General features: G+C 36.8%; 3 protein-coding genes across 13 annotated transcripts; 2 read left to right on the forward strand and 1 right to left on the reverse strand.

Moving 5' to 3' along the window:
• The first annotated feature begins 26,321 nt into the window (after positions 1–26,321).
• Positions 26,322–35,764, forward strand: LOC131693850 (probable serine/threonine-protein kinase DDB_G0282963). Its single transcript, XM_058982049.1, has 4 exons — positions 26,322–26,692; positions 26,771–26,953; positions 31,895–34,019; positions 35,225–35,764. The coding sequence occupies exons 1-4, from the start codon at positions 26,456–26,458 to the stop codon at positions 35,623–35,625; spliced, it is 2,946 nt and encodes a 981-aa protein (XP_058838032.1). The 5' UTR covers positions 26,322–26,455; the 3' UTR covers positions 35,626–35,764.
• Positions 35,765–54,077: 18,313 nt separating this feature from the next.
• LOC131693852 (cysteine-rich motor neuron 1 protein-like) lies at positions 54,078–92,980 on the forward strand. 10 transcript variants are annotated; one of them, XM_058982058.1, is made up of 7 exons: positions 54,078–54,233; positions 59,307–59,693; positions 75,951–76,078; positions 77,159–77,325; positions 77,382–77,466; positions 80,992–81,035; positions 90,424–90,585. In XM_058982058.1, exons 2-7 carry the CDS (start codon positions 59,482–59,484, stop codon positions 90,445–90,447), a joined length of 660 nt encoding a protein of 219 aa, XP_058838041.1. In that variant the 5' UTR covers positions 54,078–54,233; positions 59,307–59,481; the 3' UTR covers positions 90,448–90,585. The 10 variants fall into 10 exon arrangements, with proteins under 10 accessions (XP_058838041.1, XP_058838043.1, XP_058838042.1 ...); XM_058982060.1 differs by lacking the exon at positions 90,424–90,585 and adding an exon at positions 83,652–83,749; XM_058982059.1 differs by lacking the exon at positions 54,078–54,233 and adding an exon at positions 54,309–54,503.
• Positions 92,981–101,693: 8,713 nt separating this feature from the next.
• LOC131689812 (homeobox protein ceh-33) lies at positions 101,694–119,876 on the reverse strand. 2 transcript variants are annotated; one of them, XM_058975124.1, is made up of 5 exons: positions 119,511–119,876; positions 104,985–105,131; positions 104,283–104,931; positions 101,886–102,026; positions 101,694–101,823 (listed from the first exon to the last, which is right to left on the reverse strand). In XM_058975124.1, exons 1-4 carry the CDS (start codon positions 119,689–119,691, stop codon positions 101,900–101,902), a joined length of 1,104 nt encoding a protein of 367 aa, XP_058831107.1. In that variant the 5' UTR covers positions 119,692–119,876; the 3' UTR covers positions 101,694–101,823; positions 101,886–101,899. The 2 variants fall into 2 exon arrangements, with proteins under 2 accessions (XP_058831107.1, XP_058831106.1); XM_058975123.1 differs by having other exon boundaries at positions 101,694–102,026.
• Positions 119,877–121,896: the final 2,020 nt, after the last annotated feature.

Here is a 121,896-nt window from a genome sequence, read left to right on the forward strand (position 1 = left end):
TAAGAGATGGTAACGGTTATTATTACTGTTAAGCAAAACTTGACAACACGACCTTTTTCTGTCAATAGGACATTTTACCAACTTACGATACGTCCTTTTGCCTGCATAGGTCTCACATACGCCGTAGTGCATAGGACCGATTTCGAGACACGAAAGTACATGCGACTGTTCAAAAAATCAATTTAATCTGTAATTACGAAATAATTACATTTCAAGTTGAGTTAACCCCTGAAGCCTCAGTTCACAGTCATCTACTTCCCAAAAGAGTGCGCGTTAGATGTTTCATCGAGTTTAAAAGGAAAGCATGGAAATCGTAGTGAAAAGTAGAAAGTCGAAACGTCAGTTATCTTGTTGTTTCCTCTCTATCTTCTCATTCGCGAAATGTGAACATAAGGCAAACGACGAATGAGCCGTTTTTTATTTTCATATTTTTTGCCGATGCGACTCAGAACTTGTTACTTAAAAATTGTTTTTTTTAAATTATTAGTTTTGTGCCACTTTGTGATTACTTTATCGGCAGGTAATCAGCATATTATCATTTACAACAGGTAGGTTACTATTTTTTGCTCTGTGAGTGGTGTCGGAGTAGGCGTTGTTTAAAAAAATATGGTTAATAAAATGCGTTCGTTTTTTAATTTAATTAATAATTCGGCAAGTCCTGTACCAGGTGTAGATAACTAGGTTTACTTTTGTCGCTTACGGCCTTTTGAAAACCCACCCGAGAGTTATTCTTGAGCGCGTCCCGCATTCGTCCTTAAAACATCTGGTCGCATAAAGGTTCAAATAACTTTCAGTGAGCGTTTACACGAATTGAACGCTTGATAGTATGCGTTGGAAAAAATGCGTTCAACTTTATCACCGGTTTATCCATATAAAGCACTAGCTAATACCCATCGCGCGTTGCTGCGACTTTCAACGTAATAGGAGGAAAACACAATTTGTTCTGTAGCGTCATCTGGTGGGCGGGATGGGATAATCCCTATCCAATAGCATATAAACACGCTCCATAACAAATGCCTACTGTGTGTAAATTTTTACGGAAATCGGTTAAGCCGTTTCGGAATCTATAAATCACTAGCTGATACCCATCGCGCGTTGCTGCGACTTTCAACGAAATAGTAGAAAAACACAATTTGTTCTGAAGCGCCATCTGGCGGGCAGATAATCCCCAAACAATAGCACACAAACACGCTCCATAACAAATGCCTACTATGTATAAATTTTTACGGCAATCGGTTAAGCCGTTTGGGAGTCCATAAATCATATACATACAAACATTGACTTTTATATATATAGATAGATAGATAGATAGATAGATAGATAGATAGATAGATAGATAGATAGATAGATAGATAGATATACGTACAAACTTTGACTTTTATATATACAGATTTATTAAACGCTAAAAGAATATCAGTCGATTTATTAGATTATCACGATTCAAATCATGCAAAATAGTTGGTTGGCTTTTGCAAAAGTGGCGGTGATTTTTCGTCACACCACCACACTGTCCTGGGGCACGCAACACAACTGCGTAGTGAAAAAACCATAGCCACCTTTTCAAAAGCACCATCCCGCCCGGTCAATTATTTTTCCACCAACTATTTTGTATGATTTAAATCCTGATAATCTAATAAATCGACTGATTTTCTTCTTTTAGAGTTTAATGAATGCTTTATAAGATAGAGTTGGCGAGTCTTTATCCAGAGAGATTCAGCGTCTTCACGCGCAATATAAATATAAGGCAAATGTCGAATGAGCCGATTTTTTTGCTTTCATATTTTTTGCCTTAAACTTATAACTTAAAAATGTTTTTTTTTTCGAATTCTTATTAGTTTTGTGTCACTTTGTGATTACTTTATCGGTAAGTAATCAGCGTATTCTCATTTACAACAGGTAGGTTACTATTTTTTTGCTCTGTGAGTGATGTCTGGGAATAATTTTGTTTATCGTTCCAATACACTACCATTTTCGGTAGGAAAGGAATGGTAATTATTTCTCTGCAAAAGCTGTAGATGTTTTATATAAGCGTATGTACAGTTGTAAAAATGCCAATAAAAATGTCGCTTACGACCAACCCACGGACAACTTGACAGATAGTGCTTGTTTTATATATGTACCACCGTTTTGATGGTGGCGCTAGTATGCCTTCTCTGTACGAGAACCCCTAACAACGAAACGAAAGTTTCAAGAGAAAAGCGTGTTTCGTTACGTGTTTTATGAACGCCGTCAATGCGGCCAGAACAAAATTTAGAAAAAGCGTATTCCAAAATGTGGATAAAGAAAACTATTATTAGAGAATAAACTTATCCCTAACTGGAAACCGTCAGCAATGTTACATAAATCTTATTATAAATTTGGCTGGAGGTTGTTGTTTTTTGCAACCGGCTCACCTCCTTCCTAACAATGTTTTAGTTTTCTTGTTGTGTGAAGTTTGTTGTTGGTAAATCATTGGTGCTTTTTTCTGGAGAAATATAGATGAAAAACATTTTGGCCAATGAAAGCACATCTTTAAGCTTAACAATTCGCGAACCTACGACACCTTGTTTCAAGTTCATTAAGAACATCAAGAATTCTAGTATTTTGATCGGGAAAATAAACAATATATATATATAGTATTTTGCACCTATTTAGCAAAATTAGTTTTAAATAGAATTTGTGTGCTTTTATCATAATTCTGGCAGCAAACCGGTAGTGCTCGGTTTCAGCAAGAATGCTGCCAGGAATGTACAATTTTGGTCGACTCCTGCCAGAGTTTTGTTCGACTTTTGCAATTATTCTGTCCGGTAGAGATTGCGATGGTTTTGGTACGGATCCCTTCAGAATTATTCTGGCAATTTATTCCAGTCTGAAAGAAACGGAAGGGCATCTACCGGAGGATTTTTTAAATTCAAAATGGAATCTGTGTTTCTGTTTAACTTTAGCGAAATGAGAACAGCTTCTAATATGAACAACGAAATAAATGTAATGATAGAAATGCTTAAATTGTTTATTTTTTACAGATATGGAAAATAATATATGGGTCGCGTCTTTTTCAAATTTTGCTCCATTCGAGCCGCCATGACATCACCAAATCGATCATAAATCGACAAATGGGCCTAAATAACAAATGTACACAAACGGAGATTTGATTAATATCTTAAAGAGGAGTGAAAATACTTCATAAAAAATATAAAAACTCATTTACAAAAATTTCACACTTCATGAAAATTAATAAAAAACAAAACAGCGGATCTCATTTTCAACTGTAAACAAACCGCTGGGCGGGTTACGCCTCTGTATTTCTAAGGTAGTGTATACGGGCGAAATTGACAGGATCATTGTTTACAAGGTTCGCAAACAGAATCGTCCTAAACAAAAACCAAATCAACGCTTTTTTGTGAAAAGGGCGATACTTACAAATGTAAACATAAGGCTTTATTCATACACGCGAATGAGGGCTTTGAAACGCAACAAATTAACCCAAAAATTTGGATTCTACGATATTGCTTTCTTAAACTACAGCAAAAAATACAACGGGCGAAACTGTATTTTTGTTTGTTTATTTGAAGTTTCGCCCTCCACGCTCCATGCAAACAAGCAGGGCGATACTTTTTTTGCTAGCAGTTTAGAGGCGAAACTGTTTTTTTTTCGTATTTTTTAGGATTATCAAGCTGATACCAGCTGTAAATAGTAACAATGATCGCTATTGAAAAAACCCGGACGAAATCGGTAGTGTAAAACGGTAGTTATTGTAAAAAACACGTATATGCGATACTTCAATGCTGATACTATGATACTTTATGAAGTTTTGGGTTTCGATCACTGAATCATGCAATCTAGGATGTAAAAAACACAACAGTTCTTAAATAGGAAATAAAACTAAGTCTGGAAATGTTCACTGTTGATTTTCTTTGAATGGTGTCACTGCTAGTATCGCCCTTTTCAAGAAAAAGCGTTGAAATACTTGTTACGCCCCGGGGGAATAACAAATTTTCCCCTTCAGCGAGCACGGCGAAAGCCACATTTGATTTTTGTTTTCTGGCGACACTGCAGGGCGAAATTGAGAGTCGTCAAAACAACCCAGTGAGACGTCCAAAAAATTGTTTCAAAATCGTTCAACACGGGTCCAACGATGGACGTTCGTTGAACGGTTATTTGGACGTTGTCCAAATTGGTCCAACGAACGTCCTTCATTGGACGATTTTGAAACCAACCGTTCTTAGAGGGAAGAGACTCGAAAATGGCCTAATCAACATTACATAACAACACTCGGCGAAATAATTTTTTGTCAATTTTATCACCGAAAACGACCGCTGTGAATTCCCCACCAGCTCGCTCAGCTCAGTCCGAGACCTGAACCATTACTGTAGTCGCAACTGACGCGCCATCTAATTGTGAAAAATGTAATCAGTGGCGAAATTCCCCCACCAGTCAGGGCGGTATCCAGTAAATATAAATATAATAGTGATGATTTTTTACAAAATAATTTTACTTATCGCACCTCAATGCGCTAGCTTGACTGAGCTGTAAATTGTTTATGTTTTTACAATGCAAAAAAAAATAAAACAAGAGCTCAGATGATAAGGAGTGAGTTTTTGTTGTTTTCAAAATAGCAAAATTTAGTGCCTCGAACAATTTTTTTCGAGACGTAACTGGTGGGTGAATTTCGCTGTAGTTCTTCGGCTCATGGCTAGGTGGTGTTTCCATTATGGTGCGGAGATTGATAATTGATATTGATCCACAGATTATTGAATATCTTCCCTCCGCAATGTTTTTTCAAGCTCAAAATTTGTGTGTAGCTAGCTCAGATGATAAGGAATGAGTTTTTGTTAGTCTGGTGGTGATTACCTAGTGTACCGATAAATTTATGTGAGTAGATAGTGAATCCGAAAATAATTATTATTTTTAATTTTCATATCAGGCAATTAAGGGCGATTAAATGGCGCGTTCCCTGGGCGATTTAGGGGCGATTTAAGGGCGGGTAGAGCGGCAAAAAGAATGACGGCGGCAAATCGCCCAAATGTTGCATATAAAATAGCCCCCTAATTGCCAGCAAATTCCTGGCAAATTGTAGGGCAATTAGCGCATCCGAGTTGGCAAATAGCCCCCCGCTAGCCAGCAACTTGCCCTTTTTGACTGGGTTCCCTCCGCAATGTTTTTTCAAGCTCAATATTTGTGTGTAGGTAGCTCAGATGATAAGGAATGAGTTTTTGTTGTTTTCAAAAAGCAAAATTTAGTGCCTCGAACAATTTTTTTCGGGACGTAACTGGTGGGTGAATTCCGCTGTAGTTCTTCGGCTCATGGCTAGGTGGTGTTTCCATTATGGTGCGGAGATTGATGATTGATATTGATCCACAGATTATTGAATATCTTCCCTCCGCAATGTTTTTTCAAGCTCAAAATTTGTGTGTAGGTAGCTCAGATGATAAGGAATGAGTTTTTGTTGTTTTCAAAATAGCAAAATTTGATGTCCCGAACAAAATTTTCCAATTTCCATAAGCTTTGGTTGCGATGGATCAGTGATTGGTAATTGAATATCGAATATCTTCCCTCCGCAATGTATTTTCAAGCTCAAAATTTGTGTGTAGGTAGCTCAGATGATAAGGAATGAGTTTTTGTTGTTTTCAAAAAAGCAAAATTTAGTGCCTCGAACAAAATTTACGAATTTTCAAGACTAACTTGGTTGCGGTGGATAAGTGATTGATTATTGAATATTTCGGCAATGTTTTTTCAAGCTCAAAATTTGTGTTTTCAGGTAGCTCAGATGATAAAGAATGAGTTTTTTTTTTCGAGAGTTGTCCTACTGGAGCTGTAGAGCTAGGTTCTCGGAAGGGCTCCCCGTCAGAATCACATACTGCAATTTACAGACGAGACAGGCAATGGCGTCCACTAAAACACTGCTTAAGGTGATTCTGAATGTGATATTCATTGTACGGTTCAGATATGTGCGGGCGTAGACTTCGCGATCGCGTGTATCATCGCGAAATGCTCGAGCATTTGTACGTCAACGTGTTCAATCGCGTGTGCGTTTGGATGTCGCGTGTGCTAACGTGCATGTAACTTCGCGTGCATAAATTCTATTTTATAACTGCTTTGCGCATATTCGCGTGTGTTCTGGGACGATAGCGCGCGGACCGAGAATCTAATACTTAGTTTTTGGTGTACGGCTCAGATGCTAGAAGAAAGTGAGATCTTCCATATCACTAGAGTTTCCGGTCATGTTGCCATGGAAAATGTTGTCTAGTGGATATGAGCATTATATGGAACTAAGTTGCTAGGACGGAGGGTAATGATTTCCGGACGTGACAGATTCATGATCGCGCGAACACGGATGTTTGTAGTTTCGCGTTTGAGACCGCGTTTGAAACTTCGTAGGTGATTAAACGTTCACCTTATTACCGGGGTGTTATCAAGCTTGCGCGATCGCGAGCGTACGCGTGCGTTGTTAATCACGAAGGGCTTAAGCGTTCGTATGTTAACAAGTATGTCGCGTGTGCTCGCGTGCTTGTGACTTCCCGTGTACAAACTGGATACAAACCGCATGCGTTCTTGGATGGTCACGGGGACCTTCATTCTGATATTTAGTTTTCGGTGTACAATTCACATTCTGACAGGGAGTGAGTTACCTCATATCACTAGACTTCCCGGTCATGTCGCCATGGAACGTGTTATCCAGTGGATATGAGTTTTCTTTTGTCGTGACTAACGATTTACCTTTCAATATAGGGGCCCCTTTTCAATATTTCGGAAGAAAAATGATGTAAGATTTTGAACGCTTATATCTTTTGTTGTACTGAATGGATTTAATCAATTTCTTCGGCATTTTGTCGAAAATATTGGTACCAAAGTTGTATTAAATTTTGGAATGTGTAGGACATTCATTATGAACGGAAAAATAGTGTTTTGAAAAATCTTTCGAAAACGACTCGGAAAAGTGAAAATTTTCAGCCCATTCCGCACAGAGCCGTCAATATGGTGCAGCAACCGAACAATAAAATAATGAAAAGTTTATATATAGGTCCACTACATGTTTGTTCCTATTATTATTCGTATTGGGTTACTTGACGAGAGCAGTTGGTGGGGGAAAGCCGGCATATTAGTTTTGGTTATGTCATTAGAAGCCGGACGGAAAGGAAAGGCTCATGCACGCCACGAGAACGAGCGAGAAAGCGATAGTAGTGCATATTAGCGAAAGCGTTACGTACATTTTGAACCTTAATAACTTTTCTTCTACTAATCGGATTGCCAATCTTGTTTCATAAATCGGAAGGAAAACGTTCAACGCTTGCTACCGATACGTTGCACAGTGGGTGAAGGCTGGCCAAAACCCCAAAAATTTATTTTTGAAATATTAATATTTTATGTTTTTCCTTATTTTCTCATGTATTGAATGATGTATATTCAAAATTTTATGATCGTTGGATAAGAACACGATTTTTAACATTAGTTTAAACGTAGCAAAGTCCGGACTTTTTAATGATTTTCATTTCCGAAACTACCATTGCTCTGTGTATTTCAAATGGATGTTGCTCTTTTGATTTTGGTTCGATTTTAGCACAACTTCATTGTGTAGAGAAACGAAAGAAGTTGGTTAGTGAATAAAATATATTTGGTAAATTTATTGGAACTATGTCTTTTTAGTTTAAATATGTTTGAGGTGGTCAGATCAAAAATACTTTTTTCACTAATGTATTCTGTACAAATTTCGGAATCGTTTCGGAACGGTCACATAGTATACATTCTATGGGAAATAACCTCTACTTTTCGAATATCATGGTCTCGTTCTGCGCCTAGGTGCGCAAAAAGTTTTAAGGAGATTTTGAAACTTTGTTGCTGATATGGAGGCGCATAGTGTTTTGTGTAAACTAGACAATCTACAGTAAACCAACACGTTATACAATGGATTTAAAGTAGTGTTCTTCATTTTTTATGATATTGCTGACATTGGTGAACAGTAACGGAAAATCTATCATGAAAACGGGATCATAGTTATAAGAAAGGTTCAATGACACTGTATGGAAAAATGCATTTAATATTTTACGGCTTTTGACATCAAAAATGAGCTCAGCACCTCAAAATTAGTTTAAATTGTGATTTTCAGCCAAATTAGTTAACATTTGAGGTTTTGTCCGACTTTTGTTTGAAGACCCGACACTGTGCGTTGTTTGCTATAGAAAATTTGTTTAAATAGTTCAAAATCTACTAAATGAGAATCAACATTAATGATAAAACCTATAAATAGGGGTGTCGCAGATTTTCTCAAAGCCAGACGTGTGTAAGACGCAGTGCATAACAGACGTGCGTGGTCGTGAGAAGCTGCATCGAACGACCAATCAAATCGGCTACCAGCGGAGAGAATAAAAACGTTGGTAGAGGTGGTGGCGATGAGACGGCCAAAAAGCCAAAGGCTAAGAAACGCAGTCACTGAAAAGGCGGTAGTAACTGCCACTAAAAATGCCACTAAAACATCGAAGGCTGCAGCGAACAAGTCAATTCACACGCACTTTTTTCATTTTCACATTACCATTCCATTACCAATCACTGATTCATCGCAATCAAGGCTTATGGAAATTGGAAAATTTTGTTCGGGACATCAAATTTTGCTATTTTGAAAACAACAAAAACTCATTCCTTATCATCTGAGCTACCTACACACAAATTTTGAGCTTGAAAAAACATTGCGGAGGGAAGATATTCAATATTCTGTGGATTAATATCAATCATCAATCTCCGCACCATAATGGAAACACCACCTAGCCATGAGCCGAAGAACTACAGCGGAATTCACCCACCAGTTACGTCTCGAAAAAAATTGTTCGAGGCACTAAATTTTGCTATTTTGAAAACAAAAACTCATTCCTTATCATCTGAGCTACCTATACACACATTTTGAGCTTGAAAAAGCATTGCGGAGGGAAGATATTCGATATTCAATTACCAATCACTGATCCATCGCAGCCAAGGCTTTTGGAAATTGAAAAATTTTGTTCGGTACATCAAATTTTGCTATTTTGAAAACAGCAAAAACTCATTCCTTATCATCCGAGCTACCTACACACAAACTTTTAACTTGAAAAAACATTGCGGAGGGAAGATATTCAATAATCTGTGGATCAATATCAATCATCAATCTCCGCACCATAATGGAAACACCACCTAGCCATGAGCCGAAGAACTACAGCGGAATTCACCCACCAGTTACGCCTCGAAAAAAATTGTTCGAGGCACTAAATTTTGCTATTTTGAAAACAACAAAAACTCATTCCTTATCATCTGAGCTACCTACACACAAATTTTGAGCTTGAAAAAACATTGCGGAGGGAAGATATTCAATAATCTGTGGATTAATATCAATCATCAATCTCCGCACCATAATGTAAACACCACCTAGCCATGAGCCGAAGAACTACAGCAGAATTCACCCACCAGTTACGTCTCGAAAAAAATTGTTCGAGGCACTAAATTTTGCTATTTTGAAAACAACAAAAACTCATTCCTTATCATCTGAGCTACCTATACACACATTTTGAGCTTGAAAAAGCATTGCGGAGGGAAGATATTCGATATTCAATTACCAATCACTGATCCATCGCAGCCAAGGCTTATGGAAATTGAAAAATTTTGTTCGGTACATCAAATTTTGCTATTTTGAAAACAGCAAAAACTCATTCCTTATCATCCGAGCTACCTACACACAAACTTTTAACTTGAAAAAACATTGCGGAGGGAAGATATTCAATAATCTGTGGATTAATATCAATCATCAATCTCCGCACCATAATGGAAACACCACCTAGCCATGAGCCAAAGAACTACAGCGGAATTCACCCACCAGTTACGTCTCGAAAAAAATTGTTCGGGGCACTAAATTTTGCTATTTTGAAAACAACAAAAACTCGTTTTTTATCATCTGAGCTACCTAAACACAAATTTTGAGCTTGAAAAAGCATTGCGGAGGGAAGATATTCAATATTCAATTATCAATCACTGATCCATCGCAGCCAAGGCTTATGGAAATTGAAAAATTTTGTTCAGGACATCAAATTTTGTTATTTTGAAAACAACAAAAACTCATTCCTTATCATCTGAGCTACCTACACACAAATTTTGAGCTTGAAAAACATTGCGGAGGGAAGATTTTCAATAATCTGTGGATCAATATCAATCATCAATCTCCGCACCATAATGGAAACACCACCTAGCCATGAGCCGAAGAACTACAGCAGAATTCACCCACCAGTTACGTCTCGAAAAAAAATGTTCGAGGCACTAAATTTTGCTATTTTGAAAACAACAAAAACTCATTCCTTATCATCTGAGCTACCTACACACAAATTTTGAGCTTGTAAAAACATTGCGGAGGGAAGATATTCAATAATCTGTGGATCAATATCAATCATCAATCTCCGCACCATAATGGAAACACCACCTAGCCATGAGCCGAAGAACTACAGCGGACCAGTTACGTCTCGAAAAAAATTGTTCGGGGCACTAAATTTTGCTATTTTGAAAACAACAAAAACTCATTCTTTATCATCTGAGCTACCTAAACACAAATTTTGAGCTTGAAAAAGCATTGCGGAGGGAAGATATTCAATATTCAATTACCATTCACTGATCCATCGCAGCCAAGGCTTATGGAAATTGAAAAATTTTGTTCAGGACATCAAATTTTGCTATTTTGAAAATAACAAAAACTCATTCCTTATCATCTGAGCTACCTACACACAAATTTTGAGCTTGAAAAACATTGCGGAGGGAAGATATTCAATAATCTGTGGATCAATATCAATCATCAATCTCCGCACCATAATGGAAACACCACCTGGCCATGAGCCGAAGAACTAAAGCAGAATTCACCCACCAGTTACGTCTCGAAAAAAAATGTTCGAGGCACTAAATTTTGCTATTTTGAAAACAACAAAAACTCATTCCTTATCATCTGAGCTACCTACACACAAATTTTGAGCTTGAAAAAACATTGCGGAGGGAAGATATTCGATATTCAATTACCAATCACTGATCCATCGCAACCAAGGCTTATGGAAATTGGAAAATTTTGTTCGGGACATCAAATTTTGCTATTTTGAAAACAACAAAAACTCATTCCTTATCATCTGAGCTACCTACACACAAATTTTGAGCTTGAAAAAACATTGCGGAGGGAAGATATTCGATATTCAATTACCAATCACTGATCCATCGCAACCAAGGCTTATGGAAATTGAAAAATTTTGTTCGGGACATCAAATTTTGCTATTTTGAAAATAACAAAAGCTCATTCCTTATCATCTGAGCTACCTACACACAAATTTTGAGCTTGAAAAAACATTGCGGAGGGAAGATATTCAATAATCTGTGGATCAATATCAATCATCAATCTCCGCACCATAATGGAAACACCACCTAGCCATGAGCCGAAGAACTACAGCGGAATTCACCCACCAGTTACGTCTCGAAAAAAATTGTTCGAGGCACTAAATTTTGCTATTTTGAAAACAACAAAAACTCATTCCTTATCATCTGAGCTACCTACACACAAATTTTGAGCTTGAAAAAACATTGCGGAGGGAAGATATTCAATAATCTGTGGATCAATATCAATCATCAATCTCCGCACCATAATGGAAACACCACCTGGCCATGAGCCGAAGAACTAAAGCAGAATTCACCCACCAGTTACGTCTCGAACAAAAATGTTCGAGGCACTAAATTTTGCTATTTTGAAAACAACAAAAACTCATTCCTTATCATCTGAGCTACCTACACACAAATTTTGAGCTTGAAAAAACATTGCGGAGGGAAGATATTCGATATTCAATTACCAATCACTGATCCATCGCAACCAAGGCTTATGGAAATTGGAAAATTTTGTTCGGGACATCAAATTTTGCTATTTTGAAAACAACAAAAACTCATTCCTTATCATCTGAGCTACCTACACACAAATTTTGAGCTTGAAAAAACATTGCGGAGGGAAGATATTCGATATTCAATTACCAATCACTGATCCATCGCAACCAAGGCTTATGAAAATTGAAAAATTTTGTTCGGGACATCAAATTTTGCTATTTTGAAAATAACAAAAGCTCATTCCTTATCATCTGAGCTACCTACACACAAATTTTGAGCTTGAAAAAACATTGCGGAGGGAAGATATTCAATAATCTGTGGATCAATATCAATCATCAATCTCCGCACCATAATGGAAACACCACCTAGCCATGAGCCGAAGAACTACAGCGGAATTCACCCACCACTTACGTCTCGAAAAAATTGTTCGAGGCACTAAATTTTGCTATTTTGAAAACAACAAAAACTCATTCCTTATCATCTGAGCTACCTACACACAAATTTTGAGCTTGAAAAAACATTTCGGAGGGAAGATATTCGATATTCAATTACCAATCACTGATCCATCGCAACCAAGGCTTATGGAAATTGAAAAATTTTGTTCGGGACATCAAATTTTGCTATTTTGAAAACAACAAAAACTCTTTCCTTATCATCTGAGCTACCTACACACAAATTTTGAGCTTGAAAAAACATTGCGGAGGGAAGATATTCAATAATCTGTGGATCAATATCAATCATCAATCTCCACACCATAATGGAAACCTAGCCATGAGCCGAAGAACTACAGCGGAATTCACCCACCAGTTACGCCTCGAAAAAAAATGTTCGAGGCACTAAATTTTGCTATTTTGAAAACAACAAAAACTCATTCCTTATCATCTGAGCTACCTACACACAAATTTTGAGCTTGAAAAAACATTGTGGAGGGAAGATATTCGATATTCAATTACCAATCACTGATCCATCGCAGCCAAGGCTTATGAAAATTGGACATTACATTTTACTATTTTGAAAACAACAAAAACTCACTCCTTATCATCTGAGCTCTTGTTTTTTTTTTGCATTGGAAAAACATAAACAATTTACAGCTAAGTCAAGCTAGCGCATTGAGGTGCGACAAGTAAAATTATTTTGTAAAAAATCATCACCATTATATTTATATTTATTGGATACCGCCCTGACTGGTGTGGGAATTTCGCCACTGATTACATTTTTCACAGGTAGATGGCGCGTCAGTTGCGACTACAGTAATGGTTCATGTCTCGGACTGGTGGCTGAGCGAGCTGGTGGGGAATTCACAGCGGTACGAAAACGTTATTATATAATACATTTTAGTTATGATTCCGAAAACTAGTATTGTTTCAAAGTGTTTCAATACATTTAAAAGTGCAATATGCAAACACTGTTAAAATTCGATTTAATTTTTTGAAGCGAATTTTCAAAGCTTTCTTTCTCGATTCGATATCATTGCGACTTCGGTCCTTTGGTCGATTCATGATCGAAATCACCACAAAATTTGCTTGTGAGTTAAATATATGGGAGCTGTCAAGTTGTGCCCGGGCTGCTTACATTTTGTTACGCGCATATCTCCACATTGAAGCGGTTCTAAAATATTGATGTTTATACGACCGTGAGAAATAAAAAGGACGTATGCGTTGTTTGAAAAAATATGGTTAATAAAACGTGTTCGCTTTTTAATTTAATTAATAATTTGGTAGCCTGCCATTTTTGGAGAATCCTGTTCGCGTCACACGATAGTATGGTTCGAAAAGAGTGGTGTAGTGTAGAAAACTCAGTTTGTTTACTTTTGTCGCTTACGGCCTTTTGAAAACCCACCCGAGATATCACTTGGTCCATCAAGACAGAAGTTTTTAGCCACATGTACTTACCTTTATGGAAGTGACCAATCGGCGGTAATCTCAGTTTGTATGTATACAGTAAATATTTAGACAATAAATTTTCCGTGCAGTGCAATAGAAATATTCGTTGGCTTTGCAAAAAACAGAACAAAGAACTAAGCAGTGAAAATAATATTCGCTTGCTTGTAGATATTTTGATCCTGCAAATAGACAAAATCAGATTAAAACATGCATTAACATTTCATTTGTAACAATCGTACAGTAATGCTTGCGTCTCTCTTGTACAATCTCCGAAACCGTGATACTGCCATCAGGATTACCATTATCGTGCCGGTTGAATCGAAAGCCGCTTCAACAATCAAACCACTTTCCGCCTGTTGTATGGTTTGGAATGGTACGTAATAGTGTGTGTTGCGGTTGTACGTGTACTAACTGGTCTTTGATGTTCTCCGGTATATTTCCATTGTGCCCTTGTTTCATGAAGCAGCAAGTCCGGAGGTGGTGGTAGCCTGATAGTTCACAGATTCCACCAGGCTACTACCCCCTCAGGGTCTACTACTTTATGAAATAAAGGTACGATGAAAACCTACCGAGGAATATCCAAAAACAGTTAGTACACGTACAGCAGGAACACACATGATTACTTATCATCTCAAGACACATCAGGTTTGATTCCCGAAACCTCCTCCAATTCGAAATTCTTCGTAATCAGGTCCTTGGATGAAAGCACTAAACGTGCGTGTTCAAGGTAGTTTGTTTGGAAAGTTCCCTCAATCACGGTGATGGGACAGTCGAACCCGAATGCGGAAAAGGGTTTCTGATTCCCCGAGAGCCTTGTTTGGGTTTCGGTACGGACACCGGCCGTTCTCATTTCCTTCTCGATAAGGTCCTGAATCCTGATAGCTCGCGGTGAGCGCTTTTTGTAAACGACCGGTTAAAGTTGATGGTTCACACGCGGTTCATCACTTCGTTGATTGCGAATTTAGCCGTTTTCTCCGTCTTTGTCCAGTCCAGTGCAGACGCTTAACAGGAACTGGTTAAACAAAAGATGCTGAACTTTTAATTGCGACGCATATTCCTTTATGCAGCTCGAAGTGTCCTCGAAAAATCCCAGTCAAGTTCAGCCGGAAATTAACTGAAATTCTGGCTGGTTCCAGCTCGTGTTCCGGCTCCAGTGACACAACCGATTCTAACTAGAACTGGAACCAGCCAGAATCCCGGTTCGTTTCCGGCTGAGCTTAACTGGGATGGAACTTGAACAGGGATGCCAGGGAATATTTTGTGAAATCAGTGCACAGCCTACACTGAAAAAAAAAACTACCCATTTCAGGCTGGATGTTGTTGACTCGAATAAAAACTCGTCGAAAGTAAACAAAGTTAATTCCGTAGCGTCAAACAGGCGCCCAGGTGGCGAAATCGTTAGAGTTCAACGGGGTACTGAAGCGTTGCCAGAAAATTTCTATTTCCCAGATTATCGTCATCTTGTAGAAGTCAATTGACATTTCGACGACATTTGATTCGACCCAATTGAGTTCTACAGGATGACTCGAACCTAAGACGAGACAACTGGCTTCTTATTTTTGGTTTTCTTGCTTTTTTGTGCCCTGCTGAATAATTGAGTTCTACAAGATGACGACACGAATGAACTAATAATGAATGAAGTTCATGTTTGACAATTCTCGGTGGTTTGTTTACTTTGTCAGGTTCATGAGTGCGAGTGCAACGGGCGCTCATCTGTTACATTCGAACTCGCGTAACTTCCATGTAAACAAACCACCGAGAATTGTCGAACGAAGTTCACCCGGTTCATTTTGTGGGGTTATGTCGGTTGGTGTGAAACCTAATTGATGACAGTTGACTATGTCCCGGTCAAACCATTCGAAATTTGATTCGGAATCCTGAATGGAGTCAGTATGGACTCCAATCAAATGCAACAACCGATTCTGAGTCGGAATCGGTTGTTGCATTTGATTTGGAATCCATAATGACTCCATTCAGAAATCCGAACCGGTTCCAGACTGAGTTTAACTGGGACGCAGCTACCCAGTTAAACTCATTCCGGAACCGGTTCGGATTTCTGAATGGTGTCATTATGGATTCCAAATCAAATGCAACAACCGATTCCGACTCAGAATCGGTTGTTGCATTTGATTTGGAATCCATACTGACTCCATTCAGGATTCCGAATCAAATTCCGAATGGTTTAACCGGCTAGCAATGTTGGCAGTGCGGCCAATTTATTTTTAATATTTAAATATGTTGCTGTAATACACAATTTCCGTTTCATTAACAAACATTTCGTTATATCAAGTACTACATATTTCCAGCAAATCTGGCCTGCATAATATCAAATCAGCCCACAAGAATAAAACTAACATTCATAAATCGATTCGACCCTTTCGCCATCTTGCCATGTGAACGACTCGTTACAGGACAGACTGCAGCCTACCCACTTTTTTATTTTGAGGATTTCTAGAGACAATTTTCAATAGGACGTAAGTAACATTGAGAGCCTCTCTTTGTTTACTTTCTCTTTCGTTTATTACGACGTCATTACAACACTTTGTACTAATTTTCCAGTACATATCGAAAGCCGACAGTTTTTACTACAATATTATGCAAAAAGTAGAGTAGTAAATGTTGAAATGGTCGAGTAATGAACAAAAGAGAAAGACCTCAAAAAGAATCTCTCATCGTTACTTACGTCCTATTGAAAATTTTCTCTAGATTTACATAAAACACAGAATCACTGGATAATGAATCGAAATCTCTATATTTTGTTTTCTTTTTATACATAGGTCAGTGACATTGCTTTTCAATACTGGCTGTGTAAGGGTTACAATAGAATAGAATAGAATAGAATAGGTCAGTGCCATTCTAATCGAGAATAGTAAATTTAAATATTACAAATACGCTAACAGGCTAACGTCACAAATACACATACAAATGTGCTCTTCAAAAAGAATTCGTGGGATACCCCACTAATTCATTAATTTCTCGGCCTACAATCAATGGAATGCGTAAAATTTATATCAACAGCTTTGCTTCGTTGCTAAGAGCCAGTATAATAACACAAATGCGCTGAAAACAGTGAAATTCTCATGTTTGAGCGCAACGAAAATTCAAATCGAGTGCTCCTATTGTTGCGCTACCATTTGACTCAATGCGTTGTACAAAGATGGCAGACACTGCTCTAACCAACGGCATCAAATGAGTAGGGTGATAATAGAAACATGTTGCAAATGGGCTCAACACCCTATAAATGGTAAACAAATGATTGATATGTCGAGTCTTTATTCAAATATTCAGCGTTATTTAATATATTAACACATAAAGGCGCATATCATTTTTTTTAAATTTTTTGAAAATTGTCTCGCAGTTATATCACGTCAATGCAATAACATTTAGACTATTTTTAGGATGTTGTTTTAAAACAAGACTGCGCATTTAAGGGTTAAATATTTACGATACAGAATTGATGAATTCAAATTATTTTATTAGGCAACATGCACTGACCATGACACTGACACTGCGAAATGACCCCTGTGGTAACGAAAACAGTATCCCATTAGTCAAATTCGAAGACATCATGTTGGCTCCACGCTGACTCCAGAAATCACTTACTAGTTGTCTTGTCTTAGGCCCTGTCAGATTTCTGCGCGTATCCTGTCGGGTTAGTTGAGCTAGGGTGAACTTGGTTTCGCTCGCGTTTTCTGGCAAATTTTGACAGGAAGCGAGCAAAACCCTGACATAACTCGGACATAAACTATGCAAAGATCCTGGCAATTCCTACCTGGTAGAATTTAGCACGAATCGAGCAAAACATCTGACAAAGATGTGGCAGGAAGCGAACAGATATCTTGGCCGTACATTCCTGGCTGGATTCTGGATAATAGTGAGTAGCATCGGTTAGTTTAACCGCTTCTGTCAGAAACGGCTTTGTTCAACTTTTGCTAACTTTCTGCTTGCCACGGTGACTGGGAGTCAGTTTGGCCCATTTACCGCACCCTTCTAAAAATCATGTTCACAGTTTAGCCCTCTCGCAAATGGCGATTGCTGAAGGGCGACATCACGACTGGAATCCAAATTGGGCGTAAGCATTTTTTTAGTTTCTAGCCACTAAAACACATAGAAATCAAATTCTTTGTTATATTGTTATACGGTGTAACCAAAGATGCTTTAGGAAAAACATGGTCATAAAGTAATTTATGCCTACAATAACAGCTACATTTAGAAAAGCAATTTTGAATATTGATACTGATTTTTCTCCATTTGTGTACATTGCGACTTAGGCGACGTCCAACGATGGACGTTTGTTGAACGGTTATTTGGGCGTTGTCCAAATTGGTCCAACGAACGTCCTTGATTGGACGATTTTGAAACCAACCGTTCTTAGAGGGCAATTAGGTTCAACCGGAAAATGAACCGGAATGCCTTCTGGTTCTAACTCGACTCATTTCCGGCTGAACTTTACTGGGTAAGTCTGAACATTTGGCATCCCGGCTTTAACCACATCCCCTGTTGAGCTCAGCCGGAATGATGGCTGGTTCTAATCAGGGATACCAGGTATATTTTTCAAATGTCTTCATATTTCATGAAAAAATGTCTTCATTTGTGTCGACCAGAATTCTGAATCGGTTTTAGCTTTTGAGCCAGAATTCTGCCAGAAATTGGTCAGGCAACCGAAACAAATTTGTCTTCGAAATGAAAAACCCGTCTTCACAACCTTTCAAATGCAGGCCTCTGGCAACCCTATACCATCATATGGAGGTTGACAGCGACCTACATATATGGGGCGTTATAGCTATAAAGCCCCAAACAAAGAATTATGTTCGGCACTATACACGATATTCAAGCATTCCATACGACGTTTTGCATCTTGTGGGACGATTTTACACCGTATTATTCAGAAAAACAACATGTAGTAATTAATTACAGCTTTTAATCATTCGATTCAAAGTTAATGTTTTGATTTTCATGGGAGTGATGCTGGCTGTACAGAGACGTCGTCCTTGACAGGAGGCTGTTCAAATGTCTTCAAAATGAAGAATTCTGGGACGGGACCTGCGGATTCGTGTTTTCTTATTCTTTCTTTTTGTTTGTTATATGTTACTTTTTCGATTCACACACACTAATACTTGGTGTAGTTCAAGAAATGACATGACTTTTTTAAAGAACAAACAAGAATTGAACTTTCAATTTTTTTTTGTGAATCCATTATCATGAAGTGCAAGGTCAAAAATTGCGGTCGTAGTAAAGCGAAAAATCCGGAGATGACTTTTCACCATTTTCCGGTGAATCCCGATTTGTGAGAACAGTCGGAGAAGTTCACAAGAATTAACGATCTCGAAATTAATGAAAGCACTATCATCTCCACTATCATTATTGATCTAATGGTTAATTTATTGAAATATTTGAAAAAAAGTTAGCATTTACTTAATTTCAAATAGAATACTCCCCATATTAATCACTCTGAGGACAGCCGGTTCAATCTGACATTTGCGTGCTGGATCAATTTGACACGCGTTTTTTTTCTTTCCGCAGGTCCCGTCCCAGGAAGACATGTCTTCACATATGGCATCGCTGGTTCTAATTCGGATTCCTGCTCCAACCGATTTCGGAATATGAATTAGAATGAATATGAATTATAACAAGCCGGAATTTCGATTCATTTCCGGCTGAACTTTGCTGGGTCAGATTTGTAAATTCCCTCTAAAAACGGTTGGTTTCAAAACCGTCCAATGAAGGACGTTCGTTGGACCAATTTTGACAACGTCCAAATAACCGTTCAACAAACGTCCATCGTTGAACCCGTGTTGAATGCTTTTGAAACATTTTTTGGACGTCTCGGTGGGTTCTGTCACAGTAGATTTTCGGTACTATTGACCAATTCGTACGAAAATTACATATAGGTGACGCCGCTTGCTTCTAAGTAATCTTTTACGAAAGAATGTTGGTAGATTTTGTGAATTTGCGTACTACAACCCAGTCACCGTGACAAGCAGAAAGTTAGCGAAAGTTGAGCAAAATGAAATTGATACTGGCAGAGTTTCTGCGAGCATTTTGCGCGATTTGTACGATAATTCTGACAAAGAATTCGCTCAAATGCAACAACCGTTTCTGACAGAAGCGGTTAAACCAACCAATGCTGCTCACTTTTATCCAGAATCCAGCCAGAAATGTACGGCCAAGATCTCTGTATGCTTCCTGCCACATCTTTGTCAGATGTTTTGCTCGATTCGTGCCAAATTCTACCAGGCAGGAATTGCCAGGATCTTTGCACAGTTTATGTCCGAGTTATGCCAGGGTTTTGCTCGGTTTCTGTCAAAATTTGTCAGAAAACGCGAGCGAAACCGAGTTTGCCCTAGCTCAACTAACCCGACAGGATACGCGTGAAGTATATTTTACCACAGAGAACAGACGTCCATCTTCAGCATTCAACTTGTGTAAAAATCTCTAACGGTTTCGAAGGTAGTTGGGATATCCAAACTAGGTGCGCTACTGTCGTCATGTTTTTTTATGGCTGAGTTCGACTGAATTGATAGTGGTTATTCCTCTACCCAGTCAAACCCAGTTAAACTCATTCCGGAACCGGTTCGGATTTCTGAATGGAGTCATTATGGATTCCAAATCAAATGCAAAAACCGATTCCGACTCAGAATCGGTTGTTGCATTTGATTTGGAATCCATAATGACTCCATTCAGGATTCCGAATCAAATTCCGAATGGTTTGACCGGGAACTAGTCCGGAACCGGTTCGGACTTCCAGTATAAATTCGAAGACTCCATATCAAGAAGACTGGCAACTCTGTCCAGAATCCGGAGACAGTAACAGCAACGCCACTTGCGGGTAAAGGTGGTACTTTCCATAGTGATGCACACACACATATACATTTTTACATAAAGCTTCCTCCCTTCTTCCAATAGAGGCGCTGTAACCTCTGTCGCTTCTCGTTTGTATGGGGGAAGGAAAGAGATATCAGTCTTCTTGATATGGAGTCTTCGATAAATTCCAGCTCAAATGCATGAAGCGATTAAGTCGGAATTGGTTGGTTTCTTTGAGCAAGATTCCATACTGAATCCATTCAGGATTTCGAACCGGTTCCGGAACGGGTTTGACGAATAGTTGGGATAGGTTGGTTTGGCGGCGCTAGCGTTTATCGTATATTAATTCAAATGTTTACGTTTTTTAAATATTTTTGTTCGATCATGGATGTTCTCTGTGACGATACATTAGTGTGCGTAAATGCTTATCCATACACATTGCAATTGGATCATTAAATGAGAAAACAAACTCTTTTTTATTATATACATCAATAAAGCTGATTTTCGTGATTGCAACAATGTATTTTTCCAACTCAGGAAACGTGAAAATACAATTTAAATTTAAAATAAAGAAATATGTTGACAGTCTGGATTTGACACTATCAGAAGGATTTGACATTTCAAATTTCACGACAAACGATGCCCTGTCAGAAAAAATGGACACATATTTTCCCGGTTTTCCCGCAGGGATTTTCGTATTATAACGATTTTTTTAAATAATGTTGTATTATGTATATAGTGATCTTTAATTTGGAAAAATTGTGCCAGTTTTTTATATGTATTGGTAGCGGGTGTCCTTACGAGTACACTCATATCATTCTTAAACCTTAATTATTCTTTTATTATTTTTAAATTAAAAAAAAAGCAAATTAAATTTAACCAGCAAACTGACAGTTGTCCTACTAAATGAAGTATCTGCAAATATCTCGTTCGCCTCATTGTTAACCGGGACAGCACCCCACACAGCATGATTTGGTACTTTGTCAATCCGCTAGCAACCTGCCATCCCAAGTTTCATCTGCAAACTATGGTAGATCTGATAAGGCAACCTATAGGGTCGTGCAAGTCGCATGGGTTTGGATGTGTTATTGCCCTAAAAGGAAACAAACAAAAAAATGTTTTTTTCAATAGTTTCGGGCCAAAAAATTGAAAAAGGACTGAGATATTAATTCACGGTACTAATCTGCATCAGAATATGCCTTAACCCGCACACCCCTAAAGATCCCTATTGGACACAAAATTTATCGAATGGAATGGAAAACTGTATATAGCTTAATGACCCAATTGTGTTGGTGTACTAGACGTCAGATCGCCACAGATTTTTCATTAGGGCCTTAGTCGAATGTACTCAAATGGAGAAAAGTCAGTTTGAATATTTTTCGATGCTTTTTTAAATGTAGCTTTTGTTCGCGCAAGAACCAAGAGCCACCCTACTTACTGCGGTCGAAACGGATCTAAAATGATTTGGCGCCAACGGGTAGCGTTGGCGCACTACCACAGCACCACGCTTATCAAAAGCCAAGCACATTTTTTTCTTTATCCTTTTGTTTCTACTAATTATAAAAAACCCCTAACTGGATCAAATAAAGCAGTACAAATTGTTAGTCGATAGAAGTACGACGCTTCTAGTTGCTTTTCGAAGCCTCGCCGTTTAGGATCGTTTATCTTTTCTCCGTCTTCACAGCGTCGCGCGCGGTTCGTGTGTTGGTGCACAGAGTGGAGAAGAATTTTGTGCAACTGGATTATAGGGTCTCTGCTGCTTGGATGGATGGAGTGGAAGATCGTGTCTAGTGAAAAGGATCGGATCAGATTTCAAGCGCTCGCAGATGTTTCGCAGTACAAAAACGGAATGGCTGTCCTATAGTTGTAGTGACCTAACCTATAGAGTGTAGACAAGCAAAAAAAAAAAAAAATTTAACATGTCAAAGCCTACTACTGATTTCCAGGGTTGATCGTGATTATAGCAATTTCTTCCAGCCAGTGTTCTGTGTGTGTACATACTTGTTAAAACGCGTACCTCATTCCCGCTGCACTCGATCATCGGCTGAAAGGGTGTGCGAAAGAGAGAAGCAATAAAACCGCGATCACTACCACCACAACCTATGACGCGAACGAAAAACGAAACAGTACAACAAAAAAGCAAGTGAAGCATCTCACGAAGGGCTGTTTCGTGGTCTGTGCCATAAGCCAATATAGCCAGCAGCAAGTTGCCGTCGATTTCAGATCCCCAGAGTAGCGACCGAATGCTAATTGATCTAAATGTGTGGTTTGATCGTTTAGCATGTTTGCCCGAGGGAGAAAGTCGGCTAGATGGTGCATAGTAGGTACATCTCTCCGTAATAATGTGAGCATAGATTTGGCGTACATCCCCCCGATTCGTTCGATAGCATCATAGTACCCGAAGTGATCGCGAAGATTGACCAGCTGTTACAGTTTTCTGTCGCCTTGGGTGCCTGCTGTTCCTTTAGCAGTGACCTCTTTCAAGTGCACGGCTTGGACAGGTTTGCAAACCTTTCGGGATAGAAGCCGAAGGCGAGAAGAGAATGTGATAAACGACGCGAGTTAGAAGGAAGCAGAAGTAAAAACGAAGAGCCGAAGGGAAGTCCGTTTATTCGTGAATGTTAAATTAAGTGTGTGTAAGAAGAAGAAAAACTAGATCTGCTAAGCTCAAGATCACCAAAAACCACTGGACCGGTCCCCAGGGCAGGCTCCGCCGAGAAAGATCAAAACAACAGGAGCAAGGAAAACGTGCAAAAACTGGGCTTAGCGCGGGTTGATCGAGTGAGAGAGAGAAACAGACGAAGAAAAAATCCACACGAATGATCCCGCACTGATCCACAAAACAGCCGCACCCGCCGCCGCTCCTTCCAAATGAAGAAATCAAAGCAAAAGCGCCAAAAACACGAACAGTTTTATCCCGCACACCACGTACCATCTCCGTCGCAGCCGACGACCATACCCAGCTGCTGTCAGTTGGCCGCATCCTGCCCGGAATGCTACACTGCCCATCAGTACATTTCCGGTAACACTCATAGCGCTTCCTACCGAAACGGCGGTACCGGTACCTGTCACCAGCAGCAAATCTATCAGAATGCTCCACAGCAAAATGATTACCGTGCGGGAGGAGCTGGAACATCCCATCAGACTTCGCCCACCTCAGTACCGATCACGAAACCAACCAACATCGTTGCCACCATGGAACTGTTCGAGCCGAGAACCTCGGCGTCCTCCGCCACCAGTCCACCACGATATCACCCACATCAGGATTACTCCTACGCTTACTACGAACCGGGAGTACCACTCCGTCATATGGTCCGGTTCGAAGGACCATATGGCAACGTGAGGTCCAACAAAAAGCGCGGAAGGTCACTCGACGGACGGAATTACCGGGGACTGTATGATACGTGATCGATAAAATGAAAAGAAGCGTCGTACTTCTATCGACTAACAATTTGTACTGCTTTATTTGATCCAGTTAGGGGTTTTTTATAATTAGTAGAAACAAAAGGATAAAGAAAAAAATGTGCTTGGCTTTTGATAAGCGTGGTGCTGTGGTAGTGCGCCAACGCTACCCGTTGGCGCCAAATCATTTTAGATCCGTTTCGACCGCAGTAAGTAGGGTGGCTCTTGGTTCTTGCGCGAACAGCTTTTATTGTGGATATAAATAATTTTATGGCAAAGTTTTTCCTAAAGCATCGGTGGTTAAATCTTATAACAATATAACCACATGCACATGTTATCTGCCCCTAGATGCAACCGCTGTTTACCGAAAAATTTTGAAAATAATAGCCATTCGCCATTGTCCAAATTGGTCCAACGAACGTCCTTCATTGGACGATTTTGAAACCAACCGTTCTTAGAGGGTCCCCACTGAGACGTCCAAAAAATTGTTTCAAAATCGTTCAACATGTGTCCAACGATGGACGTTTGTTGAACGGTTATTTGGACGTTGTCCAAATTGGTTCAACGAACGTCCTTCATTGTACGATTTTGAAACTAACCGTTCTTAGAGGGTCCCCTCTAAGAACGTCTCAGTGGGTCCATTCAGAAATCCGAACCGGTTCCGGAATGAGTTTAACTGCGCTCTAAGAATGGTTGGTTTCAAAATCGTCCAATGAAGGACGCTCGTTGAACCAATTTGGACAACGCCCAAATAACCGTTCAACGAACGTCCATCGTTGGACCCGTGTTGAACGATTTTGAAACAATTTTTTGGACGTCTCAGTGGGTGGGAATGAATGTGTACACGGAAAAATAAAACAACCCACAGAATAAGTTCTTTTAACTTAAATTTAGGTAGTTTTGAGTTCTGCGTCGCTTTCACACTTATCCCCAGTTAAACTCAATCCGGAACCGGTTCGGATTTCTGAATGGAGTCATTATGGATTCCAAATCAAATGCAACAACCGATTCCGACTCAGAATCGGTTGTTGCATTTGATTTGGAATCCATAATGACTCCATTCAGAAATCCGAACCGGTTCCGGATTGAGTTTAACTGGTTAGGAGTGTTGTCAAAAACAAAGAGAGAGATTCGACTCAGTCCGGGTCTACCATGGAATAAGATACTTTTGAGTTGTTTGAAGTATACACAAAATTGGGTAGATTCAACTAAAATTTAAGTAAATTTAACTCAAGGTTGAGTATAAAAACACTCTCAATGACTTGTGATTTTTGCCGTGTTTAAAGGGAAACTACCTTCTACACGGTTTACCTAATTTTACCTTATTCCACGATACCCCGAGATTGAGTTAAAAGGGCTCAACTTTTGGTAGTTTTTCGTATCCGTGTACTTTCATCATTTGACTGGTACCAATAATGAAATCTAGTTGGTGCTACGAGTGAACAAGTTTTGAAAAATCAAAGCAAAACTAAAACGTGTTGTGAGACACCTGTCTGTCAGGCCTGCAATTACAGAAAGGATGATGCTTTAATTTTTATGAAGGAAGTGAAAGGTTATGTAATTTTTCCAGATTCCGACAATGATGTGCAAATTTCTATTGAATATTCGTCGAAGTAAATGAGACGCACATATAATTTCGGTGCGCTTGCCGGATAAGTGCTAGAACTGCTTCCACTTATGAAACACTGGATAGCCAGACGAGGTAACTTTGAAAAAGGTGGTAGAACTTCCGGATGCTCAAAAATAGTTCAGACACGCGGAAACAACACACGGCGATTAAAACTATTCAAGTGACCTACGATTTTTGCAGTTATAGCTTTGATAGATTTGTATAACTTACCTAATGTGGTTTTGCCATTTTGGGTTCCGTTTTGAAGATATTTTCATAAAAACTAAAAAATGTTGACGGATGCCAAATTTACCGCCATCATTTTTACATACGTGCCATCTGTGGATCACTCACGCTTTGATTCGCCAATAAAGGGAATTCTTCTGATTTGGTTAAATTTGACTCTCGCAGTTTCTCTTCTTATTCGCTCTGGATTTAGTATTTGTGATCGGGTGACGTCACTGTCTGAAAATAATGAGATTTTAGAACATTTTCTAATAATAGCGGACCCTATATGAGAAAAAATATTGAAGTACTCGAAGGCGTCTAGAAAACATAGATTCTAGTTAATGTGAATAGTGTTGAGTTTGTCAATATTTTTTCTTGAGTGGCATAAAAGATGTCATGAGAATGTATTGGTTATTATTTGTATCCTACAAAATTGCCATTGGTACCTGGTGAAGAAAACGTTGAATTTCAGGTAGATTTTTTCAGTGTATGTAATACAGAACAAAATGGCGCTGCCTTCAGTTCTGCTGCATGGGCGGAGGTAAGTGGTTTTTTCCGACAGATTCTCTTTGTCTCGGCTGTGGAGCGGTTGCTAATTTAGCTATTTTCGGATTAAAAATTGGATCTTCCAGCAAGTTTGCAGTTTACGTATAGTTTCTGTGAGGCTAGCTGCATTGAATATAGAAAGAATAAAATGCCTAGTCTAAAAGTGTTGGAAAGTGATAAAAACTGTACATCTGATTCGTTCAATAATTCCATTGAAAGTGCTGGGAATGATGGATGCAGTTCTGTGAAAGAAGTCAACTCATCTCAAAGTATGGCGAATACTGTGATCAACAATAACGGAAATATCAAAGAACAACCAGTGAACCCTTTGCAACAGATTATTCTTATAATCGAACACAAAATTCGTAATTTAGAAAAACGAAAAGTAAGTTTTGTATGCGGATGTAGCCATTCGACGAATTTATATACTGTGTGTGTTCATGCTATTCTTATTTGTTTATAGAACAAACTGGAGACATACAAGACAATTGAAAAGTCTGGAAAACGATTAACTGGCGATCAGAAAAATGCTGTTTCGAAGTATGAGGAATGCCTAACATCTTTAGAGTTAACTCGAGAGTTGTGTAAGCAGTTCCAATCAATTGCTGCTGTAGCAAATAAAGATGCGAAAAAAGAAGCTAGACGAGTAAGTATAAACACTCCTAAATGTTGCCTATAAATGACTCTTAGTACAGTTAAATGCTAGAAATCGCCAAGGACAATTTCGATGCTCTGTTATGATTTGGTTTTCAGCAAAACAGTGAATGAATAACGTAGCAACGGGATCGCGAAAGTATAGGAAAACTGTCAATTGTTGGGTTTATTTCCACAAAGTTGGAAAGATTATTCGAATTAACTATTACATGAGTAGTTTTGGGAATAGTATTGAAAAGCATAAATAAATGTTAAGAATCAGAAGGGGAAGAAAGAAAAAATATGCTCATACGATGTTACTTAATCATTAGATTAAAGTTAAATTAAAGTTACACATAGTTTTGACTCAACTGGTATCGACGAGGTGCAAAAATAGTACATTTTCAATTTACGATCATTTTATTCCTGGCGACCTAGAGCGACTATTTTGCTTGTTCGCGATAAACATGGTATATTATACTATTTAGTTGCTATTTTGATTCTATTCTGTCGCATGCTCTTTGAGTCATGTATTTTACTATTTATCGGATATGAAAATACGAATTGCATTAAACATTGTTTTCTATTTGTATAATTTGATAGGGTGATAACCCGTATTTAGTTATGGAATGAATGTTGCATCTGGATTTTTGAAGAAATGTAAGCAGAAGATGATTTCATTAGCTAAAAGGCTAAGAATTTTATAGGATCGATATCATTCAGAAGAAGACTGATACGAGTTGTAGAGAACGACAGCACACCATGATTTCTGGTAAGCGAATATGTGTAGATTTTAGTTTAAATGCGACAACCGATTCCTACTCAATTGGTTGTCGTGTTTTAACTGGAATGCAGACGGAAATCATTCAGAAGTTTTAATTAAACTTTGAACGTATAATTTCGCACATTTAAACTTTGTTCAACCATATTGGAATAAAAATACATTGAAACACATCGGTTTTTCAATTATTGAATCTGTAATTTCCAACCAACATATAAATGTAAGAAAATTGAAGAACTACTTTCCCGTTCTCTAAAAATCATTTATCTTAGACTATTGTTGACATTGGAAACATAAAAATTTTAATTTTTCTTTATCTCGAATCAAAGGGGTTTTTAAACGGTAAATTATTGTTCTGACAAAGAGAAATTGAAGTAGAGTTTCAATACCATGTAGTTTTAATCTTAGAAGTCAGTCGTCGTTTATAGCACTTTATTGCTTAGGAGTCATTCGTCGTTTACAGCACTTTATCGCACTCGCATTTCCTCGAGCCGGAAAATCATCAAACATTTTGATTAATTGTGTTTTTTCATAAATTTATGTTTTTAGCTGTTCATTGGCAAAATGATATTTTGTTGATTTAGGGGCGGGCATAGCGTAGTTGGTAAATCGATTGTCTTGTACGCAGCTCACCTGGGTTTCATCTCCAACCCCGCACATAGGGTTAGAGATCTTTCTAAAGAGATGTCTCTAATTCGAATAAGAGTTGAATGACCCTAAGAGTAAAAGATCTTCAACAAATTTTTAAAAAAAAAATATTCTGTTGAATAATATATATGTATAATAGAGAGGGGCAAGATGGTCGTTACTTCGAACAAAGTTTTTGTTCCATTTGTCAACAAAGATCAAAGTTTTTGTTTTTGTCACACAGATATTTGCAATATTTGAGGTCGATTGGTTATGACCCGGTGTAGCGCATTACTTTTGAAATTTGTTTGGGAATCCCTACTTTTTTGCATTTTAAATTCTGGAGGCAGACTTGGTATGTTCGGATGAATAGTTCAAAAGCATTAGCCAAATTTCATAGAGGTAGTTAGATTATAAACGAAATATAGGTAAGGGGGATGGGGTGTATTACACACATAAACAGAAGAAGAGTTTCAAATTGTTACTTTTACTCTTGATATTATTTGCACATTATATTTCTATTTTGTGAATAAGAATTGATTTTTTGATCGCATATTTGTTCCGTTTTCTATGGGATTTCCTATCTTTATGGGACTGATATGCGATCATGGGCAGTTTAAACATCGTCAATCTAATTCTTCCTTAAATCCTCCTCCCATTATCATGCCCCCATCAAGCCCAAACAGATCCCTCTCAAACGATCACCTCATCCACCATCTTCAGACACACCCCTCTCGCATCGCAATCACCTTCGCCCAGTAGAGAATATGAGCACGCTGTTTTGGGTGCACAATACTCATTTTTGGAACTTTCTATTTTGAGCTATTATTTGAGAATACGAAAATATTCTTATCACCTATAGGGCGTCACATAACAATGATATTAAAAAATAGTTGAATACTCAATAAGTTACTATGCTTCAATTAGTAGAAAACTACTCAATGATATTTTCCCATATATCTTAACCCTTAAATGCGCAATGTTGTTTTAAAACAACATTGTGAAAATCATCTCAAAATTATCATAGTGACGTATTAAAACTGTGAGACAATTTTCAGAAAATTTGACAAAAATTGCTTTGCGCCTTTAAGGGTTAAAGAACGTGCATAACTTCTTTGTGGTATAAAATTCTAAAGTGTAAGGCCCGTATTTTCTCTCTACCGTTCTGGATCCAAGAAACCAAAACTTAGGATAATGCTTGAAAAGTACTAGTTCACAAGAAGTTTCACTTTCAAGCTGCTTAAACTTTCTTTTATTTCGATTATAGAGGTTTTAGCCTAAGCGTCAATCGCCGCTTTTTTGGGTTAGAAAAATTTCTTTACAAAAATCTCTAATCACATGTGCGGGATAAGGAATCGAACCCAGTGAGCTGCGTACGAGGCAAACGATTTACCAACTACTCTATTTCAAAGATACAATTCACTTTACAATTCAAAATAGATTAAACACAAGTAAATAATCGAATATTTTTTCTGTCGACTGTCGAATATTTTTTCTGTCGAATATTTTTTCTGTCTGAGCGCCCTATTTTCTGCTTCATGTGTTAATTTTATGATTGGTGGTGAGTGATGGTCAGTTTTAACCTCTGCCGCTTGCTGATCATTCCGTCTCCATCTCCATCGCTTATGTTTGTGTCCATGTCGTCGTCGCTAGAGTTTTGATTTTTGCTGTTACATGATTGATGCTTTTTGGGATTTTTGAGTGACTCTGGTCTAGTCGTCTTCTTTCTTGTTTATTTCTTCTCTAGGTAAGTTAATTATTGGCCTAGGGACACCGTGGAATATTGTTTGTCCGGCATTTATTTTTCGGCCGGCTGTCTGTGGTGTATCAGCAGATGTCGAAGGCTGTTTGATGGTGTTGGTTGTAGTAGATGATTTTTTAGTGGTTTAGGACCATGGTTTACCGTAGTGTACCGTTTGGCTACAGAAACGGCATGTGGGCATCTTCCCAGGGTATGTTTTTTTATTATGGTAGGGGGAATCTTCAAACGAGACCCCTACCGACTTAGTCGTGGTACTGTCGGATTGTTACTGCAGTACTTTCTCCAGCAAGCCTACCGATTAAACCTCAACTTCCTGTATCTCAGTATTCTCTTCGTCCCGGGACCACTGTTGGGTATTACTTCGGGATGGAGGCCCAGGGTATGTGCATAGGGTTCTTTGTATGTAGGTAACACCTTGAGATGATCTGCCTTCGAAAGTCAAGTAAGACAGTGTAGGCGGGTTCAGCTGCTTTCGCACTACCCGAATATCGTTGAATACAGGGGAAAAAGTTCTCCAAGTGTCGTTTGTGATGGATTCCACTTCTCCATACATCGACATAAATGTTTTGATATAGACTTATCCAGCTGCGTTGGTATTGTACCGTTTTGACGTTTGAATTGGGAAGAAAATAAATCGTTTACACGGCGAATTGGGAGAGAAACAAACCGCTTCTGGGTTTAAGGGGAGGGCGACAGTAGAACAAAGCGAGATCTCAGGGCGCGTATTTTAAGGTTGAACAGAGAATAGGCAAAAATAGAAAACGAAAAAAGCAGTTTTTTTTCCACACCGTGTGTTAGATCTGTATAAAAATTAATAAGCTTATGTAGAATGTTGTTACAGTACTGCTGATTGATTTTTGTGAAGATCTAACACACGGTGTGGAAAAAACTGCTTTTTTTTCGTTTTCGATTTTTGGCCATTCTCTGTATTGAATGAATATTATAGCATTCTAGCATTTTTACTGACTTAACTTTGCCCTTCTCTCTTAAAAGCAGCTATTTTACGCACACTTGGTTGCTAGGTGGAACACTAGTGATGGGTTAATCTAATTTAATATACGGTTATTCAAAGTAGTGAAATTTGTCGTATAAATCTGGAAGCAAGTGTTATATCCAAGAACAAGGTGCTTTGAGTTATAAGGTGATTCGTCTTTGGCAGTAACTAGGTGAGGAGTGAGGTAAGCGTGCAGCATACTGCGGGGAAGAAAAATGACAGTGAACAACTTTGTTTACCGCCTGAAATCTAAGCAAACATATGGAGAGAAATAGTAAACAATGTTGTTAGCTGTCGTTTCTAAAACCAACATGGCTGATTGGCGTTTTTGAGGATTGTATCACCTGAGAATAAAAACTCCTTGTCCAAGACATCGTTCAATATAACACCATATTAAAAATCTGAATCTCGATGTTTCACAAGTTTAATTATTACATTAGAAAAAACCAAAATGTTAAATATTTCTATTAAGCGATCACAGCGCTTCGGGGAGGTGTTCCTACATACTAGCAGAACTCGGTTTTCACGTGAATGATAGTGAAATGGAGTATTACGTCTGCTCTTGTTTATTTATATTGTTCCATCTTAAAATGTATTATCTAATAGCGTTTTCGTTTTTACCTGGTGCTACACCGGTGTAGTGCAAAAAAGAGATAGACTGATTATACATGAGTGTAGCACCGACTACACCGGTGTAGTGCACTGTCAAAAACGAAAATGCCATAAGCCATAAAGTTCAGTCGGTTTAGGATTCCTTATTAAATTATGTTTTGTTCGATTCTCTTTTCAGAGCGCATTTCTGAAAGCTCAACAGGAAAATGCAAAAGTAAGGGAAGTTTTGGCGATTCAAGACGTTTTAAAAAGACTTTCGGATAAAACTGTACAGTGCGATTTCCGTAATGGAGAAAACGGTGCGTGCAAAATTTCGGCCGAGGATTTAACGATGCTAGAAAGATTATACGAAGAAACGCAACCAAAACGCCCAAAAAACACGCTGGAATCAACATTTGTTTTATCGGTGAAGCAAGCAGCTGATCACTTAACCGCTGTCGTCGATGGCAGAAATAAATCATTCGAAAACACGACTTACATACATATTAAAAACTTAATCACTGACGTTCAAGATTGTGGCTATTTTGAAAAGGACATATTGTCAGTTGAACCAGAACCAGATAACTTGAACGAGGATTATGAAGGTCAATCTATTGAACAAATACATTCAACTGATGACAATGTTACCAATATATCTGAGGAAGTGAAAAAAGATGAGACATGCACTAATAGTGAAATGAATAAGGAGTTGAACACACCGCATTTAGTGAACCTAGGAAATACATTAATACCTGTTTCTAGTGATACGAACAATTCGCCGGATTTCGGAGAATCACCATCGGCTGCTGCTGTGCCGACACCATCATTTCCTTTGCACTCGCAAGTTCGTTACAATTCCAATGCTACAGCATCAACTCTGCCCGTAGTAGATACCCCAAATATTACATCTTCAATGCACATGTGCCCGCCAAATAACTGCTCAAACACTGGAATCATTCCACAAAATGCGACCCATGTTCAAACAAACGCAAGTAGCATTGTTCAAACTGGAACAGTGACTATTTCTGTGATACAACCTTCTACTGTTGAACCGCAAAACATTTCCGGACAAAAAATTGGAGCTACTACAGTACAAGCAGTCGAAAGTGATTATTTTAAACAACATTACATTCAACAACAAATGCGTCCAATACATGAGGTTATCGGAACTGCTAATTTTTTCTTTCTGCAAGAATCTGAAATAGATAAACCAGACGTTGTGTCTACGCCTGTTCCATTCGTAAGCGGACATCATGGGGTGTCGAATATATCCAATCAACAGTCACTGCCGCCGCAAAACCAAACAATATGCGACACAAAGAATTCAACTAACCATCTCACATCAGAAATTCAGCAAACATCCGTAGGTTCTGTAAATCAAGCTTCAATGATCTCAGCCCAAACATCAACAATCAATAAGCAGCCATTTCAGAATATTGTAGCTCCTACAGTAAATTACAATCCCTCACTACATAAACAAACAGATGGCCAAATGAAGTCAATTGATAATATTCAATCGAGACAGATATCTGCTTCTAAATATAACGAGACTGGTTGTACTTCAAACGTGTCGACTGCATCAACGGTTGGATCAGCTGAAACTTATAGTCAGAATAATGTTACTACGCAAGTTCAGCTTGAACATCATGCTCTACAAAAGCAACAACCTCAACTAGAATCATCTTCATTCAAGACGGGGCATCAAGGAAAAACTGTAAACCCCGATCATAAGCCTAATGTTCAGCAGTTCCCTACACTGATTCAAAGTCTGCATAATTCGTCTCATCATATATCTACTAACAAACGATCTAACAATACGATTGAACCTATAAGAGAAAAGTTGAAATCACACAATACGACTGATAACATATCGATGGTATCATCGACACGACAGAATCAACCTTTTCAATCGACAGATCAACGAGATGATTGGAATAAATCGCAAAAATTCGCGACTCTGGCAAAACCTGAAGAGCAATGGCCAGTAAATTCAAATCGTAAAAATAATCCAGTGGAGGATAGCCTTAATGATAAAACAGTTTATAATCTAACATTGCCATCACCGCACCAACTAAAACAAACTGCAGCTTCCATAAGCACGTCGTCTAAAGATAATCTATCTAGTTTGGGGGCTTCAAATCGCGTACATCACAATGAAAGCTCAGCACCAAGTTATGATATAAGCAATGTTCCAGAGACATCCAATGTAAAGATAATCTCACAGCAATCATTACAAACCCAGAAAAATCAACCATTGCATCAAAGTGAACGTAACACTCGAGGAACTTCAAATAATCAGTTTACTCAGAATAGTGGAGGAAATAGTAAGTAGTGATTGATGTTCAATAGTGTTTACTGTTTATTAGGGGATAATACCACCATGCGCGTCACACAAATCACAAGGACAGCTGTCAAATTTTCTTTTTAGTTATAAATCAAACGTAACAACGAATAGAAAATAAAACTAACTCGCACATAACTTCGTTAAAAGTTGTATAAGTTCTAACGAATTTAAATTGGTTTGCGTTAATCCGGTAACTAAACTGGTCCGATTTGTTTAAAATTTGGAGCAAACATTCTTGATGGGACTATGAATCAACGGCAGGTAGTGTCATCTAGGGTTCCTAGACTTGCTTCTGGCTCTATAACTAATAGATGCAAGAAACCCGAGAATGGCAGTAAAACCGAGCGAATTGCTCGCATTTTTTCTTGGTATTCTCACTTTGCTGTAAATTAGTTTCGCTGTTAATGCGGTTTGCCTAGTGTAGTATGTATACCAAGGTTCTTTCTTTCTTGTAAATTATGGAGTTTTGTTGCTTCCTAGCTCCCAAACAGAATGTTGCTAATAAAATTAGCCAAAATGATTTTTTCTGTCATTTACGCTAGATGTGAATAGTTTAAAATTTAATACAAGAACTTTGAAATGATTTTCGTCTAAATAGTGGAGGAATTAAAACAAACTTCAGTACAACGGGAGTTAATAATGTTAAACCTCTATGATGGCGACACCACAAAAGCGTGAGTTGAACGATATATCTAGAAGATAAGTAATGTAATTAAACGCCACCTTGTTGGCCGATGTTTTGAAAAGGGGGGCCTAGATTCGGGGTTCACATATTCTTCTTAAGTTCAAATATTCTTCATAAGTTTGGCACTTGATTTTATTTAGTACCGGTATTTCGGTACCAGCAATGGGTCGGTATTCGCGGGAGACTCGGAAACGAGTGGTGGGAGGTTGTTTATGACCATGATATCTTTTTTTCATTCTAGAAAGTTTGAGAAATGCTTTAAGTTGTTAAAAGGAGTTCGATTTATTTAAAGTTGCATGGTGGCTTTACCCCTTAACCCTTTGAAAGTCGCGCAGTGCGCTGAATATACAACGTTCTGAAATTCAGGCGAAATCGTCATATAGCTGCAGGCTGTCAACTAAATTATGATAACGACGCGACTGTCGGAGGGTCCAGTAGAAATGAAATGATTCAGAAACAAACAAAAAATAAATAAAAAATTCTCATGTTTATTTTTCTAGTCCGCTTTTCGAATGTCAGTAGCGCCAACAACCCAATATCAACGTTTTACAAAAACAACGAGAGATTTTATCAGCAAAATCAAAGTAACAGTTATGTTTCCAATAAATCTGATTCGGGCTATCATCAGCGAAGTTCAATGTTTAAAAACCGCAAAGATAATGCTAATGATCCTACATCAATGATAGCTGGATGTGCGTCAATGACTGGAAATAATCTTGGAGGCACCAATAGTAATAATGGCAGTATGGATTTCCGATCTAGCGCTCGTCCAATCAACAGTACACGAAATACTGGGCCACCATCAGCTAGACCTCAACAACGAAATCATTCCGGTAATAGCAATTACGAAGGTCATCGTGGATCATCAAATACAAGAGGTCAACATACTATTAACGCATAAACTTATTGTATGGTTGAATAATATTCAGTAATATATAATTATGACGCATAACCTACCTTGGATTAACATTAGTCTATACTGGTTGCTAAATTGTAATGTATGTGAGATCGATGGTATGAAATTATCATTTTAAAAGTAATCAATCGAGATCAGTATAAATACATGCAAATTATTAACAATAATTCGAATACCGTCGTTAATGTTTGAGAATGAACCAGCGGTGGGGAGGGGAGGTCGTAAAACGGGGATAGTTATATGATCATCGACCATATATTCGAGGTAAGTCGTTAATTATTCCTGTATTCGTATTTATCAACAGTTTGCATTTTAGAATTATGACGAACGGATTTCCGAATGATGTGACTGGGACGCTGCAATGTAATTCAATTTAAAGAAATTGGTTGATTAAAATTTAAAATTTTTAAGACCATGCGCGGTAGAGAGCTGGTGTCTTCGGCAAACTTTCCCATGAAACAATGTTCTATTAGTTTGTCTAAAGCTCAGTTTGTCAACTTGCATAGAAGAAAATATCGCATCTCTCTTTTTTGGAAGAACAATTAATACATTGTAAAAACAAAACTTCTGAATATAAAAATTTGCTAGGTTTTAAAGATTCCTGAAGGTTGATTAGGCCTAATATCGAGAGATTTAATACAATTGTTATTGTTATTTATCAGTGTGCAATCGGGCTGTCTTAATATGCACATCTACCGACTCACCGTTGTACCTGTTGGTATGTGCAGTGCTTTATGGCTGTATCTATGGCCGCGCACCCGGCTACCCATGAGCGTTGAAGCGTTGGTCAGTGATATATTGCTACTACAGTAATGTTTCGATTATATCACGCTTATAAATCCATATATGTATACATGTATCTGTGTATAAACATATGTATATGGATGTATCTATATATGCATATGTAAATCAGTATGTATATATTTAAAGGAATATATATATATATATATATATATATATATATATATATATATATATATATATATATATATATATATATATATATATATATATATATATATATATATATATATATATATATATATATATATATATATATATATATATATATATATATATATATATATATATATATATATATATATATATATATATATATATATATATATATATATATACATATATATATATATATATATATATATATATATATATATATATATATATATATATATATATATATATATATATATATATATATATATATATATATATATATATATATATATATATATATATATAATCGAAACATTACTGTATACACATCCATACATACAGGCATACATTCACAAATACCAACAATTTGGCACAAGTTTGTTTCAGAGAGCGTGTAATGTCGATTGATTGTAATGATTTAGTACAATGTGAGATAATCTCCCTTATTCTTGTTTACGACGAATGCGAGATTCGTTCGAAAGTGGTTTGTATTCCCGTTAACGATAGTAAAATCAAATGGGCTTAATTCGTTCGAATTGTTTTCGAACGAATCTCGCGTTTGTCGTAAACAAGATTAAGGGCGAATGCTGCAAAGCTTATTAGTCTAAAGAGCCTATTGTAATTAATAATTTGTGGATATCTAGCTTCCAGAACATGTAGATGTAGATGTAGTAAAGAATTGGCGTCATTGAACAACCAGCGGCCCTATTCTCACAATCACAACACTTAGTGACTACAAGAAATATCCCTACTAGTCACTAGGTGACGTGACTGTGAGAATATGGCCTGTGCTGTATTTAACGGAATTGCCGACTTATCGGAAAGCCAAACCATGCTTCGTTTAAACCCAAAAGCGCTGCAAGCTTAGAATTAGTACGCTTCTTTTTGTCGGTAATCGGTTCTGAAATTTATTAACAGCAATTTGTTTACAAGTCATTTTTCGTAATCTTTTGGAAAAGCAAAAATGATCTCTTTTAGACCTACACTTTTAAAACGTTCTTAGTTTTGTTCGAATATAAGATATTATTTCAAATGTCTAAAACTAATATAATTTCTTGAACATAGTTTTATCGATTTTCATTCAGTTTTCCAATTTTTACATCCAGTATCAAAGTAGTTTCGCGTATTGAAAAATCTTTATTTTCCTGTAACCCTTTTCATGAAACCGTCCGACAGAGTTCACGGAGGAGGAGGTGGAGGGGGAGATTAAAAACGAAGGTTTTTTTGTGCGCGTTGTATATGAATAGTCCCTAATAAATTCTGTACAAAGTAAATGAAATCCGGACATTGTTGGGTGCGGGTATCGCAATGGAGTTAATAATAGTCAAAGCCACCGTCTGTGCAGAGCTCAAGCGTTTCAAGAAACGAATTTTTATTACACTTGGCACCTAAATAAAAGCGCTAGGCAGCCACGAATCTTATGAACTACGTGTCGACTATGAAACAATTGAAACATAAAAATACATATTAGCTTAATCAGCATTAGTTCAATGTCGTCTTCATGCTAACTTGGTATGCGTATAGTAGGTTGAGTAACCCCCAACAGCATTCCCTTTTCAACATGTTGTGCTGGTCCGCGTTTAAAAACCCAAACTTTCATTCGGTCCACGCTACCCGTAAAACATCCAAAGTTCTGTTATTCGAGTGCGAAGTACCGTATACCATTAGTGCAAAGGCTACTCGAATTCCAAGGGCAAAAATTCGGAATCGATTTTTTTCACCGATACCAGGAGTACAAACTCCGAGGAGCGCGCCTCCATCAAATCTAAAAGTACAAACCGTGGTCAACCGTCCGCCTCCACCGCGCATATTGTTTGAGCAGATGCACGTGCACGAGCGCGGGTACAAACCTAAATAGTGTAATCGGCTCCATAGGTGCACGTGGTAGTGTGCCTTCTCATGCCGGCCCCGTCCGGAAAGTTCCTTGTAGTTCCTGGAATGCTGATGCGCCCCGGCCTCTTCCCGGGTAAGCTCGTACGGTACACTCAGTCCGGAACTGTTTGCGGTGTGTATATTCCTCGCAAGTACTCACAACAATGCCGTCGGAGGTAACGAACATCTGCGACCCACAAAAAAGTCTTGGGCGGAATGAGATTCAGAAGAGAAGGTGGTTTAGTGGACATGGACCAGGGTTATATACAAAGTTGAAACTCAAAAAATCGGAATTTTTATTGAATACTCTGAAAGTACATGCTTTTGAAAGTATCTGTGCAAAATTTCAACCAAATCGCAGCACTAGATTTCAAATTACAGCCATTTGTAGCGAGCTGGTTCTTCCACGAATGAAGTTAACACAAAATTTTAAACGCAATTATCTCGGAATGAAATTTTTTGAAAAGTACCGTTGCGGTGAACGTGATATCTCAAAATAAAATACCATATGTTGGTATATTTATGGGTTACGGAGACCATTTTATGGTGTCTTGATTGTTGTGAATTTTGGTACGGACCATGTTTAAGGTCTTTTCAAGGGGCTATGTGGTGTTTGAACCCATGAGTATTTGCTCGGGATACCCTTTACTACAACATTCCCCGCCATTTGAACAGTATCAACTGCATTTGGAGCGGTGAACCGATGACCACTTCATGGAAGGAAGCCCTAGTAATTCCTATCCCAAAGCGATGTCAGGGGAACAGAACGCCAGATGATCTTCGCCCAATCAATTTACTCTCCTGATTTGCCAAAACGATGGTCAACAGACGGTTGATGAACCTACTAGAGGAGCACAAACTCCTGGATCATCGTCAGTTCGCATTCCGACGTAGGGCAGTAACCGGTGGCTACCTCGCCAGCTGGTACAACAATCCGTAACCGACGGCCTGTTAGCCGACACGTTGCGAAGGCGTACAATACCATCTGATGTCATAGAGTACTGCAAAAAACGACCAACTGGGGGGATCACCGAAAACATGGACCGTTTCCTGAACAGCTACCTATGAATCGGGGTGCCCAATCCAACGCCTGTTCGGAATACAATGGGGTCCCCCACGGATCCGTTCTTGTCGTTGCATTGTTCCCGGTGGCTATGGAATCTTGGTATACATGTTTTCGTCTGCGCCGATGAAATCGTGCTGGTCGCTATAGGAAGGACCGTCAGACGAAACCGTCGTAAACTTGAAGCCGCCCTAAGTGCGGTGAGCCGATGGGTAGTATCAGTCGGTTTTAACATGGCACCCGCTAATAGCGTAATTTCACACTGCTGCAACACAAACCACATTGCAATACGGAAGCCGATCTTACTGGACTGGGAGGTCGTTTCCTACCGTAAGGAACTCGAGATCTTGGGGATAACCATGGACCGTAAATGTATGTAATATGTCATGTCAATATTATTGTTTTTCTCGCAAGGTGAATGATCTATGAGGTAAAGCTATTAAATAAATAAATAATATTGTTGTACTGATATCGGTATTTTTATTGTTCTCTTGGTTTGTTCAATATAAACTTTATCGCAATATTGGACAAATTGAACAAACCAACAGAACATTAGAAATTCAGTTCAAAGAACAAATTGCGGAAAAAGTAAAGGCTTCAAGGAAATTTGTTAAAGATTTACTATATCACATCAAATCCACGATAGCGAACAGAAGATCTTAAAATTTAACGTCAAATCTCCAAACCTAAGAAATTGGACATAACTGAAAGCCTGGGAATGTAAAAAAACCTTTCCCTCCTTACTAAACCGAGATCAAGACAACGGATATTCATGGCTCTTCGAAATCTTACTTACATGTAAAAACGGCCAGCTTCATGCATCTAGTTACTTACCGACCATAGCCTATCCAATTTCTAAAGACTATAGAAATCCTGTAATTTACTATAGACTGATACAAACACTGAAGAAGATTACGAGTTGAAATACCGGTATCTGTTACTCAATAGTGAAGTGCAAGTGCAATTTCACTACAAATAAACATAGTGGAATTAAATGGTAGAAAACCTGTGTTAAGTGATAAGTGCATTCCACTAAAACCTCCGTTCGCGTGTATATTGCACATCAATCAAATTTTCAAATAAAAAGCCAGTAGAATTGGATCACCAGGAAATTATCTCTATTCTTCCAGAATCAGGAGTCGGATGATTACGCTCTATGCTGCATTCGAAAGATTATCACTTTACTTTCATTTTTTTTATTTTGATTATAGGGGTTTTAACCTTAAGGTCATTCGTCTCGTAGAGTTAGAGAAATCTCTTAAGAAAAATCTCTAACCCTATGCGCGGGGGTTGGGACTTGAACCCAGGTGAGCTGCGTACAATGCAATCGATTTACCAACTAAGCTATGCCCACCCCTGAACTATTATCGCTTTAACTTTCTGATATTAAAAAAAAAATAAAATTACTTTGGTTAAAAATAATATTAATAGAAAGAATAAACGTTCGAAACCATCGTTCAAAGAACACAGTTGGATAACAAGTATCTGGTTTATATGATGAATTAACGCTAAATCTAGCGGAGTGATTGATTTCGAGAACCGTGCGATTTGCCAAATTATTAGACATGTCAAGGAAAGCATCTCGAAATTTCGAAATTCTGTCGTCCAAATCCTAAATTAGGTATAGAAGACGTACCCATCCCTTATCTCCTTCACCATCGAGCTGGAGTCACCTACGATAGCTAACAATGTTAATTTAGGCGCAAATTCCTTATACATTTGTATAGCGAACATAAATGACGAAAGCATAACATAATCGTTCTTCTAGCTTTGAAAGTCCTCTAACTATCCTTTGCATGTCAACCTAGATGCAGAACCCAATAGGAAAAGTATTATTAAAGAGAATCTACACACCATTAATGGCTGATATCGTTCTATCTATCAATACATAGAATTGATCGACCTAATTAAGCTATAATTGATACAGAATAACTGTCACTCTTGCTTTTCTTTAATCTATACGTTACCGTAAAATGGAGCTCTTCAATTTGTTGTATGTTTTATGTTTGGATTGTTCCACCGTACAAAAAATGGTTGCATTGGATTATTTCTAAATGTGAAACTCGTAGCAATGCAAAATTTCACGACTTTTCGAAAATTATTCAGACACAATATTTTCAGTCTAGAAAGACCCCTAGAAAAGAAATTAGACTGATGCTTTTCGTATTATCTTCTATACGAAAATTTCAATGATTTGCTTTCATATAGCGGAAACAGGTCCTATTTGAATATTTTGTTATTTAAAATGTACGGTATACCTGTATCTAGCGGCCTTCAAACGTTTTATGCAGGATTTCTCTGAACAAACAGAATTCAAATCACATCCAGTGAATATTTGCGATTTCCATTGATCATTCTGGATCTGATTTTGCGGATTTTGAGAGCGATTGTTTGCAAATAAATCTAGCATGATATATTCTAAATTTAATGAAAATCATTTGGAATGCATTCGTTCGGGGTATCTCTTGGGTGATATGATTGTATTGATTAAATCTATTAAGTATCATCAAGACTACACAGAATCGGCTCCAGATAGCCAGAGAAACATGGTAGCTGTGAATGTACATTTTCAGGTCAACTGAGCCAATTTTTATAAGCTTGTGAATTATACATTTGAATTGCATGCATCTTGTTGCTACCATTGATAACTATTAAAAACAAATTACCAAAATATTAAATATCAAAACAACCCTATTTCACGGTGAGCCTTATCCCTTTCTTTTATAAAAGGAACTGCACATTATTAGTCCTAAGCAGACGAAACAAGTTCTCTTGGTAAAACTTTCATTTTAACCGTAAGTATGTTGAATCTAAATAAGTAGAAGGCACATTAAAATATTCAATCCCAGAAAGGGTTTTTTGATAACCTTTCTGTTTCACACTTTTATCGGTACCTATAACAGATACAAGCGCATTTCATCTTAAGGCCAGGTTATTCCAAAAAACGCGTATTTTTTAAATTCTATTTATTGCTCCAAAAATATTAAACTTTTTGCATATAAAAGTGCATATAATAAACTACTTAAAACATTTTTTTATTGTGGCGGCTCTGAAAACATCTGATGAAACTCGTCCAAATTTTTGGTGAGTGTCATCATTTCTTGGAAACAAATCATCTCAAAGCAAAAAGTATAATAGTGTCATATTCTGTATCGAATTAGCTCTAGTTGGTACTACAATGAAACATTTCCACCAAGAAAAAAAAAACAAAATGGCGGACTTTTTAATCATCGACCCTTTTTTTGAACTTTTAATCGTTTATAACTTTTTGAAAGTCCGCCATTTTGTTTTTCTCAGGGGAAATGTTTCATTATAGTGCTGACCAGAGCCAGTTCGATACAGACTATTAAACTGTTTTGCTTTCAGATGATTCGTTTCCAAGAAATGAAGACACTCACCAACAAATCGGACGAGTTTGAGCCGCCATAATAAAATAATGATTTTATGTAGTTTAATATATGTACTTCTATCTGTAAAAAGTTCAATTTTTATATATTTTTGGAACAATATATGGAATTAAAAAAAACGTTGTTTGGAGGAACCTGGTCTTAAGCGCAGTCAGAAACAAAAGATGTTAATGTTTATCACGCGTGTATGTTATAGGTACATACAACAAAAATAGCGAAATTAAAAGGAGATAAAAAACCCTTTCTAGTATTAAATTCTACCATTCCTACATTCCATATATAGCATTTTTTAAAAATTATGAATATGGCGCTTAGTAGAGATTATCCAATTAAGTAACGTGGTATATCTAATTTAATTTTGTTTACGCTTGTCATAAAATACGTGAGTTTCTTTTTTCGTAAATCATGTATCTATAATATCGAAATTGCGGGTGAGATTTCGCACTCGACAGCTGAGGGTGAGTAGCCAAAATGTATTTGTTGACCTCAGCATGTCAATAAATGATCCTATTCGTAAGGTGTAGGTTCTTAATGTGGTATATCCACAAACTAACGGACTTAACGGAAGCTATCAAGAATTAACTTATGTGATATACTTGCATTGTATGGCGAAAACATAAAAAAAATGATTTTAAGCCACCCCTTCCAACATATAGATATATATATCACTTGTACAAATATATAGATAAATAGTACCATTAACAATGTTACTCCAAATTAATCATTACACAAGGTTGTGAAAAAAATATATTGTCGAATAAGAAAAATGTTTCTTATAATGGAAGTACCCCCCTAAGGAAAGTTAAGATGCTAACCGATTTGTAAGTGTAATCGAGTTTCATGAAAGTTTGCTGAAGACATCTAATCACGAAAAAATCAACGAGTGCCATAAAATTCATTGTTAGGTTTGGAACCACGGCGCGGCGTGAAAATTTAAATATTATTCGTGGAAATTTGATAATTTTTTTTCCATTACAAAAACCATTTCAGTGTATTTTAGATACTTGACCCAAATGATAAAAATGAGTTAATCATATATTGTTTACTTTGATGCAGGATTGGTTTTTGGAAAATATGCGGCATCTCACCCAAAATTACCCAATTGGTCTGTTTTTATTTATTTGAGTTTAATAGCGAGCTGAATCGCGTCATAATCATCTGTAACCATAGGAACTCAAGAAATGATGTGCTCGAAAATTTCATATGCCAAGACACTCTAATTGCTAATGCTTTAATATAAACGAATTACTGTGCAATTTCCTAAATAACAGATTAAATATAACATTTCTTTCATTGCAGTTAAAACTAGAGTCATTCCAATGTCAGATAATTACAATTTACCGGATAATACTGGCTTAACAGACGCAGAAAAAGCAGCTTTAGTCGGAGCTTGGAGCATTGTAAAGAAAGATATATTGATGCATGGCACCAACATATTTGTACGGTACGTATCCATTATTTTGACAAATTTAAATACATTCACATCAATTATGTTACAGTTTCTTTGAGGAACATCCGAAATATCTAAATTATTTTGACTTTTCACAAGACTCGGAAGCAACAGAAATCAAAGATAATGAATCTTTACATGCTCATGCTTTGAATGTTATGCAATTTATTGGTGAGTGTTATTTCAGTGACTTACATAGAGTTTGATATTGTCTGCCAATTATTTTGTTCAAAAGAATTACACAATTTTGGCTTCATTGGAAAATAATTGTTTATGAATTATATCGAAGTTTGTTTTCTAATAATTTTCAGGAACACTTATCGATTATGGTCTTGAGAACCCTGTTATGCTTAAATGCAGCCTTACGAAGATGGTTAGGAATCATAAAAGACGGGCCATTGTAAAGTCGGACGTTGAGGTATTAGTAATCTATACTGTTTATCGTTTTCTCTAATAATTTTTGCTTTGCTTTTATGACAAGGGCAGTATTGCTTGAGGGGTTGGACTCTGTGCTTCTAATTCATCGATCTGCTTAATCTTAGGTCGCTTGGTTTAGTTGTGATGGTTTCATGTGTCGAATGCAGAACTTTCAGCTTCCACGTTGCGATTTTTTCTCGTGTTAATGTCACAGTGCAGCTGATGCAGCGCATTAAATTCATGATCAACATCACACACAGTATTGGCTTCCTACATAGGTGCTTGAGTATCGACGACGCTTCGGCCTCGTGCACTGTGTGGCCTGTGTTAAGCCAAAGCGGATCAAGCGTCATTTGGAACCTACATCAATTTATTTCAAATAGTAACCGCAAGCAAATAAGTATCCTTAAACTTTCTATGATAATGGTAAATTATCGAGAAATGATTTTTTGCATTTAAAATACCAGGAAAAAATTATGGCGCTCAGTTCGGTTTGGCTTATTGCAGGTCATACCGTCGAGTTAAACTTTTGGTGTACGATGCTGGGTTTTCAAATTACTTGATATTGGGCTGCCTAGCTTGAGAACACGGACTTATGTATAAAAGCAAATTACGCTGTTTGGTTCAGCACTCGAATATACACCATAAATAGTTACTTTCTAGATTTTTTGATTCCTCGAAATTTTTATCCCCACTGGCACAACATCTTTAAACCGATCCTGATAAACAAACGAAAAAAATAATTTTTTTATCGTTTTCTTTCTTCTTTTCAAAAAGCAATCACATAGCAAACTAAAAGTCCATGATTTCCTCATGCCCATGGTCCAAGTTCACCCCCACTGCATGGTGTTTTGATAATGATGGAATTAGGTTCTTTTTTGTCAGTAGTATGCCACGGAACCCGTTCTAGGATACCGATCCTACCAAGATTACCAAATGAAGATCGTAAAGAAATAATGGGGCTCGTCTTTCCAAGCTTTCATGAGGGTTTTCATTCTCGTTCTGTTTAGAGAGAATGATAGGAGTAGACAATACTGGAAGAAATAAATTAAAAAAAATGAAAAACAATTACTGTTTACAGGATTCGAACGCAACGCAATCTACCATTGTGCAGGCATGGTGCTTCAAAGCGGCCGTCAATACGTCGTAGTACTCAACGGATACGTCCAAATCGAAGTCGGCGCAGATGTTGAAGCACTATTCTGCTTGTGCCTTAAGGTTTCTGTACATTTGGCTGGCTTGAACGTCAATCACTGCATCGATGACGACATGGTGGATATACTTCCGACAGTCGCGCTAGTGCACTGAGTGCACGCTGCTCTGAAAATCTAGCGACATTGTCTTAGCGCACCAGCTGTTCGTCGTTCAGTTTTTAGGGCACCAGCTGTTCATCGTTCAGACTCCTGATAATTTCAGCAATATGAACTGGCTTCGATTTTCGATTCCTAGCATTGTTCCTTCGACCAACTTTAGTCCGCAGTTCTGCTATTCGGCTTTCCAAACGATGAATCCACGCGAGGTTTTAGAAGTTAGGGCCAGTACAGCATACGCCATCTCCTTGTGGGTGTGTTTGCAATGCATAAAAGCAACGAATCACGAATCATTTTTCGCTGTTACTGGCCGCCTGTTAACGTTAATAGTCACTTGGTCATTCATAGCATCATTAATAGGTGGCACATTGCCTGGTGATGTCTGCTGCTACTGTGTTTGTTTGGCATTTGTGGTACGGGTTGACCCCGTTTGCTGAAAGATCGCACCTCGTCATCTTCCAGCCTGATCCATCTGATTCTATGAGCCTATTTCGTTATGGTCGTAACTCGACTAGTACGGGATTGTTAAAATCAATTTGCGGAGTTCGATTTTATAATTCTATAACTTTTTATACAAATTCTCTGTCTTGAGGAATATTAGAATTTCCCTCTAGCTGTCTCCGTTGCTACTCACAAACTCGTCGATTCTATATTGTGAATCCTTCTAGTGTCATCGTGTTTCCTGCACTGATGAAACACGTGACGAATGTCTAAAGGCTATAACACTGAGGTCATAATTATACTATATTTACTTATGAATTTGAATAAATATGTTATACCAATAATTATAATATTAACGAAAGGATATTTTACAGGCCGTTTGCGAAGTCATTAAAACGTATTGCCTACAGGCACTGGAACACCATCGTACAAAAACACTTGATGAAGCACTTGAAACTTTTTTGGGCAATCTGATCACAGCATTTGATTGAACATTAAACAATGAACATACCGGAGTTATTAATTTTTTTTCAATTCGACTATAATCATGGCGAAAATTACACAAGAATCTAATTGAACATACAGAAGATCATAATTTTTTTCGCTATTCAACTATTGTGTTAATCGTTAATGCGTTAATTGTGGCATAAATGCAATGTGCTAATAAAATCACAATAATTTTTGTGTGCTACTATAAAGAAACTAAAAAACAACGACATACTAAAAGTGTAAAAGCTATGATTATTTGCGTGGATCTAATGAGGTTAAATTCGCGTCGAGGGTGAATGCATCAGTCAGTTCTTAGTGATAAAAGATGTTTGTTTGCCAGCGCATATACCTATTATATACAATGTGGAAGTGGAATGTTAATTGGTCGCATTCCATCTTTATCTTTATTACCTCTGAGAAAAACAACTCATAGATAACCATATGCCCAAAAGATTTATGGTAGTTTTGAACTATATGCGAGTTTTTCTAAAATCTTTACCCGATGATTTGCATATGGCCGGCAAATAGAATTGAGCGCCATTTATTTTTGCGATGTTGAAATTTGGTCCATCACAAATTAAAAAATGGAGCAATCCAATCAAAAACATTAGGCAAAATTTAAGCGAAATTGGACCATATTAACATGTGTCCCGAAGCGATAAAAGTTTTATATGGAAATTACATGTATTTTTGCTTACGTTTTAAATGAACATTCATAACTTTTTTCAAAATGATCGAACAATTTTGAAACTTGATAGAGTTCGAGCACACTATAGGTGATTAAAAAAATTATATGGATGAAACAAAATTGAAAAAAAGTTTTTAAAGAACGACTAAAAATCTAAGCATTTTATTAATACAATAATTGTAAAAACTTTTTTTTCAAGTTATCGCAAATACACGATTGAAAGCTTGCATCATGCGTTCGATTTCTACCAAGTTTCGAAATTTTTCGATCTCTTCGAAAAAAGTTAAGAATTTTCATAAAAAACGTATGAAAGAATACATGGAATTCCCGTAAAACCCTTAAACGCTTTGGAGTACGTATTAATTTAGTCCAATTTGGCCCAAAAACAATTCATGCCTTGTTTCGTTTTTGACCGGCAATGGACAAAATTCCAACATTACCACCCTACTGAACATGATCATGCTATAGTTTACCGGACGATAAAGTATGCCAGAAGTTAAAAAAGAGTAAATCACACAAAATCACATGCAAATATTTGAACCATAAACAAATTCAATCACACAATCAGATTACTATTTTAACAAACTTCCGTAGAATAACCAGAGTTGCTCTGGAACACCTGTGGGACTTGGATTAGGATCACAGGTAGGCCGATTCCATATTGAGATGAATATTTCTATCTAGAGACCAGATCACTTATGAAGCATTTTGGTATACTAACTCAAATAAATGTAATTGTACCTGCCAACCCACAATTTCAGAGTTTTTTGCATTGCGTATATCACATTAAACCTCTGCTAGTAAGTAACTGTACATAATACAAAACGTCACTCACGGGGACAAGCATATATGCAATAGCGAAGTTGCTAAACCAATTTCCTTACTGCAATAGGTCTAAATACTGGATGCAATGGTTTATCTCTTACAAAAAGTCTAAGTCTAAGTTTCAAAATTTTTCGATCATTTTGAGAAAAATAGTGAATTTTAAAATATAACATAAAAAGATGAATGTATTTCTCATACAAAACTTTAAGCGCTTTTGGGTACGTTTTAATATAAAGAAGTTGGGCATTCCACTGCATGGTCGTTGATGGAACATAACTCATTATCATGTGCCGATCCTACTGTGATTGACTTCTTATTGATTTTTTAGTTCCGCACACACGAATAGCCTATCCCCGAGTGAGTTTCAAGGTATAATTATTCTAAATAGACGTAGGCATCCCCCCCCCCCCGACCACGGTCATCCCTCGCCTATACGTTACCATCTTTTCTAAATTCCGATGACGAAATCGATCAGGAGACACTGGTCCTAAGTGCGGTCAAAGAGGACCATGGGAACGACCAGTTTCGACCCCACAACACGTTTATCATTCATTTGTCCCTCAAGAACGTTATCGGGATCGAGTCCACTAAGTACGTTAAGGTGTCCGAAGAAGAAAGAAGCATACAATATGTACTGCGAACAGCGTCCTAGAAGGTATACCACCAGCTGTTAGGCATCAAGTAGCTAACTACCGGACTCAAGGTTGAAATAGCCTCCCATCCGTCTCTCAACAAAACTCCAGGAATCGTCCAAGAACTGGACACTTAAAACCTGGATACGGATACCAAACTGGAAGGACTAAAAAAAGTCCGCAGGATCACAAAAATTGTAAGTGGCATACCGACGAACACCCCGTTCTGAGTGCTGTTCTTCAACGGCTCCCATCTACCCGAATACGTCTGGAATACATTTACCCTGACTCGTCCACAGACGAAATTTGGTGACAAGTAAACGCACTCAGCGGAAACATCTGGTTCTCGCTAGAAATCTGAGGTGTCGCAAGCATTGAGCCTTACGAGATCGCCAAAGAGTTATGACTGTAGTTTTCCCGGATGGAACCAGCCCTTCCGCGGAGAGGAGCTCTCCGATACCCTCAGCCAGGGACGGAAAAAGCTCACCAGGATCGACAATATCGGGTACCCAAAGAAAGTAGCAACCTCCTGGAACGGTTCTGGTCGTTCTGATCCCCAAAAGTGTTCAGGGAACTCGGACGTCAAGGACTTTTGGCCCATCAGCCTACTCCCCTGCATTGGTAGTACCTTCGAACGCATGGTCAACACACGGCTGACCGCGAACAACGCCAGCTGCTGGACGACCTACAAAACGCTTTCCAGAAAGGTAAGGGCACCGGGTCCTACCTTGCATCGCTGGAGGAAACCCCGTCTTCAAGTGGCCCATCTCCGTGGATTTGCGAATGCCACCGACAAGAGCTTCTATATCCACCTAAGCTTTACGCATCACTGAGCTACCGATCGCCCGATCCAGATGGCGAACAGCCTCATCCCCTACGAAAGAAACTGACAATCCTTGAGATCACCATGGACCATGGATGTCTGTGTGAATGTAAGTGTGTCTGTGACAAAAAAAATCTCACTCAATTTCCTCAGATGACTGAGCATATTTTCTCAAATTTAGTCTTAAATGGGCGACCGAAAATAAAAGTCGCAAGAATAGAACATGCTTTGCAAAACCCGTTTCAAGCACATTAGAATATAAAAATCGGAAATAAACTTCAACCATAAAAATCGGACAGAAATCTTTCAGTATAAGAATCGCTTAAAAAGTTCTCACCCGTAAAACTCGGCAAGGATGAACCTCCAGTATAAAAATCGTTTAAAAATAAATAAATCGCTCATAGGAGCATCCGTATATCTTGATTTTCAATATTAACCCTTTATAAGGCCCAGCGTTTGGGGCTATTAATGAATGTTATATTAATAGAAACACGGTTCTCTCACTTAGTTTAGAATATATTTACATTTATTACGTAATAAAGACTGTTTTAAAAATATACTGCAACCGCCCGTTAGAAAACGTCAGTCTTTGTAATGTTTTATGTATTTTCAACGAGATTGGTGCAAATATAAAGACATATCGAGCTGGATCAGAAATTCAAAAAGAAATTAGGGTGGGTTGAATTTTCGGATTAAAAATAGTAGTTTTTTAAAATTTGCATCGTCAGCTTATAGGATCTAGAGTATTTTTTTCAAAATCGAGCTAATTTTATTGTCCAAAAGGAAATCGCCGCATTTTTTTCAAAAAACTCTTCACCAATCTGACACTTTTTACTGTATCTCAATAAAAAGTAATAAGAAGAGTTGCCAGACTCTTAATAAGTAGATTTCATGAGATTGGAACACTTCTCACTTCATATTCCTGCATTATGAACGAAACGAAAAGGTGGCAATATAGTTGACACTGCCTTATAAAGGGTTAAAAGTCGACTAACAAAAACTATTTTGTAAGAATCGGATTTATTCTTATCCCGTTCTTTTTACTGAAGATTTTTTTATCCGACTCTTACAAAGGAATGGCCCAGTCCGATATTTATGTTTGAAGTTAATATCCGGTATTTATATTCTAATATACTTGAAACGGGTTTTACGAAGCATGTTCTGCCCTTGCGATAGAATGTATAATAAATGGCCGTTCCGAACTGTTTCACTTGATTGCACAGAATACATTTGTGAATTCGCTATCAGACCACCTAAAATATATTTGCAAAAATAAATCATAGTTCGAATCAAATTTAGCGAACATATTTGAATGACAAACAAAGTTCTTCACATTCCGTTTAAAATGAAACTAATTGTGCTCAAGTCCGATGAAAACTGAAAGAAGAAACTGAAATGAAGTAGATACTGTGATTTTAAAAATGAAAATCATTAGAATTGTCTGACATAGCGACGTTTAAATTGCCATTAAAAATATAATCCACATTAAATGGTTACAAAATTTGGATAATATGTTATTCAATAGATAAGCAGCCTTGGAAAAATAAAATATATTAATATTTGAAACATAACTTCTTAGGCTTTGTCCGGTCACTGAGTGTGGCTCAGTTGGACTGTACGTATCCATGACCCCTATATTAATAAAATTTTCACTTTCCATGAATCTACAATACTAAAGTAATAAATTCCCAAAAGAAAAAAAAATCCGGTTCACAGGGGAAGAAGTACATAAAGCAACAATAGCCGCATCTTGAATGTTTTAACATTACAAGGGCAAATATTTCATGTGTATTGGATTGGTTACATGGCAACTAGAGATGTCCGGGTATGAGTTTTTACGCGAGCCCGAACTCGACCCATAAGTACATTAAAAAACTTGTTTTCTATAATCGAAATAAAATAAACCTGTTTTGAGCGGCGAATGAACCATCGAGCCCTAATAAACAATACAATACAAAACTGTTTTAATACACCTAGTTGTGCAATTGTGTCTTTCTCATTTCGGCCTACTATGATTCCACGGCTGGCTACGTACAATATGATTATGGAAATGTCTATTATATTCTGAGTACACCTTGTACCTATATACAATGGCTCGTCAGACACGAAAAAGATGAGCTATGTGTCGACGCTGAAACACTTATCATACTTAATTAGCTTAACCAGCATTAGTTCAATGTTGTCTTCTTGCTAACTTATTTGGGCACGCAGGGGTGGGTATGTGAGGTGGATGAAAAAACCGCAACCCACCACCACCATCGTCGAGCTTATTTTGGTATACCTGGCATGGTTGGTGAAGGCGATGGGAATAAAAGAGTTGTGGGAGGTAGGATGTGGTAGTGATCTGAGTGGATATGATGGAGAGGGATCTAAGAATGGGGATGAGAGGATAGAGGTGCGATCTGTGGAGGATTAATTAACCCCCCGCCACAAATCCCCTGTAAAAATCCAGAATACATAGTTAAATCACAAAAAAGTAGCCCTGGATTAGGTTGATGATTTTCAGAGTCATGGCATAACCTTTCTATATGAGAGGCAAAAATATGTCAAATCAATCAACTCCAAAAAAGTCAATTCTCGTCACAATTCTTTTTCAAGACTACATCAAATCGTTACAAGCATTTCAAAAACATTTGGCATCACAATTACAAATGCGATTTTTAAATTTTCTATAGCTCCCCCCCTTTGAACAGTTTTAATTTCCAGTTTATATGGAATATAGCATTACTTCAAAACAAGTGGATTTTATTATTAATCATAGCAACCATGTTTGAAAAGCTCCATACGCGAGCGGTGGGTGGCAAGTCTAGTTTACACTCGTATAACGATGGAGCTATTCAAACAGGGTTGCTATGATTAATAATAAAATCCACTTGTTTTGAAGTCAAGCTACATTTTTAGTTAATAACTTTTCTCAGTAAATTTTCACAAATTTGCAATGTTCTACGAATATGTTTAGTAGAAGAATACGTTTAGAAATATATAGTGTTCTCATGAATTGATTGATGGGGAGATTTTTTAAGAATTTATTTTCAATTTTAACTGATTTTCTATTCCAATTTCCATATAAACTTTGAAATTTTTGGAGGGTCCGTACACGCAACCGATCGATACCAAAATTTGCACAATTACTAAGGGCCATAAAAAGAATCAGTAGAGCCTGTTGGAGCTAAAAGTCAAAAATTGATACAGTCCATTACATATATATATATATATATATATATATATATATATATATATATATATATATATATATATATATATATATATATATATATATATATATATATATATATATATATATATATATATATATATATATATATATATATATATATATATATATATATATATATATATATATATATATATATATATATATATATATATATATATATATATATATATATATATATATATATATATATATATATATATATATACTGATTTACACAGATATGTGCATACGTATATGGATATATAAGCGTGGTATAATCGAAACATTACTGTATCACTTATCTTTATTCTTGAAAGCTTCATATTGAAAATATATATCATAAACCTTTATTCATGTGAACGAAAGATAGAAAAGCCATAGTTCCAGATTCTCCTCGTCGTCACATGATATGATGGGGAAGACGCTGAAACTGTCAATAATCACGTTGCACAGAATATATATCACCGTAAAATCGGAGTACCTTGGATCTTATATGAGATTTATTTGAGTAAATGTTCGATAAGATCATTTCTGCTAAAAAATCATCTAAACAAACATCAATTTTATTCTAATATACACACGTTCAAATGCAATTTCAATACTTTACTCTTCGAAATGCATTCCATTATAAAGCAACTCTTTACAATCATGGATTTTTTATAACCAATCTGACACATTAGATTCGAGTGTCTTGAAAATTAAGGCAAACATTCCATTTATTTGAAAAACAGAAGTATTTTCTTCACATAAAGGTAATATCCATTAATATCTATGCTTTATGAATTTACTATTTTGGCGCATGTGCAATTATCAATCCACTGTGAGAAAAATTTTGGTTTACTCTCGTGGTTACAAGTGGAAGTATGTACAATCAATTTTTCTCTCCGAACTACTGCCACTTACAGCACTCTATGTTACGATTCTTTTGTTTCGCTTATATCTTTCAATTGCAGAAGTACATTCTTATAAACAAATTGTGTGTTTGATGGAATATGCCACCAAGTAAGCAAAATAAAATTCGCTTTCAAATCCTTTTACAGCTAAGTTCATGAATGAGGTGATAGTTTTCAATTCCGCCTGCTTCAAAATATGATAAGACATATGCATCACGAAAATGTACCATCTTGTATTAAGGCATGAAAATGTATTACGTTCGACATAAAATTGAGGAATGTTATGCTGCGATACCACAAGGAAGATGTGTTGAAGATATTGATCACTATGTGCTGTCGTCTGAAGTCAAGAACACCATGGAACCTGAAAAAATATTGTGTGAGAATAGAATTGGCATTTTTTTGTACCATACTAATTGAGGGAATGCAGTAAATATGGAATTTGCGCAATAACACTCAATTACCATTATATTGACAAACATTTACGAAAGGGCAAAAAATTAGCAAAAATGCAATAGTGGTTAAGGAATGCTTAGTTTTTTTTCCGAACTATTATTATCCTCATAGAAGGCATTAGAAGCAATGAGCAGTGAAAACATAGCTAGCGAGAAAGATTTGTTATGCAAAGTTTTAAAAAATGTTTTACACATGACAAACATGTTGAAATTTGTGATCCAAAATTACATCGAAAGCACACTGTTTAAATGAATTTTGAAGTTAATTGAAATACTGCTGGATGTATGACCATAATTCCTATACGTTCTAGATTTTAAGGCACAAATCCCCGGCTACATACGGGGAACGTGCCATTTAAACCAATATATTCTGATTCCTAGACTGACAATGCAGAATGATAAATCAAAACCCTGAATAAGAAGAAATACCCGAATGAAAGGAAAAGCCGTGTCTACTTAATGATAAATTTTATGCGATATTCCTCCCTAAGGAGGAAAAATTGGGTACACCAAAATTTCTCCCCAGGGGAAAATTTTCGGTGAAACCACTCTTTGTACGTCTCCCGTCTGAGCAGAAGTTATGTTTATGCCGATGAAACACAGCGAAACCGAAACTTGTCTTGGCTTAGCAGGCCAATGCGAAAGTACTATTCTACATTCCTGCTAAGGAGGCAAAATTGGGTAAATGCCAAAATTTCTCCCCAGGGGGGAAAATTTTTCAGTGAAACCAACCACTCTTTGTGCGCAAAGAGCAAAAATCCTAACTTAACAAAGTCATGGGTACGTATCGACTTCATCTCATCAGAAACCGACACTAACATATTGTCGGAATAGATTAGCGCCGGTTTGACGCTAAATCGCTAAAACGGAAACACACTTTATGTTTCAATCGAACGACTGGTCAAACGTGATGTCCAAGCAGAAGTTCTGATTATGCCTATGAGACACAGCGAAGCCGAAACTTGTCTTTGCTTAGCAGGCCAATGCGAAAACACTATGCTATATTCCTTCCTAAGAAGGAAAAATTTGGAAAGCACCAAAAATTTTCTCCAGTGGGGAAAATTTTCAGTAAAACACCTCTTTCTACGTAAAGGGCACAAATCGTAACTTAACACACCCATGACTTTTTAAGTTAGAATTTGTGACCTTTATATACAAAGAGTGGTTTCACTAAAAAATTTCCCCTGGGGAGAAATTCTGGTAATCCTAAAGTGTTTATTGATCAATACCGGCGCCGGCTAGGCCCGAACGTAGATCGCGGAAGGAAACGGAAAGAATGTTAGTCCGATTCTTGCTTTTGCTAGAGGCCGTATATACTACTGCGCACTCCACAAGTATCACGGGAGCAGGATATTTGTAAGTAAGTATAGAAGTAGGATTCTACTTCTTCATGATTGACACCAGAGAGGTGACTATTTAGACACTTCGTGAAAATGAACGTGAACAACTGTTAAATACCTTCCATTTTTCAGGTGTTTTGAACAGTTTCATCAGCGAACAACGATTTCACTCTCAACTGGCAGTTTACAGTTTGTCAGAATACAATCTGGTATTCGAAGGCGAACGTTAACCGAGAACAGCGATAACAGTTATATTCACCACTCCGCATCAATTCCGTCCATCGTCGCGTTTACATTACCGGTGAACAAGTGAAATATTCACTGCGAACATATTTCACCGTGGAATATTTAAAATGATCGGGGAATATGAATATTATTGCAATGATTCAATTATATCGAATAATTGTGCAAGTACATGAAAAAATGTTCCCTAAATCGTGAATAATCAACAATAATGTTTTTACGTTATGAAAACAGGACCATGAACAAAAATCATGTGTTTTGTAATTATGTTCAATTTCCCTTCAGAAACGCCCGCATAACGCTGTTATTAGTGGAAATATTTGTTTTTGTTTTGTGAACTTCAGTCACGGTTCCCAGCAGTCCGTCCCAATTCGATTTTCAGTATGCGAACTAGTTCACAAATTTATGATCATTATTCATAAAACCGTTGACTCATGATGTTTTTCATAGATATAGGAACCTTAGTTCACAAAATGAATATATTATAGATATTTTCTCGTAAATTATTTTACGAAATTCGGAATTTTATTCATGAATCCATTCAATCCTCGTAAACTAATTCATGATTTCTAATACATTAGTCGCTATCCAATATAGGTACTCGTAAAATGGTCCGAAATAAAACATAAACAGTGAACGGTGGTCATATCGAGCAAAAGTAAATTGATTCTGATTTTTTGAGAATTTTCACGCATTCTGTACTTTGAAGTGAATAGAAAATAATGCAAACCGAATTTATGGCATTTTGAATTTGTTACACTTGGAGTGCCGGACCCTGCGGGAGAATGTTTTTAAATGATTCGTTGATGCACGTTCGCTTAGTGATATAATTGGAAACGAACGAAAACTTACAATACGTGAAAGTACAGTTTGGGGAATGCGCGCGATAGAAATATGCTAGGCTGAATGAGTTATTAGGCTGCATTTAGTTGGGTCGAAAATTCAGTAGGATGGAAGTGGGGACGGGCATAGCGTAGTTTGTAAACCGATTGCCTTGTACGCAGCTCACCTGGGTTCGATTCCCAACCCGGCACATAGGGTTAGAGATTTTAATTAAGAGATTTTTCTAACCCGAAGAGACGAATGACCATAAGCTTAAAATCTCTATAATCAAAATAAAAAAAGTAGGATGGAAGTTATAAATTAAGTAGGAAGGAAGTTGATTGATTGAGACATCGGTAGAGCAAATATTTTAATATTCTCAGATATATCTTGCTTCAAATTACTACTCGCAGAGCTGTGCTATGCTGGAATAAAATTTGTATTAAAATATGCTAGTTCTTCAAAAATAAACAAAGTTCAATGTTCAACACAAAACCGCATTTCATCAACCTAGCAGTATGATTAGAAGGCTAAATAAATTGTATAAAGCTTGAAGGGCATTTAAGATTTTAAGAATTGGGTTAAAAAGAAATTATTGAATAGAATTAACACTAGGGAAATAATAATGGAGAGAGGGCGGACAACGATGAAAGGAAGGAAGAAATTTCACTTGTAGCTTTATGACAGTCGAAACAAACGGAACTAATGACAGCCTCGGACTGCTAAGGTTTTTAGTACCAGATCATTTAGGCACAGAGAAGTGTGTGAAAATGGTTTCGTAGTAGGGGTCTGAGGCGGGTCGACAACACGCCGAGTTGGTAGGATGATGTTGGTGCTGCATAACCCGAGCTGGCTGACTTATTTCTATTTTCACCGACATTCAACACCTACATTCCTATGCTGACATGTGTGGGTGGTCGTGATAGGGCCCGAAGGGAATCCATTGATTGAGATCCGGCGGAGCAAGACTTGGCACATGTCCTAACAATATGTTCGATATATTGATAGCCGTCTCCACAAGCGTAAATACCAGTGTTCACGAGACGAATACGCCGGAGATGCGTGTCTAGCGTGTAATTATATGACATGAGGTGTGATATTACACGAAATAAATCACGTCTCACATCCATCCCCTTGAACCAAGGTATCGTTGATAACTTCGTGACTTCCATCTTCCTAGTTCCCAATTGCTCCGCTAAGTTTGTCAACTTTCGAGAATGTTCTGATGTAGCCTTCTAAAGTTAAAGAGTCCGCCTTCACGTTGCCCGGAATGAAGCAAAGAGAAGGAACTCAAATTAAGATTTTTCAAATAAAGTCAGTAGATCTCATATTTTCCCCAAAATGCAGGGAGTAATTACCATGTAGCATCGAACGAACAGCCTCAATGGAACTGTGGCTATCCGAAGCGTCGAAGTAATGGTCTTCGGTAAAGCGTCAATAACCCCATGCGTATATAGTTATTTCTGGGACAAAAACTGAAGCAGAGTCATTGAGTTTGTAGAGGTATGAGTGAGGTTGAGATTGTAAGAAGGGTTAATATTCCGCGCTATATAGTCAAAGTATAAGAACATAAAACGGGTTTGAAAATTCAGCTCGAAATGCCTCTCGAGGTTTTCACTTACCAACGGGTTTAATGTATCGCATTGATTCCTAAAATCAATTTTTGCTGTACCGATTTTGTTGGCTATTTTCGGCAAATTTAAGACAAAGAGAAACGGAAACAATGAAATTAAAAGACGGACAGGTATTCTAGAGCAAATTAGTTATAAACATAGAACGGAAAACTAGTACTAGGCAGGTTCATGTGGACATGATCGAAAGGAAATGTGAAGAAACCTTTGCCTTCTGCTAGTTACTGACGATACGAATTCGAAACACAAAAATCAAATTTAATTTAAGTTAGGTATTGTGCCCTTAGTGTGCAAATTGGTTTAATCCAATTAATCCTTTTAGGCATTAATATTGCACAAAACTTCAGTTTAATGAGATTTCCTCCAAAGTTATCCCGTATTCACGAATACCGTGGTGATTTTTTGAGCTAAAAAAACAATTTTTATCTAATTTAAAATCGTTTCCTGCGCGATTTATCTTTTATAGTAAAAAAGAGTTCTTAAAAATCGAATCAATTGGTGATTACGGAGATAGCGTAATCGCGGAAATTGCTTAATTATATCATGGAAAGCACAGCTTTTTCCGGGTTCAAAGCTATTGTCATAAAATAAAGTTGATTTCTTAGTCGCTTTTGATCTGTTCAAATGCTTTAGATCTATCAAATTCGTGTTCTATTTACTAACTGTGATTTTTTGTCTTTTTTCGTTTCAGGTTGAAATAGAAAATCGAATGGACGATGAAATTGAAGTTTGATGAGACGTTAATAAACGAAACTATAATGATCGGAATACTCACATCGACAATTGAATATGCTTTTGAAGACAGTGCTTTCCAGATGCATCAGTATTGGTGTTGATGGTGATTAACAAATTTACTCCATAGTAAAATGGAAGAAATTACCATAAATTTTGCTGTTATATATCGGTATAGCAAATCAAGTGTGAACCAGTCTGCTAAATTTCTACTATGTTACTTAATAATAATAATAATGAACTCAAGAACAATTGCCCTCAAATGTGTATGCAATCCAAGTGAATGTGATGTTATAAGGCCAGAGGATTGTCCTGGCAAGGGTTATATTGTATGGGATCCATGCAGGTAAAAATATTTTGAATATCTTTAAGAAAGTTTTATCTCATAATCACATAACGATTGCACGGTTCTAAAAAGATTTTGTACTTTTCAAGTGACCCAGTGTAGATTGTAGATGTCGTCAAATGCAGCACAAAATAATGTATGAAAAATGTTACATACCCTCAAAATCTTGTTTTACAGTAACTTTCACGGGGTTAGTGAGCTATTTTCGCGCATTATGGATTCTATAATAATATCTTCGATTTTTTTTTTCAATTTTTGAAGTTCTCTCGGAAGCTGTCCATTAGCCATCCGATAACAGCTAACCGATCTGTTGGACGATTGGGGTGGTGTGGAATTCCCAAGCCCCCCGCTGTTCCGAATCTCTTAGGAGTGCGCCGAGCAACAGAATCGTCGAACCGCAAATTTCGCATTATTTCCTTGAAACGGCTTTTGGCCATCACGGCTCTGAAGAAAATCATTCCATAAACGGTATCCTCGCACCAAAGATCATCTATATTCATAGATTTTGCATGCATGCGACCGGCGTTGATCAAAATCCCGAGATAAGCCAAACATTCACAACGAGTAATCTCCTTGTATTTTGCATTACCAACCGCGCGAGCTTCGAGCATTGCTGAAACGCAAGATTTGATCGATAATGGCATCATCAAAAAATTGAAAAAATGCATCAATGGGAGTTTTGATCAGATTTAAATCAAAGTTGAAAGTTCCCTTCCTTGGTGCATCAACATTCCTCGAACTTGACTGTATTCTTGGTGGCTTCTTCGCCGTCCAAACAAAATCGCCAGCTCGTCGCTGTTGTGCTATCTTATGACAAACGCCATTTTGGGGTAAACTGAGTTAGATATGCCACATTACTCGTCTAACGAATGTCTACAAGATGGCGTTTCCAGAATTTTGAAATTTCGCTTGGATACTGAAATATAGCGAGAAAAGTGATAGGAAATTGTGAGTTTTTTGCTTCAAATCATTATATCTTGGGATTGGCTTAAGTTATAATGAAGTTTTAGTTTCTTTTATGTGTAAAAAGGTCGTAGGAACACAATGGCATAATAATTTTCAAAAGAAAAATACATGTATTGAGAGAAAAACGCAGTTTTGGCTTTAAACTGGAAATATTGCGTATTTGGCAACACTGTACCCAAAAATAACTATTTGTTCTAGATTCCCTGACTCATTTCCTTCAAAATGCATCTAACCGATTGTTTATAGACCAAATTTAACCAAAGATGTGAATAAAAGTTCATAATTGGTGATGTTTTTCTATGGAAAAGTTTTCGTGCGCGATTATGACACGTCATACAATTTTTTTCATCAATACACACCTATGACACGTGTGAGTGCGACTTTTGTTTACATTTTTAGTGACAACTCGCAACATAGTCAACCGATCTTCGTAATATTTGAGAGATTAATACAGAATAGGTAGAAGCATCAATTGTCTTCTCTGAATTGTTTCTACCATTTATAAGTTTCATGATATTCAATCTCAAACTTTAAAAATCGTTTTTCTCGAAATGTGCAAAATGGCGCTTGTCATAAGATAGCACAACAGCGACGAGCTTTGTTAGTGAAAGAAACTTCCGGTTCACGATCACCTTCTGCTTCACGAAAATCGAATGGGAGCTCTTCATCCAATTCTTCTTCTAGATCAAAGTCAACTCCACTCACTTCTACACTCGAATCAGTTTCGAAATCAGACATTTTTCACCGTAACAAATAATGACGAGGTATATTCTGTGGCGTTTCACACATTCAACAAATTAACAAGAATTACCCGCAGCTACTTAGCAGAATAACTCTAAGAACATCTTTGTCTCTTTCGCATTTCCATTCATTGCTGCAAACACTATACGCTCTTCTGAATTAACAAATAGCGTTGTGTCACTCTCACGTGAGCAGAATAATTCAATCGATATAGCGTTCTCTTTCCATCGGCGTTTGTAATTCATATGGCATAAAGGAAAATTCTTTCTAATGTGTAGTAGGCTGAGACGAATCCATTTCATAACGTCCGAAAGGGGATACGTCACAACAATCACAACAGGAGTATTATAACGAACAACAAGTCATAAAATCCGAAAACAAAATGTCTCTTAAATTCTGAAACTATTGAAGTTACAAAAGTGTTCAAGCATCTTGTGTGACGTTCAGTAAATATTCTTAAGGCTTCGCATGCTACGGTTTGCAATTGATCAAAGTGATCATATTCTGGATTCGCCGTAAGAGTCCAACACGGCCAAATCGTCTCCAATTTTATTTCGAATCTGATAAAAAGTTGAAAACGTGATGTTGAATGGTTGTATATTTAGCTCTTTAGAGCAAATTGATAAACCAGTCAGTTTCGTATCGATAGCGTTCATTTTATTATTTTTCCAAGAAATAAAAAAAATTCTATAAAGAACACGAAGTATGAAAGTATTGAAAAGTAAATTTGATATCACATTTGTCCATCGTAATTTAAAATCAAATCAAGATTTCATTACATGCTGACATCAACATAAGATTTGTTGTAGTTTTGATGTTTGACTTCGCTCGAGTTCAAGCCTCTTGTGAAGCTCAGTAGAGGTTGTTGATACATTGTATTATGAATAGAGGTGTGCGCCGTGCCGCCGATTTCAGGTAGAAATTGTCGGCGCGCCGATATTTTTAATCCTAAAATCGGCGGCGCGACGCACACCTCTAATTATGAAGGTCTGCAATTCGATAAAAGTGACTCTTTGGAACCATATTCCGGATACACCGAAACTCACCATCGCAGTCAAATGACCTCCAAACTTATTTCCAATGCCTTCAATCATCCTGTAAAGCCTAATAGATCTTTTCGATACGTAACATGATATAAGTTTTCAAGTTGATAAAAGTGACCCTCTGGGAACATATTCCGAACACACCGCAACTCACCATCGCGGCCAAATGGCCACGAAACTATTTTCCAATGCCTTCAACAATCTTGTGAAGCTAAGTAGATGATTTTTGATACCTCGCATGATGAAGGTTTACGATTTGATCAAAGTGACCCCTTTTCCGGAATCACCGTAACTGACCAACGTGGCCAATTGGCCTCGAAACTTGTTTTCATTGCTTTCAACGATCTTGTGAAGCTCAGTAGATGTCTTTTGATACATTCATCATGCAGGTTTATGATTTGATAAAAGTGACCCTCTGGGACCATATTCCAGAATCACCGGAACTGACCAACGTGGCCTATTGGCCTCGAAGCTTGTTTTCATTGCTTTCTTGTGAAGCCCAGTAGTAGGCACAGCTTTCGGACCATATTCCGGAATCACCGGAACTGACCAACGTGGCCAATTGGCCTCGAAACTTGCTTTCATTGCTTTCAACCATCTTGTGAAGCTCAGTAGATATTTTTTGATACGTCGCATGATGAAGGTTTACGATTTGATAAAAGTGACCCTCTGGGACCACATTCCGGAATCACCGGAACTGACCAACGTAGCCAATTGGCCTCGAAACTTGTTTTCATTGCTTTCAACCATCTTATGAAGCTCAGTAGATGTTTTTTGATACGTCGCATGATGAAGGTTTACGATTTGATAAAATTGACCCTCTGGGACCATATTCCGGAATCACCGGAACTGGCCAACGCGGCCAATTGACCACGAAACTTGTTTTCAATGCTTTCAACCATCTTGTGAAGCTCAGTAGATGTTTTTTGATACGTCGCATGATGAAGGTTTACGATTTGATAAAATTGACCCTCTGGGACCATATTCCGGAATCACCGGAACTGACCAACGTGGTCTATTGGCCTCGAAACTTGTTTTCATTGCTTTCAACCATCTTGTGAAGCTCAGTAGATGTTTTTTGATACGTCGCATGATGAAGGTTTACGATTTGATAAAATTGACCCTCTGGGACCATATTCCGGAATCACCGGAACTGGCCAACGCGGCCAATTGACCACGAAACTTGTTTTCAATGCTTTCAACCATCTTGTGAAGCTAAGTAGATGTTTTTTGATACGTCGCATGATGCAGGTTTACGATTTGATAAAATTGACCCTCTGGGACCATATTCCGGAATCACCGGAACTGGCCAACGCGGCCAATTGACCACGAAACTTGTTTTCAATGCTTTCAACCATCTTGTGAAGCTCAGTAGATGTTTTTTGATACGTCGCATGATGAAGGTTTACGATTTGATAAAATTGACCCTCTGGGACCATATTCCGGAATCACCGGAACTGGCCAATTGACCACGAAACTTGTTTCCAATGCTTTCAACCATCTTATGAAGCTCAGTAGATGTTTTTTGATACGTCGCATGATGCAGGTTTGCGATTTGATAAAAGTGACCCTCTGGGACCACATTCCGGAATCACCGGAACTGGCCATCGTGGCCAAATGGTCTAAATACTTGTTTGCAATGCCTTCAACTAAATTGTAAAGCTCAGTAGATGTTTTTGGATAATGCGACGTATCATTGAATGGTTTGCAATTTGATAAAAGTGACCGTCTGGGACCCAAATCCGGATTCACCGGTGAACCGGTCAAGTGTCCTCGTAGTCTGAAAATGGTTCGATTTGGTTCTCACACACAGGTTTTTGCCGCTTACACTGACTTTGTCATTCTTGGAGTCATTTTTTCAGCTACTTAGCAGAATAACTCTAAGAACATCTTTGTCTCTTTCGCATTTCCATTCATTGCTGCAAACACTATACGCTCTTCTGAATTAACAAATAGCGTTGTGTCACTCTCACGTGAGCAGAATAATTCAATCGATATAGCGTTCTCTTTCCATCGGCGTTTGTAATTCATATGGCATAAAGGAAAATTCTTTCTAATGTGTAGTAGGCTGAGACGAATCCATTTCATAACGTCCGAAAGGGGATACGTCACAACAATCACAACAGGAGTATTATAACGAACAACAAGTCATAAAATCCGAAAACAAAATGTCTCTTAAATTCTGAAACTATTGAAGTTACAAAAGTGTTCAAGCATCTTGTGTGACGTTCAGTAAATATTCTTAAGGCTTCGCATGCTACGGTTTGCAATTGATCAAAGTGATCATATTCTGGATTCGCCGTAAGAGTCCAACACGGCCAAATCGTCTCCAATTTTATTTCGAATCTGATAAAAAGTTGAAAACGTGATGTTGAATGGTTGTATATTTAGCTCTTTAGAGCAAATTGATAAACCAGTCAGTTTCGTATCGATAGCGTTCATTTTATTATTTTTCCAAGAAATAAAAAAAATTCTATAAAGAACACGAAGTATGAAAGTATTGAAAAGTAAATTTGATATCACATTTGTCCATCGTAATTTAAAATCAAATCAAGATTTCATTACATGCTGACATCAACATAAGATTTGTTGTAGTTTTGATGTTTGACTTCGCTGGAGTTCAAGCCTCTTGTGAAGCTCAGTAGAGGTTGTTGATACATTGTATTATGAATAGAGGTGTGCGCCGTGCCGCCGATTTCAGGTAGAAATTGTCGGCGCGCCGATATTTTTAATCCTAAAATCGGCGGCGCGACGCACACATCTAATTATGAAGGTCTGCAATTCGATAAAAGTGACTCTTTGGAACCATATTCCGGATACACCGAAACTCACCATCGCAGTCAAATGACCTCCAAACTTATTTCCAATGCCTTCAATCATCCTGTAAAGCCTAATAGATCTTTTCGATACGTAACATGATATAAGTTTTCAAGTTGATAAAAGTGATCCTCTGGGAACATATTCCGAACACACCGCAACTCACCGTCGCGGCCAAATGGCCACGAAACTATTTTCCAATGCCTTCAACAATCTTGTGAAGCTAAGTAGATGATTTTTGATACCTCGCATGATGAAGGTTTACGATTTGATCAAAGTGACCCCTTTTCCGGAATCACCGTAACTGACCAACGTGGCCAATTGGCCTCGAAACTTGTTTTCATTGCTTTCAACGATCTTGTGAAGCTCAGTAGATGTCTTTTGATACATTCATCATGCAGGTTTATGATTTGATAAAAGTGACCCTCTGGGACCATATTCCAGAATCACCGGAACTGACCAACGTGGCCTATTGGCCTCGAAGCTTGTTTTCATTGCTTTCTTGTGAAGCCCAGTAGTAGGCACAGCTTTCGGACCATATTCCGGAATCACCGGAACTGACCAACGTGGCCAATTGGCCTCGAAACTTGTTTTCATTGCTTTCAACCATCTTGTGAAGCTCAGTAGATATTTTTTGATACGTCGCATGATGAAGGTTTACGATTTGATAAAAGTGACCCTCTGGGACCACATTCCGGAATCACCGGAACTGACCAACGTAGCCAATTGGCCTCGAAACTTGTTTTCATTGCTTTCAACCATCTTATGAAGCTCAGTAGATGTTTTTTGATACGTCGCATGATGAAGGTTTACGATTTGATAAAATTGACCCTCTGGGACCATATTCCGGAATCACCGGAACTGGCCAACGCGGCCAATTGACCACGAAACTTGTTTTCAATGCTTTCAACCATCTTGTGAAGCTCAGTAGATGTTTTTTGATACGTCGCATGATGAAGGTTTACGATTTGATAAAATTGACCCTCTAGGACCATATTCCGGAATCACAGGACCTGGCCAACGCGGCCAATTGACCACGAAACTTGTTTTCAATGCTTTCAACCATCTTGTGAAGCTCAGTAGATGTTTTTTGATACGTCGCATGATGAAGGTTTACGATTTGATAAAATTGACCCTCTGGGACCATATTCCAGAATCACCGGAACTGGCCAACGCGGCCAATTGACCACGAAACTTGTTTTCAATGCTTTCAACCATCTTGTGAAGCTCAGTAGATGTTTTTTGATACGTCGCATGATGAAGGTTTACGATTTGATTAAATTGACCCTCTGGGACCATATTCCGGAATCACAGGAACTGGCCAACGCGGCCAATTGACCACGAAACTTGTTTTCAATGCTTTCAACCATCTTGTGAAGCTCAGTAGATGTTTTTTGATACGTCGCATGATGCAGGTTTACGATTTGATAAAAGTGACCCTCTGGGACCACATTCCGAAATCACCGGAACTGACCAACGTGGCCTATTGGCCTCGAAACTTGTTTTCATTGCTTTCAACCATCTTGTGAAGCTCAGTAGATGTTTTTTGATACATCGCATGATGAAGGTTTACGATTTGATAAAATTGACCCTCTGGGACCATATTCCGGAATCACCGGAACTGGCCAACGCGGCCAATTGACCACGAAACTTGTTTTCAATGCTTTCAACCATCTTGTGAAGCTAAGTAGATGTTATTTGATACGTCGCATGATGCAGGTTTACGATTTGATAAAATTGACCCTCTGGGACCATATTCCGGAATCACCGGAACTGGCCAACGCGGCCAATTGTCCACGAAACTTGTTTTCAATGCTTTCAACCATCTTGTGAAGCTCAGTAGATGTTTTTTGATACGTCGCATGATGAAGGTTTACGATTTGATAAAATTGACCCTCTGGGACCATATTCCGGAATCACCGGAACTGGCCAATTGACCACGAAACTTGTTTCCAATGCTTTCAACCATCTTATGAAGCTCAGTAGATGTTTTTTGATACGTCGCATGATGCAGGTTTGCGATTTGATAAAAGTGACCCTCTGGGACCACATTCCGGAATCACCGGAACTGGCCATCGTGGCCAAATGGTCTAAATACTTGTTTGCAATGCCTTCAACTAAATTGTAAAGCTCAGTAGATGTTTTTGGATAATGCGACGTATCATTGAATGGTTTGCAATTTGATAAAAGTGACCGTCTGGGACCCAAATCCGGATTCACCGGTGAACCGGTCAAGTGTCCTCGTAGTCTGAAAATGGTTCGATTTGGTTCTCACACACAGGTTTTTGCCGCTTACACTGACTTTGTCATTCTTGGAGTCATTTTTTCAATGGATCCAAAGAGCATTCATTATTGGCCTCTTGTAACCGGTTCCAGGCCCCTCGGGGAAGATTGGCCAAACATCAAATTACTCTAGTATGATGTATTTTAGTAAATCCTACAAATTTTAAAACAGTTTAAGCATTGTCCCATAGAAAATTTCCATGTTATTAATAAAAAACCCAAAATGGCAAATCCGACTTACCCCAACGCAATCCGGAATAACTCCGGTATTTTTGGACCATGGCGGACGATGTTCCAGTAGTATAAACTAGAGGAATATCCGGTTCTTTTGACATATAAATCATCAAAATTAGTCAACTCTGTCAAGAGTTATGAATTTTTGAAAAAAAAAATCTGCTAAAATCTCAACCCGAGCGTTTAGGTGTTAATAAAAATAAACAAACAAACAAATTATTCAATATTCAATTCACGTGTGCATTACTGACCTCCGGATCATTTCAACAATTTAAATCCATACGTTCATCCGTCGGCCGGTGAAACGAAATGTCAATCGAAATCAGTCATCATTTTGAAATATGCTATGTTGTATTTAACCATAAACTAGTTCAGATCAATATTGAAATCAATGTTGTTGAGTTGAATTTTAGTAGTTGGTGTATTGGCTGAAACGACAGTGTAACGTTATATGCGATTGTGCCCATACAGAAACCAACGTTACAAGCTGAGACTTGCGTTTAAGCTTTAACCCAGTTATGCTCTTCAGGATTTTTGCCCCTGCTGAAACGTTCGTGTCTAGGCTGAGGCCGACAGCATCAAAACAACAACACTAAATTATTATTTTCAACAAAAACTCTGTTCGATAAAATACCAACTAAGCAAAATTAAAAATAACTAGGGGAATTATGTTTAAAACCGACCCTTAAGCTTAACGATTTTTCTGGATTACCACAAAATCAATAAAATTATAGTTTCTGCGCAGAATTCTTCTACATAATATTCCTAATAAGGCCTAATTTTTTCAGTGCTTCAAAAATTTAATTTCAATAAAAATTATTGATTGCAAAACTTGGGAAACAAATGAACTTTTTTCAGACACTGCGGGTAAAACCTACACCCCATAGGGGTAAGATCGACACCCTCTGTAATTTCTTTTCTCTTCACTTTTTTATTAAAAATGTAATATGTGCGTCTGTAATAAAGTGTATGTATGTGCACATAAGTATGTGTGATATAAATACAGTGGAGACCCCATTTTATCAGCACCCGATTTTATCTACCCCCGATTTTATCAGCTGCATATGAAAATTGATAGTTGGTAGTTTGATGGTCTCTAGCAGACGAACCAAGTTGAATTCGACTAAATCTTTCTTGGGCATATATTTCTTATCTTAGACATCCGAAAAATGCAAAAATATTTTTTTTTAATTTTTCACTGTCAGACCCCTTAAAGCAAATAATCAGAAAGGGTTGCGAGGCTATATCTAAGGACCAAAGAAGAATATTTTAAGAACTTTGTTTTATTAAAAAGACAGAAAAATATATGTCCCGATTTTTTCAATGTTCCTTTTTTATCAGCCTAAAATTCGCCAAGGGGCTGATAAAAACGGGTCTTAACTGTATGTGTTTTTGTAGCTTCATCATGTAGTAGAAGGAATAGAGTTCGAAAACGTAGTGTTATAAACAAGAGTATTTATGCTATAGCAGTGGCGGATCGAGGGGGAGAGTCCTGGGGGTCCGGACCGCCCCCCCCCAAATTTTTATCTCCTTGGCAATTTTTAAATTGTTCTATTTCAAATTCGTTCTAAATTCCAAATCATTCCAAACCAGATTCGACAACCAAAACTGATTTTTATTAAAAAAAAAGTGTATTACATATTACGTATTGTACTTTGAACATTTCAAAATCGAAATATTTTTTTCTGGATCCGCTCCTGTGCTGTAGGGTTATTTCTGGGTATGGATATTGCCAAGTATTGTTTCTGCACAGCACTGTAACCTTCTGTGCCATTTTATACCGTAAGAGAAGAGTTGATATCGTCCTTCATTCTGATAATAGGATTCATTCACTTATGAGTGATACACACACTTCGCAGTAAAGCTACATGGATGAAACTTTTGTTTTTTCGGGACTCTGATCATCAACGATCTACCGGGGTATACAAAAGATCATTGTCTCACTGTGATAAAGTTCATCTAGGACAAACCAAGAGAATACTAGAAATTCGGTTTGATGAGATTTTTGCAGAAATAGCAAAAGCTTTGATAGAATCTGATAAAAATTCAAAATTTTCTTTTAAAAGTGACTTAAGAAGTAAACACAATAAAAGCATTTCTGTGTATCTCTGTTTTTACTATAGTGTGATAATAGTGTAATTGAAGTGTCACAAAGATCCCCCGCCGTTTGTAATGAATACTAAATAAACACAACCATCTTAACAACGTGTCGGTTTTACCCCAACCAAAGGGTGTCGGTTTTACCTCAACAGCGAACATTTTTTTCCAAAAACAATAAAAAATACTGAATAGCTCAAACTCGTCTTCAATGCACCCAGTTGATCATAGGAGAGGCCAATAATAATAATTTGAAAAGCTTTTTTTTCGATTAAAACCTTAAAATCTACAAACAAAATCTTACATCCAGACGAGTATGAACGCTGCTGTCGTATGTTTTGTTTATTTTTATGACATTCGACGTACCAATGTAAATCAAATTTGTCTTTAAATGCTCTACATAATCGTACTAATGATAAACTGCCATTATGAAATGAATAAAAATTTGATTTCTAGAGAAAGTTGTGGGGTGTCGGTTTTACCCACAGTGTCGGCTTTTCCCACAATTTCCCTACCATTGGAACCATTGCACAGTGGTCCGAATCCAGAATTTAGGATGACAAAAACATTTGTGACTAAACTACTGGTTCTAGAGATTTCATGTCTTCGGAACAAATAATCTGTGTCAATTGAGGCATCTTTTGAGATAGGTGCTATTAGGGTGGTCCTTATTGTTTGTACGATCTGAAAATTATTTTCGAAATAAGAAGAGATAGAACAATGAAGTGTTCCGCAAAATTGTAGTACAGCCTTTTTCAAGCAACTTTGCTGAGGACGTCATATTTGTAACTTTAATGGTTTTAATTTTACAGCTATTAAAATGTTGTGTGATAGGGTATCCCTAACAAAATCAGTTTTTTCGTTATAACTTTTTAAATAATTTTTTTCCGTCAATTGCTTCTTCACAAAACTTTTAGAGCTTATTGAGACGAATATTATTTATATAGACATATTTGAGATAGCTCATTTAGTTCAAAAGTTATGAGCATTTTTAGCAAAAAAAAAACACAACCTTTTCAAATGTTGATATCTTAAAATGGAGCAAGTGAAATTGATTTCTTCTTTTTGCATTCGAAAGATCACAATTGATAGTATATTTTATGAAAAAATCTCAGAGGTCATTTTTGTTTAACTCATTTTATTTTAGTTTGAATATTGAGAATATTACTACTATTCGTAGCATTAAAAGTGAAACGGTCAGTGTAACCTAGCAACTATTTTAAAAATAAGATCAGATAGATAAACAACATCTCAAATAAAACATCTCGAGTGTGGCGAAGGGCCTGCTGAGTAGTTTCCGATGTATTTCGTTCCGCCTGAGCCGTGGAAAACCTTTCCAGCACTACGTCATAATGTGGCGAAGAGCCCGCTGAATTATTATTTTAGTCACAGCCTTGGTAGAATCCATTTGGGAATCGGAAAACCTTCCCAGCACCCTGCTTAAGTGCTGCGAAAGGCCCATGTATGCTGTTAATTTGTCACGAGTAATCAAGATCCGGGTAGCATCCGAAAGATCTAGAAATCTGGAACTTTATTTGACCTATTTTTCAACAAGATCATAGGGTTCGAAGTAAGCAGCAATTTTTTTAATTCATCTTTAATATTGGCAACGCTGCTAAATTTTCTTGAATGGTTTTCTCGAAACTTGCCGATAGACTTATTCCTCGTTTCTAATGCCTCAGTGAATAGGCTTTAGAAACGAGGAATAAGTCTATGCGCAAGTTTCGAGAAAACCATAGAAATACATAGAGTAGAGTGGGGTCAAACAGGTACGGGTGTACAATAAGTATTGGGCAGTATCTTTGCAATGTTATTGCAGAGGTAGCTCGTGTTACGTGAATTAGATACACGGTAGAGAGCATCGTTGACGACTATCATTTCGGCTGTTGCCGTGAAGCAGCTGTATTAGTTACGCCGTCGTTTATGTTTTCCCGTGTTGTTCTGCGGAAACGAATTGTCTTTCGTCCTCAGTACATTACATTTAATCAACGTAAAAAACATCAAGTGAGTTGTTTCTTACGTAAAAAATAATGTTGAACAAGAGTATTGTGTTGGTTTTTTGATATTTTCGTTTTTGAAAAGGATTCGGACATCAATATGGAACATATTTAGTAAATATTATTTACGCTACCAACAGGAAGAAAAGCATGCTTGACGATAGACGAACCAAGTACCAAAAGTTTATGAAGGGTTGGAGATAGAGGAACCAACCGTACTCGTGATCGTAAATCATTCTCGTTGCTTCCAAATAGCCTGCAAAAACTTGGGAGTTTTTTTTTGCTTTGCTATTAATAACGGCGAGAATGATACCTAATCGTTCCAATAAATCTGCATTCAAACCCGTGATCTCACAAACTCCATTCATCAAAAACTTTTTTTGTCGCGTTGCCATCATTGGAATTGCCTCCACTGGGTAATGGCTCATTAATTCGAAGGCTCGATCTTTTCTTTAACGATTTGTCGTCTTTCCAACATGCCACTTTGGTGTTTCCGTTGCGTTGTGACGACGTTGCGTTGTGACGATGATTTTGGCGGATTGCACACTGACTTCATCATGTTTGACTGCTGATTATCTAATAAGAGTTGCTTAGGAAGTGGTAAGTAGGAATTCATACCAATCCGACCCATATTAAAACCTCAACAGCATGATAGCCATCATTGCCGGCCGCCCCCATCTCCATCGTTCACGGGGAAGGATAAAGGATAAGGTAGACGGGAAGTGTTGATGCTCCACCTACTTAACGGAAGGACGACGATTCATCAGACTCTTCCATAGGTGTCGCGGAGTTGGTGGTTTGGAAGGGTATCAGGTCTAGGATTCGCTCCAAGCAAACGATGCGACCTGTAAAGCATATTTTATTAGGTAGTTGTTTAGTTAGTCTTCGAGTGCACGATCACTCGAAAAAGAGATGATCTTGTTTAGTTTTTGGTTATTTTTAAACTCTGGGCAGCCGGCTACCGAGAGTATACTATGTTCCCTAAACAAAAACAATTTGAACTCCACACAGCCGATCGTGGGAGTATTGCCTGGAAAAGCTAATCTTATCTGCGTAATGGGCCGGATCACTATTTATTGCAACAGTATTTGGACAGAACTCGCTACTTCTTCTCTACGATATATTTATTGGCTTGAAAACTACCAAGTGACAGCATATTATACTGGCAAAAATAGCGCGAGATGTTATAAATCAAGGAAAGTATTTCTTATTTTCCATATCGGATTGTTTGTGGAATACAAGTATACGAGCGATAATACCGAACACTGAAGCTTGTTAGCAATAACGCTTGGACTCGCGTGGAGGCATGAGATAGGAAACTTGTAAGAATTTTGCTATCCCACCGTTTGACTACCAGAATGGATGGGAGAACAGTAATACTAGCAAATACCGACTACCATAAGAGCGGTGCAAATTTGAACGAGTGACGTAGAGTACTGCACTGAAAAAAGGACCAGGAGTGCGATTTTACGAAGTTTTAGCTTCCGATGGCCCTACATTTGCTGACAAAGTGAAGTTCTTGAATGTTGAGATTTTTATTACTGTTTAGAAAAGCAAAAGTATCATAAAGCTAGTGTCAGGCCTTCATGAGACCTCAAGAAGTCACTTTTGGAGGTATTCGTAAATGTAGATTTGTCGGTAGACGGTTCCAAATATAATAGAAAAATACCTAATTTAACACAACTACAGATCACTTGCAACATAAAAAGCTTTTTGTGAAATTCAACAGCTCCATCTTAGGCCAATTCAATAAATTTCCTACATGAAAGTTTCCATTTTTTAAAAACGGTTTTTAAACCAAAGCTTTGGAAGTTAAACCTTGGCGTGGAAGTGCCGGTATATTAATATATTCTGTTACTTAGTGTAGAATTAGATTTCGTCATTTACGGCTAATATACAACCGCCAGAAGAAACTTAAAACGTTGGTACACAATCAAGAAAGGCGAATCAGAAAAGGTATATGTCAGTAATTCACTAAATACAGACTGGAAAAAGGGTAATATGGAAAACCTTAAGGTCCGTCCAGATTAAGTCTTCGGTACGGAGCAAAACCTCGGCCTAGGAACTCCTAGCATGTTGTTAGTCGCCTCTTACGACATGGGAGCAGTTCCCAGAGGTTCTATTCTTGGTTGAAATAGTGCAAAAAGATTTCAGCCCGCCGGACACCACACGGCTTCCAACATGCCACTTTGGTGTTTCCTTCTCAAAACTTCGTCATCGACCACCAATTCTTAACATTTCCTTTCGATCATGCCCATATGATCCTGCCAAGCTCTAGCTTTCCATTCTAAGTTTACGAATGATTAACTTTAGAATACCTATCTGTTTCTCGATTTTAACATCTTTAGTTTCTCTTATTCATAAATTTTCCGAAAATAGCTAACAAAGTTGATACTGTAAATTAAAATATGTGTGACTAGGATGGCTAGCCAAACATCACACTACGTTCTCCGCTGTTCAGATGAATTGGTACACGACTACATTAGAAATAACAACTCAGTGGGCCCTTTGCCTCACTTGGGCAGTTTTATTTGAGATTTTGTTTATCTATCTGATCTTATTTTCTAAATAGTTGCTAGGTTACACTGACCGTTTCACTTTTAATGCTACAAATAGTAGTAATATTTTCAATATTCAAACTAAAATAAAATGAGTTAAACAAAAATGACCTCTGAGATTTTTTTTATAAAACATACTACCAATTGTGATCTTTCGAATGCAAAAAGAAGAAATCAATTTCACTTGCTCCATTTTAAGATATCAACATTTGAAAAGGTTGTGTTTTTTTGCTAAAAATGCTCATAACTTTTGAACTAAATGAGCTATCTCAAATATGTCTATATAAATAATATTCGTCTCAATAAGCTCTAAAAGTTTTGTGAAGACGCTATTGACGGAAAAAAATTATTTAAAAAGTTATAACGAAAAAACTGATTTTGTTAGGGATACCCTATCACACAACATTTTAATAGCTGTAAAATTAAAACCATTGAAGTTACAAATATGACGTCCTCAGCAAAGTTGCTTGAAAAAGGTTGTACTACAATTTTGCGGAACACTTCATTGTTCTATCTCTTCTTATTTCGAAAATAATTTTCATATCGTACAAACAATAAGGACCACCCTAATAGCACCTATCTCAAAAGATGCCTCAATTGACACAGATTATTTGTTCCGAAGACATGAAATCTCTAGAACCAGTAGTTTAGTCACAAATGTTTTTGTCATCCTAAATTCTGGATTCGGACCACTGTGCATTGGTTAATTCAATCCCACGACAACTAGGAGATTCTATAATAGATCAAGGACGAACGAAGTATTAAGTCCTCAATTACAGTCTGATTTATGAACAATAATGGTTGATTCGGATTTGCATGGTATAATTTTTTCTTAGGAGTTGCTTGTAAATTAATTCATTTAAAAATAAGAAGCGTAGTAATAACGGCAATATATAATCCATGTTAGTTGTTTCAGTCCAACGTATCACACAAAAATCTTTTCCTCTTTGATTTTGATCGTATTTTTTAAATTTTTATTCTATTGCACGGTTTATTTCTTTCACGCACTATACTGCCTATCAAAGCATAAGAGTCCCATAGGGATTTTTGTCGAAAATGAGTTATCTGTTGGATTGTATTCTGTACCATCACTGAATCACAAAGCACAAATAAGATTATCAGGTTTGTTTAGAAGATATCGAAAAATACCAAAACATGTTTGTCCCATCCATTAGGCTCAATTAAAATGTAAATCTTGAACAGTGTTTTCCTCGGTTTGCTATTTTTCAATATGAGACTCTTATGCTTTTATGGGCAGTATAGTTTTAGATCAACTTTCTAAGCATAATTGTCCCACTGAAGAAAATCAACGTAAGAAAAAGAATTTTATTGTAACAAAAAGTGCATTTCATGATGAGTCCTATTAATTGAAATATATTCATAAACGGTATTTTGGTTTTTCTCGACGTAATGATTCAGAACATGGTACAGATAGGATTGGAATGGCAATATACAGAATAGAACTAATTCACTTCTTAACTTTTTCTATTTCTGATCTAATTTGAAAAAATCTCTTTCTAGGTGTTGTAAAGTGTGTGCACGTACTGTAGGAGAGGCATGCGGAGGACCTGGAGATTTTTCTGGCACGTGTGAACCACATCTAAGTTGCGTTTCGAAAATTCCATTTGGTGGTCCAGGAATGTGTTTAGGTAATAATAAAGTCTAAAACTAAGGGTATGATAATAAATAGATAGATTGAGCTTACCGCAGTTTACCTGGAAAATCTCACGTGAAAAGCACACATCTCATCAAATGTCGTCATTTATTTTTTTCAACGTGATCATTTCTTCAACTGACTGGGACTGGGACCAAATGCTGCTAATCTACATAAACATATCATACATAGAGAACACACATATACACTAGGGCGGGATAAAAATTAGATTCCTGCTCCGAGCAACTTCTGAGAACCATTTTGGTCCTAGAATAACTGTGCAAGTTCTTAACTCAATCGGTGAAACTATATTTTTGCGCCCAGGCCCAGGGTTTAAAGTTTACAAAGGATTTCATACGGGAAAAGTGACTTTTACTGAAACAAAGTGTTTTAATAGGTTCAATGCCATGGTCTTCGTCCTTGGAAGCTATGATTGTTTTATGGAATATTTCATGGGTGGATCCCATTTCAAGCACCCAACATTTTTTCGGATGACACGATAGTGTTTCTGTGGGTTTAGCGTTTGGCCAGATCATTCACTTTTAGTATAGAACCCAAACAGAATGATCTAACATAGTACGGAATATACAAACTTTGCATAAAATGAACAAAATCATAACAAAACATGCACAGCAAAAAAAACTTGTAACTTTACATCTTTCCAGATGCACATAAAAGGAGCGTCCCAATTCACATAAATTTACATTTAATTGCATGTAAGAATGTGAGTTGTTCGGTTTTTCTTTTGTCATTCAGTCTGAGTTTTACATCAAAAGAGTCACAATATTCAATTTTACATATCAGCACATGTAAAATCCTATCATCTGACAGAAAAATACGTCGCTTCGTTGTTTACGTCAAATGTAGTTTTAATTTTTTCTAAGAGTGTGACGTTCATTATACTATGTTACAAAGTTATCGCTTAAAATTAAGATTTTGGATGAAGCAGTTCTTAAGAAAACCTGGATCCAAAAAAATTGTACCGTTTTCGATGGCAGTGCACCGGTGCAATGTTTGAAACTAAGCTTCTTAAGGTTAGCTATCTTTAAATTTAACCAGATCCTCATTCTTTCAGATTTGCCCAAATTCAGCGGATCAGACTTGAATCATCACCAAAACTGTTCCGAGACAATTGCTGTAGATTCCGGTTGCGAAATAGTTAATAGAAAATGCAAATGTTGGGATAAACTTCAATTGTGTAAAGCTAAATCTATTACAAAATGGGAGTTTAGAAACGCACAGGTCAGTTGTTGATTTTTTTATATCGTATTATTTTTACTAAAAACTTTTAACTTCAGGAATGTCAACTAAATGTAGCCAATCTTGTACGCTCCGAGTTAGACTTCGATGAAGATTATACTGCTCCTCCTAAAAATACTGCAGGTAAGTCATAAAAGAGAAGTGTGTTTAAAAACTAATTTTTTCACGTACTTATTTATAACGCACTAGATAAATAAAAAAAATTGATTTTGTAGTAAAACAGTAAGGAATGTGCAAAAAAATTACAACACTTATTTTGATTGGCGATATTTCAGATGTTCTGTTAAAAATTCAATAATTTCTTCTTCATTACACAAGTTTGTCACAAGTCACTGCGAAAGTTTATAAACCTAAACCGGTTTATGCCGAATTTGAATGACAATATCTTTTCGGGGGTTTTGTCATTCTGTTATCTCGATATCCCCTTGAGGGGTGTTGATATATCCGCTCATCGAGAAGTGTCTTTAATTTTTTTGGGAGTGACGAATATTTCTGTATTGTCCATGTACTCTGTGTTTTTCCTTAACCCTAATCTACCCACTTCCCCAATCTTCCCCCAGGAACATGACGAAGAGACAACACACGGCAATGCACAAATCTTCGATCAACGCGGAGAGCCGTTTTAGCCAGTCGTTACTGATTTCTGATTCCTGGTACATGGCTTCCGAAAGATTCAAGTATTTTCTCTGAAAAATTTGAATAACATTATGGTGAAACGTGTTAGTTAAATAACTCGAATGCTGGCAACATCTCAGCGATTTGAATACCGATTTTTCATTATTGAAAAGATAGAATTTATAAACAATCCTTAGGGAGATGATAAAATAGAGTATTCTACCTCAATTTATATGCAATTTAATCTAGTATATAAGTATTATCCTTATTATTAGGGGCCATGCATAAATGACGTAGCATTTTGGGGGGTAGGGGAATGGGTATACAAAATTTGTGACGAAGTGTGACGAGGGTAGGGTCAGAAGTTGCGCGACGTAGCATTAAGATTTTTTTGCGGGAAAAAAGATTTCGCTGAAATTACAGCAATTCAAAACTGTCAAAATTTGCTGAACTGTCAGTTTGATTTGCTGGAACTCAAAATTGCTATTCTTTTACTAATTGTTTCAGCAATCAAATTCTATAGATTTGCTGATTTTCGTCAAAATAATGGGCTTTACTGAAAATCAGCGAAACAAAAATTGCAAAGCTAAACTCTTAGCAAATCCAGTTTTGCTGAAAAGTTTTGGCAACATATTTTGCTTTTTTTTACGGGTTGAAGAGTGCGGTCACATAGCAAATTCCCATATAAACTGGTACCACCATGATGTCCAAATGTTGTAACACATATTAAAATAAGTCCAACATTACTTGAATTTGCTGGTCTAGATCACTAACGACCATCCAAAGCAGCTTTCAGCACAATATCCCCCTATGGCGGTTCTTGATGCACCCGGGGAACTCGCCAAATTCCTAAGCTAATATCACACCTATTTCCCAGTAAATTCTTGATCGGCTTTTTCAAACTTGATTTCAAATGAAAGATACAGTAATTCTATCAACTGCTATTGAATTTCATTTGGTTCTGACTTTTGGTTCCAAATTAAAGATTGGTTAGTAAGGTCACACTGAAATTTCCTAAATGAACCGTTAAAATCGTAATACCTCAGAGGCTTAACATCTATTGAAATGGTCACCAAATTAAATCAGGTCGCAGGTGTAGACCCCTGATAGTCAATCAAACATTCTTTGAATATATTGTCTATCGACATTTCCGGAAGTCTCGGTTTCCGGGCATATTCCCCAGTTAAAGTCACATCAATTCTTCGGTGATGACTGAACTTATTTTCTCTAACCAAGTTTCAAATGGAAGATATAATATGCAGTTGGGTGTTGAAACCCCCTCCCCTCCTTTAGAGCGGTCACACAGCAACCTCCCATATAAGGGTGTTACCAGTACCCTGATGTCCGATTGATGTAATACATATTAATATGTGACCAACATTGCTTGGATTTGCAGGTTTAGATTACTAATGATTAATCAAAGTAGCTTTGATCACATTGGCCGGCTATGACGGTTCTGGATGTCCTTGGGAAACTCGCCAAGTTCCTATGCTAATATCACACCTATTTCCAGCGAATTCTTGACTGATTTTTCAATTGATTTCAATTGAAAGTTACAGTAATTTTATTGACTGTTGTTGAATTTCATTCGGTTCTGACTTGATTCTGGAGTTACAGGTTGTGTAGGAATTGTTCATATAAGCAGTTACAATCGTAATACCTCAGAGACTGAAAATCTATCGAAATGGTCACCAAATTACTTCGATTCGCAGTTCTAGAACACTGATTGCCAATCAAACTTTTTTTTACCATTTTTTGTGAACGACTGTTGTTACGGCATTTAGTTAGAAAAATATCGTGACTCCTGTGGTAGCAGACAAAGGGTTAAGTCGCCGGTAAACTCTAACCTTGCTCATATAACCCTTTCACGCTTTTCTAAACTTTCTTCCTTCAACTCCTTGCTCTCCCTTGACTACTATGGCTCTTAATATTGAGAAATATACTTCACCTTCTAGTCCCTTGCTAATTAAATGCTGTAACAACAGCTGACAAATTGACTCAAAAGGGCGTTAACAAAAAAAAATGGTAAAAAAGGATTTACCGTGATGGGGATCCTTCGTCGCAGCTTTGGGTGAAAGCTGCCGACACCGTGCGCATCAGCAACACATGTGACCATATGACGCAGATGCTGATACAGTCACAATAGTCGATCAAATAAAACACTCAGGCAGGCAATTTGTGAGGGACCAAAAAAAAACAAAAAACTAGCTCATTCAATGAGTTTTAATCGTCGCAAATACTTAGTGTGGAACTTAACTTTTTGTCTGTTCCGACAGCATGAAGTAACAAGTTACTTTACGCTAGTCCCGACATGCCGTAGACTCAGGTGATTCGCATTTCTAATGCCAAAAGATCCTGACTCCTGCGGTAGCAGACAAAGGGTTAAGTCGCCGGTAAACTCTAAGCTTGCTCATATGACCCTTTCACGCTTTTCTAAACTTTCTTCCTTCAACTCCTTGCTCTCCCTTGAGTACTATGGCTCTTAATATTGAAAAATATACTCCACCTTCCAGTCCCTTGCTAATTAAATGCCGCAACAACAGTCAATCAAACATTCTTTGAATATATTGTCCTCTATCGACAATTCCGGAATGCCCCGCCTTCCGGGCATATTTTACAATTAAAGTCACATCGGTTCCGCGGTGATGACTGAACCGATTTTCTCAAACCAAATCTTAAATGGAATGTATAATATGCAGTTGGGTGTTGCATTGCCTCCCCCCTTGAACCACATGCGTCCCGTCAACTTTCCAGGCTATGATACGAGCAGTGCAAATGTTCTTCAAGTTTATAAGTAACATGGTTGGTTTTCTCCACGAGTGTTTTAGTTTTCATTTCACATTCTACTACTTTTGCGGTTTTGCCGATAAATAATTGTGCAAGACGTTTCCATTGGCTGATTTTGTTTGTTTATTTCTTCTGACGTTTCTGGATACGCGTTAATCGATTCGGTCCTACACGGCCCAACTTCATAACGTTGTTGACGACATATTTTATTAAACAACTTTGTAAAACTTTTCTTTTATTTCTCAGATATTGCCTCAATGAGCGAAAAACTACGCGAAGAGCGAATACAGGTATGTACAATGATCTGGAAAATATCATACAAAACGATATAAAATAATCACCCCGAAAAGTATACACACAAAATTTCTCACCATTCAAGGCTCAGGGAAAAATATAACATCCTGGTATTTACATAAGCAAGAGCCTGCCTACGAGATCAAAAAATCGATTTTTGCAAGCATTTATCCATAATAATATAAAAATAAGGTGATCGAAAAAGTATTTATCTGTTATAAAAACCAGGGTATACAATTTTTATCGCGTTGTTCATATTTACTATGCTTTGCAAATCAATGGGAAAGACTGCTAACAGAATTCATCCATTCTGTAAACTAACTTTATTTTTGTAGCCAATCCACAGACAAAACCCAAGAATGTCGTTCTTAAATTTGTACATCAGTGTGGATCCAGGGGGAACGTCCTGGGAGTCCAGAAACCCACCACCCAAAAAAATTTCAATTTGTAAGTTATTTTCAATTAGTTTCAGAGAGGATAGGCATAACGTAGTTGGTAAATCGATTGCCTTGTACGCAGCTCACCTGGGTTCGATTCTAAATCCCGCACAGAGGGTTAGAGATTTTTCCAAAAGAGATTTCTCTAACTCGAAAAGAAGCGAATGACCCTAAGGTTAAAACGTCTATATTCAAAATAAAAATTGGTTTCAATTTTATATTATTTTTAAACTCAATATCATTTCAAACCAAATTTGCCCACCAAAACTGATGTTTATTAAATTGTAAATTATGCTTTTACGTATTACGTATTGTACAAGTTTCGTTTAAAAAACAAAATTTCAGACTTCAGTATTCCACACACTAGCCATGTTTGTTTCGTAAACTTTTATCTCGGATGATTTTCCATTGATCTGTAATTAGCTGACATTACAGGCCACGCTTTATTGGATAATTGACTTTAGCTAGTTGACCCGACAAAGTAATAAAAAACTTGGTGCCATCCCGAAAAAAATTTCTGGACCCACCCCTGTGTCCCTTGACTTGTAGGAGAACCTATAAAAACACTTTTTATACATACACATAATGAGTGTACTATAAAATATACAATACGAAATTGCCACACGAAATGACCTGCGATCAGCCAAACCGAATGAGCGCCACTACTGCATCTATTGGTACACCTCGACTATAGGAGTACTCATCCTGCGTTCTGCTCAGGCTAACTTGTATAACGATATAAGTACGGTCCGAAGATATTCGAAACATCGAGGCTGTCAATAAGATAACAACAATTATTATGAATTATTTTGTTAAATATGTGCATTATTTTGTTTACAGTGTACAATCAAAAGCTCCCTATACTGTATCTAGTATACCAGGTCATCAACGCCGCATTGATAGGTTGAGTTCTCTTGCACGTAGGTGTGTAAATATAAGTTCCCGTATCATATTGAAATGTAAACATTGGTTGTTTTGGCTTACGATGCGATGACCTAAGCAGGTTTAGTTTCCATTGTATTAGTCAACGAGCTTGGTTGGGATGATGCAGATAATAGCGACAACTGAACTAGCGACATTTGTGTATGTGTAATACATGCTCAATGATTTGATGCAGGGTAGTCTAGGCAACCAAAGAGACGACGAATAATATAGAATTCCCTAAAATGCTACCAGATATATACAACATTGTAAATATTCAAATAGTTACTCGCCTTGTCAACTTACCATAACCAGCTCAGCTTTCGCTCCGTGAAGGTTCAGAATTTTGTTAAATAAATCACAATATTTAATATCTATGTTTGACGGTTGTCATTTCCGTTTGGAAAGGCTTTGACAGAAAAATTATAATCAAAATGGCACATGATGTCTCTTTGTTATTCTAGTGTCTTTAGTGCAGGCAATTTATTTGAAGGTGTTGTTTATGAATGTGTTGTAACAGCAGGAACCAGACGGTTTGGCTTAGTCGTGCTCTTTAGTTTGACACTGGCAGTTGACAAAACTAGACAGCTTTATATTCAGCGATATTAACAAAAAATTGAGGCGTGAGCTTGACTTATCATTTTCATAAAGTTAAATTCGCGATAATTTATCGGCATTCGAAAACATGTACTTGTACGTATTTAAAAACATATTGTCTTCCGTACAAAATGTCTAGGTATTGTCATAGTGAATTAATATACATTCTTGGAACATCGTACTGGGTCTACTTATAGTGGTGTGCATTTGATATTAAAGTTATGTATGGATTCGATAAATAGCGACGATATAAATAAACGCATCGACCCTTGCCAAGTACGCGGTTAATGTATAAAATAGTGTATATCGTCATATTTCATACAAATTCTTTCATATCTTACATCACGTTGGAAAATGTTGTATTAGTATTCTTTTCCATTTTTTAGAAGCTTGTCATAATTAGTAAAAGTTGCATGATATGTAAACAATTGTTCGCCAGCTTACAAAATGTCGCTTTCTAATCAATGTAATAAGCGAAGAGTGCCGTGATTGTCCAGTCCAAGTGTAATGAGGTGATATAAAACATCTCAGTAATAAATTTGCAAAATGAACTTTTTTGTTTATAAGACAATGTTTCCATTTGATTGAAATATAAGTACAGTTTATAGTGCCCTTAGTAATTGTCAACCTGAAAACAAAAATATTCGATATTTACAGTGATTTACATTGAAGCTTATTGGAACGAAGCACCGGAGAAATGAAAGTAGTGATCATCTGTATGTTGCTAGTACTTGTATCGCATGAAATCTTTGCAGGTAATATTATGAAATATTGTTTATTGCAAGCTACTGGTAAAGTATATGTAGTTTAAGTGTATCGATATTACTACTCGTCTATTTATGCACATTTCCTATTGAAATTACTTATATTGTTAAAAGAGATATATGTATCACTAAGAATGCGTTGTATGCATCTTTATCGATATCAAAAACAGATAATATATTTTATACGCGTATGTCAATTCGCATCTCATCTACTTGCAAACGACAACAAAATATCCTCTATAATTAAAAAACGAAAAAAAAGCAAAATATCCAAAATTGAAAATTAGTTTTGTTTTAGGCTTCCGAAAATGATAACGTAGCGGACAGACTAGAACACGTTTGCAATAATAGATTGAAAGGAGAATGATGATAGGGGAAATATGTAAAAACGTTATCTCCATCGAAACCAGAATTGATAAGACTGGACAAAACAGTCTTCGCGGTACTAAATTCCCCCATTCCGTGTTGATATACACATCTTTTTGAATCGATTTTTGATTCCTGGGGTTTTCTAATCACAGATGACCAAGTTGGAGGTTCGGCAAGAAATCAAGTGACTTTATGGAATGCAACCCCAATGGATGCTAATATTTAAATTCTTTCAAACTCTTTCGTTATCCCATACGGCACCGGAACTACCCCGAGGGAATTGGAAATAACTAGGTATAGAATAGGTGAATGGATGTTAGTATCGGGACCTTACTGCGATGACGAACGAGTTTTGAAAAACTCATAAAGGAACGTTTGGTGTATTTTGGATTTAGAGAATCGGTGGAACTTCAGTTCGAGCGCAATCTAATAGATAAAATGGCATCGATAGTGCTGCAATCTTCAAACTTTTTCCGAATTATTTGATAAATGGCGAAAGGATCTCAAATTCTGTGATTTAAATCCGATGTTTCCAGAGCCAATACTAAGCAACACTCTCGCTAATTTATCGGAGGCCTGGCAAAAGCTTGGGATACTATATCTATCCAGAAACTGATATTAATCGTTGATATTTTATTAACCGGTTACACACCTTTATAAAATGGTCAATGGACAAATATTTTGAGATATTAATGTAAATTATAGATATATTGTTTTACGTACATATGCAATGTTTGCTTCGTAAACTTTAATCACGGGTAATTTTTCATTGACAGTAATTAGCTGACGTTACATGCCACACATTATCTGAGAATTTACTTTAGATAGTTGACTTCCCGATCATTTAGGGGATGGCATCGCGTAGTTGGAAATCGTTTGCCTTGTACGTAGCTTACTTGAGTTCGATTCTTAATCAATAATAAACGTACAAATGAGAATGGTATCCATAACAATCTATGTCTGAAATTGTTAAATTGTTTTGCTGGAAAAAAATATAATTTGAACAGTTATTCATTATTTCTTGTTCAAATATTTCTGCATAATTTCAACATTCTGCACAAATCAAGACTCAAGAAAATCTAGAGAGAACAAAACTACGTAATTCAGCTCCTAAATTGCCCTGATTCTACCTATTATCGTCTTCGCCAAGAATTGAAGAAAAATTAGCCAAGAAATTGAGTTCTGGTGCAAAAATTGTTGAATTTCGATCTAGATTACCCACCTGAACATAAAACATGAAACAGAAAATTAAAAAAAAACGAATTTCACTAAAAACCACTGCTTTTAAATTGATTTCGCATTAACGGATAAAAACTTATTTTTATAAATAAAGTATGCTATTTCAAGTTGTGACGATCGTGTTATAAATGTAATATTCGAAGATATTTTTGTTAGAATTTTAGTTATTCATGTCTGTACCTTCGTCGCGACCGGTAGTTTTTGAGTGGTAGTTAATAATGCGAAGATTTTCTAGAAAAAGCATCGTCACTGAGTCGCTTATCGATGTTCTTTACATAGTAAAATAACAGAATTGTTACTTTTACATTATAATGGTTTCGATAAATTCGCTTCTCCCAAACTTCTAAAATAAATTGGCAAAAGTGTTTTTTTTCACGCTGAAAACCTTCCCCCCCCCCCTCCTTAAGGGTGAATACCGAATAATCGGTAAAAATGACTGAATAGGCAATTAATTAGTGCGAGAGGTACCGAAAAATTGTCTTTCAACCATTAATCAAAATTTTGAGGATGTAATAATTTTTGTTAAACATAGTTTTGCTTTCTCCTCAACAAGGCGTAGATTGCAGGCTTGCTAGATGAGAACACTAGGCTATTTGAAAAATGCAGTCATTTTTTGTGGCATAGTGTTATCAGTATGAGAAAATAAAAGAGAAGGAAAGGGGAGCCCGAGCAAAGTCCAACATCAAAGTTACAGCAAGTAGACAACATATTTTGATATCAAGCATCAAATTGAAATCTTATTTTGATATCAGTTTAAATTTTTTCAGATATGACATATTTTATCTCATTTTTATGTGCTTACATTTTTAGAAAAAAATGTTTGTTTCTATTTCTTTGACAAACATCAAATTGATTACTTATTTTGTTTTCAATGAAATATTTCACCATCTCAATGAGTTTTCAATTTGCTTTCACTGATAGCATAAATGATAACCTGAGCAATCATTCACTACTACATCACAACATCAAGTTTAGTTCTCAATTTGTTATCAGACTCTGCTCGGGAGGGAAATCATCAAATCAGTTCTGTTTATTTTATTTTGACAAATTCAACATGAGTTCCTTAGTCAACATGTAAATTGTGATGTAGACTTCTTATAATATTTACTGCAATATTTCTTTTTGTTGGAGATCGAACATCGTAAAAACAAGGCATACGATATTTCCATTCATTATCCTCAAACGGGGAACATTGATCACTTCATGGGAGTGGGATAGCATAGTTGAAACCGATTTTTTTACATTTTGTAATAAGCCACATGTGATAATAGATACCCCGTGTTTTGTACTGCAAACGAACATGGACATGAAATTGTGTTATCCTCGGCTGGGTTATTATCGAATATTCGTTATTGTATATTGAAAAGATAGTTGGATATTGTCTGGAACATAACCTGAGTTATGTTATGTTATGTTTATATGCAGGCTTTAAGCGTATCGGGCATTCGCATACATAACCTGAGTCTCGTTATTACACTTAAGGCTATTAATTCAATTCAAATGATCTTCAGCGAAATCTAGTCGGACCACAGCTCTTAATAATTGTTTTCTCAGTATTCCTTTCTTAGTGTATTCTCCGGAAATTTTTTTCCATCAGTCGCCATCAAACACTTTGCAAATATTCAGTTCAAAATTTACGATTGGAGTTTACATACAGTGAGCGACCAACGAACATCGATCGGATGTTTTGAAAATTGTTTTTTCGGTGTTCACGCAAGTGTCCAACTATCAAAAATATATTTAATGGTTAGTGAAGAAACAAATGTCCAATTAATTCTCCAGATTGTATACTAGCTCTAATAACATTTGTTTCTTTTGTTTTGTTTCTTTTGGACATTTGTTTCTTTTTAACTATCAAAAATATATGTAATGGTTAGTGAGGAAACAAATGTCCAATTAATTCTCCAGATTGTATACTAGCTCTAATAAGGGATGTTGTTAGGTAGATAACAAATTCTCCAACAGGGATTTTCTTCGAACTGGAATCTGCTATTAGCATGGAACGAAAAAAACTAAGTACTGATACTTTATCGTTTTTAGAAGATTGTAAATGATTCTGAAAGATACTGCTATTATCTATTTTTTGTTAATAGTTTATAGACGCCAGAAAATAACGATTTACACCTGATGTGCCGACAGAAAACAAAATTTATTGATCGAGAAGCATCTCACTCTGCCCTTGGACTTTGTTCATCTTTACCAATGTCGCATGTCCATCTTACTCATGCCAGTTTTAAATGACGGTTTTGTGCCTCTTCGTTATAACCATTTTAAACATTTTTCTGTGAAATTTTATTAGCATAAGTTACTATATTGATAAAGTATGATCTCAAATCACGGTTTACGTACAATTTGTGAGAAATGCATCAATTGATGAGTAGAATTTGTTATTTAACCTTAAGGTGTCTATCTTAGGCACAATTCTTCAACACTTTCACACAATTTTAGCGTTCGGTTGTGGCGCTTTGTCTGAAATAGACTGAAAAAAGTTGAGTTTTTCCATATCGCTTCCAAAAAAGTTCTTGACCAATGTTTGTGTTATGTATCCGTTATTTATATCATAACTAGGCTCTTCATAATTTAATATAAAATGGTAAACATACGTACGAGTTACGGGGGCAGGCAGTTCGGGTGTATTTTTATTTCTGTGCGATGTGCGATTCGACGCTTTGTCTCGGTGTTCCTGTGTTTTCTTCTCAAGGCCACATTCCAAGGCCAAGTCTTTTGTTCGTGCGTGAGGCTAAAACAATTGCTATCTGTACAAACTAGAATGGTTCGTCGATGGAAACCAGTTTAAAGCTAGGGTAATGGGTCGATTTTATCCATGTTTGTATTATCACCCTTCCCATTTGAAGCCGTTGGCTTGAGCAGCCATCTTTGTTCAACGCATTGAGTCGAATGGTAGGGCAGCAATAGAGACGTTCGATTCGAGTGTCACTGCGCTCAAACACGAGCCTTTCACCGTTTTAAGACCTTTACATAGGTTTCATATATATTCCCACTAACACCGCGGTTGGTCACCGACAGCGCGAATCAAGCTCAGACTATGCCACTACCCAGCGCGAACATTCACAAATGTTCTCCCAATCCGCGGTGAGGCAAAGATTGCTCAGACGTATACGCTGAGAAGGCCGCTGCTTATAAGACGTTAGAAACACGAGTGAAGAGTTTGATGAAATCTAAGAAACGTAGTTACTGGCGCCTACTAACGAGAGCGTTGAATATTCAAACCGTTGGATATTCGATTTCCCCTAGAAGATTTGTCCGGATTCCGCTCCGGTACAGACATTTATGAAAGACCGATTTGCTTCAACGAGTTGTTCAGTATTATTTATCAAAGAACCCTCGGAAGTTGGGAAATTTCGTAGAGCAATGGTGAACTAGTAAAGTAGCTATATACGATATTCCCGAAGGTATCGACGAAAACATGGTTCAAGGGGATGGATGTGGAGCGTGACTTCATTCGTGTGATATCCCGACTCATGGCAATCCATTTTACGCTGGATGCACATCTTCGGCATATTAGGCTTGTGGATAGTGGTGTCTGCGCTTGTAGCGACGACTATCACGACATCGAACACATTGTCTGGGCGTGCACCGAGTATAGTTCCGCAGGTCTCAGCTAATGGACACCCTTCGGGGCCGAGGAAGACGACCCAATGTCCCAATTCGAGATTTTATGGCAAGCCGCGACCTCCCTTATATGTCTCGCATCTATCTCTTCATAAAACCAATCAACATAAGAATGTAGCCCCTCTCTTACTCTTTTTCTCATTATCAGAAGTCACCTCTACTGCTTTTGTCGCTCCTACTCACACCAGAGCGCTATTACGAGATCGTCTTTACTTTACACCAATCTCCTTGCATAAACCCAAATTGGAGTTCTGGCCCATCTAGAGGATTCCCTACGGGACCGACGAGGACCACTAGACATCTCGCTGCGTGCGGCGATAATGACAGCCTTGGATCGCCAGATTATCGTTGACGATTTGCCACAAACTGCAAGCTTTATGTACTTCTCCTCTCTGTAGCCGTTGTCCTCTCCCCCTGTGTCTGGATATATATATATATATATATATATATATATATATATATATATATATATATATATATATATATATATATATATATATATATATATATATATATATATATATATATATATATATATATATATATATATATATATATATATATATATATATATATATATATATATATATATATATATATATGTATATATATATATATATATATATATATATATATATATATATATATATATATATATATATATATATATATATATATATATATATATATATATATATATATATATATATATATATATATATATATATATATATATATATATATATATATATATATATATATATATATATATATATATATATATATATATATATATATATATATATATATATATATATATATATATATATATATATATATATATATATATATATATATATATATATATATATATATATATATATATATATATATATATATATATATATATATATATATATATATATATATATATATATATATATATATATATATATATATATATATATATATATATGTATATATAGTTTGGATATTGGAAGGAGAGTCTGTGAATTGGCATATTGCTTACTGGACGAATTTTGCTAATATTTCGTGGTTACGTTTTCAATGAAGTGGTCTTGTCATAGTTTCGTTCTTCTACGACAAACGGTTCCCTAAATTAAAAATTTGGTAAAATTTCAAGTTGAATCCCGATTGTTCGAACTTTTATTAATCAAAATATTAAATTTTGGGTGGGACGAACATCGTCAGGTCAGTTATTATAGCATAAAATTTAAGTATTCCATTTTACCTATTTTTTTGCAATATTTGTGTCGTATTGAGCTTAAAACTTCTATTTACATTCACAACTATTTGACAACAATTTTTTGCAGCTAAATTTTGCTCGGCGTTTATTTTTCACCTATGACTATAACTGTGACATAAAGATTGATTAATAAACGTTTTCTTCATTTTTGTTGCAGATAAAGTCGGATGCAGAAACGTAGCTTGCCCCAAGCCAGAGCCATGTCCTATGGATAGTTACCCAAAACCATTGGTGAAACATTTGCCAGCTCACATTCCTCATCATCTACGTAGTAGTGCTGGAGATGTACGCCGAGAACGAGATATTGTTTTCAGTACCCTGCAGCGAGAATCTATAAAAATAATACCAACCACTTATGATCATCATTACCAGAAACGAAGTATCATTGACGACGATATATTAATTCAGTACTGTTGTCCATCCTACGAATGTATCTGTAAGCCAAACTACTGTGACCAGGAATGTCCTCCTAACGAAATACCAGTCAATACGACCGCACCCACCGATCCAAATGATCTACCGTATGGCGTCCCTGGGAATTGTTGCATGCCTTGTAGAAAAAGTTACTGTATAACGAATACTTTTCGAAAGCATGGTCAAAAATGGCGCAGCGATGACTGCACAACTTGCGAATGTCACTACGGCGAGGTTAAATGTCAGCAGTCTTATTGTCAACCACCAGATTGTCTTAATTATGAGCTGATTCCTGGTGAATGTTGCCCTGTTTGTGTAAACGACTCTACTAACTTTTGTCGAGATATTAAATACTGCAGTATTGAATGTCAATACGGGTATCGACAACAGGGAAATTGTGACTTATGCGAATGCACTAGACCAACTACCATTGGAACTGGATTGGTAAACACGAATATCAACGATACTGTTACGAAAGACAATATTACAGGTCCCTATCAGCAACACAGCAATAACAGCAGTCATGTTTATAATGTTCAATTCTGGATTATAATGCTGTTGAGCCTTGGCTCTGGATTAGCTCTTACCCTCATAACTGTTTGGTGTTGCCATTTCCACAAAAACGCCAAATACAGTATTGTACAAATTGCGTGAAATCTGCAGTGAAATGAATATCATTGTATCGTGCTGCTTCCTGTATTATTAAATATGCACGAATGTATCATTTTATAAGTATATACACCGATGTCAATGTTATTTGAATTATTATACTATGGGTTTACAATTGTTGATATCATAAGTATAGGTAAAAGTATTGTTCGACATTATTTTGTACCGCTTTAGAGTCTGAATAGCATGCAAAGACGAGTAAAAGTCTTCCGCAAAGGATAAAGACAACCGTGGCTCTGCAGTTCATATGTGCATCTATGCTAAATATTTGTTAATATGCATCCACAATCACTGTCGATAAGAAATAGGTTCGAAAACATTGTGATAAATTGTATATAGAAGATATTTTGCAAAATCGCTAAGTTTCTACTTCTAATCAAAGAAATATTTTACCAAACTGTTAAAGTTATTGATGTAGCATCGTAAGATATTTTTCATATTTTAGAAAATCATAAAGACAAAATAATTTTGTTGAACTTAGACTGTTTGAATGGTAATTAAAAATATTTATTTATTAAAGTTACATTAATATTTAAACAATGAAAAGAAATTATGAATATAAAGTATATTTATTATTTTTTATCTTATGTATTAAACAACCGCCGATAGTTGTAAAATTTAGGTATTATTTATTCTATTTTTTGTTATTTCAATGTTTTAATTAGAATTTGAGCCATTGTGCAAGATATTTGTTAAAATGACTATTGTATGGTGATAAATAATATTAAAAATGCTTCCATAAAAGCGGTGCAGTCCGTAAGTATATACAAAATAAAACCATATTGATGTTATTCAACACAAATGCAATTATTCTGCTTTTTATATCAAATAGATAAACAAATATCATCAACTTGGCGTAATATGCTCTAACTCTCGGAAATTCAACGTAATATGTCTCAAAAATATTCCATACCATTGCACCTATTGACAATTTTTCTGGTCCTAAATGTCCGCTTGAGTAGTTGGATGTTTATGCCCCGCTTTTTTAATTTCATACATCTAGTTGTTACAATGGCTACTTTATCTCTATCTCTCTTTGCTTGAAGCACAATCCAAAACCAAACAACTAGAAAACTGACAAAAAGGATTATTTTGGAACAAAAAAATGAAGAATGCAACAATGGCCAATCGTACAGTTTACTATTCCCTCGCTTGATGTACAATTCGAAAACACATACATACAAAATTGTAAATTTTGCACCAAGGTCATATTTGAACATTAATTGTAAAAAAGTTTTTAAATCTAAAGGAAAAACTACGATCTTTCGTAAAATACGTTTAAATAAAAAAAAATGTAGCCAGCTACAAAGAGCCCCATGGTTTATTTTTTCAGTTGAACATTGTCTTTAACTTAGCTTTGACTTTGTCTTTCGCAATGCTTGAAAAAAACTTAACACATTATTAAATTCGACTGCTATATAAAATCCACATTCACAAATAATATAATACCTACTGTGTGGCCATACAATTTGTATTATTCAAACAAAGCAATATTTCTGCATTCTGAAATGTTCTGTAAAATCCCATGCTCTTCACAAAATGTATAATCTATACAAAAGCCGAAAATGTATGATCAATTTAAAAAAATGCCACTATGGATAGAAATGTGAATAAATCTGGATGCATAGAAATTTTTTGCATTTGTTTCATTCCGTTATATAGGAGTGGTAGATAGAGAATCATATTTAACGCAAATGATCATATTTAAACAGTGTTATTGATTTTCAACTGAAATTGTTTTGTTTGTCTTAAATACATCTAACCTTATATGTATGTTAGTTACAACTGTACTTACTTTCATTTTCATCGTTTATCATTGTAAATTGAGGCTTCTACCACAATGAAAAGGTGCTACCTTGATTTGCATTTTAGTTTCCAATCCCGGAATTTGGACTAGCAAATTCTTTCTCGATACTACATAAGGTCTCATTCCAGCAAGAGCGGTGTTTGTTCATCGGTCGCTTAGAAGTTAGAACAAACCACGGGTGAAGCGACGACTGCAGAGCGAAAAAAGAATGATTGTCAATGAGGTGGGCGAAGCGTATTGGTAAATCAATTGCCTTGTACGCAGCGCTCCTGGGTTCGAGTCCCAACCCCGCACATACGGTTAGAAATTTTTCATAAGAGATTTTTCTAACCTGAAAAGGCGAATGACCTTGAAGTTGTGGAGTTTTCTAAGACCTTGTGGAGTTTTCTAAGAACCCTGAAAATCACTTTTTTCATAACAATTTTTCTGGGCGCGTTTTTTATTTTAAAAATGTTCTAAGATTTTGTCCAGCTTAAGAAAATACACGATTTTTGTTATGCAAGTTTATTTCAATATCTTATATCTATGTAGTTTTAGTGCCAGAAAAGCAACATTTAGGTATGAAATAACATTTCAATCCGCAAATTTCGGCAGACAAAGCCATATTCATTCGAATCTATAAAGCAAACGCTATCAAATCCAGGGATAACTATTTGTCGCATGCTGTCTTTTGCATGCAAAAACATTATTCAAATAAGGACTATAAAACTCTTTTATAAGGCCATTCATATTTAAGAGTGACTTTATATTACAACTGGAGCCCTTTTTGCGACGGGAACTGTCATACACGTCAACATCGTCATCATTTATGTAGCCTTGACGAGCGTTTGTATTGCCATCGTTAATACTGCCTTAATTCCTTGCTTGTTTCTTTCTGTTGATTTTGAGGTACTGGATGCAACTATAACAGATGCCATTACGACCTGAACGAATTTTCTTTAGTGGTTTCTGAACATGGTTTCCGTAATGTGCCACATGATCACAGAACTGATACGTAATAAATGTGCAAAGAGTTGTCTGTTTAGTTGGACCGCACTGGGTTTCACTTTTTTAACAAATCGTTTGAACAAGGCGAATTTCCGGTGATTTAGAAACAGTCGTTCATGTTCCCTGTTTATAAGAGCGGTGATCGTCGAAATGTTTGAAACTACCGTGGCATAACTAGCCTGTCTGCTGCCTCCAAGATATTTGAAATGGTTGTAAGCACCTTCGTACTCTCTCGCACGAAAAGTTACATTTCTACCGATCATCATGGGTTTATGCCCGGACGATCCGTAGTAACCACAAATCTTCTAGATTTCACATCAACTTCCATCACGCAGATGGAAGATAAGGCAGAAATTGATGTAGTTTACACATAGCATAGCATGGCATAGCACGAATACCTACACAAATCGTATATGGAGTTGCAGAATTGAGTATATCTATTGTCATATCTGGCGAATGACCTAAAAAGGTTAAAGCCACAAAGAAACAAAAAAAAACTATTGTCATATCAGACTTCGCCACGATCTACAATGACGTAGACCCGCTCAACTCCACACACCTGGCCACGTCCTTGCAAGCGTTTTTATTTCATAATAGTCCTATCACCTAGGGTTGTGGTACCGGTAATACCGGTACCGAAAATCCCGGGAATACCGACCCATTTTTGGTACCGCAATACCGGTACTGAACAAAAGCTAGTACCGGTATTTTCGGTACTATACAATTTTTTATGACAAATATGTTAACTCTGCAGGGGGATCTGGTTCAAAATATCGGTCTGCAAAATAACGTTTAATTATATTAATTTTCATTCTAGATAAATCGTTGAGATATCATCTTTGTGTGGAAATGAGGTGGGGCCATCATCACATTCTCATTGGTTTCAATTATTCACTTATCTATAAAAGAACGAACAGCGATTTAGTAGCTAACAGTTTTAGACTTGGTGAACTGCTTCAAATGGGGCGATTCTTAATTATTGGTGATCTGAAAATTCAGCAAAACTCCGTAGTTTACAGGAAAGCAAGGAGCCTTGATATGTATTAGAGAATAGTAGGCAAACGACATAAAGGTCGAAACCAATTTTCAGAAAAGCAAGAGAGGAAATGCGATTAACCTGCTCGGATTTACTGCCATTCTCGCTTTGATTTACTGTTGTTAGTAGGGTTTCATACATTTACAATCTGTTCGGAAGTCGCACCACTTAGCAGTTATTGATTTCAAAGTGGCCTAAATTTCGAAATAAAAGAAGGTGCCCTATACGAAAAATATCTTCTGTGAAATGAGTCTTGCCATTCCGAAGCAATTAAAAACAATAAACATGTTTTTTGACCAGCGCAAATCAATCATCTGAGAATAAGATCATCAGTTTGAGCATTCAATTTCAGTTTGAAGATTTTTTCGATTTTTTTTAAAAAAAATATTCGAGTACCGGTACTTTACCGGTACTACCGGTACTGAGGGGTTCAGTACCGTAGTACCGGTTCTCGCTAAAAAGGGTCGGTACTGCGAACCCTAATCACCTACTTACGGAAAACGCTCGGAACCGAAACAGTTTTCATAGATGACGGAGATGTAAAAAGGCGAGAAAATGTTATCTGGGGAATATATAAATTCATATGTTATAAATACTTACAATTCTCATGCTGGTTTGTGTGTTACATCATCTACTAAAATCTTTACTAACATCTTGACGCTAGCAAAAAAACGAAAACAACGTTGAATTGTCTTCACGCTTTTAATTTTTTTCCTTCTATTATGCGATTATGACTTGACTTGGTGAGGCTGGTATTTGGTAGTCGCAACGGATCGGAAGCATCAGCTTGAGGCTAGTTAAGATCCGATGAATCTCAATCACCGATGGGAATAGGGTGCAATCATCTGGATATTTTCTCGAAGAATCGTCACCCAAAGGTGACGAAGGCGACTGACCAAGTTTGCCAGCTTCATGACAGTCAGTTACATCAGCGGTACTGAGTAGCATGTTCGAGGCGTGCTTTATGGCTGTAGGATAGCAAACTACAAATAAAAAGTGAAGATACTTATCTGTTCACTCGATGTACGACTGGATAACAAAATCAGTCGATTCTACCGATTCTACAATCAGTAAACCGTTCCAGATGCAAACACCTTAGGTAGCCTTCATTTCGGTAGCACAAAGGATGTGCAAATAAACTGACAGCTTTCGTCACCCACGGAACAACCTATCACGTTGTCCAGATTGTGATGACGTTCGCCACCTACGGTGCAATCAACTCGGCACAAATTGATGCAGTTTACACGGACCTCAAATGCTGACTATCGAATATTATTAACCAAAATGTTACGGCTGGGTGCATCACGGAATTTTGTTAAATGGCTGAATTCTTACATGAGTGACAGAGTCCTACGTGTGCAGCTTGGCTCTTGTGTTTCCTCTCAATTTACGAACAAATCCCTCAATATGGGACCCCTACTGTTTGTATTATTTTTCAACGATGCTACTTTGCTGCTTGGTTTGGGGTGCGAACTGGTTTACGCCGATGATTTGAAATTGTACCTCGTAGTCCGATCTATCGACGACTGCATCCGTCTTCAAGAGCTTCTGGATGCATTTGCAAACTGGTGTCGTAGAAATTGGCTAATTATTAGCGTTGCAAAATGCCAAGTCATAACTTTTCACCGCATGTTCAGTCCGATACGTTACGACTACCAAATCGATGGGCAAAGGCTCACTAGAGTTGACCTCGGGGTTTTGTTGAATACGAAGCTAACATTCAATCAGCATCGCTCAGCTTTAATCTCTAAAGCAACCCGACAACTCGGCTTCATTTCTAAAATCGGCCGAGATTTCAAGGACCCGCATTGTATGAAGGCGTTATATTGTTAGCTGGATCGCCCACTTCTGGAAAATGCTTCTTTGATTTGGAGTCCCCTTCAGTTTACACGGAACTTACGGGTTGAACGGGTGCAGAAGAGATTTGTCCGACTCGCATTACGAGACCTTCCATGGCGGAATCCTCTAGACCTTCCACCGTACCCTGCTCGATGTCGTTTGATCGGTCTCGACGCAGACAGCTTCAGCAAGTAGTATTCGTAGCAAAGCTTCTTAACGCTGAAATTGACTCCCCGAAGATTCTGTCCCTTCTTGATTTTCGTGCCTCGCAACGTTCTCTACGCTCATTTGGCTTACTACATCCTAGATTCCACCGTACGACGTTTGGATTCAACGAACCGATAACCGCATGTATTCGAACTTTCTCTACGGTCGAGGATTTGTTCGAGTTTGGTGAACCATTGCACAAGTTCGCATAGAAAGTTTCGCAGTCTGCTATTTTTATGTCTTGACTCCTGCTATTCATTAAACTATTTTTTTGTCAGATGAATTATTTTAATAAATAATAAATAAATAATAAATAACGCTCTATGGTGAATGACCCACAGAGGTTAAGGTTGGACAGAGAAAGCGCAAAATTCACAAACGAAAAAAGCAGTTTTTTTCCACACCGTATGTCAGATCTTCATAAAAATCAATCAGCATATGTAGAATGTTGTTACAGTACTGCTGATTGATTTTTATGAAGATCTGACATACGGTGTGAAAAAAAAACTGATTTTTTCTTTTGTGAATTTTACCCTTTATCTGTCCAACCTTAAAGCCACAAACAAATAAACAACAACAACAACAAATAACGCAGATATACCAAAATTTCAACTTTCACCGATAATTGAAACTGTTCCTGACAGCATTACTCCAGTGGAATAGAATTACACTAATTAGAATAATTATTATGACTATTAGTGCTCAAATAAATTGCAATAGCCACAGTACGGCAATAGTTATTGACATTCCGTGTTTCTGTTAGCAAATCTTCCACAACTCGAAAGTGGCTGTTTCAAAACGTTGTAATTTCTAAACAACATGGCCACGGAGGGATTAACAATTTCAGTCATTTTTAAGCAATAATAGCATACTTTAGATATTTTGGTTAATTGATATTTCTTTTTGTGTGAAACAAGCACATGTTATTTGAATAAAAGTAATTTATTTATTGATTAAACTAAATCATTTAATTTGAATCAAGGACTCAATTTATTTTGGGTTTATATTTCTCTCGATTGTACTATATAGTAACAAAATATATTTTGTAGCCATATATTTTTGAGCATTCAATCTAGTACTATTGTGCTCATCACAAAACATCTTTTAAGGGGTCATTCATAAATGACGTAGCATTGTAGGGGGTAGGGGGTATACTAAATTTGTGACGAAGTGTGGCGAGGGGGAGGTTAGGGTCAGAAGCCGTGCGACGTAGCATTAAGTTTAATTTGTTGACAGGTTTCAAAACCTATTAATTAGAGAAACCATTTAATATTCCTCCATTCCTAAGAAAAATAAATGTAATTACACAAGTTACTTTTCACGCGGTTTCTCATGTGGTAAGTTTTTCGATTTGGGCTAGCAAAAAAACGAAAAGATTTTGAATGCGGATTTAACTTGCTTCATTAGTTAGTTGATCTCTCTAGCTAGTAGACTTAGTTTGTTAGCTGAAGTAAAATTTCTCTTTGCTTTCGGAATCAACCAAACAACGTTTAGTAATTTAGTTGCAGAATGCTTCTTAGAATCATTGGCAGCTGCAGGATTGTGAACTAAGAGAGCTCCTCTTTACATATAGAATTCAAAACAAAACTGAAATAGGCTTATTTTGTACGCAATTTACTGTTGGAATGAAAATGTTGATAAAAGCCGTCTAAAATTTTGAAAGGGCATTTAAAGGAGTTGTAAAAATATGGAAATAACAAAAACAATTTTTTTTCATTCCTGGCCGCGTTGTGGAGGGATTTAGAAATGCTACGTTATTTGCAAGGGGAAGGTTAGAATTTTGTGACGAAATGCCCTCGTAGCCCTCGCAGGGAGGGAGGGGTCGAAAATCGCTGAAAAAAGCTACGTCATTTGTGTACGGCCCCTAAGAGGATATGACTACAACCTTTATTTTAACTAATACTACGTTCACACTACAGAGTTAAAATATGTTATAATAATTAGCAACAAGAAAAATGTCGTCGAGATAGCGTTAAAACACGTTTTAACTCGTAATGTGAATGTAGTATAAAGATACATATCAATAAGTTAGCAGTATTCACAAAATTAGTTCAAGTTTCAAGATTTTTTTAAATTCACTTCACTTTTTCAATAAGTTAAATAAATCTAAAGATATTACTATTAAGTATTGTTTTTTTTTCGTATGAGTATCTTCATTTTTTTTTCAATCTCTACCCACATCTATTATTTTCAATTAAAATTGCGGGCCCCCAAAATTGTCCCGGGCCCCGAGGCAATTGCCCCTCCCCCTCTCGTCGAGCCTGTCGTCGGCTCTACATTGTGTACAGGTAAAAGGGATTATATACATTTTTCATTAAAAAAAGTAATCGAAAACGATTGTTTTGCTATATTTGAAAGTAACACTATTTTAAAATTTTTATACACATCCGCGCTCGAGGCGAATGGCCCTCGAGGTTAAAGCCTTAATAAATGGAACAAACAAACAAACATATCCGCGCAATACATCGAAAGTAACACCATTTCAAAGCGCGTTTCGTCTATCAAAACCAGTGATAGTTTGTAACCCCGATTTGCCCGACCAGAAGCACATAACAAGAGTACTGGGCTCGATCATTGCTGAGCTGATGTTTGTTATTGCCCCGTCAGCAGTTGGTTTAACAATCGGCTACGGTTTAGCATACCACGACTGTATACCGGCTTTGGTCGTAACAGGTGCAATTTCCTCAACAGCCTCTGTGCAGGGTTTTCCGGGGTGTAGCGTCTGATCACAGTATTGGCACGTAGGAAACTACCCTACTTGACACTTTTCTCTCTAAAAGGTATGTAACCCCTAAAGGGGTTACACCACTGTAGAGCACAAAAAATAGTATTATATCGAGAATTTTTCTTGACGCAATAAAGAGTTGAAGCGAGATCTTGTTTAATGGGATTTAGAACATAAGTACTGAATCACACAAAATAATTTTTTCGAACAATTTAATTACAAGATGGCGGCTGTGCAGCACTTTCCCCCTTGCGCGTTTTTTTGGAAGGGGTCCACGGCCGGAAATCTATCTCTCGTAATGACCTAGAGCCAAAAACTTAATGGCATTTTCGTTTTTGACAGTGCACTACACCGGTGTAGTCGGTGCTACACTCAAACTTGGGTGTAATCAATCTATCTCTTTCTTTGCACTACACCGGTGTAGCACCAAGAAAAAACGAAAACGCCGTAAGTTTTTCTGATTCCTTATGTCAATAGCAAGCGACGCATGATTTTTAGATATTTTGATTTTACGCGAAATGGCGTGAGTGAAAAAAACCAAAATTTCAAAAGCGACCAAAAATCATTTGTTCGAATTACTTTTCCGGCCAGCTCAAAAAAATGGTTTTGAGAAAAACGCGGGTAAAGTTTTCAGTGCACACGGGATATACATAAAAGGCGTTGCGGCAGAATTATACATTTATGTATTGTTTTCGTCTTCCATGTTTTGGGATATCATTTTTAACATCCTAAAGCACATTTTAGACTAATTAATAGAAAAATGATGGCTTTGCCTTTCTCATATAGAAAGGTTATGCAATCACTCTAAAAATCGTCAACGTAATCCCGTAATTTTTTTGACCTATAAAGGCTTAGGTAGGGGTATGCGATCAGAGGTTGCTACTTTAAATTTAATACAAATTTAAAATTTCTTAACAAGTTGAAAATTTTCGGCACCCACCGGATCTTCCTCATTGATCCGCCGCCGATTTTAAGCGATGTTTCAGTGTCGACACATAGTATCTCAAGAACTTGCCTGTTGATCCATTGTATATATGTGCAAATCGTACTGAATATGTAATATGCATTTCCATCATTGTATCCAGCCATGGAATCGTAGTTTGGAAAAACGAGAAAGGCACAATTGCACCACTAGGTGGATTGAAACAGGTTTTTTAGGATAGCTTCGCTATCGTCTGACACGCGGTTTTTTTCTCCACAATTCGAAAATTTGGCAACATGGTTGAGTGTCAAAAAAGCTGTATATTTTTTGAAAATCCAAAATTGAAGAAAGCTTGTGTCAGACGATAGTTGTTCGTTTTTCGAACATTGTAAGTTGTTGCAAGTAGATTGATGAATTTTTCTCTGAGATATCTTGCCAACCAGTTGAAAATGGGACATATGGCGAACGCCTTCCGAGGCCAATTAAAGGGGACAGCGCGCAGCCATGTTTAAAGTTACAGGTACACTAAACTAACGCATATTCCGTTATAACCTTTTAGGAGTTTATTTATAACATACTTTAGAGGTTAAAAAAATGAAATTTTTTTTATGATTTTGAAATATCATTTGAACAGGATTCCCTCCTTATCGTTTGCTTCGAGATCTTGGCTGTGGTTAAGATAAGTTGGCGAATGTTTCTTATGCCGTAATTATAAAATTGTACCAGCTGTAAAATATAACGAATAATCTGCAATGGGACAATTTCACAATCCACAATTACTAATTATTTGACAACTACAAGAACACGTTGTCATCGCTTGTAAGACGATTTATTTTCTTTCTTAAATTATTTACTATTTACATTGGCAAAGGTTAATAACTAATAAACCTAAACGACAGCCTATCACAATTTCTCTTTGTGTTTAGTTTTTTATGTTGCTTATCCCGCAAGCTGTAAAATTAAAAAAAATTAACAGCGATCGACACAATTCCACACTCTTTCTGAGCAGTTACACTGGTAATCTTTTCTATTGTACCGCATACATATCACTTGTATGATACGCATGTCCCCCATAATTGGAAACATTGAATAATCTTTGGTAGTTTCCATCCATTTGAGCCGCTGTAACTGGAAGTATGGGCATCATCATATCTCTGGAAAGATACAAAAATATGAGAAATATTTGTCGACAATGAACAGCAAACGAATATTCAGGACACAGTGAAAATTTTATTTCCTAATATCTACAACAAAACTAGCAACAGTTTTTATTTGGTGCATATTATAAAACATTGCATTAAGGGGGAGGGGGGGGGGAGGTGTGGTTAAGGGTTTCAGCGTAAAACAAATCAGTTTTTTTGTCAATTTTTTTTAGAAAGATGAGTGAAGCGAATAGATCGAAACTTTTGTACATTAAACTACATCATTTCAATAACATCCTGTAATTTTTTCATGCAAAAATTTCTACAAGCGCTTCGGTAGCGATAATTTTTGTGGAACGTGTCTGGAAAAACACGATTTGCGGTGTTCACTGTCATTCAAAAACTACTTGACCGATTTATTTCAAACTTTGCGTACACATTCTATGTTAAAAATACCTAACCCCTACGTTGAGTTTTTGCGATAATTTTTCAATAAAGGGGACTTTCTACTCATAAAACGGCGGAATTTGTCTTGAAAATAGCAAAGCCGTTATAAACTTGAAAACCAGTTGAAACATGACTGAGCAATTGGTTAGTGCGCAAAGTTACCTAAAAGGTTTTTAAACATTTACTGGTTAATTGGAGGACACTTTAACAAAAGCGACTTAGTGGAATGTGACCTAGTGTATATTGAAGATCTAGTTAAATACAATACAAAATTATGATTGAAAAATTCCTCCAATTAAACACTTTAACCGTTGTCTTCCGTAATATTCCACTATGATGAACAAAATGCAAAATTGCACTTTTCTGTTACAGATACGTATTTCGGCTACGACTTGCATACAATACACTGAAGAAGGCTGCAAGTCGTAGCCGAAATACGTATCTGTAACAGAAAAGTGCAATTTTGCATTTTGTTCATCATAGTGGAATTAAAACGGAAGACAACGGTTAAAGTGTTTAATTGGAGGAATTTTTCAATCATAATTTTGTATAGATCTTCAATATACACTAGGTCACTCGAAAAGTATATAAGCAATATTCATTTTATAAAAAAGGCATAACTTTGTCAATTGTCATCCGATTTATACGCGTAACCCAACACTGTTTTTAATATGCTATCTATCATAGATATTTTTCGCTTAATTTTTAAACAACAAAATATACGTGTCCACAGATATGTTTAATTTCTTTCCATAGCAAAAGAAGCATATGTATTCTGCAAAGAATCACTGCAGCACCGTGTTATCAATTTTAGTATTTTTTCCATTTTCTAATTTGGTTAAATCGTCCCATTTATCGTGATGATATTGTACGATAAATAAAACTTAACCCTTAAGTGCATGCCATTTTGCAACATATCGAATTTTGTGATATAAAGCCCAAACAAGAGGTATAGATCGTATCCATTCCGAAAAATGAGTACCAAAGAAAAATGAAATTCATGCATTTAAGGGTTAATTGATGATTTTGAAAAGTCCGTTACCGTTAGCTTCGTAATTATAAAACGATTTGAATGTTTTACTTTATTTTAATGTACATGTTGATATATAACAAAAATTCATTCCGAAAAATGAGTACCAAAGAAGGGTTAAGGGTTAATTGATGATTTTACCGTTAGCTTCGTAATTATAAAACGATTTTAATGTTTACTTTATTTTAATGTACATGTTGATATTTAACAAAAATCTTGACAAAAACTCCAAGCATTTTTGTTCTGTAAAAAATAATACCTGTTACGCAACCAGCTACACTTTCATATAATTGTGTCAAGTTTTTAATACGTCAAAGATCTGATCTATTATCTTTGACGTATTAAAAACTTGACACAATTTACCAAACCGTAATTTGCGAAGTGCCGAGATATAACCGTGCTCCGTTTTATTTTACATGAAAGATGTAGGTTTCAACAAGCAAAACAAACGCCATATGCGGAGTAAAATTGCGTGATTTTAGAAATTCAACGTCATGTGAAATTAAAATCAAACGTAAAGTTATGTCAAACCTAAAAGCTAGTTTCACACTATTGCGAGTTTTTATTTCGTAGTTAGGGGTACCACTGGTAACACAGTGACATTTCTCGAAAATCATTCTCGCACGAAGAGTGAGAAGGATGGTGTATAAACTTCGAGGCCAGTGGTGACCCTAGTCTTACACAATTATTCACACTGTGCATGAATATATTTAGTGTAACAAGGAAAGTGATATGCTTGAGTTGTAAACCTTATTAGAAACACGTGTTGCATATGACGCTAAAATACTCACGGCCTTGCTTGTGGTGTCCTATCTCGTTGTCTCCGATTTTTAAACCAGTTGGACACTTGTGTCAGCGTGAGCCCTGTTTTCTTGGCAAGTGTTTTCTTCTCATCTGGCGTTGGGTATCGATTCCTAGTATAGCAATCTTTAAGGGCATTGCGACTCTTTTCTTTAAAGCAATACACTGTTTCTTCTCCGTCCCAGATTGTTTTTGGTAGAGGATACTTTTTGCGCAATCTGTACTTGTCAACAGCGCCAAGAGGTCTTCCTCTGACCTTTTCGGCCTCTCGGTAATGGGCCTTGAACCATAAATTCTGTAAAGCCGTGTGGTGTTTTGAAGAATATAAATGCGATTCTAACAATGCATATAGTTCATGAAATGATTCCTGATGGTATGCTACCATACATTTAGCCCGCAGTAAGCTTTCATTGGTGACGATCATCTCATGCTGGGGAATACTCCATAAAAAGGAAGCAAGCTTTTCTATGTCACCCTGTTGTTGCAGTGCCTCACACATACACTGTATCTGATCACCGCTGAAGCTTAAGAACTTTCGCTCTAAATCATTATTATTCGTTGAACATTGAACGCTTTGCATAAAAGCTGCACTATTATCGTTTTCCCTCGCATCAGGCTGGAGATCAGATGGCAATTTTCCTATCATATACAATATTTTACCATACTGAGTAAGCAGAGTATTCAGAACGTACCTGTATAGTAACCAACATCCGGTTGTGTTTGTACTTTTATGTGGTATACATTTTCACTATATTTTCGTTCATACTCCTTGTCGGTGAACTCTTGCAGCTTGTCCGAGAAAAACAACGTTTTTATTGCATTCCCAGGATCTCTATAACCTGGAAAAGTATAACAATTTTAATTTTGCTATATATTTTATAATATTTAATTACTACTAGTAGTAATTGTTTTTATATGCTGCTCGAGAAAAGAATTGACCCACTGAGAAGTTCAACAAAATAGGGTACTGAGCCTATTTTAGCCCTATTAGGAAGAGGGGCGCACTAGTTTTTAAATAGCTTTTAAATGAAACTATATTATCTATAATCTTTCTTAGAATAGAGTATCGCTTTTTTAAACATCTATACACTCAGGGTTTTTTACGCGGGGGATACAGGCCGCGTAAATGAAAACCGCGTAAATTTCAAAATCCGCGTAAATGAAGACCGCGTAAATTTAAGAATCCGCGTTGATGGAACCTCGTTAATGGATACCGCGAAAATTCAAAAATCCGCGTAAATGAAAACCGCATAAATTTCAAAAACCGCGTAAATGAAAACTGCGTAAATTTCAAAATCCGCGTAAATACTCTGAACTCAAATCGAAGAACTTAGCATTTCAAATGCTATCTACCTTCTATGGGTACCCGGTAATTCCGGTATTACTGGAAATGAATGGGCGGACGAATTGGCTAGAGCTGGCGCTGCGACTGATTTCGTTGGTCCAGAACCAGTTCTACCACTGTCAATAAGTTGGATAAAGCACAAGATTCGCTCTTGGGCTGCATTCGAACATGCCAACCATTGGCGTAGCTTGCAAACTTGCGGTCAAACAAAGGCTTTTCTGCCGGATGTGAGTCCGAAAATGTCAAGAAATTTGTTGCATTTTTCCAAGAACAACTGCAGTATTCTGGTCAGGGCACTGACTGGACATTGCAAACTCAATTATCACATGGCTACTATTCAGCGCGCTGAGTATTATTCATGTGATCTTTGTGAATCCGATTACGGAACATCATATCATTTGATATGCAATTGCCCTGTATTAATGCAATTGCGCATCCGGATTTTTGGTTCTCCATACATAGATGAACCTATGTACAGAGAGCTGAAATTTAAGGATATGCTTTTGTTCCTAACCCAGTGTGGCAAAGAGCTATAGTTTTTTTAGCCGTATTTGAATGACAATATCTCTTCGGGGGTTTTGTCGTTCTGTTATCTCAATATCCCCTCGGGGGTGTTGATATTTCCGTTCACTGTTTGAGTAGAGGTTCTAAATCCCTCCGGGGGTTGGAAGTTTTATTCCTGCTGTTGAAGCACCTGCAGATCGTTCAGCATCACTCCGAGGGTGCAGAATGCTCTGTTTTAATTGTTCTGTGTTGTTGTTTTCCTTACCCCTAACCTTACCACTTCCCCAATCCTTCCCATCAGGAAAATGATGAAAAGATGTTTCTTGGCAAGGCGCAAATCTCCGATCAACATGGGGAACGTGCCATTTGAGCCAGACGCTACTGATTCCTGAAATACTCTGCAGTGGCGGATCCAGGGTGAGGGACCTCTTGGTCCGGAACCCTCCCGAAAATTTTCAACTTGTTTGAATTTTATATTAGTTCCAAGCTCAAAATCTTTTCAAATCCAAATTTGACCACCAATACCGATTTTCATTAAATGAGGATTTTACGGATTGTACAATGTTCATTTTAAAATCGAAAATTTGAACCCCTCCCGAATTTTTTTTCTGAATCCGCCCTTGGTACTCTACAGATGACGATGGCGCCGAAAGGAATCTGGAACTGTGGTATTTTCATTTCCATATCGTTCATATGAATATAGATTTTTGCGTACAGCTAAACAAATATTATGGGAGCCCAGGGCTAGATGGTGTACAGTGACACGACGAGTGAGAAAACCCCAAAAATCAATGTGATTATTCATTTCTTTGTTTATTTAAAAATCAATGTCTTGTTTTACTTTTGTATACATTTATTTTATTTTTCTCTCAGTTCTGTTCTATTCTAACCCTTACACAGCCAGTATTGAAAAGCATCCTGGAAAACACTGCGTTTATTCTGTTGTGTTTTTCTTGTCAATATTAATATTTGAAGCATATTTTAATATGTCGCAAATATTAAAACGGCCTGGCCTACTGTGCAGAGTTGAGTTCGAAGATGTTTAAAAATTAGATTAATCAGATCGAAGCTCGTTCATGATTGGTTCCCGCTAATTTCATAGATCGAACCGCAAACCTTGAACTGAACGAATTGTTGTGTTTGCCGAATGCTTCTCTTCAATCTTGTCGGTCGGATACTCTCTTTTCGGAAGACGGCATATCAGCACCGGAAGCGAAAAGTGATTATTAGTGTGCGGCCGTATCCGTTGACTGACTGCCGTACTCGTGACTGAGCCTGAACATAGAGAACAGAAGTCAGCAGCATCAAACGTTCTTCGAATCCAGTACATCACTCATCAACACAAACACCAACATCAAAGGTACTTTTCAGAACCACCATTTACAAGAAAATAATTTGAAAATTTATCATTCAAACGTAATTCTGTTGTATATCATTAGATCTGAACTAATAGCCCGAAGTGTAGTCACGACCATCTTTTTGCCTTTCTCAATAGAAAGGTATTGCAATTGCTCTGAAAACCGACTTTTTAACGGAGGCCCGGAGGGCCGAGTGACATATACCATTCGATTCAGTTCGTCGAGTTCGGCAAATGTCTGTGTGTGTATGTATGTGTGTGTGTGTATGTGTGTGTGTGTGTGTGTATGTGACCAAAAATGTCACTCATTTTTCTCAGAGATGGCTGAACCGATTTTGACAAACTTAATCTCAAATGAAAGGTGCAACGTTCCCATAGGCTGCTATTGAATTTCTAATGGATCCGACTTCCGGTTCCGGAATTACAGGGTGATAAGTACGAACACGCAGAAAATGTCGATTTTAATAAATTCTGCAATGAATGTATAAAGGTGAAAATTTTTCCAAAATATGACCACAACTGCTTCGATTTGTAGTATTAGGTCACTAACATCCATTCAAAGTCTATTTGGCCACATTGGCCAACATCCTCGGTTCCGGAAGCCCCGGCGGATGTATCTAAATTCAGAATAACAGTCACATCGGTTTCTCGGAGATGGCTAGACCGATTCGACTAAACTTGACCTCAAATGAAAGGTATTGCGTCCCCGTAAATGGCTATTTAATTTCATCCCGATGCGATTTCCGGTTCCGGAGTTACAGGTTGTGGCGTACGATCACATAGCAAATTGTGATTCAAACCGATACTCCGATGAAAGCAAAAAAGGTAAAAATTTCGCTAAAATGTCTCTCAAACAACTTAAATTTGCTGTTCTAGGTCACCGACGGCCAACCAAACTTTCGTTGACTACATTGACCACCATAGACGGTTCCGGAAGTGCCCGGGAAAAGCGGCCATCTTTCAAAATTTACGAACTCACATCAGTTTCCCGGAAATGGTTGGGCCGATTTTCACAAACTTTCACACAACCCAAATTATAGCTATAATATCCCCATAGATGTCCATAAAATTTCGTACGGATCACTTATATGGTTCCGGAAATATAGACTAAACCGTCCGGTCACATGTGAAATTCCCATATAAGCCGGAGCTCAAATTTTTTTTCAAAGGGGGGACCTCATGAAATTTCAGAAATCGAATTCGTATTTTTGATGCCAAACATCTTTAAAATGCATGAAACGTCGAGATTTTATGTTATCTCGAAAAAAAATTTTTTTTATAAAAATCGACTTTTTGGGATTTTGCCGATTTCGCACCTTTTTGCCTTTCTCATATAAAGAAAGGCTATGCAATCACTGTAAAAATCGACTTTTTAACGGAGGGCCGAGTGTCATACACCATTCGATTCAGTTCGTCGAGATCGGCAAATGTCTGTGTGTGTATGTATGTGTGTGTGTCATTTAAACTCACACAATTTTCTCAGAGATGGCTAAACCGATTTTCGCAAACTTAGTTTCATATGAAAGGTATAACGCTCTCATAAGCTGTTATTGAATTTTTAGTTGATCCGACTTCCGGTTCCGGAGTTACGGGTTGAAGAGTGCGGTCACACAGCAAATTCCTATATAAACTGGTACCACCATGATGTTCAAATGATGTAAAACATATTAAAATTGATGTAACATTACTCTAGTTTGCGGGTCTGGATCACTAATGATCAATAAAAGCAGCTTTGACCACATTGGCACCTATGACAGTTCATGACGCCTCCGGGGAACCCGCCAAGTTCCTAAGCTAATATCACACCCATTCCCCAACGAATTCTCTACCGATTTTTACAAACTTGATTTCAAATGAAAGATACAGTAATACCATTGACTGCTGTTGAATTTCATTCGGTTCTGACTCTTGCTTCCGGAATTACAGGGGTGTTAGTAAGGATACACTGGAATTTCCCATATAAATCGGTACAATCGTAATACCTCAGAGGCTAAAAACTATTGAAATGGTCACCAAATTACTTCTAATCGCAGATCTAGATCACTGATTGCCAATCAAACATTCTTTGAATATATTGTCCACTATCGACGATTCCGGAAGTCCGGAATTCCGGGCATATTCCACAATTAAAGTCACATCGGTTCTTCGGTGATGACTGAACCGATTTTCTCAAACCAAGTCTCAAATGGAAGGCAAAATATGCAGTTGAGTATTGCGTCGCCGCCCCTCCCCCCTCGCCTTGCCCTTACACCTCCCTCCTTCATCACTCCCCTCCCCTTGGACCACCCTCACGCCCGCATTTCCTTCATCCACCCCGTATACCGAAATAAGATTAAGGATTTCTGACGCATCCCCCACTCCCACTCTACTAACCCCCCATTCCCTCCACTTTCAAACCCATTCCACCAACATTTCAAAATATAATCACATGAAGATAACATTGAACTCATGCTGATTAAGCTAATTAAATATTATTCATTTGCCTTTCTCATATAGAAAGGTTATGCAATTGCTCCAAAAACCGACTTTCTAACCGAGGACCGGAGTGCCGAGTCTCATATAACATTCGACTCAGTTCGCCGAGATCGCAAAATATCTGTGTGTATGTATGTATGTATGTATGTATGTATGTATGTATGTATGTATGTATGTATGTATGTATGTATGTATGTATGTATGTATGTATGTATGTATGTATGTATGTATGTATGTATGTATGTATGTATGTATGTATGTGTGTGTATGTGCGGATTTGTTAACAAAATGTCCACATCGGTTTCTCGGAAATGGTTGAACCGATTTTTACAACTAAGATTCAAATGAAATGTATACTATTCTCATAGGTTGCTATTGAATTTCATTTTCAACCGACATCTTGTTCCGGATTACGAGTTGAAGAGTATGGTTACAAAACAAAATTTGTTGATTTGTCCACATCGGTTTCTCGGAAATTTCTGAACCGATTTTGACAAACTTGATTTTAAATGGAAGGTGATGAATGTAAAAAGGTGAAATTTTTGCCTTTCTCAATAGAAAGGTATTGCAATTGCTCTGAAAACCGACTTTTTAACGGAGGCCCGGAGGGCCGAGTGACATATACCATTCGATTCAGTTCGTCAAGTTCGGCAAATGTCTGTGTGTGTATGTATGTGTGTATGTATGTATGTATGTATGTATGTATGTATGTATGTATGTATGTATGTATGTATGTATGTATGTATGTATGTATGTATGTATGTATGTATGTATGTATGTATGTATGTATGTATGTGTGTGTATGTGCGGATTTGTTAACAAAATGTCCACATCGGTTTCTCGGAAATGGTTGAACCGATTTTTACAACTAAGATTCAAATGAAATGTATACTATTCTCATAGGTTGCTATTGAATTTCATTTTCAACCGACATCTTGTTCCGGATTACGAGTTGAAGAGTATGGTTACAAAACAAAATTTGTTGATTTGTCCACATCGGTTTCTCGGAAATTTCTGAACCGATTTTGACAAACTTGATTTTAAATGGAAGGTGATGAATGTAAAAAGGTGAAATTTTTGCCTTTCTCAATAGAAAGGTATTGCAATTGCTCTGAAAACCGACTTTTTAACGGAGGCCCGGAGGGCCGAGTGACATATACCATTCGATTCAGTTCGTCAAGTTCGGCAAATGTCTGTGTGTGTATGTATGTGTGTATGTATGTATGTATGTATGTATGCGTGTGTATGTGTGTGTAAGTGACCAAAAATGTCACTCATTTTTCTCAGAGATGGCTGAACCGATTTTGACAAACTTAATCTCAAATAAAAGGTGCAACGTTCCCATAGGCTGCTATTGAATTTCTAATGGATCCGACTTCCGGTTCCGGAATTACAGGGTGATGAGTACGAACACGCAGAAAATGTCGATTTTAATAAATTCTGCAATGAATGTATAAAGGTGAAAATTTTTCCAAAATATGACCACAACTGCTTCGATTTGTAGTATTAGGTCACTAACATCCATTCAAAGTCTATTTGGCCACATTGGCTACCATCATCGGTTCCGGAAGCCCCGGCGGAAGTATCTAAATTCAGAATAACAGTCACATCGGTTTCTCGAGGATGGCTAGACCGATTCGACTAAACTTAGCCTCAAATGAAAGGTATTGCGTCCCCGTAAATGGCTATTTAATTTCATCCCGATGCGATTTCCGGTTCCGGAGTTACAGGTTGTGGCGTACGATCACATAGCAAATTGTGATTCAAACCGATACTCCGATGAAAGCAAAAAAGGTAAAAATTTCGCTAAAATGTCTCTCAAACAACTTAAATTTGCTGTTCTAGGTCACCGACGGCCAACCAAACTTTCGTTGACTACATTGACCACCATAGACGGTTCCGGAAGTGCCCGGGAAAAGCGGCCATCTTTCAAAATTTACGAACTCACATCAGTTTCCCGGAAATGGTTGGGCCGATTTTCACAAACTTAGTCCCAAATGATAGCTATAATATCCCCACAAATGTCTATAAAATTTCGTACGGATCGCTTATATATGTCCGGAAATATAGACTAAATCGTCCGGTCACATATGAAATTCCCATATAAGCCGAAACTCAATTTTTTTTTTTCAATGGGGGACCCCATGAAATTTCAGAAATCGAATTCGTATTTTTGATGCCAAACATCTTTAAAATGCATGAAACGTCGAGATTTTATGTTATCTTGAAAATTTTTTTTATAAAAGTCGACTTTTTGGGACTTTGCCGATTTCGCACCTTTTTTCAATTCAATTTTAGAACTCGAATAATAATTTATTTTCCTGTATATAGTTGTCATGTGATGTATAATAATAAAATGTAATATATGCATTTAAAAGTTTTTAATGAATATGAACAACGCACACATTCTCGTGATTCATGATTGAGAAAGGCACAATTGCACCGCTAGGTGGATTAAAATAGGTTTTTAATGTTCGCTTACGAGTCGTGCTCGGATCCTGTATTTTTTTTTAATTCGTGTAATTCACAAAAGTTATATACCTACGGGTCCGGGTATGAAAGAAACCACCTCCGCTCAAATCTAATCATAGCAAACATAACCATTACCTACATGAATGGACTGAATGAAAGCTGTTAGAAGAAGAACTCCCAGAGGTGCGCTCACCGAAAATAACCAGGCAAAGGCTAGAAAGTGGTAATGACTAGGTTCACATCAAACATTGCATTGACTGAAGAGAATTGTGTGTGCTGATAAAAATAAAATCTCCGGAATCAGCAATTATTTGAATAACTTGAAATAATTAATTAATTATCCCTGAAATTACATTACAATATATTTTCAAGTTTATGTTGTAGTTTGGTTGTACTGTTGATCCTTTCCTGTGTGCTGGATGCAAAAAGAATGTATTGATTATGGTAGGGTATCCACCTTTTTCCGAATTGCGTATTCCAACACTAGGCCCATCCTAGCGTTTAACAAGTACTTTTATGGTGAATTAATTATAAATGGATTCCCCAGGTAAAATAAACGGGAGTACGTATGCAATGTTTAATATATTTATGGCGGCATAACGAGCTACGGAGCAGGAATTGTCCGCTCTTATCATATAGTTTTGCTAAGCACTGCTGCGTCCTATTTCTATTTGAATGAGGTGGCAGATATTTTAAGCAGGTAAATTTATTTTAATTAAGAGTTGGATTTAGTATATAGTTAAAAATAAGTATGTGCATAACCCATGAGGAATATAAGTTGAAATTATTTTTGCATATCTTTTTAGCCAAACAGACATTGTCATTATCTCATATGCTTTGTTCGACACCAAGAGGTGGTAAAAAGCGTCACAATAGGCTTTACTGCCATAATAGGCACATCATTCTATCTCAAAATCGTCAAACACGGGACCATGTGCGCCCGTTGAATGATTAGTTGAACCGAACGACGTTCAGCATTAGACCACCCGGGGACCCTCATTGGACGATTTTGAAAAATCCTTTTAGTGAACATCATTTGGCACCTTTCGAAAGAAATGATTTTTAAAGTTTGAGAATATCATGAAAATTATAAATCGTAGCAATACTTCGGAGAAGATAATTGATGCTTCTATATATTCTGTATTAATCTCTCAGTATATACAGGGATCAGCAGTTGAATATTTTGAGGTTTCTTTACTTAAAATGTTAGCGAAACTTGCATTCACACGTGTCATAAGTGCGCATTGTACAAAATATGTATGACATGTTACATTTATGAATTGAGGATTTCATATGAAAATGAAACATTGATATTACTTGGTCTAGAAACAGTCCGCGGGATACTTTTTGAAGAAAATTAGTCAAGAAATTTAGAAAAAATAGGCTTCCATAAGATGGTTGATTTACAGAGAAATTGCAGTACCGTTAAATTGGTGTAAAGTTTTTTAATATATTGTAAAACTCGAGTGATTGGAATAGTTCGAGTACAATTAGGTTAAAACTTGTACGCAGCGCACCTAGGTTCGAGTCACGACCCAGCACATAGGGTTAGAAATTTTTCTTAAGAGATTTTTCTAACCCAAAGAGGCGAATGACCTTAAGGTTAAAACCTCTATAATCGAAATAAAATAAAAAACAGATTAAAATATTCTGAAAACGTATTATATCAGTATATTTTATAATCTAAATCTTGACAAAAATGTGAAATTATCGTTAAAAATTTGGGATTCAATGCTATTGCTCTTTGTACAAAATAATACCATAGGTATAATATGATTATCAACCTGTTATTGTTTATTGGTATTTTAACCGATTGGTCATTCACTCGAACATTAGAAAGTTACTCTTTCACTGCTAGGTGGATACCATCAAACACCCAAATCACGGTTTAAAACAACAATTAATGCAAGGGGCAAATACCTCAACTTTGGAAACAGTTTACTTTTCTTTGAACTATCTTTGAAATAAACTTACACATTACTTTTTAAGACATATCTCAATCATTATTTAATTAACTTACAAAATGTTTATGCAATCGAATTTCTTGAATAACGTACATCTTTCAACATGCCACGATATTCAAAATAAGTTTGGTTTAGCCCCTAAAATCATAGATAAGAAGTGTGTAAAGAAATAATTATTAGCTTATGGAAAATATTACATTCAACATCCGACGGGCATGTTTCTATTATTTGTGGGCAAGATTCTTTTGTCTTTTTGGCAATAGACCACGCAATTGCGTTGGTTTAAGTCCATATTACCGAAAATATAATAAACGGTGGCATGATGAATTTCGGTAGCTGCACATCACACAACCAAAAAGTTTTTCAGTCCGCTTTGTTCGTATGTGGGATAATTCGGTCGATTTCTGTGATAGTAATAGAATCGTGTGAAACAAACCAGAATCCTGGTGAATTTCTACCGAAAATTGGGCTGCAATCTGTCCGAACATTGGCAGAAACCAGCCGGAATAACGGATTATTTTACTGGGTAGGTTGGATAGTGAACTAAAGATTTAAAATCGATACGATGTTTTGCACTGGTTCTAATCTAGGCCCAGACCCAGACGCAGGTCCGGGACAGACCACGGATCCGGACCAGCACATGGATCCGAACTAGTTCAGTCTGCATCAGCACCAGTTCCCGGATTTAACCCATCCCTTTACCAGGACCTGAACCAGGCTCAGACTTGATGCTTAGATTCAGACAAATGTCTGAATCCGAACCCTGGGTTCGGATACGTGGATCCAAACCGTAGGGCTTGCTTCCCGTACATGATATAGAATTTCTTGTTGGAACCGTTTTAGTAATAACGGAATTGCTATTAGATCACTTTTTTATTACAGTAAAGGTATTACAGCCCGGTTTTGGGTGTGAATAAACAATAAACAATAAAAATATAACAATAATTTGCTCACATTTTGATTTTGGAATCATAAAAGGAAACGCTTGCGAATTGAAAATTAGTTTCTCTCTTAACTTGCAAGTAATGCATTAAGGGGTTACATACCTTTTTATTTTTCAAAAAATCGATTTTTTTGTTACTTTATCTGAAAGTACAATTCCTTGAGAATATTTTCCCAAATTTTCATATAGATCCGAGAAATAGATCGAAAGTTACAACGCTTCCAAGCGCACTTCGTCTACCAAGAGGAGTGGTAACTTAAAATTTTAAACTGGATTATCTTGAAATGTCATTTTTTCAAAAATGGTTTTTCCGTGATCACGATTGCCGAAAATCCACTCAACCGATTTTCTTCAATTTTTTTTTTAATTGATCGTAATTAATTTTTCTCGTACCTTAACGATTCATTTTTATGCATAAATTTTTGTTTTGAGGATGAGAATTTTTTAATTCAATTTTTAGAGCTCACAACAGCATTTTTAGGAAAAACGCTCCCGAATGTAGGAATATATATATATATATATATATATATATATATATATATATATATATATATATATATATATATATATATATATATATATATATATATATATATATATATATATATATATATATATATATATATATATATATATATATATATATATATATATATATATATATATATATATATATATATATATATATATATATATATATATATATATATATATATATATATATATATATATATATATATATATATATATATATATATATATATATATATATATATATATATATATATATATATATATATATATATATAAAATTAATCGTTAAGGTACAAGTAATACTCATATACCAATGGATTATTTTGAGTTTTGGGATCTACAGGTCAATCGTGATTACCGCAAACCTCTTAAATGAAAAATGGTTTGGGGAAAAAGCCATAACTCCGCCAGGTATCAATATATTTTATAAACTTATGTTTGTTTATTTCACTGAAAAATATGCTACCAAAATACTATAAGTTTGATGTAATGAAATCATAGCTTTATGCCTTTACATAAATTCAAACTTTCTTGATATTTTGCCTACAACAAGGTATGTAACCCCTTAACAGGTGGTTTATAGCATTTAGATGAAACGGGTAAGATTTCCGTGACATCAGGTCAACTCCTATTCCGCCTTAAAAGGTTACGTAGCATAACATGACCCCCTACCCCCTGTCGTCACACATCATCACAAAATACCAAACTCCCCCTCCCACATATAATGCTACGTCAGTTATCGTTTGACCCTAAGCAGCCATCCAAGCATCTTTGACGGTATGCTTTTTCATAATAATTTTGCTGCGTGGTGACGCTAATGGATAAATTGGACAAAAACATTTGAAATACAATTCTAATAGTTCATAGCCTTACATGGGTGTGCAACGCTTATTATCGTATAACTACAGAGAGTTCCGTAAGATGAAAAGTTGAACAACTGCTGCGATATCCAGATTTTCCTCCACTTTTGTTATAGTACTGTTTTTTGAGGATGGAGTTAAATTATTGATAGTATTTATACAAGCTGATTATTCCCACGCCAAGCATTCCAGTAACCGCTTCATAATATATACGCGAACGGAGGTCTTAGTGGAATGTACGTAATGTTTCAAAGGTTTTCTTCCATTTAATTCCATTATGTTTTTATAGTTAAATGCACTTGCACTTCACTATTTAACAGATACCACTATTTCGATTACTAGTTGTAATCTTCTTCAGTGTTTGTATCAGTCTATTCAGATAGACTGATACAAACACTGAAGTAGAAAGAAGATTACAAGTAGTAATCGAAGTACCGGTATCTGTTAAATAGTGAAGTGCAAGTGCATTTTACTATAAAAACATAGTGGAATTAAATGGAAAAAAAACGCTTTGATTTGATCAATTGTCTGTTTTAATTTAGTCAGTAGCATTAGCATACAATGTTGATCGTGTTTAGTCATCCTCCAGCAGTATACATTACGATCAAAAAGTGTAAGCTTTAATGCTTTTACCACCCGATGTCACCAAAGCCAGCATGAAAACATTATAATAATTGCACAACGTGATACTAAACTGAAGGTCTTTTATGTTGAGCATACGTACCGCATAATAGCGCATGAGAAAAACAGCACAACTTTGAAAATCCGCAGAGAAAACCGTACAACAAGCGCATCTGCATAAAAAAACCGCATAACTTGGAAAATCTGCATAAAAAAGACTTCAGTGTCTAACCTCCATCATACCTTAGGTATATTATGCCTAACCTACGTATATTTAACACTCATATGCTTAATGTATTCATGCCTAATGGGGTAGGAAAATTTAGAATTTTTTAAAGTATATGTCAATAATTTTATGACATTATAATTAGAATTATTTGATAGCAAATTTTTCAGTGAAAAAATAAGTGTTAAAGGGTGCCCCACATCAAATTGCATCGCGGAAAAAAAACGCCGTAGGATACAATCCATTGGGTACTCTTTCTTGAAAATTAGGATAGAAGTAGTTTAGAATATATTGTTTACACCGTATTTTTATCGCCGCCATTGTAGGAGAATTGGGAAAAATTGCGTTACCCGAAAAACCGGAACATCAGAAAACAATTTGAATCGTGCATTCAACGGTGAATCGTGTGATTACATTACTACCAAACTCTGAGCATCGAACGGAAGGAGATATGCAGTCAGAACGGATGTTCTATTAGTGATCAGGATCACAAGCGTGTAGTGAAAACGTTTAACCGGAATGCTTCGATTAGGGATGTGGACAAAAAATTGAATCTGTCCAAGCACTGGGAGGGACCGGATACGTTCAAAGTGCAGAAGGCTCCAAATCGTGACAAACGGCAAAATACGATGGAAAATTCACGGGCCCGCAAACTGCACACCTAGATGCTGACGAAGCTTCATTGTTTCATCATGGATGATGTGACTTACGTCAAGGCGGACTTCCGGCAGCTTCCGGGGCTACTGTTCTTCATCGCCCAGCACAAGTTTGTTGTTCCGGGGGAAGTATGGAAGCAGAAACTTTCGAAGTTTATCAATAAATACATGATTTGGCAAGCGATCTGCTCATCTGGCAAACGAAATGCGCCGTTCGTGACTACCGTGACTATAAATAGGGAGGAGGAGTGTACAGAAGGGTCTGCTTCCTCTATTGAAGCAACACGATGGTTCTATGATCTTCTGGCCGCATCTAGTTTCGTGTCACTATTCAAATGTTACCAAGGAGTGATACGAAGCCAACGGGGTCACTTTCGTACCCAAGGACATGAACCTCCCCAACGCACAGGAACTAAGACACATCGAAAAATACTGGGCAATTATGAAGCATCCCAAAAAATACTAAATAGCTCAAACCTGTAGAAGACATGAAGAAAAGTGGGTTTCCTGTACAGAAGAAGCTACAGCCAGATGTTGCACAAAACCTAATGAGTATAGTTAAGCGTATGGTACGAGCGTACGGTTAGGGTATTGAAGTTGAATGAAATAAATATACCAAAAGCTTAATAATATTTTGATATCATAAAGTTTGAAAAATATCGGACCACTAGGTAAGTTTCTACAGCGTTTTGTCCGTGATGCAATTTGATGACACCCTTTAGTGAAAAACTTGTTTTCAAAATTCTCGAAATTTTTCCTAAGTTAGATTTCCAAAAATCGGGAGACCATGTTGATACGTACTTTCTTCTTTGATTTGCCTTACAATTGTACTATAGTTTGTGGAATGTGTACTCTCGGATTAGCTTTTTCCATTTCTGTGACTAATGAAGAATGGATTTTTTTTTATTACATAAATCGATAGACCTCAACTTTCTAAAAGTAATAAAATGTATGTTCAACCCATAAAACTGCCGAATTTTTTTAAATGATTTTCTACGAAAATGTATGCCATACATTTCCAAACTACCTGCGGAACGTTCCCATCGAACCAATCATTTTGTAACTAAATAATGCATAGCTAGCTACACCACAGAGTAGATTCGCTATTCAATACACATCATTACACAAACATAGATTTGCATGGATTTGTTTCACATTTATTCCACACCAATGAGTGAACTCACAATACTCATATTTCAAAACCAAATTAATAGTCCCATATATGTTCACTATTTATTTTATTTCTGCTAAACGTACTAACCATTTTGCGGCGCATACAGGTTCAAATGATTCAACGATGAGTTCACGGCATCCGATCCACCAGAGTTAGAATCTAAATCAGCCAACGGTGATAATACTGTAGTATCCATTTGTAGTTTTTCAGAAAAAGTATTTAAAATAAGAATCCAATGCACTATGTGTACCAGCCAAATATTCCACATCCACTGTTTCACAATGAGGTGATTAAATCCTTTGAGTTGTGCACTTTCCCGAATCCGGCGTATACATCTGAATTATTCGGATATTGAAGTCAAACTGAATGGTTCCAGAAGACACCTTCATTCATAAATTTTCACTTTTCTCTCCCTCACGCCTAAAACTTCTGGCTACCCAATCCCTGCTGAACGGACCACTATTCGGTTAGTACTGGTCAAATGAAATTGTCAACAATATTGAGTTGTTTTTTTCTGATGGTGGGTAGACTGGGAGTAGAAAGAGGTCCTAACGATGATGTGGTTGAGCGTGAGACTGAGAGGGAAGAAGCAAGCTTTGGCAGAAATAGCAATAATGAAATTGTAGAACATCAGATAAACAGAAGCGCGAAGAGAAAATAAGCGAAAAACAGGAGTCGGTCGGTAATGCTGCGCATTGCACATATTTATGCTGTCGTCAAGGGTAACGTTCAGACGTATGAAACAGAGGGTTGGTAGGCTCCTCCTACTGTTTGTTTAGTCCTCGTGTAAGCAAGAATATGCTTATAGGCATGTTTATATTTCAGGAAACGTTTGATTTATGCTACAGAGGGCTGGTCATGAATTACGAAATGTTTTAGAAAAATATTTCAGTTTGACGGAAGATCATATACAATTATCACATATGAGCGTTATTTTTATTGATTTTTAAGAAAGATAGTTTGTTATTTTAACTCCAACAGTTTTTATGCTGAAAATATTCTATTAGATTCCCACGAGACTATCTATACACTTAAGTTTTTATTCTCAAGGCCCCTTTTGCATTCGCCTTTTTATAATAAAAACGATAAATGTTATATATCTCAATAGCAACAATCACAATTTGAATAATTTAACAGTTCTTATATTAATGTAACTAATTGCTACCGTGTCCTGAAACGTATCAAGAGTACCTGCTTGTAAAATTCTCACCCTTTATTAAAGTAATTGAAATCTAGTTTTTTGAGTATATTGAGTTTATCTTCTGAATCATTTTTGCTTAATTGCAATCCGTTGACGTGACTTTCTGGAATGTGATTATGGCCATAAACAACAAAACAAAACGGACTGCGAGTTCTGGTGCAAAAATTATTATAAATTCAATGCTTCAAACAAGGCGTTAACCGTGATATGCTAGTTATAGAAGTTATAAGTCAATGACAAAATGTCTGTAAAAAGGCATTTTTAGATTGCTTTGGCCTTATAGAAAGTGTTAGTACATTCGTTCATTTTCTTTATCCTAATATAAATTTAAACAATATTTTCTTAAATGTTCATTAAGAAAGATTAAAAATTGAGCGAGTGATAGTGAATCTCCACAGGCGCCGTGTAAAAAATGTTATTACCAAATTAATTATATTCAAATTTTGAAAGAAGCCCTTGTTATCACCTGGGGAATTATGTGAACAAGAACTGTGAAAAATTGCACAATATTTTTCGATGAAAAATTAGGAAAATATTGTTCAAAAGTTGCATTATCATATGGAAATAGACTGAATAAACTAATTTATCCTGAGTCGTCAAAAAATCATCATGTTTTACTGCCGGCGTCGGCGGTAAAACATGATGATGAGTTATGTTCTACCATAGACCATGCGGTAGACTTGGGTGAAACGCCCAACTTAGCAGAAGGCAAAGAATTCTTCTCATTTCCTTTCGATCATGTCCATATGAGCCTGCCTAGTCCTAGTTTTCCGTTATAATTTTATAACTGATTCGCTCTAGAATACCTATCCGTCTTTCAATTTCATTGCTTTCGTTTCTCTTAGTCTCAAATTTGCCAAAAATAGCCAACAAAATCGAAACAGTCAAATGATACTTGTAGAGTCGTAAGCTTCAAGCAATAACGAGTGAACTAATATTCCTTTCCTTCCAACTGCACTGGGGATTACCAGTTATCATCTATTAATTCTCAATGGCAGCGATTCCCAATCAAGGATTGCTGGGGGTCAGCGAAGAAGGATATGTGTTCCGGATGCATATAGAAATTCCAAGCTTTTTTAACAGATTGGAAAAAATATATTGATAACATACAAATCGTTAAATTATAAGGAATCCGCGACAACCTAGGTTGAAGGGGATCCGTGGCTCGCAAAAGAGATAGCGACTCAATGAAGAATTGTACAGGAATTCGGGCTCAATTCAAGATTTTAGGGCTCTACCAATAAACTCATTTTGTTTTTGTAATATCGCAAT

The sequence above is a fragment of the Topomyia yanbarensis genome, chromosome 3 (assembly GCF_030247195.1).
Source record: "Topomyia yanbarensis strain Yona2022 chromosome 3, ASM3024719v1, whole genome shotgun sequence".
Taxonomy (NCBI): Eukaryota; Metazoa; Arthropoda; class Insecta; order Diptera; family Culicidae; genus Topomyia; species Topomyia yanbarensis.

Bases quoted from the DNA above. Each gene is read 5' to 3' on its own strand.
- LOC131693850 (XM_058982049.1), top strand. From the start codon at position 26,456: ATGCCTAGTCTAAAAGTGTTGGAAAGTGATAAAAACTGTACATCTGAT. The intron at 26,693-26,770 runs GTAAGTTTTGTA...ATTTGTTTATAG, and splicing joins GTAATTTAGAAAAACGAAAA to AACAAACTGGAGACATACAA. The intron at 34,020-35,224 runs GTAAGTAGTGAT...TTATTTTTCTAG, and splicing joins TCAGAATAGTGGAGGAAATA to TCCGCTTTTCGAATGTCAGT.
- LOC131693852 (XM_058982055.1), top strand. From the start codon at position 83,692: ATGAAAGTAGTGATCATCTGTATGTTGCTAGTACTTGTATCGCATGAA. The intron at 83,750-90,423 runs GTAATATTATGA...TTTTTGTTGCAG, and splicing joins ATCGCATGAAATCTTTGCAG to ATAAAGTCGGATGCAGAAAC.
- LOC131689812 (XM_058975124.1), bottom strand. From the start codon at position 119,691: ATGTGGAATATTTGGCTGGTACACATAGTGCATTGGATTCTTATTTTA. The intron at 105,132-119,510 runs GTTAGTACGTTT...ATACTTTTCCAG, and splicing joins CCTGTATGCGCCGCAAAATG to GTTATAGAGATCCTGGGAAT. The intron at 102,027-104,282 runs GTGAGTATTTTA...GTATCTTTCCAG, and splicing joins AGGACACCACAAGCAAGGCC to AGATATGATGATGCCCATAC.